At 38.4% G+C, this 101,219-nt stretch overlaps 3 protein-coding genes across 4 annotated transcripts; 1 reads left to right on the forward strand and 2 right to left on the reverse strand.

The window, feature by feature from the left end:
• Positions 1-3,655: 3,655 nt before the first annotated feature.
• LOC139743183 (eukaryotic translation initiation factor 4 gamma 2-like) lies at positions 3,656-30,826 on the reverse strand. The gene is made up of 19 exons (XM_071653686.1): positions 30,682-30,826; positions 28,570-28,692; positions 27,824-27,926; positions 26,161-26,271; positions 25,056-25,122; positions 24,417-24,509; positions 21,679-21,737; positions 20,740-20,850; positions 17,577-17,759; positions 16,311-16,452; positions 15,456-15,620; positions 14,319-14,875; positions 13,745-14,056; positions 12,686-12,901; positions 11,197-11,502; positions 9,664-9,821; positions 8,357-8,565; positions 7,711-7,832; positions 3,656-6,185 (listed from the first exon to the last, which is right to left on the reverse strand). Exons 4-19 carry the CDS (start codon positions 26,230-26,232, stop codon positions 6,114-6,116), a joined length of 2,844 nt encoding a protein of 947 aa, XP_071509787.1. The 5' UTR covers positions 26,233-26,271; positions 27,824-27,926; positions 28,570-28,692; positions 30,682-30,826; the 3' UTR covers positions 3,656-6,113.
• A 15,567-nt stretch (positions 30,827-46,393) lies between these two features.
• LOC139743175 (harmonin-like) lies at positions 46,394-60,871 on the forward strand. 2 transcript variants are annotated; one of them, XM_071653681.1, is made up of 14 exons: positions 46,394-46,528; positions 49,250-49,317; positions 50,536-50,679; positions 51,680-51,821; positions 52,706-52,814; positions 53,465-53,544; positions 54,029-54,220; positions 55,181-55,297; positions 56,150-56,260; positions 57,785-57,889; positions 58,513-58,669; positions 59,344-59,456; positions 60,133-60,194; positions 60,549-60,871. In XM_071653681.1, the coding sequence occupies exons 1-14, from the start codon at positions 46,493-46,495 to the stop codon at positions 60,559-60,561; spliced, it is 1,449 nt and encodes a 482-aa protein (XP_071509782.1). In that variant the 5' UTR covers positions 46,394-46,492; the 3' UTR covers positions 60,562-60,871. The 2 variants fall into 2 exon arrangements, with proteins under 2 accessions (XP_071509782.1, XP_071509783.1); XM_071653682.1 differs by having other exon boundaries at positions 54,035-54,220.
• A 3,582-nt stretch (positions 60,872-64,453) lies between these two features.
• On the reverse strand, positions 64,454-89,656 carry LOC139743176 (uncharacterized). Its single transcript, XM_071653683.1, has 9 exons — positions 89,524-89,656; positions 79,754-79,805; positions 78,090-78,129; positions 70,775-70,876; positions 69,516-69,698; positions 68,635-68,847; positions 67,527-67,570; positions 66,776-66,848; positions 64,454-65,913 (listed from the first exon to the last, which is right to left on the reverse strand). Exons 2-9 carry the CDS (start codon positions 79,780-79,782, stop codon positions 65,896-65,898), a joined length of 702 nt encoding a protein of 233 aa, XP_071509784.1. The 5' UTR covers positions 79,783-79,805; positions 89,524-89,656; the 3' UTR covers positions 64,454-65,895.
• Positions 89,657-101,219: the final 11,563 nt, after the last annotated feature.

Here is a 101,219-nt window from a genome sequence, read left to right on the forward strand (position 1 = left end):
TTTTCATGCAAGAGACGAAAGCAAGAGATCCGATCACGACCACGAGTACGCACATACAAGAAATTCGGCTGTACAATTGCATTGGTAGACAGGATGACCATGTCAAATTCCCAAGTTTGAGTAGATTCACAGAGTACTCTACGGAAATGCAGTCATCATTAAAATAGGTAATGAATATATATCTATATAAAAAAAAAAACACCTTGAAGAGGCTTTGAACAAACCCTAGAGACTCTGAAACACATTACCAGTACTTTGCTGCATTTACTAACAGTGTAAGGTGGAAATCATAGACTTAAGTGTACCAGGGCCCCCTTTCATAAAACAGTTGATATGATAGCAAGTGGCCATTGTCATGGAAATGACAAGAATCCAGCTTTCCGCTTGCTGTGGGAAGTTTGCCATTCCAGCAAGAGTTGCCATGCTAACATCATCTACGAAATGGGGGCCCAGACCTTACAATGCAAGGTCACTGATAAGATGCCTCATACACTATACACGGACTAGTACATCTGAAAAGGGAAAGAATATAATCTATGTAGCTCTAACTATTGATCCCCCCTCCAGATTTTCATCCCAATTCTGGAGGCAAACATCACATGAAATGCTGAAAATTGCGACATCCCATCAATGTGCCCTATAGGAGGGGAGGGGGTTACTACTTGTACATGTAAGTGGTTGTGACGACAATGTGGCTTCCACGATGGGGCAGTCCCTCAGATTCTGTCAAACAGAGGTGACCGAATAGGAGATGTTGAAAGTTAGCCATGAGAAAAGAGTAGCTGAAAGTGAGTCGACACAAGCTGGCCGAGGTGCTACCAGCACCAAAGGAGATCCACTGAAGGGGGGGGGGGGGGGGGGGGGGGGGGGGGAAGGGGGGGATTTACCCTCTTACTCCAGATTTGTCATTACCAAAGTGATAGGTCCATTCCATCCTTCTCTCAACCCCCCCCCCCCCCCTCCTGCCATTATCAAAATAATGTGCAAACGACAGAAAAAAAAAGACACAAAAAAACACTGGCTTCATGGAGAGAGCCTTTACGTCCATCCCCATTGCGAAGGTCGCACAAGTCGTGTGAAAATAGAAGCATTACTGGGTCATTACTTCAAACTCACTATAAACGTGTAAACTCCGCATCAAATTTATCAATTCAGTCACTGCTTATTCATTTCCTTCGCAAAACGTGTACAATGTATCTCCAGAAGTAATATCTTTCATCTTGCATGTCACACTTTTGGGACGACAAAAAGTGAAGAAACGAAAGCTAATTCAAATGAATGAAACAAATACACAAACAAACCCTCAAAAAACTTGTATATAGATGATGTACAGCTATCAACATAATATGTACGAGTATCATGTGACAATACCAAAGGCATCTTTAATTTTCTTGTGAGTGGTGATCAGAGATTTAGTTGCCCACACGAGTGCACAAAGACTTAAACATTTTTGCTGTCCTCTCTCTAAAGTTCATTTGTTGCCATTTGTTTTCCATCCCTTTCATTCTTCAACCATGACTCATGTGGATAATGATTTGCGACAGGTAAGAATATCAACAAGAAAGGATTGCATGTGCATGCAAATATCCATTGAGAATGAATATCACCTCAAGTATTGACATTGGGATGCCATAAAAAAAACACACAATGCAACTCCTTGAACAAGACTAAACCTTGTACAGGCTTTGTGCGTGGACATGCATGTCAGGGTGATTGTCATTAGAAAAAAAAAACAGTAATGAATGAAAGCTCACTTATGCATGTATAGAAATGTTGTTCAAGGCAGAAATCGAGTGGCAAATGAGCAACTGTCAAAGCCAACGTAACTGTACAACCTCACTGGACAAATCATATTTTATATTGTATTCAAGCCACTGACCATCATGTAGCACATACTTTCGGAAATACTAACAGCAACAAGGAAAACAGAGCACAAATTTTCAATAGCAACATCCCAAAACACTAACACTCTACCCTTGTACCAAACCCAAGTCTACTGCAGTCAATGACACGAGCCTGTAAGATTTCCCTTTGCACACAGACATTCACAATGAATATGACTGCAGGTGAGTCGATTTTGCTAATATTAAATAAGAAAGCAAATATGATGACATCATTGACTACAGATTTATTTATTTTTTGTCTGCATTTGTTGATTGTGTGCTGTAAAGAAGGGGGGGGGGGGGGGACACCCCCCAAAACAAACAAGCAAATGCCCGTAAATAACAAACGCTAAAGCAAAGACTGCTGTTCCTGGCAATGATTGAAATATAATTTTGCCTGCAAAAGAGTATTGTACCAACAATAATGAATGCATTAATTGAATAATTAAATCGTGCATATCAGAACATAAATATAGAGCATGAACCAACTAAGACTTTTCTGTCTTGTGCAACCCCCTCCCCCACAATTAAAGATATAATTGCTCAAGACTTTCTAATTTCAATATATGCATTCTCTATTCGTAACAGTCTAGACATTTGTAGACGTCCGCTGCGATGAAGTGAAAAAGGCAAACCCCTGTCTGTCTGTCTGTTTGTCTCTCTACAATAAAACTAAATTAGGTACAAAAAAGAGCACTTCAGAGGAGGTACACCTCCTTGGTGCTTCTAACTTTATATTGTGTTTCATATCATCACCTAACTTACTGTTGTAACTGTTACAGAATGTAGGTGGTCAATGGTGCTGCCAATTCCACCAACTTGGTGCTTTTCACTTTACGTTGCATTTCATTTCATCATCTACACTGTGGCTTACTGATGCAACTGTTAGGTGGAAAACGGAATTGCCAATTAACGGCCTACTGCAAGAAAAAGAACAAGAAAATAAATGTGAATGGAACACACTGTACATTGAGACAAAAAAAAATATCATAGTCTCTTTACAGACTGCTTGAAAAGTTAGTTACTAATATCCTGAACTACAGTCATCCTCACCCACAGAGATTCCAACCCCATGCACCATCTGATCTGGAGATTCTCCCAGCTGAAAAAAAACCCTAGCAAACTGGAGACTGCAAGAGCACATCACGAGCGTTAAGTTCCTTGCGGCCGGGGTCCAGGACCCGCTCAAAACGGCCCTGGAAGCTCTAGGGTTCTAAATGCTCTCTCATGCTATCTCAGACTTATTTTTTTCAACATATGATGACACTATTAAAGTAAAAAATCATTTCGAGCAAAAGACACAGAGCTAGGGCAGGAGAAATTAAATCTCAAGCGGGAGAATGGGAGATTTTGAAAAAAAATGGCTTTCTGCGGGAGATCTCCCGTCGAAAGCTGGAGAGTTGGAGTCTCTGCACGCACGACAAGCAAACCTCCAGCTAGTCAAATTCCCTAAGGCTGGAACATTTGGTTGAATCTTTGTACATGTTGCCCAGGCAAAATGAAAACACTGCTATTATTGAAGTCTATTGGATTCATATGAGATTGCACACACTGCAGTTTTAGTGTTTTGGTAATCATCAGGAAATATCAACAAAAAATATACAAAGCGAAAGAAGCACGAACATGAAAGTTACAATCATGTTCTAAATCAATGTTCTGAATAACAGCTCCCCTCCCCACCTCCCCACTTCCCCCCATCATTCAGAATACTGTAAAAGTAGATGTTTTTGCGTGACTAATCTTTTTGCGCTCGACCGGGTAAGAAGAGTTTCGTGTGTTTTTCGTTACGTGGAATCAAGACATCAACTTCTGGAACACATGGCAAGCAAAAATATTTGCGTGATTTTATTTTCGCGCTTGTTTCTGGTTGCGAGAAAATTTCTAAACCGCAAAAATTTCCAACATTATAGTATGGTATACTGTATTTTCAATGCCGATCTTTTGATCATCAAATGCTGGCAGAAAGTGAGCCCACAAAATTGCGTTTTCTACAGAAGGAAGCCCCTCAAATCTGAATGCTACAGACGCTCTTTGTACTTCAACCCAGCCATCAACTCACTCTTCATCTCACCATGCACATTTCTGGCAAGTCCCAACGAGAAGCTAGCACTGGTGGGGATGATACACGAAAACAAAAACGCTATTCTTATTAAACAATGAAACTTAAAAAGGTACAATGTATTGTTTCCACACACTGAGCTGTAAAAACAGAGGACGGGCTGTCGTCATTGATGACAACTCCACTTAATAGCAATCAGCTAAGCTCTGACCACTGACATATCTGATACAGTTCAATGTCATCTTTAATTTGTGGTGATCTTGCTACGTTTGACACAAATCTTTGATACTACATCATATATACGTGGAGCAATATGCACACTCATTGGCTGTATTTTACATCCATCATCAATGCCAACAAACTCATCATCATATCATCATCACCATCATCACCACTCCTGTCATAGTTACCACAGGCATCACCATTATTACCATCACTATATATTTTCGAATGACATCTCTGCTAAGATTCGAAATGATATCTCTGCAAAGTTTCAAAAATATGTAATTAATATTTCATAAACTTAATAATAATTTCAAAAAACGGAACAAGAATCAAGTCTGAAGGTTCCCGACAAAATGAGCAATGAATGTAATATGTAACACTTTCAACATTTCAGAATCTTCATGTATATGCACAAAAGAAAATATACCCAACATCTGTTTCACTGAAACAAACTAATGGGCCAACATAGACTGTCTGATATCTGCTTACTCTAGGAGGCATACTTCCATCCCTCTATGGCTTAGCTATCATTCGTGCAAAAAGTTCTTGCAAATGCAAACATTTGAAGCGCATTCACGTGCTATACATCGATTGTCAACGGATCACAATGCGCAGTCATCCTATAATGGTAGGTATAATTCAAACCCTGAAACGCTTGGGGTTGTGAATGATGAAAGGTCTCATGTACTGTTACCCCAAGACAGACCCTCTGTGAAGTCTGCAAGGTGGACTGTCCAAGAAACTGAGCCAGCATCTCCTCCAAGCATGCAAACGTTTTTGTGACATAATACTCGATCTCTCTTTTTGGCATTCTCCACTGCACAGCAGTGAGGAGACCTCGCAAAGTCAGATCAGCCTCAGATCAACAAAATACACGGTCTCCGTCTTACTCGGCTACCTACCAGTCACATAATATGAGGCGAGGGGGGAGGTAGTTTTCCTTTAAAAGAAGACCTACAGGAAAATCATGAGAAATTCTGCCACTTTCTCCATTTGTTGGCCTCTTTGGTGTGTATTTGACAAAGAAAAAAAAAACATTTAAGAAACACAGGATAAACAGCAATGCCCCCTTAAATTAATCACATAATCAATAACAAGAGTCAAGCTTTTTTTTTTTTTGTAAATAAGTTTCATACATAGAGTCATGAAAAATGAACATAAGTGTAGCAGTTTGACACTGCTCTCTTAAATAAGGGAAAGCGTCCTTTCATAATTCAGCAATTGCTTGTGAACAAAAAACAAACAAAAGAATGTACAGGTCGAACAAGTTCAGGTGAAAATCTTTCCTTTTCTGCTTGGTACCTAATCTACACATAAACATGAAAACGCTCCATTCTGGCGACAAACTGAAGAGTGAGCAATAGTGTCAACTACGACTACATCTCGGCATGATTGACGAAATTTGACATTGCAGTCTCTTGATTTTTTTTTCAATATTTGTCAGTTACATGTCATTTCAACATACAATGCTTTTAACACAGAGGATAAACTAAAGGTCATGATTAGTACACAGCCAAAGCTAGCTTGTCTACACTACACATAATGCTTACCCTACATCATTTGTGTACATAAAATCAAAATTAGAATCAAAATGGTTAAAATCTGCTTCCATTCACCTCCTCGCTCAGCACTAGTCTCATACGTATTTCATGTTAGTATAAAAATCAAATATTATCGCTCTAGAGTTTCTCTTCCACAATTCGACATCATATTGTTAGTTGCAGGTTTACATTCATAATAACACATGGATTTACATCAATTGAGTTTCGTTCTTTCTTGCTAAAAATTTGTACACTGTGCGAAGTACACTGTCTCGACAAGCAAATCTTCCCATTCATCTGCGAACGACCACTACGATCCCAGTCAACCCCGGCACAGTGGTCTGAACATGTTTTTGGTCATATGACGGTGTTTACAGGTTCGTCGGCGGCGAGTTGCCATGACGATCAGTCCTCAGTCTCTTCATCCGAGTCGTCCTCCTCCTCAGCCGTTGCTAGCCACGTCAGCCATTGGTTCACCTGGGGAGGGAGATAGAGGGGAGGAGGAGGAGGAGGAATAGGAGAGATGATGGAGGTTAGAATACAGCATAAGACCAATCACAGTGACTGCACGGACTCTCACAGCAAAAGGATTTTTTTTTTCTTCCTCTTGACAGTGCATTTGTCTATCTAATTGGATTGGACGCAATTGTGACTCATCGATAGTACCATTCATATCAAGTACCAACTGAGTTGGTTTGAGCACCGCAGCACTTTGTACAGAGGATGCTGTACACTACCACTAACACTAACACTAACACCTGAACAAGACCATCATACTTGCTATTTTACACACTTACACTACTACACTAGTGTACCACCCAAAAACAAGTTAAACTAGAGAAGCACTCTGAGAGCGCAGACCTCCACCAAGCAGCTCATTTCCACCACTGCTTATCATCTTCTTCTATAGAGAGCAGTGAATTCCATCTATATGTACGAATGCTGAAAGTTGCCTGATTTCCCAATATAGAAGCCTTTTGATACATCATCAACTTCCAGCTGCACGGCGCACCGCGCCCTAGCAGAAACTAGAGCATGTAATTAAGTGCCTGTATGAAAACCTCAAAAATGTGCAGCTTCAACTCCAAAGGTCATTGACCCTACCTGCCAAAATATCGAAAAATCCATCATAAAATCCACAAAAATTCCTCGCTCACTACCAAAATCAAATCATCTGTTACTTGTGTCGCTCTCAACCTTTCCTGTAAGTTTCATCCAAATCCATTCACAACTTTTTGAGTTATTTTGCACACAGACAAACCAACAAACAAACCAATGCCGACAAAAACATAACCTCCTCCCTTGGCAGAGGTCATAAAAATCAAGTGGGGATTACCTGAAAGACAGCCTCCTCTTACTGCTGGTACTACTACTATTACTACTTGAAAATAAGAAAGTGATATTAAATCAAATTAAAGGAAACCAAAACCCAAAGTGCAATGTGGTTTAAGTGAAAGCAGCAACTTTAGTGGAACACATCAGTGAAAGTTTGAGGAAAATTGGAACATCAATGCAAAAGTTATGAATTTTTTAAATTTTAGTGTTGGAACCACTGGATGAGGAGACTGCTCGAGTCTATGACATCGTGTGTGGACAACAATATGAAGAAAATATACAGAAAATTCAACATGCTTTCACTTTTCCAGCATAATGAAAGAGCACTTGACTAACCGCTTTCAGAAAGCAGGGGGAAAAATCACTACCCTTAACATATGTCAGTATCAAGTTGATGGAATGTGTAATTTCCATGAAAAATGAATTTTTGTGGAATTCTCTTCATATTTTCTTCATATTGTTGTCCACACATGACGTCATGAACTCTAGTAGTCTCCTTATCCAGTGATTACAACACCCAAACTTTAAAAATTAGTAACTTTTGCATCGATTGTCCAATTTTCCTCAAACTTTCTCTGATGTGTTCTACTAATGTTGCTGCTTTCACTCAATCCACATTGCTCTTCAAGTATTGGTTTCCTTTGGATCAAAACCAAGCGGGGATTACCTGGAAGAGAGCCTGTCCCTTTCCGGGGAACTCGTCCGTGATGTCCTCTTTCCACTTGATAAAGGCCTCTTCCTCGATCACTTCCAGGTTGTACAGGTTCACAAAGAAACGCAGCAACATGCCTGAGGGGTGGGGCAATAAGAGTCAAAGGGACGTGTTAAAGGGGCACTCTGATCTCTCCGCATTCAAATCAACTTCAATAAGTAGAGCAGAGATTACACCAAGAGACAAATGAGAAGTTTCCTACGATTTGTCTGACGATGTGACAGTTGTGAAACATGCAAGTCTCATGACCATGTAATATCAGTCATTTAATATTGCAAATCAAATGACAGGATGATATAGGGGGGGGGGGGGGAGAAGTGAAGGGAGGTGGGATATCAGAAAGAAGTGCTTAACCCATTGAGGATGGGCTGATTTTGCTACAGCACCTATTTCCCATAGACACTTGCCCTAGTATACTCGGGACTCGTCCTCAACGGGTTAAGATATATCCTTGGTTTAGATGAGATTGTAGCACTTTGTAATTTGGGCCAAGAAAAGTCGGGGTGGACTGGGAATGAGAAAAGTGGGAAAGGAAGGGGAATAGTATGCCCCCCCCCCAAAAAAAAAAGACAGAAAGAAAGAAAGAAGGATCCTGGTGTACCTTTGGGGAAGCTGAGGTTGTGGCACTGCGTCTGCAAGGCGTACAGGGCACTGAGCTGGAGGTCGATGCTCTCGTGGAAAAACTTGGTGAAGACGGGAGCAAACTTTTCCAGTAGCCCCTTCTCCTTCTCCTGGATCGGCTTCTCGGGGAGCACGGTGGGGTCGGCGCCCTCTGGGAGGCTAGTCTCGCCCACGATGTACCGGATTACACTAGGGGAGAGACAGAGAGATACAACGCATTATACAATAAGTGCACTACATCATCATCACCCTTATCATCAACATCATCATCCTCATCATCAACATCATCATCATCAACATCATCATCATCATCCTCACCCTCATCATCACCATCATCAAAATCATCATCATCATCATCATCATCATCACCCTCATCATCAACATCATCATCACCATCCACATCATCACCATCATCCTCACCCTCACATCATCACCATCACCCTCATCAACATCATCACCATCATCATCACCATCACCAACATCATCATCATCATCACCCTCTTCATCAACATCATCACCATCATCATCATCACCATCATCATCACCATCATCATCACCATCATCATCACCATCACCATCACCATCACCATCATCATCACCATCATCATCACCATCATCATCACCATCATCATCACCATCACCATCACCATCACCATCACCATCACCATCATCATCATCCAAAATGTAGGTAAATGAGCATGTGTGCAGGGAGATTAACAGCAGTGTGAGATCACTGGAAGAAACCAGTGGAATGTTTAGGGCCTGAATTGCAAGAGATTCCGCAGTGGAAGGAGTCTGCGAATACTGTCCCTCGTGTGTTTATTAGAATCAGAATTGAAAATTTGAAAATTGTGTATTCCCTGGTTTTTCCTATCCATGCCTGCCAGTGTTGAAAGTTGTTTTTTCTTCTCTTAGCAGTCCCCTTTCTATGTGTTTCATCTCAGGAGAAGTTGCCGCTCATCGGATAAAACCAGATACTCTCAATCACAAGAAATTTTGATCCTGTGTTAGTTGGTCAGAAACATTAAGTGTTTTTCGTAAACTACATTTTCCTCTCTGCTCAAATCATTGACATCCACAAACTACAATCTATACATCGATGAAGCACATACAATTATGCTATTCAAACAAAAAGCAAGAAGTATGTCCCAAATAAGTCACACACCTTCCCACACGGGGCATTTCATAAGATTATCACAACCAGCTAACTTCGATGTTTGTGACTCCGTTGTGCCCTATGTAACAATTACAATTTGACCTCTGACCCTGACTTCTTTTGTTTTCTACCTGGCCGTGAGGGCGTTGATGAATCCTTTGTCCTTTTGCAGCGTCGCCGAGACGTTGTCGCGGATCCACTTGTAGAGGGCGTTTGGGCTGGGGTCTGTCTGGAGCTGTTTGGTGACGTCGGCTTGCATACGGAGCAGCGGGAACAGGAAACTCAGGTTCTGGAATGCAAGTGAGTTAAATTACTTTGTAACTGTCCTCATAAAGGTGATATGCATGTTTTCAATCTCATGCTAAACTTTACTCCTTCCGAGTCCTGCAACTTACACGCCTTTCAATATCTTTATTTTTTCTTTGATTAGTTTTCATCAAAATCATAAACACTGCTGCGGGGCTGCCGACATTCACACATTAACTATCAAGCGGGTGTCCAAACACTTAAGAGTTACAGATATTTACATGCCAATAGAGGAAAATTCCTAATTCAGAGTGATTTTCATGTTTTCCTACCAGGACGTGAGGATATGCAGGATCAATGAAAACTGGCATCTTTGCAATAGTTGCCTTACATGACCATCGGTATACCGAACATCTAAATTGTTGTTTGAAGGAGGCGGGGGCTAAGAAGATGCTTTGTGAGTACTAATGACATCTCGTATGTGGGGAGTACAGAGCAGAGTCCCAGTGCAGTCTTCAAAATGGCCTTTTCAATCATCAAGTTACATTTGCACGTGCCCAAAACTCTATGACATCACTCTACATGAAAGCTAGTCCACAAATTATTTCTTTCTTTTATTTGGTTCTGGTTGCTTGCACAAGCATTTTAGCATATAGTCTAAATGGTCAAGATTACTTTCCTTTTTAAACAGCCATTATGTCACATAATTTAATTCACTCAACACTGACACCAATCCTGACAGAGCAAGAACAAGATGTATTCTTCGCTCATATGGTGACTAGAGCATGCTAAACCACTTATGCATCTTTTTGCTTCGATTTGTTCACTTGTTTCTCTTGTAAGTTCGTTTGCTTCCATTTCTGGCTCTTGGGAACGAGAGCTGAAGTAATTTATGATGTTATTGGGGCCAAGGGACAAGGTTAAAGGGGACCTCCGGAAGATTTTCAGACTTTTACATTTGAACAACTATAAATAAGTTATACTGAGTACAGAGTTTCAGAATTTATAGTGACTGGGATGACGAATAATAATGTTCTTCAAAATTTATACCAAAATGGAATGAACAACGATGATGACATGGCAACCTCACCATGAGAATGCATTAGTTGGGGCTCAAGGAAGCAGAACAAAAGAATGAGGTATGCATTGATTCTACACAGGGGAACTTGTTAAGCAAGCGGTATTGTAATGGAATTACACTGCTACATTTCTGAAATATGTGAGGCTATATGTCATCAACACTGTTCAGTGCAATTTGTTCAAGATTTTCAGATTATTGGTTTCTCTTCTCAAGGACCACAATAAATTCCACAAGTCTATACATGGAGCTGTTGATTTATGTACTACAAGATGTGAAATTACGAAAATTGTCTGGAATGCCCCTTTAAATCCAACGGTCAAGGTGGTCAGAGCCATACCTTCCCTTCAAGGATTTCCATCATCTTCTCCTTGTTGCGGTCACTCTCGGGCAGCATCCGCAGCATGTCCACCTTGCTGCTGTTGAAGACAGCCACCAGGGCCTCGCGGCCCCGGGCCTTGGCGATGCGCTGCAGCACCAGCAGGAAGAGCGGGTAGAAGGCCCCGTTCTCCAGGGGGCCAGCAATGTCCGCCAGCGAGACCACCTCGTCCGTCACCGCCCCGGCCGCCAGCCCCGCCGTGTGGGACTTGATGAGCGGCACCTCTGACTCCAGCTCCTTGGAGCTCTCCAAGAAGGATGAGAAAGCCTGGTGGCAGAGAGTTTGAGAGAAAAAGATATAGAATAAGGCATAGCAATAATACATCATTTGTTGAGTCTGTGCAGAAACAGCACATATTCTACTGCATTGCAAGAGCTCCTTAAAGGGGATGGCTAGTACCTGATCAGTGGGAATCAGTGGGAATGCTGAGGGATGGTTGTTCCAATTCTTGTGGGATTCATTTAAGAGTACATTATATATCTATTGTTGTGTGAAAATTATTTGCTTCAGAATGGTTTCATATTCACGTAATGTGCAGTTTAATGTTTCCAGGTTAGCGTGCCTGGTCAGTGACGGGGCATTAATCTGCACATTACTTGAAAATGAGACCGTTCTGAAGCAAATAATTTTCACACAACAACAGATACATAATGTACTATTAAATGAATCCCACAAGGATTGGAACAATCATCTCCCAGCATTCCCACTGATTCCCACTGATCAGTTACTAGCCTTCCCCTTTAATGCTTTTTGCTGCACTTTCCTAAATGACTTCAATAAATATAATTATATTCAATGAATATTACATTCATAAAACATATCAATCTACTATACCAATTTGCTCAACAGAATAAATGGACAAAAAAGAAATTAACCTTACAATAATAAAACAATCTTAAAAATGTATGAGTGTGGGGAAACAAATGCAGGAAGCCATGCTGAAAAAAAAGAAAAAAAAAAGATGTCAGACAGTGTTGGTAATGGTGCCACTGTTATAAGAGGAAAATATGAAGAGAATTTCACAAAATTTCATTTTTTCAAAAAAATGCACATTTCCTCGACATGTCACTGTGACATATATTAAGGATAACTATTATTCCCCTGCCTTCTCAAAGAGGCAAGTCAAGTGTTCTTTTAATATGCGAGAAAAGTGAATGTTGAGTTTTCTATATATTTTCTATAAATCGTTCCACACATGTGACATCACAAGCGGTAGAAGTCTTCTCATCCAGCAGTGACTGAGCAGAAACTTCAAAAATTCATAACTTTTGAATGGACTGTCCAATTTTCCTCAAACTCTCGGCAAAGCACTACTAATATTGCTCCATTCACTCAATCCAAAAATGTCTATGAAGGTGGACTTGTCCTTTATTAAGGTTGTAAGACGAGTAAATCGTGGCGAAGTCCTGTAGGTGTACGGTGGCCGTAAGTGACCCACGGGGCGTCTCACCTCCATGAAGTTGTTCCCGTTGATGGAGCCCTCCTTCTTGAGCCCAGAGAGTAGCGCGGCGGCAGCCTCCCTTTCTGCATCCGACAGCTGGATGCAGTGGGTCATGATGAAGGAGAGCAGCGCAGGGATATGTTTCTTGGGGGCCTGCAAGGCCTTGAAGGCCTGGACAGCCTGGTCACTGTCTTTGCTGGACAGGTAGGCGGTCAAGAGCTCCTCCTGCATGCATCGCAGAAGAAATAGTAACACAAGCAGGCTGGTCAGTACATAACATCCTGCTCTAACGGTCTCCAACTATATGTCTCTGTCTTATATCATAGAGCATTCTCAAGAGCATTCTCAGATTACACATGGCTTATTTCAGCACTGGACAACCACAGGCTTCACTTGTCATTCTTATTCAAGATTATACCAAAGTATGAACATCTAAATATGTGATCTAAGTCCTTACTGTCTGCTTCTGATGAAGGCACATGTACAGCTCACCAAACATTAGGAAAAGGAAAGACAGTCATATGCTACCGACACATCACATACCAGAACTCATCACTGATGCGTGCTTACCCCAGTATACATGAAATCCCTCCCGCTTTTTCTGTAATACCCCCATTCAACAGAGATTTTCTCTCATCGGTCACTCATCGCAAGGAAAGTTTGTTGCTTCCGGCCACCCACCAAAGTATATTGGATCGCAGTCTGATGAATCCGACTGCATTGGTCCACTATCAGTTGCGTGTCAAAACGTTTCACACATGATCCTCATCGGACAATCTTGACTCATTGGATTGCCGCGGGACATGTCTGACACTGACCCGATAGTCGACAAACACAAGCCAGATTCATCGGACTGTGATCCAATACACTTCGGTGGGTGGCCTGAAGCGATAGACTTGCTTCTGACGAGTGAGCATTGAGAGAAAATCTCTGTGGAATGGGGGTATAACAGAAATTACGTAGACATCTAGTTAATATCACAGGAAATTGCATTTCCTACAGCCTTTCTGCAGACAAGAGATTAAAGATTAGGACTGGCTTTGTGGAAGACCACTGTTGAAGACTGACCATCGATTTCAGCAGCTCCTCCTTAGTGGGTTGCTTTTTCTTTTCCTGTTTCTTCTCTGCCGCACCCCCTCCTGCACCGCTGCTACCACCGACCCCACTGCCACCCTGCTGCTTGACAGGCAGGCCAGGGTAGCCGGCCTGCAGGGGTGGGGGCTGGTTTATGCCCGCTGCTGGGTTCTGGGGCAGGAGGCTCTGCAGAGGGGTCATGCCCAGCGGGGGGCTGGAGCTTGGGGCATTGGACATGGCACTGGGTGGCAAGAATCGAGGTCCTTGAGGTTTGAGCATCATGTTTGAAGATGGGCGGAGGTTGATCTGTGGAACGTTTGAAAGAAGAGGAGACTGTGTTACAGGTTAATAACAATTTCATTTATTCATGCATCAATATAAATATTATTCTAATCATAGATGTCACAGGCTTCACATACAAACAAACAAACACACACCTTCCAATAGGAACTAACATTCCTTTGATTTACGAATGTTGTTACTTATGTTGGGGTTATAAATGTTCTGGCTCGGAGCTCAGACTAGATCTACTGCTGATCACAGAACAGGCGCATTATGAAAGTCTCACCTCTCCAGAATCCATTTTGTTCATCCGAGAGGGGCGCATGTCTCTGCCGTCATCCCTCTGCCTGGGCCCCCCTCCTCCTCCTCCTCCTCCTCCGCCTCCTCCATCCCGCTGCATTCCTCCACCGTCTCTTGGCATCCCACCTCCGTACATCTTCTCCCCTTGCTGCCGGTCCTGGCGCTGGCCGTACCCTCTGTCCGGCCCCCTGTTTCCCCCTCCCCCTCCTCGGTCCCGGTCCCGGTCCCGGTCTCTGTCCCTCTCCCCAGAGCCCCGGCCCCGGTACTCCTGGTTCTCCTTGTTGTAGTATTGCTTGTTCGGTTGCTTATTGTAGTTGCCTTGGTACGGTTGCTGCTGTTGCTGGGGCTGCTGTAGCGGCTGCTGCAGTTGTTGGTTGCCTCTACCCTGTTGCTGGTTCTCTCTGCCCTGTGGCTGGTACCGCTGCTGGTATTGCTGTTGTGGTTGCATGCCGTTGCCTCCATCGCGGCCGGGGCCCCGCTGGTTCTGTTGGTTGCGGTTCTGCTGGAATCGAGGTGCCTGGTAGCCTCCCTGGTGCTGATGGCCTGAAAATTGTGCATTAAAAAACCCAAACAAAGATACCATTCTCAAGGAAACAGTCCCATCTTTGCTTATTGTCATCCTCACTTTACTTTTAGCTTGAAGAGGGATTAGGGATTAGGCAAGGGAAATGTAGTTCTTATGTAGGGATAAAACATAATCGTTAGTTGCTCAGCAATTTGAAATTGGAACAGCGAACTGCTCTCGAGATAAAATCAGCATTATCAGTTGATCACATTGATATGACGAACTCCAGTTCTGGGCCCAATTTCATAAAAAGTTGATATGATAGCAAATCTTGCTGAAATGGCAACTGTCATAGTAATGACAAGAATCCAGCTTCTTAATTGGCTGTTGCTATGGGAAGTTACCATTCCAGGAAGAGTTGCAATCCTGACATATTTTATGAAATGGGGCCCTGGACATACAAGCATGATTGCACAATCAACTCTCCCTCCCCCAATGTTTTCTACTTTGGCTTTGGATACTGGTGCTGCGGTCAGTTCCAAATAAACTGAATCAACGCTTGAGGAAACAAGCAACAAGAAAGCCCTCATAAACAGAAAGAGTGCCGAAGAAAAGTACCCTGACTCTGGCGGTCCCCGCTGTCGGAGCGGTTACTGCTGCCCCGCTGCTGCTGCTGCTGCTGCTGCGGCTGGCGATGCTGCATCCTGGGACTGTAGCTCTCAAAGACGGGCGGTGGCGACAGCTCGTCACTGATCACTCCCGGGCCTGCTCCAACCCTTCCAGCTGTGGTGACCAACGAACGGACCGACAGAAACCAAAACACCACGTCAGCAAACTCGGTCCAAGAGTATTCACTATAAATGGCATCTCTTTTCTTGTCTTAGAATATAGAATTTCCTTCTCTTGCTTCATATCATATATCGCTCAGCTTTTTAGTATTCAATTTCTTTCTTTGTTATCATCTCAAAAACTGCATTTATTTTTTGTAATTGTCGTTCAGCTTTGATATTCGTATTCTCCTTAGGTTATAGTAGTACTTTGCATTTCTTTTTCTAACAAAATTGTTGGATGTTTCTGCTTCACGCCCTGCATAGCAAAGTTTCCTGTTCTACTGCTAGTTAGCACTTTCCTTTTCTTAAACAATTTTTGTACTTTATAGTCTGATGACCAATAAGACAGGCTTTCCAAATATCTTTTGACTTACTTACTGCTATTGACATTCATTTTGTCATAAGTATGGTTTCAAGAACAGTAAAGTCACAGCTCACTGATGGGGTATGACAGCATGGCTGACAGTGCAAAGATAATTCATCTTTGATCACGGCATATGACTTCTGCATATGCATAGATGCCATGAATGAAAGTGTGCATGAATGTGTGAGTAGGGGAGGGGGTAGGGGCAGGTTTTGTGTGTGGGAGTGCATGTACTCGCATGTGGATAGGTTTGTCAGAGCACCAACACACAGAACTCACACATGGTATCCTGCAGGAAGAGATCAGCCATGCCTCCTCTGGCCGCCCAGGGCGGGCCGCTGGCAAAGCCCCGCTCTCCGTTCATGCTGAAGAAATCTGGCTGGTTGAAGCGGCTCAGGGAGTGGCTGCCATGATGGTCATTCTGGGGACAAGAAGAACATGGCACAGTCACATAATTAGTCTTAGTCAAATGACACACAAACAAAAGCACACACACACACACACACACACACTTTTCCAATGCAAAACTAACCCAGCACCAAGTCAATACCCGCTTTTTGAAACTTTCCTAGCATTCTGTCGATAGTGGAATAACTAACTAATTACTATGTGGAGTGCAGTCCTCAATGGGGCTTCACTCGAATCCACACATCTGGATGTGTATGTTCAATCAGGGCTTTTTGATTCGCATAGCAGCATGGCGGCCTGCCACACGACCCGACATTACCCCCCTGCCATTTGCCCTACCTTGTCTCATCCAATACTCATAACATGAACGTGCCCATCCTGTATTCTGTGTCTGTCCCCAATCGAGAATTACGAATCTCATCCGTGAGGTAACACGACTCGAATCACTATCAATAATCTCCCTGACCTCTTGACTTGAAAATTTTGTGACCACTTCTTGATTTAAATGCATTTATCAAATACCTTTTTAAGTCCAATGCCTGCAAAGGTATGACTCTCTTCGGAAAGGGACGATTTATTTGCTTCTATTCTTTTAATACTCATCAGGCATAAGAAAACATTGATTGTTGTGGCAAATTAGTCTGGTGTCTCGAGCAGGGATGCCAACCCTGTAAACATCACTGCAGTATTCTGAGATCTAAAATCTATATTCTTGTAGTTATTATTTCTTTTATTCAATTATTATTTTTTTAAATATCAAATTCATAGTTTTGGTGAAAAAAATAATAATCTTTACATTTTGTGCCATAGATATGTGTACAGTCACAATCTGGAGAAAAGAGTATTTTCCAAGAAAAATACTGTAAAAACTCATGTATAGGGCACATTTCTTTTTAGTAATAAATGAGAGGAGCCAGGGAGAAGGAAATCGAAAGAAGGAAGTCCGCTCAGGCAAGTTGTTTCTTACACCAGCACATTGTCATCACTATCGCTAATCATTCTTTTTTTTAAAAATCAAGTCCCAAAGTCGGGGTGCGCCTTGTAAACGAGTGCGCCCTACACATGAATTTTTACAGTAATGCACAGAGTAACAGTTGCCATCTCTGTCTTAGGATGCGGGATGGAGGGCGTGGTCACCTTAGCTTCCTCCTGGTGGATCTGTCGAATGGTGCGGGGCCCGTGGTCCGTCTGGTGGCGGCGGGGCACCCACTTGTTATTCCTCAGGTCCATGCAGTCCTGGAGCATGAAGCGGATACGGGAGGGCAGCTCGATGCTCTCCGAGAAGCGGGCCATCCGCTCAAAGTATGTGTCCATCCAGGCCTGGTGGATGCAAGAGTGATAATCATAATAGTAATAATGATGATAATGATGATGAGGATGAGGATGAGGATGATGATGATGATGACGACGATGATGATGATGATAATAGTAATAGCAATAGTAATAATAATAATAATAATAACAATAATAATAATAATAACATAATAACAGTAAAAATAGTAATAATAATAACAATAATAATAATACTAATAATACTAATACTAATACTACTACTACTACTAATAATAATAATAACAACAATAACAATAATAATAATAAGATTAATAATAATAATAATAATAATAATAATAATAATAATAATAATAATAATAACAATAATAACAATAAGATTAACAACAACAACAGTACGGTTCATTGTTCATATACAGAATAACAATCCAGCAGCTCGAAGACTGATAAGGTTGCTTTCCATCGGACTCACAGAAATCACAAATGTACGTCACAGATTATATGCATGAGAATGAAATACGGCATAATGTTATAGTCAAGTTGGAAGACGAATCCAAACATTGCATTCAATGCAAGAAAGAGTGGAGAAAGTAGAGTATATTGAAAACGCGTCTGCAGCTGCTAAACAGCGCCCTCTTTATGTGTGGGTTGGAGATAAAGAGGGAAAAGGAATAAGAAAGAGCAAGTAAGGAGGATAAAGAGAAAACAGAAACAGAAAGAGTGGAGGGAAGAATTAAGGGAGAGAGTGAGAGAGAATAGAGAAAAGTGTGAGCTTCTTGTTCCCCACCCAGCCTTCAGAGGCCAACCAACACTTAAATATGCAGCACATCGTAGATGGTAACATTCATATCAAAGGACAAGTCTACCTTCATATACATAAGGATTGAGAGAATGCAGCAATATTAGTAGAACACATCAGTGAAAGTTTGAGGAAAATTGGACAATCCGTTCAAAAGTTACGAATATTCTAAGTATCTGCGCAGTAACTGCTGGAAGAGAAGACTACTACAGTGTATGATGTCACATGCGTACAACTATATAAGGAAAATAAAAAGAGAATTTCATAAAACTTTACTTTTTGAATAAAGTGCACAGTTCTTTGACTTGCTACTGACGTATGTTAAGGGTAATATCATTCCCCCTGCCTTCTGAAAGAGAGAAGTTGAATGTTCTTTTGTTATGCCAGAAAAATGGAAATACAGTAAACCTCGCATGAGTCGAAGCTCTCGGGACTGACAAAAATCCGTCGACTTAAGTGAACTTCGACTCTCGTGAGAGTCGATTTTTTTTCGACTCACAGTTATGTACGTATATTATAGTACATTTGCATGCATGTCTGTGTGTGTGTGCGCGCGTGTGTGTGTGTGTGTTTGCATTCAAATTTGTCTGTTCTTGAAGATAATGTTCTTATTTTGTTCTAAATTGAACATGGAATTTGTATCAATACTAGTAGTGAGAACGTCTGCGCTAATGTGGCAATGTGCGTGTGCTATGTCTATGGTGAAACATACCAACGGTAGGTAGCCATCTCTGTCATTCTACCCTGAGACAAACACTCTCCCAGACCCATCCCACCTCCATTGAACAAAACTATACAGCCAGCCAGGCACGCACAAACAAGCTCCGCCCACTTGGCCTGTCACTAAAATATTGAAGCAGCGATTGGTTGACCAAGGAGTTTTGGCTTGACATGGATAAAGTATGGATGTGCTGTGTGTATGGATAAAGTATAAATTATGGATCGATGTGCTGTGTGTATATATGTATACGTGTGTATGTATTCGACATGCGTGCAGAGCGGTACGGTGAGTGTGCATGCTTACCTGCAGCAGGCCAGGGACGGGGTTCTGCGACATGCCGATTTTTTTGTTCTCCTCTAAATGTATTATGAGAATGCCAGACAAATCTTCTTCGGCTCAAGTGACGTAAATTACATGTATTTTGTACAAAAGGGACTGAATGTTTTACTAAGTACTTCGACACAGCCGAAATTCGACTCTCGTACTTCGGCTTATCCAAATATTTGTTAGAGAAAATACATAGGGAAAAATCGGGACTTTTTATTTTGCTTCGAGTTAAGTGATTTTCGACTCACTCGACGTCGACTAATCCGAGGTTTACTGTATGTTGAATTTTCCTTATTCTTTCTTTATATCGTTGTACTCATGTGACATCACAAGCTATACTAGTCTTTTCATCCAGCTGTGACTGAGCAGAAACTTCAACAATTCATAACTTTTTAACGGATTGTCCGATTTTGCTCAAACTCTCACTGATGTGTTCTACTAATATTGCTGCATTCACTCAACCCACATGTCTATGAAGGTGAACTTGTCCTTTAATGACTGTACAGCCTTATTATGAATCACAGAACAGTATGCTTTCTGCAGTGTACGAGGTAAATTTATCAATAATACCATTGTGACTTTGTTCTATTGGAATTCAATTCTGACAACTGTGTTGAAAAATTAAAACTTCTTTTTTTTTTCAGCCTTGAAACACAAGACACTAGCTCATTAAACATGTTTTAATTTTTCCATTAGAGAAGAAAGTACCCAGCTACAAGAAAGCACTAATATGTAAAATCATAAAAGCACCAATATTTCGACATGATGCTTGAAGTCACTTAGTCTCCGATTCCTATTTTTTTTTCTATATTGTAGGAACATGTGATGCTGCAACTGTACAAGATATGCAAGATCAAATTGGCAATAGCATCAACTGTGCAAAGACCTTGTGATGATGTAACAGTATGAATCATTTCAGGAAACTCAAATTGCAATGGCACAAAGTGCATTGAGACCATACTGTGTCACTGGATTTTGTATTTAAAAAAAAAAAAAAAAATCCCGTAACACAGTGTAACTGTGCAGGATCATTTCTGGGAAAATTCAACTTGGCAACAGCGCCAAGAGTGTGCAGGTGCAAAGGAACATGTGGCATAACAACTGTACGAGATCATTTAGCAACTACTAAACTGGCAATGGTGCGAGGAGTGTGCAGAACATACCCGGGCCTTGTCATGATCGAGTTGTCGGCCCACAGTAGTGATTATCTTACAGAGGCACTCCAGGTCCTCGGCCTTTTCGCGCAGACTCTCCCGACTCTTCTTCTCCAGGAGCTAGAGGAGGCAAAAAGCAAGAAGGCGGCAGAGTATTAGAAGTGAAGGTGGTAGGAAACACACCACACACCCACATACATGTGCATCTTAACCCTAACAGGGCCGCCCCCCCCCCTTGACGTTTCGCGCTATAATTCTGTGACGCGAGACGGCCTCGTTGCAAGGCTTCTTGACTTTCTTTGTTCCAGTCTCGCGCAATTTTTTGAGACCAAATTTGCAAAGTCCATGCATACGTTGTCGAAGCCACGCCCATTTTTGTAATGGGATGTCACCCCATAACGAGCACAATTTTGGGATTTTGTGTACATTTCCTATGGAAAACAGTGCTCTGTCATGGAAGTCATAAAAACCTGATTATTTTAAGAATTGATTACTTTAATTGATTAATTTTATGCTAATTATGGTAGAAAAGTAGTCAGTTACAATTCCCAATAAAAAGCAAAGAAAAAACAAATGTCAAAAAACAAAGAAATACATAAGAAATTAAAAAAAAACAATAAAATACACAAGAATTGAAATGACCATTGGAAGTTTTTATGATATATATACAATTGTTGAATATGCTAAAAACAGATATATACAAACCAAAAAGTAGACTCTCAATGCTTTTAATCAGGCCAAAATATGATCTTGGGCTTAAATTGCATAATTAATTAATTCAAATTAGAAATTGATTGTTTCAACAAATCTTTTCAACAAATCTTTCAAGTTTTTAGCATAGCCAAAACAGCCTGGCCTGATTAGGGTTAACACCACTTACAAACTTCATTCTGTGGTGGTGATGGTGTACAAAGAGCATGGGAAGGTGGTAAAGGAAGCACACTTTACCTGTTTGATACACCTGTGTAGGATAGACTCGTGCAGCATCTCCAGCTTACCAAGCTCACCTGCAGAAAAAAACAGAACAAAAAACTTCTAAGAATGCTACAAGCATGTAAATACAACATTGCACAAAAGTATGGAAGAATAAAAGAATCAGATATCGACAATGCCCCCTCTCTTGTTAAAGACGATGTTGGCGAAAGCGATAACGAATATAATCTCAACAAGAGACCCGCGGGTCTAGCGCTCACCTGAGTATCGCAAGTTCACCTTTCACGCAGTCACTAATCTAAATTATTCACAGCTCTACCAAAATTTGACGAGGCATTCTCAAGTGGAAGATGAAAATGTACAATAAGGGCCCAATTTTTTCAAGATTCCTTAATTTGGGGGAATTGGGGCCCCCTGGGGCCCTCTGGGTGGGGCATGGTGCCCAGTTTGATAAATTGAGATCCTGACCACCTAGGGATGCTACCTGCCAAGTTTGACAAAAATCCATCATGAGGTTTTCAGGAAGAAGATGAAAATGTACAATTCAGGCCTCCATTTGGACCCTTCCAACCACCCCCCCCCCCACCCCCAAGAGGGGCACCCCTGGATCTCCTATGAACAAACTTGAAACTACAGTCATTACTGTACTCACTCATAGTATTATCTCAGCTCTATAACTTCTGATTCTAGAGAAGATTTTTAAAGATTCCTTCATTTGGGGGGTTTGGGCCCCCTGGGGGCCCCCTGGGCGGGGCATGGTGCCCATTTTAACAAATTGAGATCCTAACCCCCTAGGGATGCTACCTGCCAAGTTTGGTGAAAATGGGTCATGGGGTTCTCAAGAAGAAGATAAAAATGTACAATTTAGGCCCCATTAGGACCCCTCCTCACCCCCCCCCCCCCCCCCCCCCTGGGTCCAAAGGGGGGCACCCCTGATTCTGCCATGAACAAACTTGAAACTACAGTCATCAATGTGCTAACTCATAGTATTAACCTAGCTCTATCACTTCTGGTTCTAGAGAAGAAGATTTTTGCGGATTCCTTAATTTTGGGGGGTTTGGGCCCCCTGGGGGCCCCCTGGGTGGGTCATGGTGCCCATTTTAACAAATGGAGTTCCTAACCCCCTAGGGATGCTACCTGCCAAGTTTGGTGAAAATGGGTCATGGAGTTCTCAAGAAGAAGATGAAAATGTACAATTTAGGCCCCATTAGAACCCTTCCCCACCCCCCTCCCCTGGGTCCCAAGGGGGGCACCCCTGATTCTGCCATGAACAAACTTGAAACTACAGTCATCAATGTACTAACTCATATTATTAACTTAGCTCTATCACTTCTGGTTCTAGAGAAGAAGATTTTTACAGATTCCTTAATTTTTGGGGGTTTGGGCCCCCCTGGGGGCCCCCTGGGTGGGGCATGGTGCCCATTTTAACAAATTGAGTTCCTAACCCCCTAGGGATGCTACCTGCCAAGTTTGATGAAAATCGGTCTTGGGGTTCTCAAGAAGAAGATAAAAATGTACAATTTAGGCCCCATTAGGACCCCTCCTCACCCCCCCCCCCCCCTGGGTCCAAAGGGGGGCACCCCTGATTCTGCCATGAACAAACTTGAAACTACAGTCATCAATGTGCTAACTCATAGTATTAACCTAGCTCTATCACTTCTGGTTCTAGAGAAGAAGATTTTTGCGGATTCCTTAATTTTGGGGGGTTTGGGCCCCCTGGGGGCCCCCTGGGTGGGTCATGGTGCCCATTTTAACAAATGGAGTTCCTAACCCCCTAGGGATGCTACTTGCCAAGTTTGGTGAAAATGGGTCATGGAGTTCTCAAGAAGAAGATGAAAATGTACAATTTAGGCCCCATTAGAACCCTTCCCCACCCCCCTCCCCTGGGTCCCAAGGGGGGCACCCCTGACTCTGCCATGAACAAACTTGAAACTACAGTCATCAATGTACTAACTCATATTATTAACTTAGCTCTATCACTTCTGGTTCTAGAGAAGAAGATTTTTACAGATTCCTTAATTTTGGGGGGTTTGGGCCCCCCTGGGGGCCCCCTGGGTGGGGCATGGTGCCCATTTTAACAAATTGAGTTCCTAACCCCCTAGGGATGCTACCTGCCAAGTTTGATGAAAATCGGTCTTGGGGTTTTCAAGAAGAAGATGAAAATGTAAAAAGTTTACGCACGACGCACGACGGACGACGCACGACGGACGACGGACGACGGACGACGGACGACGGACGACGCACGACGCACGACGGACGCCGGACGAAGGGCGATCGCAATAGCTCACTTGAGCCTTTGGCTCAGGTGAGCTAAAAAGACAATAACATACTCAGAGCAGTACACATGGTCATAATGATGCTGGACAACATGGCAATGATCTAATAAAGTTTAAAATCACTAGACAATCATAGTAAGAATACTGTCAACAATTAAGCATTGTCGCAACATGAAAACATACCTCTTAAAGGATGCAAGACACCAAATATGTTTACATGCTTTTTCTTGTTTATCATTGCAACATCATATTACCAATAATATATAGAAAGATGACAACCCCCTCCCCTAAAAAAAGAAAGAAAGAAAAAAAAAAAAAAACTGTACCGTAGTGAATAGTTAACACTATTGTAATGTGTTTAGCCATTACTCATTCCATAGCTTCAGTCTCTAGCAAGGAAAGGAGCTCATATAACAAATGACACGCAACCTACTTGATAAAACAAATAATGCACAACCTACACAAGAGCACACTCACCAATAAACTGGATGTTTCCAAGCATCTTGAGCTTGGCCAGGTTACGTTGGTCCTCCTCATCTTGCGTGAGGGCGCCATTCTGTTTGTCGAAAGCTGCAAGCCAAACATAACAGTTTCCAATAAGTTCCCTCTTCTGTGTATTTGTACAGAGGCAACAGACATAATTTCTAAGCAAACACTTTGGGGCCTTGTCACTTAAGCTTGCAGCAAAAATTCCATGTCATAGCCCCCCCCCTAAAAAAACAAAACAAAACAAAACTCATATTGACGTTAAAGGAAGCAATGTACACTCTACTTAGATATGGACAGGGCTCCTGCACTTTCTATAAAAGAACAAAAGTTCAATAATTTTTCAATATCAACCTAGAAGACCATGATATTTCCTTTTTTTCCAAGTATTTCCACAACTACTACAGGATGCAGCATCAAGAACAACAAAATGAAACAAAGGGGCAAAATGTAATCATATATATACTTCCTGACTTCTCCACACCTCTTTCATTTCATTTTTTAATGTCTTTTCCAGGGTTTTCTACACCAAGAACAACATATCCATCTACAAGATTGGTTTAGAAGTGACAGATATTCAACCATAATAGTCCATATCCACTGACGGAACTCTACATTGTTGACACTCACCAGCAAACGCTCTGGATCGGTTTTCAAATTCGTCCTGACACTTGCTGATGAGCAAGCGCCGAAAGGTCTGTGTGGAATAAAAAGAGCGAGAGAGAGAGAGAGAAATGTCTCATAATATATTACATTGACAATTTTTCTTGCATAACATAATTACTGTACACGCCAAATATTTTGTGAGGTTGTTAATGTCATGAATTTCTAGAGGATAATCGTATTCACAAATTTAAAAACACATGAAAACATTAACTCTTATCCGGACATGAACATGACGGAAGTGCATTCATTTCTCCATTCAGTACTGTACTCCACAAATGCGAACCTAACCACTCGTGAAATTGTTGAGAATTCCGATTAGACTCGCTAAATATAAGGTGTACCGAGTATGTACTGTGAGTTTTGTATGCCTGTGGCGGCAACCTTACATGAGCTCCTTACCCTAACCTACCTAAAGTAGTATAAAACAATGACAAATGACAGCCTTTTGATCTCATCTGAAAGATAGTAAACTTCTTAGTTGAAAAAAAAGAGAGGAATATCAAACCTTGTCTGTAATGGTAGCTTCAAGATTTTAGTAACAAGCATTTTTCTCAGTCAGGTCACAGGTAGACTTTAACTAGAAATAATGCTTTGATGATAAGTAACTACTGGCCTACAACTTCACAACAGGAAAGCTTTCAGGTACGTTATGTTTGTCACTTATACTGCCTTGCCAAACACAAAATTAATGAGTATCGCTCGGAAACCTGTACCTTGAGGTCACAATGTGAGCAAAGTTTTGCTGTTGACCACTTAACTGTAACGTAGTTCTCTCAACAAGGCAAAAAAAAAAAGAGAGAGAGAGAGAAAATGCTGTTAATGTGAACATTTTTTTACAAGTACAATGTAGGCATTCGTGCTCAGCCGGTTGAAGTACATTCTGCATGTTTTTATTCCACAGAATCAAAGTATACCTGAAATTGCATTACATATAACTAGCAAACAATCTATGCGATTTTATTTTTTGTGATAGTCTCATGTCGCACAAAATGTGCAAAAATGACCACTTTTACACTAACTACAGATAGGACAATCAGTAGCTTGTCAGGTAAGTCAAGACCACACTCACTTTCACACTTGAACCCGAAGGTTCGAAGTTGGGGGCGTTTTCGTCTAGTCGCTTACATAGCTGCGCGTACATAGAACTGTACTTCGGTTCTTCAAGAGCTTTTTCAAACACCTAGACGATGAGGGAAGGAAAAAAAGAGAAAATACAATTGCACTGTCGTGTAACATGACAATATCACATGGCAAACCGAAGGGCCTGCAATTTGCATGTCATACATGGAAAAGTGTCACACAAGTTGAATTACTAGACACCATTTTTCCATTACCCCAAGCTTGTAGAAGGTAAGTTGACCTTTCTTCACAGAGTAAAGATTTTCCCATATTTTGGTAGAGATTAAGGATGTGGTGAAATTCCACACTGGATACTCCACAGCATCATAACCATGGTATTAATGAGCACTGAATACAACTGGCAAATAAAATTTCCATACATTTGTTCTGCAAAACACTCCATTAAGAGCCTGTAATAGGTTCTCTCATTTATGATGCAACATATGTGATCATGATGGTCTTGATCACACCCGACTTCATTAAGTATACCGAATAATAAAGGATTACTGGTTGCAATGTACATCACGCCCTTAGAATAAGCTGTTAGAACATAAGATAAAATATCACAATTTCTCTTCCTTTCTTTTTATAAGAATTCTGTAAATGTATACCAGTGATTAGAATAGTAGAATTTTACCTGCAAGCACAATACAGGCAAAGCAGTTATGGTTTGATTTGAACGATAAGCAAAGCCGTTTAGACAACTTAACTTCTGTTTCTTCATAAGGAGGGCTTCCATGACCATGATCAGACTTACACCATTAAGTCCTAAAACACATTTATGCTACTTGGTGGTGCATCTTTTCATTACGAAGTACTACTATAGATTCATTGTTAGTGTCTCACAAGGCAGTGTGAAAATTCTTTTCCTTTAAACCCACAGTTGTTCATATACTGTAAAACGAGGAATGTTTGCGTGCATTTTAATTTTGCAAATTTCGTGAGCGCCAACATTCGCAAAATTCAATTGCACATGACGGTTCTTGCCTACACAACATGCATTGGATGCCAGTGGCAATTCGCAAAAATTTCATGCCGCGAGAAAGGCCATCGGCTCCACTTCGCGAAATTTTCATGCAGCGAATATATTATGTTTTACAGTATAATTGTTAATGGTGCAGAATTTCCAAAAACACCTCTGAAATGTTGAACGTTACCAGCGATTCTTACAATGGCAACACAAGTCCAGAGAGTAAAAGTTTTGTTTCTTCAATTGGCAAATTTTGCTCATTCCTTTCCGATTCTGTTGAATACTCGCTGTATTTGAACCAGTTCAATCTAATCATTACCCAAGGCAAGACAAGCAGTGAAAGTCAGAGGTGCCAATTTGCTGATTTGTGTGATCAGGGACCTGTTTCATAAAGAGTTGCCATTGATCTTAAACTCGATTTATTAAGCGTAACTCAGTGAATCAAGTGTAAGGTCAATACTGACAGTAAGTCATGTTTCATATAGAAACACTTGATTTCAAGAAATATCAAGTGTAACTTTCAGTAGATTGAGCGTTACTTGCCATCATTCGCAGAGTTGTTTATGAAACGTAATTCACCATTGATCACAACTTACGCTCAATCTTTACGAAACAGGCCCCGATCTGATTGAGGCTGACTTACCAGTAAGATGATGCCTTTGAGGATGACTATTGAATTGATGCCTACATTGAGAAGTTCCAAGCAGAGTTTGTCAAACTTTTCAGGGGTGAGTTTGTTAAGGATACTGAAAAAGAAATGAAAACAGGGCACACAAAAGTTTGGTGAATGCCTAGGTACAGCTCTGAGGTGCTTAGCCCTCTGAAGAATTGTCCCTTGATATATTTCTAACAGCGTGTACTTTGAGGCATTAAAGCAATCACACTGTACAAGTTCAGAGTGCAATCAATGCCATTACCTGTTAACAGTGGCTTTAACAAAAAGACTTCATGCAATCATACAGAGCATCGGTAGAATATATTTCCTGAAACTGAGACACAAAATAAGAATGTTCAAATGCAATGATAGAGTATCAAATACAATATAATGTTTTTATGTATCAGTGCTATTTGTAAAAATCACACATACATGTATACAAAGTAGAAGAGGTGACAATGCCCACTCATTTTCAAAAGTCTTCCATTGAACCTTACACACAATTTTTCCCATCTTAAAACAAAACCAGAAAGGAAAATTTGAATCTTCTGCATCAAATTAGTGCTGTGTTCTAATATCCTTTTAATAATCTTCACAGAAACTGATAAAAAAAGGAGAAAATTTGTCACACACAGAACATGGTCCTTGTGTGAAATACACTGTTGAGAAAAGAATTGTACTTTTGGTTGAATTTCAGAGTTAGAGGTGGTAGGCAAAAGAGGCTCGGTCCTTACCCACGGACACGCCTGAAGACCACGTCTTGCTGATCACGAGAGCCCGATTCATCACGTCTGACGGTGCTCGGCGGCACCCAGCGAGTCACTTTTCTCACAGATGGTTCATTCTTGGGGTAATTGCTGCATGAAAATGGAAACGGCAACATGGTTCAATATATCAAAAGAGGAGAGAGGATTGTTGGCTAGGAAGGTGATTCTCTGGGTTGGACAGTCCATGCTTTGGTTGGGCTAGCGAGTAGGTTGCAGCCCAAGTTTTCAGCTTCATTTCTTTTAAAACTAGTGAAGCCTCATTGCCATGGAACACTGTACATATCTGTACATGTCGTATACTTTCAAGAAAAGCTCTAGGTAAATGCCACGATGTTACATTTCATTTCACAATAAAATTTTTCAGTACCATATATTTCTTCTTCCTTGTTTTCCTTTAATGTCAAATACAGTGTACACATCACAAGAGGGTTAAAGGGGTTTATTTAACCAAATCTGACGTTTTCATCGAGTATGTATTGCTGAGGGTAATGTGAGCACAAACTGGTTGAAATTGTTACAAGGTACATTGTACACGACAATCAATGCAGTGCAATGTGTAGGACACATATCATTATCTATTCCTTTACAAGACAATGGGTGGCTTACTCTGAAACTACGTTGTATAATGTGCCTGCCTACTTATGCACAATGGTCCCACTCAACACTGTACAGCTCGAGGCAGGACAACAATGTGTCCTGATAACAGGCCATTTCCTATACAGGAAACGGAGTGGAAAGTGTCAATAATGACACAGACACAAGTCTCAGTGAAGACACTCTCCCTCTCCTATACAGGCAAAATCACCCAAGAAAAAAAAAAATCCATGGGATATCACTATCACACAAGGGCACAGAATTTGCATAACTGCCCTTTGTAATGCTGTTGCAGTACCAGTACAGATACACTGTACACACCAGGGAAGCCTTATCTTATCTCTGCTATAAAATACATTTACACCAGCTGAAAAACAAAAAAGGACTAAACAGGGCATATTACCAGTACTTTCACACCAGGGGGGAGAATAATGCATTTGCTGACGGGAATATTGTTGAGGTACAAGTACAACATGAGGGACATTATAACCCTAAAAGGCTCTCTCTCTCTCTTTGCTTTAAAACAACCAAAACCACAAGAATGATTATGGGGCATCCGCACATCGAGGTCACGGAGTTTGAATTTGCCTTTGGTAATGCTGCTGAGGTACTAAGTAAGGAGGTATACATTGTACAAGGAAGTAGAGAAATCTAGAGGGAGATAGAGATAAAGCCATCAACAGGCAAACTATTACTGGTATGACATCAAAAGCTGAGGAGGGTTGAGGGCACCCTGGTTTCCTCAAAGTCAGAGAAACAGAGAGAAACATACAAAGAGACAGAAACAGAGAGATGGAGTAATGGATAAGGCTACAGCTGTGAGAGAAAAAAAAAAGGAAATGTAGGACGGCAAAAAAAATAATGTCTAGATAATAAAGCATTCATTGGTTCCATGATATTTGCTCATGCGATCGTTACTCCCATGAAACATCTGCATGCAAAGCCAAATATACATTTTTACCCACAAATATAACAATAGTGCTAATCCTAATCCTCACATCATGCTAAACCTAAAACCCAATCCCACCCCTAACCCTAACCCTAAGTCCTTTAAGAAAATAAGACGGAAACAAGTGTCGCAGAAGCAAATGTTGTGTCATAAAAACATCAGAAGTAGAAAAGAACAAGTCTTTGGTTTAATTGGTGATGCTCTACACAGTACTGTAAGTAATAGTCAAAGGCAGATAGAAAGTCACAGACAGATTTTTAAAAAAATGAAACACAAGAAACAAGAAAAGAAAATGAGAAAGGAAACTGCACATTGTAAGTTGAGTGGGACTTTACATGTAAAACACAGCTTTGGTACGGTTTTACATGTATGCTGCTCTATAATACAAGTAAGGACAGAGAAAAGAGAGAGGGAGAGAGAACGTACAAAACAACTATAGAGAATATAAAAAGTAAAGAGAAAGGAAAAAGAAGATGGAAAACTTGACATCAGAAGCAGAAGGCGATGGGACGATCTTCAAAAATGTTTGAACGTACCTTTGGTAAGTTTGTTGTGGTGTCTCTTGCGTCCTGCCAAGAGGAAGAGCTCGAGAAGCACCACTTCTTGGTGCCGGGCCTTCCACCTTGCCCAGTTTGTCGTGGACAGCCTCTCGAAAGACAAAGTGTGGGTGCTCCTGCCTTGTCTCTCTTCAATCACATCGAGTACACCTTTAGGAAAAAATTGGCAGAGAAAAACGATGATTGTAATACATGGATCTGCCCAGATTCATCCTGCTCGAAATTTAAGTATATTGTAAGATTGCTTCACGTACTCGGTAGATTACAAATTTGGTGAAAGCAAATTTAAAAGACCTGGCAGCGTGGGCGCACTATGGAGTTGGAAGGCTGGTCTGGTTTGGATACAACTGTACATTCGAGAATCACTGTAGAGTAAGAGCCCCAATTTTCGGACGCTTAAGCTTTTTTGCAATATTTATTCAACTCAAATAAGACTCTACAAAATTATATCTATAATAATGTATGTTAATATATCAACCTAATTTTTCCCAATATTTATTTTGTTAAACAGATCATAAAATTTCACAAAAACCCCAAATATCATCACCTTGTCAATTCCCCAAAATTCGGACACGCGCGCAATGTCAATACGCATACAAGGCAGCTGAAAAATCCGCGCGCGCCGTACATTGTTGGCGCAAGGTCACATCGGGGATGTTGCGGCACCCATTCGTGTCCGAATTTTGGGGACTCTGCACTTGCATTCAGCCCCTGTACATTTATTCACGTACGGAGATTTTGTTTTTCTTTTGTGTTTTTGAGGACACCATCACACTCTGAGCTTGCGATAACCGAAAAATCTCGCAACGGAACGGCGTAATTTTTCAATTTTTAGCGCTTTTTCAGCGATCCTGATTCTTCACGCGGGACCTAATTCGCGCACACTTTGGAAAAGTTGCGGCGATTCCGCATTTTTGACGGCAAAATTTGGGATTTTAGATGGATTTTTGGAGGTGAGTCAGGCACTTTCCTGTAGTGAACGAGTGTGCTAGTATGTGAAACGATGTGATATGCTTGTGTTATGACAGTCGACTTTGCTGCCTTGTGATAAGTGGTACGTGTCCGGATATTGGAGGCCGGCCGAAAATTGGGGTTCTTACTCTAATGAATTGTGTACAGCTCTAGATCTACTCTGTGTGAGAAAGTACACAAACAGCCTAAGAATTTATACAAACATACAAATTCATGTTTCATAATTTTTTTTTTTCACACTTTTCAATTCTCCCGTGGATAAAATATTATTTCAGCCTAAAGATGTAGACCTACTCTTCACCGTCTGTATGACATTATATCACGACAAATTTGTGATACAATTACAGTATTTACAGTACAATACTCTCAGTTGGCCCGATGGGTCATGCATGCACTGTGTTCATGAGCTGAGCAAAACCTAGACCAGTCTGTAGACAGAAAGATCAGTGTATTCATCGTCGGCGATACAACGTTCTGCGGAGAGTAATGTATCTGGCTTCATTGAATCCTTTTTCTACTCAGACTGAAGGCTATGATTCTTAATAGCGTAGGGGGGTACTCGAGCACAGAAACCAATTTGCCAGTGATAAGTTATCACTAAAGTAGCGCACATACTCTTTGGTTATCACCGTGTGTTTTGCACATAGCACGTCGACGAGCAGGTACAACAAGTACATTGTAGCTGTGTCCTTGTCCATGAAAATTTCACCGAAATCTTTGATATTTCAAACAACTGAAACTGGTGAGTGCCATTGTATTTAAATGAGATGTCAGTTTTAAGGCATTAGCTCTAAATATCTAGATTTCTATGTTTAAATTTGTCGAACTAGGACTGTAAATTAGACGTAATCGAGGCGGGGAGGGTGAGGTAGAACATACCATGTTGTATACCTTACCCTTTCTGTTCATAGAATAACGAGGACGTGGGACCGTAGTTACAAAAATAAGCATCCCACCCCCACCACAGCAGTGTACCATCGTTATATGACCAGTGGCAGTGGTAATGATGACAGGCGCTCCATCCGTCTTGTACTATGTAAAAGCAAGCTGACCATAATGCCATCCCAAATTCGACCACTACCTGCTACATTGTACATGTAAAACCTATGCGTTTGCATGTGGTCGAATTTTGGCACGAGAGGTTGAACCTTGGACTGGCATTTTTCATTTAAAAAGTAGACAACAATCTATGTTATAAAACTCCTTTAACGGTTAAGTCCAGACAGACAGATTTTTCTGTCCAAGCAAAACCATACTCTCTTGTGTGCGTGTGGTTACCTAATCAAATTATTTGCATGCTATCTTGGGCAGAATTGAAGTAAATTAACACGAGAGTAAAAAGTAAAATAGTTAACACTGAAAACAAGTCCCATGCCATGGGCATGGCTGGGACCCACTGCTGCACTGGTTGGCCATGCCCATGCCCCCATGCATCGACGATGGGATGGCCATGCCATGCCCTGCAATTGCAACCACGGGCAAAGGCTGTGTCCGAACAGTACGACTACCATGACTACGAGAGTAGATCTCGACATTCTAGACCCTCAAGAGCATAGCCTATGGGCAAAACGATAATGTATGATAAAACTTATTCAAACGCATTGGGGGACATTCGGCGCGGTCAATTCCACGTAAACCCTCATTTACGGTCATCAGAATCCAGATGTCCATGCCCTGCCTTTATTGGCCATTCGCGCAGTTACATGTTTGGGCGATCGCGATTGCGCACGTAAAGAGCGACGAGTTCACTGCCATCTATGAACGGGATTGCATTCACGGTGCGTGTAAACGTGTGTAAAGCACACAGTACAAGTTGCTGTAGTCTGTAGTGTTACATTAGAGGTCGAGGACTTACAGTCTCATACTCACCAATAATTCACATGTAATAAAAATCACGTGGTAATACATTCTCATTTTCGCTTGACATGGAAAAAGAAGGTCTATCGTTGGGCAACGCTGGTCAGAATAACTATTATTGATGGCACTTACCCTACAAAATATACACAATTTCCTCGGCACTTACCACCATGAAGAGAGTCTTTGTTCGGAGCTTCACCGGAAATTGTGTTAAAAAGGTCGCCTACACCCAGCCTCGTTCATATCATATTCTTTACACTACGATATAAAAGTGAAGGTGCGATACTTTTTGGAAGAAAAAACGTTACTTGAAATGATAAAAAATATAAATGTATATATGTTTAATAAAAATATCACGATGATTTTTTTTCATATCAAGCGCACATGTCTTTCTTCAAAATCAATCGCAGACACGTACTTCTGTACTTCTGCAGCACGTCGTCATGTATACAGCACTAGACCTATTAGACCATGGGATGACATGGAAAAATCAGCTTAGTTTTTGAGTTTCGTAGTCCGTATTTAGGCTCCACCTGAAAATGTGCCAAACTAGGGTAATTTGGGGTGCTGAATCCAAATATCAATGTTGCCAAGTCAGCAACATGCACGTTCTAATGATATTAGAGCTTAATTATGCAAATTTATGCAAGAATGTGATATTTTCAGTTTGTGTTGGTGGGCCTGCATTTGAATCACTGAAAATTAGCAAACTGGGATAATTTTTGTGTGCTGAGTCCATATATGAATGTCATTTAGTCAGAAATGTGTGCCCTTTTTCATAATAATGCTTAATTATGCAAATTTCAGGTATTCTATGCGAAATTCCTATTATTTCTATTTCATCTTGGTATCACGCATTTGAACCAATGAAAATTCATACATTGGAGTTGTTTGGGATGCTGAGTTCATTTATGAATGATGAAAAATCATTAGCCATCATGTTAACTTGGTATCAGTGCTTAATTATGCAAATTAGATTAATTTATGCAGAACATAGTATTTTCATACTTTCAGAGCGAGTCTTCATTTGTGGAGCAATGAAAATTAGCACAGTTGTTAAATTGGGGGTGCTGATTCCAAATATAAATGTGGTAAAATCAGTCACCTGCATTATTGTACTTGATTATGTAAATTTAATTAATTTATGCAAGATACAGTAATTTCTTCTTTCTTGGTTGGTCTGTGTATTTTGATCACTGGGGGAAAATGCCCAGTGGGGTTATACGGGTTAGGGTCCGTATGTACAGGAAATGTTTCCAAGTTAAGCTGCATGTGATCAGAGCTTAATGACACAGAGTACAAACTGCAGTGATGCACTGCATTTGATTTGCAAATTAAGTGCTTAATTAAAGCTTTTCCACATCCACACATTATCCAGGGGTAAAATTACGTGTATACTCAGACCTTGGTCATTGTAATAACAAATAATTTATAATCATATTGCCAGCTGATATGATCTCTTATTATTAAAAAAAAAATTAAACTATTCAATCACACAGTCTCTGTATCTCTGTCTGTCTGTTTGTCTGGCTGTATGTCTCTGTTTCTCTCTCTCTCTCTCTCTCTCTCTCTCGATATTATATATATATATATATATATACTGTATATATATATATATATATATATATATATATATATCGCACATCAGACCTTTTTGCAACACAGGCAAAATAGTGTACAAGGTACTTTAAAGTCAAATGAGAACTTACAAAATGTTTCACATCGGAATACCTATGCTATATTGCATGTTCAGTTTACAAATCACTTCTATTTCACTTTAATTTGATCTCATTTTCAGTCACACAAAGTGGTCCATAAGTATCATTAGATCAATGGACATAAACGTAATGGTCAACCAAGAAATATAAGCATACATTGTAGATAGTGCAAACAGAAAAAAAGGGCTGTATGGTTGTGTGGTTTCTTTAATCTTTACATTCAAGAACACTCTTTTTTTCTATTGTTTTTACTCTCTAAAAAAAGTCGAGTGAAAATATTCACTCTTAAAAGAGTGAATTCAAAAAAGAGTGAATTTCGAGTAAAATTGGAGTGAATTTTGAGTGAAAATGCTCTTTTTCACTCGTTTTAGAGTGACGTCAGGGATCACTCCAAAATCTTCGAGTGATCCTGACGTCACTCCAAAATGAGTGAAAATGAACATTTTCACTCAAAACTTCACTCCAATTTCACTCTCAATTCACTCTTTTTTGTATTCACTCTTTTAAGAATGAATATTTTCACTCGACCTTTTTTTTAGAGAGTACAGATGTACCTTTAATAGAGATTATTTATTTGTGAACATGGGAATCCAAATTTCGTATTCTTTTACTGGCATAGGGCAAGTTCAACATCCCAAGAAAGAGGAAATAATTGTCAAGAAAGTAATTGATTCTATCACATGTATAAAATGGAAATTACACTTATACCAAATATTATCAATTCATCACTTCTGTGTTCTATTCATTAAATGTATAGGCCTACTTTGCTTTGCAACACAAACTAACAAGTGTGTTTTCATAGTATCTTCAACAGTATGACTATCATAAACAACTCTGATTGCTACAAATTTTAATTTATCTTTAAGACTATTTTGCCACAAAAGTCTATCAAGATGCAATTTTTTTACAATGTCACATATGCACAAACTCTTAGTACAAAGTCACTTCTTTGAACCAGTTAAACAGCCCTTTTTTTATCATTATGATGTACATGTACAATGAAAAATATTCAGGGATACAAATCTCATATTGTATGTAAATACGCGATTTACAAGTGAAGGCCTACATGTGTATTTTCACTGCTAAATAATGCAAACATATCTTGACATATTGTTGTAATTAATGTGAAGGAAAAGTTCAATCTTCAGCATATGCTTTCAGCCACTTCTTGTTACAAAAAGATGCACCCACGGTGAGATTATTTGCTGTGCATATCATTAAGTATGAGACAGTGTCCAACCAAATGCATATCTATTTGATGTATATGCATTGTGCAAATACCTAGATTCTGCTCTTTGGAGTTTCCCAACATGACAAAACTTCAGATAACAGCCACGATGGTATCCAGCACTCTTTTTCCTTTCACTAGAGAAACACACTGGTATCGATGTAATGACGTGAATGCCACATTTCTTGGCAAAATTCTTTGCTGCATCTCCTTCTAACGAGTCAGCAATCTTAGCCCAACGAAGACAGCAACCAACAATTTTTGTCCAACTTTTTTTCTTGAAATGGTATGACTTTTCCTATTTCTTTTGATGACACATGAATACAACGCTCAGCTGAATTTCCAGAGTCTGAAGAGTCAGAAGATTCATAAACCCCTGTCAAATCAGGCAAAGCTTCCATGATGTGATTGTGTGCATTGTCAACAGTACAATGATACTACCACTGAGCTCTATTGTATAATGATATTCTATTCCCTTGCTAACTCCTTACATCCATCCCACTATGATGACCAGAACTGTCTCTTTTTCTCCGGCCAGTCATTGACCTCCAGCAATACTCTATCTCCACTTGCAGTGAATCACAGACCTCTATCATCCCTCGAGTATAGGCCTATACCACTAGAATGTTAGAATGACCCCATTGTACATCAGACAACATCCAGCCATGGTAACTTAGGACAAAGTGTATCAGTTAAACCATGATTTACGACCAGGGTGATTTAATCACCTCCCTGGTCAATCCTAAACATTCTGTCCTATCATAACTTAGAATTGTTGTTGAGCCAAGAGTTAATGCAGTAGGCCTATGGCTCTATGAATACTACCTCCTATAGTACTAGTCACCTCTTTGTTTCCATAGCGACTAAAATTTTGTCTCAACCCCCATTCACCCCGTCATTGTAAGTTTCGTTGTCTTTGAATATAACCCCCTAATACAAACACGCTATTCGAAATAAAATTTTATTTGAATTGAACTGAAAATTGCATGTTTACAAGTTCTGTATCATTGATGTATACAAATGAATTGTGACATGCGGGACGACTTCAGATTCAAATCAATTCAACTCATTTATTTTATTCTTTTCTCTTTTTCAGCATTACGTACCACAGAATAAGTCAGGAATTATAACACAGAAATGAATTCAACTTTTCATGACTGATAATGGTTAACAAATAAAATTATACATGCATACCGGCGAAACAAAAAGTTATGCTTGGAGAAAAAAAAAATAACTGCATGAGATTGAGAGGCCCACTGAAAAGCATGCTTGTATACTGTCAACCACTCAAAAGGATTCTTCTGAAAATATTTGTTTACAAAGCTGAGAGAACATATATCACACATTACATCAGAAAAGAAGCCTCTTTAAGAGAATACACAACAAAAATACATTCATTGTGCATCAGAAGTCTAGTCCATGATACACAAACTATCCTTGTAGTAATACACACAGTTTATGTGCATGAAGATATGAAACACACTGAAAGAGGATGCGAATCCCATTGACTCCTGTACCTAACACACACACACAACATTCACACACGCACATATGTACCGATGCACACGGCTGACCACTCAGGCATGTCACTGCACACACGTCTATGGTGACCTCGTTCATGCTGATTCAAAGCCTCTTATTTTGTGGCTTTAAAAATCATCTTTTAAGTAAAATGCAACTTTAGCAAAAAAGCCAACAACTTTTTGGATGCAGTATATTTTAAACTAAATTGTTAAAGAAAAATTAGGTCAAGCTCTCTGACGGACAACGAAAAGTCAGAATTTTGAGGGTCATCCCATGGTCTATATACAGGGAGGTCTCTCTCACACCTCCCTGACTATACGTGTTTTCAATAATGGTACGTTGTGTGGAGTCCGTATAAAATACTTATAAAATGGGAGGAAAAGGATGTAAATTTCATAATACGCGACTAGTATCAAATCTGTTTTTCTATTCTTTTTTTTTAACGTCAGCACATCTTTCTCTCCAAAACACCACCACTCTCTCTCCTTTCTTTAGCTCTTTTTGTCTCCCCCACTCTCTTTCTTTCTCATAAATGCATACTCCTTCTTCTCAACAAAGAATTAAAAGAAAAAGAAAAAGGGAAGTGGCGCACCATATAAGAAACATAAAAAACCCCAGATATTCTGGATGGGGAAATGCTATTGTAAAAAGAAAAAAAAAATGGCATGCAAGATAAAGTGGCTGCGTGACAATTGATTAGGGTACCTATATAGCTACAGTAGACCCGGCAAGCTGATCTAGGGCATACACGAGAAAACACTCCTTTAGGAAAAACAAAAACAACAAAACAAAACAAAGCAAAACAAAACAAAACAAACAAACTACAAACAATAACAACGACATCAATGAAAAGATTAAAGAAAGGTATAGATAGGGAAAGAGTTGAAGAGGAAAAGAAAGGGAGAATTTAATGTGGCACTGTAGCGCGAATTATTCCTTCGTTTTTGATGACGCGTAGGCCTATATGTCAATGACTTTGGTAACAGGCTTCATATATAGTTTGAATAATTAATACTGCTAATTTGCCATCACTATATAGTGCATAGGCCTATAATTCCTTTACGTGTATAACAGAACCGGCACAACCAATGGGGAGGGTTCCCCCCCCCCCCCCGCCGACCTTTTTTTTTTTTCAAGAATGGTCTTACTTTCAATTTTCATTTTCTCACATCAAAATGATATAACTATGATATTGTTATATTTGATATCATCATTCTATATCATAGAATGATACATGATCCAGCTATGACGTACAATAATATATTGCAACATGGTGGTCAACCTTTTTATATAGTGAGTATATGATAGAACTTACATAAAAGTAGGCTTGTTGAGCGTATTATAGGCCGCAGGTATATATTGAAACCAAGCGCACGTAGATCAAGATAACAGAGCATGGATACAACAATGGGATAGGACCAACTTGATATAGAAACAAAAATAATAGACAAAAATACTCGGGGAAACATTATTCTTCTCAAATGCAGATTGAAAGATCAAATAAACCGCGGATTAACATTTATCATAAACAATGTCGATAGTTTGTAATGTGATTTAGATAATTGGAAAAAAAATGTATATTGGGGTCTGAGAACAGACGGGTGAAGTATTTGGAAGATAAAGCATACACCAACTGTTCAATCTTTCAACCAGTTGCAGTGAAGTGAGCACAACAATGCAAGCTGTTATGTACCGCGCCCCCGACACACGCGGTTAGAGTAGGAAGAAGAACATTGACCATTTGATAGCGGAATTTGAGAGCACAAACAGCCTAAGACTCGAGTCTGATTTGCATGACAACAACCATATGCATTACAGCTGCGGAACATTCATGAACACGATATAGAAAAAGAATTTCAATGAACTTGCTACATGTTTGTTCAATAAGTATAGACTGTCTTTAAAAAAAGATGATATAGGTTTTCCCGCCCAATTTCATCAGATTTGCATTCGATTTAATGATGCCAGAATTCATTTTCGAGCGAATTTGAATGATCACCGAGATTGACATTCAAAAAGCTAAGTAGTTTATTCAATTTAATTTCATCAGCATTCGAATTCCTGATTTTGTCACATAGACGTGTGAACAGCGCGTTCAAATTAAAAATGCACGTGAAACGCATTCAAATTCGCACCAGCACAGCTTCGATGAACATTAAGGAATTCAAATTAACGAATAGGCAAACATTTACAGCATATGGGCAGTGGTTTTCGTTGCTGCTCACGTTCTTTGTATATTCCCAATCTGTTTGAATAATGGTGCAACCACTCTCAGACGTACATGTCAAGGTGCCTAGCGCGTCAACAGATCGACGGCTTAAGAGACTGAACATCGAAATTATATGATTATGTAAAAGAAGGAATATCCCAATGCAATGCATCTCACACACATTTCAAAGCTCAAACGTGACTGACAACAAAATCTGTAATGCGACTCTTATCACACTTGACATATCGATGTTCTCATGTGATCTCTCATTATGTTTAATAGCAAACTCGGAGTTAAACCATTCTGTAGAATAATGTGATATTCATTTTTGATGGGGAAATAAGGTGAAACTAGCCGAATGAAAAAAACGCGAAAAAGAGATACTGAAATTGAAATGATAACACTGAACGTTGATGAATTTGCCATTCGTCAACGTAAGAATATTCGTAAGAGCTGCATAAAATTACAGAACCTGGTTAGGCTAATTGAATTTGAACGTTCAATGGTCGAAGTTGTGTGCCTATAAATGAATTGAAACTGGTATTTGGTCCGAATCTCAACGTCTCTCCAGCTGGCGCGAAATTGAATGCCAACTTTGAGCCATTAAATTGAAAGAATTTCTCTCTAAATTGAATGAAATAAAATCTAAAAGGACTGACATGAAAGGAAATTGAATTCTCAAAGAATTAAAATGAACCGTGAGAGTAGAGCAGTGACAAAAATCCCTTGAATTTGAACGCCTTGTCATTAATTCGAATGCAAATCTGATGAAATTGAGCGGCAAAACCTTTAGTTACGTTCAGGTATGGGGCGCCATAATAGTCGCATTGTCTCAGTCTTTCTTTACGAAATTTCGTGTTACGATGTAGTTGATGTGATGTAGTTTCTCCTGATATCACTCTTTTGCGATATGTCGTATCTTTCTTTCTTTTAATTCTTCTTTTTTAGTGAAAGTTTAACCATTCTACCTATTTACGATTATCATATCAAAGCTATAAAAAGACAAACCTGAATAATGAGAATTGTAACTAGCTAGACGTACTCGGGTTGAATAAACGTATATAATGCAGGCTCAAATCGACTTATAAGTCAATAGTCAGTATAAATTATGATACATTAATATATATAATGAATGTGAGTTACATAATCAGTAAGATTCGTAATGACTCGTGACAAAAAGTAATACAAATATATCTTTCGAGTTAATAAACCTTGATTACACGATGGTAAACATGGGCTCACGGGTTCCAAACTACCTGTTCACTGCACTTCATTTGTCATTAAAATAATTTGATGTATCAACTAGCATTGCTGACTTTACATTTATGTCTATTAAGTACACCTATGAATATATGTATGCATATGTTTATATATTTTTATGTGTGTGTACATGTATGTAATTTAAATCACGTATCATATTCATATTATCATTCATAATCATGCATGACAATAGATATAGGCCTATAGTAATGGTATCATAGACTGACAGACTCGAGAGATAGATAACTAGATAGATAGATAGATAGATAGATAGATAGATAGATAGATAGATAGATAGAAATACACACACCCTCTACCCCCGCTCTTTGCTTCTCAAAGTAGTCTCTCATTAAGCCCCGGTCACACAGCACTCCACGTCCAAATTACCTCCAAAAAGTTATAAAAATCTGGTGGACGTGGTCGCAAGTGGTAATTTTTTGGTCAATTTTGGTTTGGCCGTGCTTTGTACGGGGTATGGCCGTTGGCGGTTGTTCCACTGCTGAAGCAAGACCTATTACCTGTCTCTTTTTCGATAATGTTTCAACTTAACAGTGCAGTTCACTCGTATCCCACGAGACAAGCATCAGATATACATTTAGTGAACCCCGGTACTGCACTAGCCTATAAATCAGTCAGACATAGCGGTCCTGATGTCTGGAATGCGCTACCTCAGAATGTTCGTAATTTACAAAAAATAGTTACTTTCAAAAGGTCGATAAAACATATTCTATTATCAGCTTCACGCTGAACTCCTGGATACTATTAACTATTAAACTTGCTGTGATCATATATTTCCCCTGAAATCAACATTTGAATGGGATTTATGAGAAATTTAATCAATTTAATCAGTATAATTTGCTTATAATGACTTGACACTTTAAACTTTTTCTTGCTCTCTCTTGTCAATGTCCGACAGGACAAATAGGCACCACACATGCATTTCTTCTTTCCCCCTCATGTTCCCATGCTCTCTTTGTAAATACCCCCCCCCCCCAACTCTTATCAAGTATCATTTAAACTATTTGCAAGCATATATAGATTGTGTGCACGGGGGTTGCAACGATTTTCAAGCTTTAAGCTTATGTTGCAATTCCTTTGCGTGTTCGTTACCTTGAATAATGTAGCTCTCTTAGTGGAGTTGTATACTATCCTGTAACTGCTTCTTATCAATGTATACTTATTGTATATATTCTGTCTTGGCTATATGAGATATACTTGCATACATTTGTATGCATTCCTATTTTGTGAACACGCATCAATCTTGAATAAATTAAAAAAAAAAAAAAACCACGTCCAGCCACATGTGTGTACGCGGAAAAATCCATTTGTCAGCGATAAGCCGCTAAACACACGCTATTTCCCGTGATACCAACGCGTAACACGCGTCAGATGACCGTGCTCTGCCCGTGACAGACCTCTAAACTTTCGCGTCTTTACCGCGTCTCCCCAAGTTTTAATCACTGCCGGAACACGGATTATCACGTGTGTTTCACGTGTGTTGCACGTCTTTACCACGTGTGCCGCCCGTGGTTGTCCGCGGAATAAAATTTTGAGCAGTTCAAAACTTTTTACCGCGTCCGACGCCGTTCAGATTTTTCCCCGCGTCCTGCCACGTCTATAAATCGACCGTAGCTCGTCTTAAACTCGACATCAACGCGAATAACATCGTCTGCGTCACTGGAGACCACTTTTTGACGTGTTTTGGCCGTAATTAAGCCGTAAAGCGCCGTGTGACCGGGGTTTTAGATCCCTCCCTCCCCAGCCTCCCTTTCTCTCCTCGGTGAATTAGAACAGAACATCAACATAATAGTTCGAAGCCGTGAGAGGGAGCTCTCACTACGGCCAGCCTCCCGCATCGATCATCGCTTGTATCATGATCTGGCGTCGGCGGTGGTGCAGCTTGCTTGCGATTTATCCGCCCTGTGGGAGCATGAATGCTGGTCCCTTGCCAACCGCAAAAGTTCATATTCTGGAATGTTATGATCCTTTGTAAATAAAAAACAAATAAAGTTTCCTTGTTTTAAACACTTCTTCTTGTTGTCGCCTAATCCATCGTATGTTTCTTTTTTTTTACCATAAAGTCAGTGGAATGATATTGAACATGACAATCTATATCTGTGTAATGTTCATTGGTTTTTGTTTTATATACTTTCAAAAATACAAAGCACATTTTTTCCCAGTTCAAACTAGCTGTTGATCTGTATAATCTTTTCGTGCCAAACCTTTTATACTGCTGTTTCCTGAGCCAAGTTATACTCATGTGTTCTCTGATGGCACCTGGTAATAGGGAGGCACTGGTACCTGGTACACTACCAAAAGCGGTGTTAGATGGACCATGGTGTTGAATCTATAACACAGGTGCAATGCAGAAAGTATGTTGTGATGGTGTTGAAAAGTGCTTACTTGGAACTTCACAGGGATGCCAAGTTCAAAAGATTTTTATGAGTGAGATTTTCATGACTCGGCATCTCTGCGAGCGAATGTGTGCGCGAGCGAGGGTGCGGGAGGGGTTTTCCTCCCTTTTGCCTCCCACGGTAGGGAGCTTTTTCAATTCTTAGCTCTTAATGGTGCGATCAGGTGCATACTGATGTGAGTATCTTTTACTTATTTTGAAGGACAAAAGGAAAATATACCTTCAGTTGCAACTACATGTTGTATCACTCTAATCCTTTGAGCTATGCTCCTTATTATACGTAGGCCCAAGTTGCAGACTTCGACCAATGCGTGAGAAAAATGGGTGCCATGCGTGAGATCGTGAGACGGCCCCAAAATGCTTGAGTCTCACGCAGAATGCGTGAGACTTGGTAACTCTGACTTCATGTGGTTAATTTGACACTGCACTGGGGTTACAATAACACTATGCTAGTACATGCATGGTGTTGATTTGATATTGCTGGTGCTAATGTCAATGGTATAGCACCCGCCCATGCAGCCAAGGGGTGTCAATAGGAGACCACACCAACTGGTGTTACTGTGGTGTAAATTTGTTCACAACTTTTCTTTAAAAAAAATAAAGTACACTTTATTGAAAAGTTCTGTTCGTCTTGTAGAAGTTCAAAATCAACACGAAGAACAGTAACTAATACCTATCTAAACAGAAGTTTTGAAATGACACCCGGAGGTGTTAATTTACCACAACAAATGAGCATCGGGAATTTTATAGCATCAGCTCGATGTTTTTGCACTGTATACTCTCTTTACGGCTTTTAAAAATGTTATTTGCAGGTGACGGGGTCAAATCAAATCGCTCTACACCCTTGATAGACATGACACAAAGTGCTATCCTATAAAGGAGTGCATCTGCAGAAGAATTGTGCAAAGTGACCCAAGGTTACGAAGGTCATTTCTGAATGTTATGTCCTTTCATTGTCATACATTTTCCGTATAAGTTATTATGTAATGATATGGTATTATTCTTTTTGCGAGGTTGAAGTGAAAATGATTTCACACCATGACGAAATTGAACGTAAATATTAAAACACAATCAGAAAAGCAGAATTCTAGAAATATCATCAAAATCGAACATAAAATTATATTTGATAAAGATTATGAAATCGCTACTTTCACCTCTTAATTCTCACATGTGGTATTCATGGTATTGGCGACAACCACATGGTGTCGCTATGCAAATTAGCTGAGGAAATGAAGACATTCTAATCATAAATCCCCATTTTGTGCCCAGTAATCTATATTCTACATTATTTTTATCATACTTACAATCTAGCACCTGCAAACTCCCGAACTGAAAGTCTTCATTGCTAGTAGGTTACGGCATCACTGCAAGTCGTGACGAGTAGGATGCAAGACAGTGTTTCTTTGCGTATTTCATGTCAAAAAGGAAACTGATTGAATCTTATTCTGTGTGTATATGTCAATAGGAAACTACAAAGTGAGGTCGTGACATCACTATCCATCCAATTTGCATAAGTGGTAGCTATGAAATTTCACCATTCCCTGAATACATGTGAAAGCTAACGCATTCAATAAGGCTTTCTCAGTTTTTACCCCGACTTTGATAAAAAGAATCTCCGTCTTTCATTTCAATTCATTTTATTTTGAATGTCTGTCGTCGTCTGCCTAATGTTTTAGACCACTCCCAGTTGAGCATGTTGGGGTAAATGTCTTGTTAACAATGATGATGATATATAACTGATGATTAGAATGATAATAATGATAATAATAATGATAACAATAATGATAATAATAATGATAATAATGATAATAATAATAATAATGATAATGATAATAGTAATAATAATAATAAGAAGAAGAAGAAGAAGAAGAAAAAGAAAAAGAAGAATGACAATAACAATTGCTATCATTGTAACATTTAACATTTATGAACCGCTTAATATCATATTTCTAAGCGCTAAGAAAGTGAAAACAAAGAGAACTACATAATTATACATTGTAACTATATTTAGACAATAGCGACAAAACTTGCAACTAATGCTGCTATATACGGGTAAACTTACACTTCTAAAACTGCCTAAAAGGATGTTTCATTTATTCGAAACGTCAGGACTTATTGTAAGCCTTCTCACATGAATATGTGATTTGCGTCAGTGGATGCGTGTGTGTGTGTGTGTATGTGTGTGTTGTGTGTGTGTGTGTGTGTGTGTGTGTGTGCGTGTGTGTGTGTGTGTATGCGTGTGTGTGTGTGTTTTAGGGTGTGCATGTATTCGTGTGTTTGCTTTTTTTTTCAAAGCTCTTGGTTTCAGCACTTGGTATGTAACGATCAACACGACACAGCGCATTAGACTTCGCACTTTGACCTGGGCAAATGCACCTGTCGTGTTTAGATGCAGATATAGCACGAAAGAGAGAGAGAGAGAGAGACAGAGAGAGAGAGAGAGAGAGAGAGAGAGAGAGAGAGAGGAAGAGTTTGGTGGATACTGTTTAAAGCAGGTTTGGTTTAGTGGTCATAAGAATAACCTTGAAGTTAGTGGCGTGTTCTGTGCCAGTTGTTCTGCAGGAGCATTTTGTGCCATCGCCAGCGTTTCCACGACTTGAAAAATCACGATGGATCGAAGTATCACGTCCGATTTCCATAACAGGGTGAGTTCTATAGATCGCTTGATCAACTCTGAACAATATTTGTATCACTTTTGTGATTGAAAGGACACTCTCAGATGCACGCAGTATCAACAAGAGTCGGTAGTAATCCTACTCTGCCTTCATCAGCCATATACATATGTTGTAATAAGTAGACCCTGCCTGCTAGCGCTGTCTATAGCACTATGTAAGAATAATCTTTGGATATGTGTACGTCTCCTGAAAGGCTGTTCAGGTGTCATAACTTCAATTTTTGCGAACATAGGCTCCTACACCATGATGTGACTTACGGTTATAGCAAAAGTTTATGAGCATGAAAGACATTGATCGTTCTCACGTCGTTATGCTCTGCCGTACTAGTGATTTATATATTATAGAAAATAGTTAATCTTCAAGTTCGAGAATTATTATTCATTTAGAAGTAAGACTGCGAAATTAGTTTGCTGACGGTGATAGAGCAAGCTTGCGTGCCAGTATAACGGCGCTGACTCCTATACAGCTCGGACACCAAAAGTCAGTATACAGGGCTTATACCTGCAGATAGTATACTTTGCTTTCTATCGGCAATTCGTCATAATCTAATCTTTAAGCGATACGCGGAATATCCTTGTTAATTGCCTTTCCAAACATACATGTACATGTATATAGAATTTGCCAACTTATCGCACTCATTACAAAGCAATGACAGCTCTTTTTCAAGGTTTTATATAAAGATATGCACTCGAGTATAGAGAAATTCATTTGTTATGACGTTGTGAGAAAAAACCCAAATATGTCAAATATGACATGTCTATTTTACAATCAATCAATCAATCAATCAATCAATCAAGCAATCAATCAATCAATCGATCAATCTACCAATCAATCATTCTCAATCAATCAATCAATCAATTAATTAATCAATCAATCAATCAATCAATCAATCAATCAATCAATCAATCAATCAATCTCAATCAATCAATCTATGTATGTATCTATTTATCTATCTATCTATATATCTACCTATCTATCTATCTATCTATCTATATATATATATATCTATGTCTACCTATATATTCATTTATGATTATATACTGTCTATCTTTATATCTAAACTGACGTAAATATTAAATGTAACTTTTTTTTTACTTTCACCGTTGAAACGGAATCAACTGCACCAAAGATCTTTGACATCATTCCCACCAGGAATTTTTACAGGATGATCTACGTTTTTTCTTACTAATTTGGGTTAACGAATAGCGCTGACACCTGTAATTTGTCTTTTTTAATGCATAGCTCTGGTACTCGGGACCTGTGGTCCAGCTATCTTCAAACTTTTTGTTAAACAGAGATACAGAGAGGGGAAAAAACACGGGATAAAGACTGCTAAGCCAATTCAGGAAAATCAGGGTATCACATGTCACATGACACACCCATTGAGTATACAGCGGTGTTATCAGGCGAACCACTATATTAGCGGGAAGGATTATTATAGTTTATCAAATAGCCGCTATTGTCTACGTGTTACTCTCATTCCCACTTAGCTGACTGATGTTTGTCTTCGTCAAAAGCTGTTTGTCTATCCGTCTGTCAAACACCCGTGAAAAAAAAAATAATACATTGTACCTTGTATGCAGTCATCAAGATTAACCGAAGAGTTTGTAATAGTATGGACAGACAGCTCCTCACGGGGAAAACAGTGTCAAATTTTACCCTCATCACTGGAGACGAAATTGATGGTTATGTCCATGTATTTATGATTATAAGTACATGTATTATATATATATATATATATATATATATAAAAGAGGGAAATATTCTGATGGATATTTTGTAGGTAGTGCAGACTTCGAACTTCGCACCCATATGAAAATCATTGATCGCTTTGATCGTTGACTTTGTACGCCCAGGCAAACTTACAAAGTCCATGTAAACACGAAGACCTTTTGAAATCAGTGTGAAGGGGAGAATTTTATAGACAAGTGCTCAATAAGCTGGATATTATTGTTCCTTCTGCTATCCAGACACAATTAATCATATTTACCTGTAAAATTGCAATTATCCTATACATTATACTTCATTATTTTCTATTCTGTCACGTATACGCCATTTTCGCTGACAAAGCACCGATTTGATTCCTGTCGAGTGATATAGGGATCTAACAGCGGGAAGGGGAAAGAGAAATCCTGTCTCTCTATATTATACAGCTCATCAACTACTCAGCCTCATGTCTTCTTCACTTAAAAAGAATTTATTTTTGTAAAGTATATGATCTCTCCGAATCATGTGCTAAAACTTTCACTTTCTTCGTTTTTCCTGTCTCCTATAGCTTCATCCCTCTCGATATCCATCTAGCCTTGTAGGCCTTATATACTCATTGAGTAAAACTTCAGAGTGGAAGCACTCACGTAAAGTTGATTTCATTTTATTCGGAGGTTTTGAGTTCGAATACCGGCAAGTGCCAGTATTCGTTGTCATTCTTATGGTAAATGTTTTACCCACGCCATTCTCAGCACTGGGGCATTTGGGTAATAGGGTGCTCTGATGTTACACTTACCACTGCTTACAGTGCTAACAACGAAGAGGCCACAATGAATAAGATATGGCCATCGTAATGACCATATTGTTATTTGAAAAGAAACATTGTTTTTTGGTTTTGCATTGTTTTTGAAAGTTTGCCAAAGCTGATATCTAATATCTGCCGGATCCATTGTAACCATGGTAACCGTTATGTCATGTCAACAGGTGAAAAGTGTCCTGGAGTTGGAGAGGGAGCAGCAAAGCCTCTACTCCAGCCTCAAGAAGTATGCGGAGTAAGTATCGCTCAGACGGCTTCCTGTGGTGTTTTTAATTCAGACGCTTAAACCGTTGTTGTACAATACGATTACAACTGGCCAGTTCTGATATTACGAATGTTCGTTTTGTTTAATACACATTGTATACTTTGTGAATTTTCACTTTTTTCTTTGTAATGGTTATTTCGTGTTTTTTTTCTTTGCATTCTCTTCATTGTATGATTTTTATGTTTTGTTATCATTTCACGGCCTTGCTGAAAAACAGCTTACAGTTGATAGCAACCAAGCTTTTTACCGTGGTTAAATAAATAAACTCAAACTCAAACTCAATATTTTTTTTTTTTCAAAAAATAATTTTGTGACACACAATTATTTTAAGGACTACACGAGGGTAACAGGAATGGATGGAAACTGTGCGGATAAAAAGGGAATGATTCACCGAGATTGCACAAGCTAGTACCATAATAACTTATCTTGTAAGTTCTGGGTAGACATGTGGAAACGCACTTGTCCAAGAGGAGTAGAGCGATGCTGACAGGGGTCATGACAATGACAGGGCCCTCTAGAAGAAATGAACTACTACGCTGACGGGGTTACCTCGGCTGAGTAAGTCCAGTTTTGTTGCAAATTGGAATTTTACTCTAGTTGTTGTCGTCTTTGTTCTTTTGTTCTTCATTCTGTTTTTCTTCTTCTTCTTCTTCTTCTTCTTCTGCTTCTATACATTTTGTTATTATCATTGTTATTATCATTCTTATTGGTGTTATCATCATAATTGTTATGAGCATTATCATTATTATCTTTATCGTCATCATCATTTATCAACATCATTATTCGTATTTCTTAATGATGATAATAATGATAATAATAACAATAATAAAAATAATAATAATAATAATAATAATGATAATGATAATAGTAATAACAATAATAATAATAATAATAATAATAATAATAATAATAATAATAATAATAAAAATAATAATAATGATAATAATAAGGTCTTCTCTACCCAGGGTAGCTTCTTTAGTGTTGCATCTGTTCTACCAGAGGGCCCTACCATTATTATTACCCCTGCGTTGCCAGGTACCCATTCATACACCTGGGTCGAAAGGGACGCGTGATGCGTAAAAACATAATTGTCCAAGGACGCAAGCTCTGGGCTAGAATCGAGCTCGGGTCCTCCGATTGGGAGTCGGGAGTCTTATCCATTATTATTATCACAAACTTTACATCCAGGGACCGCGATGTTGCCGCACTAGTAAACGCCATGCGTGATCTTCTGGTTTCGCCGGATCGCGCCGCGCTGTTCGACGACATCCGCCCCTTCGTGTCTGTCAACCAGCAGGTTGAGTATAACAACCTCTGCCCCGTTCCTCCGAGGTAAATCACATCTTTTAGACACTCTCTCCATTACACGTCGATCCTTTTCACCCCCATCAACGCTAAGTGTCTAACGCTACTGTGCATGTAAATAATCTCAGTTGCAATTGTTAAAGGACATTTTACCAGATGAGTCAAAAGGATGGTGCAGTTTTGGTTGAGATGGGGCGTTAGGTTTCCAACGTTTTTAGATGAGGATTTTTTTTTTTTTAGATAATGAAAACTCTAATGGGATATGAAAGAGCATATAATTTTAAGAGGAAGTCAAAGTTTATTTGATGAAAATTGGTTTTGAAATGGCTGAGATATCCCAAAGAAATCATTCCTAATAGAATGTGGGATCCACCTTTAATTAGGATTGCTTTATTTTACTTTGTTTTTGAATATCTTCGCCATTTCAAAACAGATTTTTATCTAATAAAATTCGAATTTCTCATAGAAGTATTATGCTCTTTAACATTTCATAAAGGGGCTTTTGATCATATCGCAAAAAGTTAAAAGCTGAATCCACACCTTAGCCAATTATACTATACCATCCCTTTAAAAATTAATCTGCAAAGAAAGAGAAAAGTTTTACAAGCACAACAATGAAAGTTTAGCTGTATTCTTTAAACTTTACTGCGTGTTATTCACACTGTAACGTAATTAGTTTTATGATTGTTCTGATTATAGGTTCAACCTTTACACAATTTTCTGATTTTGAGATAAAAGAAAAAGAAATCAACGAACAGTTACTGCAACGTGTATATTTCAAGATTCTTTGATAAACAATAGATAGGACAAACTTGCAAATAAACCTAAATACCAATATGTTTTTTTTTTCACAAATGATGGAAAAGCACACATTCTGAATCACTTTATATCCACTATTCATGGTAAAACTCCTTTGCTGATTCGTGTATGTGATCAGTAGATTAGTCGTTTGTGCATACAGCATTTGTCTATCTGTTTATATTGTGCTTTCCTTTTCTATTTGTATTGTCTTGTTCGTATTAAACAGTAAGAAGGCGAGAGTGGTACACATGACCCGGAGGGGGATGGACCCCCTTGGCTTTAGGTTCCGGGGAGGCCTAGAGCACGGGGTGGGGCTCTACATCTCTGAGGTCACGCCCGACTCGCAGGCAGACCAGAAGGGGATCAAGGTAGGAGCGGTGCTTTTCACTGGTCTCGGGGTTTCCAGTTTTTATCAGTGTGGTTTTTACGTAACTTTGATAGGTTTGGCGATCAGCAAAAATACAAACATTCTTGCAGAGTAACTCCTCACCAGGTTAAGTGTAATAGCTTGCTCTCTCTCTCTCTCTCTCTCTCTCGCACTCTCTCTCTGAAAAAAAGAGTGAAAATGTTCGTTTTCACTCATTTTGGAGTGACCTCAGGGATCACTCCAAAATCTTCGAGTGATCCCTGTGGTCACTCTAAATGAGTGAAAATGAACATTTTCACTAAAAATTCACTCCAATTTCAATTCAAATTCACCCTTTATTGTTATTCACTCCTTCGAGAAAGAACATTTTCACTCGATTTTTTTTTAGAGAGTGGGTGAAATAGATCAAAGAGAACAATGAACGGAACAGAGAAGAGCATGACAGAACGGTACAGTAAAGTTGTCATTCAAATCAGTTTTTCCCAATATCACATTTCTTTTTTTTTTGAACAGTTACTAAAGGAGATACAATGAACATACATACATGAAATTATCCGTTCAAAATCCTTGTATTATTGGAATTGAGAGAACTGTGTAAAAGGCAAGCTTGTGGAGATGTCATGGATGTAGGCCATGCAAAACAGATGTAGGCCTCTCAAATCCTTATAGATTGTACAATATCAGTAAATCAGTATACATGTAACGTCTTTTACTGATCCTCCTTCCCTTCCCGCCTCCCTGTCGATGCACATCTTTTCATACAATGTACTCCATATATATATATATATATATATATAAATATTATTAAACCCAACAACGTCAGTCTTTCATTTTAAACCTAGAAATGTATCTGCGCAATTCCGTTCCCATTTCACCCCAATTTAGCCGGGTGACGAAATACTGCAGGTCAATGGGTTTAACGTCTCCATGGTAACACACAACGAAGCGTTTGCAGCAATGAAACTCAAAAAGATGCTGACTCTGAAAGTGAAAAGTGAGTTTACAATATTTGACACTATCTGTTAGTACCTACAGTTTAAGCAGCTAGTAATTCGTAGGTGTAAAGCCAGAAAGAAAAAAACAAAACACCCCTCGATGATTATCTCCGACAGAACCATGCAAAGAAATATAAACGCGTTCAACTGTCGAACAAAGGTGCAACAATTGTCTACTTCGCTTTATTTGTTTATTTGTTTATTTTTGGTCATTGTACTATTTTAACAACATTTTTTCATACCAACGTACAGATGGTAAAAGAAGGAAGTTTCGTAAAGTCATCGGATTTGATGATATAAGTAATATATTTTTGTTTGTATGCATAATAAACATACACATTGATTTTATATGGGTATATAAATGAGAAACTCAATACACTGATAATAAGAAGCGTATATGACACGCACACACACACACACACACACATTATTACACACACACACACACACACTTATTATATGCATTAACCTTCAAAGCACCGCATTAAAAGAGCGAAATATATAGAAATAAATGACAGTAGACTTTAATGGAGAGAATGGGAGACAATGGTAGATGAAAAGTGACAAAAACAGCTTATCATTGATGAAGGCTTTCATGTTCGTGTTTGTTTGTTTGTTTATTTCCGTGTTTGTTTTTTTTCCCCTCAAGGCATCGGGCTTGTGCCCATCAAAGACAAGAGTGAGAGCGCCATCTCGTGGCAGTTCGTGGAGAGTGGCAAAGAAACGACTGTAAGTCCTTTTCATTATACCTATTAGCGTGTTTAAACTCTTTACATCTCTCTCTCTCCGTCTCATAATTGTTCGTTTTTTAGCTCTGTTCCTTCTTCTCTTCTTTCTTCTCTTTTCTCCCCTCCCTCTCTTTCCACAGGAGAGAGAAATTTCAAATACAATATATGTATGAATCTATAATGGCCAAATAAGTGTGTGTGTGTTTGTGTGTGTGTGTGTGTGTGTGTGTATGTGGAGGCCAATCAAGAATGTAATGGTAAGTACACAACCAAAGCTCTTTTTTTTCCTCTTACTTGCGCTTTGCATTGCTGAGGTGAAGTAGCAATGAGCAACATGCATAATTTATACTCAATCATTGTGATTATGCGTATATTGTGTGGATTCATGTGGATTTTATGTGAGAGTGTATGAATCTGTGTCTGTCAGGACTAATTTGATGAATTTCATGGCTACCAAGTGAACCAAACCCATTTTCCGGATGCAGAAACAGGGCCCTACCACTACAACGGCCGTCGACCCCAACCGCAACATCGTTGCCACGGAGCGCACCATCTTCGTTAACCTGGAGGAGGGGGAGAGACTTGGGTGTGGTATCAGCAGCGGAAGGATGAATCGACCCGGCATCTTCATCCACAAGGTCAACCCGGGAACGCTGGCCGAGAAACTGGGATTCCAGGTTATTTTATTAAACAGTCTATATGCTCAAATTCTAGTCAGTGATTGGTCACAATGTATTCACGTGACTGCTGCACAAATTAAGGATTGAAGTCGTTACATCGCATACTCGCGAGCAGTGACGTCACGACAGAAAATATCATGCCATAGTTTGAGTGACTGCCGACAGGCAATGACGGGGCTAAAATGAAAGGGCTATTTCGAAAGATAGACCTACACTGCAAGCAGCTGTCTATTGTTGTAATGCAACACTAATTCTTGACAGTCCCATGGGATTTAACAGCTGTTCTAGTCTCCAGCAGACTCCTTTTAGTCCAGGGACATTTATCTAACTCATTGAAGTCAAACGTTTATTTTTTTTTTTTCATGCCCGTCACTGTACTGGAATAGATACTGAAATACTGAAATGTAAAGGCATCTCCTGCTATCTAATGCGAGTCACTAACCTCCAATGTCAACATCCCCTCAGCTATATTGGGATCCTCGAGATAGAGTTGTCAGCAGATCCTCGTGTTAATATGAGGTCAACGCAATGAAGTGGAAGCGATGACAGATTTAAAAACATCAGAGTATAATGATCAAATATACTTAGATTATCTCTATAAAGAGATAAACGAGAAAGTCTAGAATTAATAGACGAATACACAAACAGAAGGGTGTATATACAAGCAGGAAGATCTGGAGGAGATGGGGGAGGTTTATATAAAATGTAAAATGTATTCGTTTATGTAAAATAATTGTGGTTTCTTTATTAATACGCTTATTAATTCTTCGCACGTATGTTACAATATATCAATTCATTCAATCATTCATTCTTTCTTTTATCTATTTATTCATATATTTGTTCAATTAACTGATAATGTTTTCAACTGATTGATTAACATCAAGTAATTTCGTTTCTTCTAATCGTATATAAATGCATACATAATATCACAAATATGCTTGCATATGCCATGCACAGGTGGGTGACGAGATAACTGCAGTAAATGACACCAGTTTCCGGGACATCTCTCACGCCGAAGCTCTGGTGGCGCTGAAGAGCAGCACCCACCTCAACATCGTGCTCCGATCTTGGCAGGTGCGACACTATGTGTACAAAATGTGTTTCGTCGTTACTCCTCTCCGATCAAATCAGAAAATAATCGCAGAATCTAGAAGTCATTTCTTTGATTTAATACATGTAGGCTACTTTCGAATGCCGCACCCCATAAGTTGTTGTTGTTGTTGTTATTGTTGGGGTTTTTCCTTACCGATTTTAAGTTCGTCTTGAATTCTATTAAAGATTCCTTTGAGTTGAGAAACAGAGTTGTAGAGATTTTGATATGTTAATTTTCTCTATATTCTTTGTCTAGATGCCATATGACTAGTCTGCAAGCAATTTCAATGTTTTAAATGCCCTATTTGCATGGAAAGTCAAAGCTTAAAAAGACATAACGTACTTGCAGGGCAGTGTCTGTGTAATTTATTTCTTGTGGGGATACAATGAATGCCCCAGCTTTGCCATGCCATGAATTTCCGCAATTTCCGTTTATTATTGTCGTGTAAAATTCATAATTATCTCGGAAGAACTTTGAACAAGTTTCTGCGCCATTTTTTAAATTCGAGTTGCCTTTCTCTGTCATTAAAATCTGAAATTTCCAAAGGGAGGGTAAATGTCCCAGACCCCCCCCCCCCTCATGCTGTGTACGTTGCAATTGATATATTCCTTTTTATTTGATGGCAGCAAGCAAATGAAAATGACCCTTAAGTTAAAAGATTCACCCTAAAACAAGCCAAAACATAAGATAAAAGAGTGACAATGCAATAGCTGAAACTATAACCATTCTATAAAGAATATAATCACAGAGGATGGAGGTCACATTCAATAAAGCTGCTAGCTCAGAAAGTAGAAAGTATTATTAAATTAGTATCCTATGGATTCTGATTACAGGAAGACGCCATACAAATAACTCCCCAATACCAGCCCACGAAGGATGAACCGGAGACTGCTAGAAACGCGGAGTGGGTGTCTGCGAGTAAAGACGTCCCCAGCGGTTTGGAGGTTGGCTCTCATTGGTCATTTTACAAACCAATCAGTGATGATGATACTGTAAGTGGGCGAACAGAATGATAAAGTCCTCCCCACCACTCATATCATCCTCCCCTTTATGGCAGCAGAAGGCAGTTAGTGGTCAGTGCTTCTTTCATCCCCGCTTAAACCTTGTCAAAATCGCCACTTCAAAATACCATCTGCATATGAATTATGTGAAACCACCTTACTGATGGTGAATAATCTAGTGAAGAAGAGTCATTTGTTTAGTGTTGGTTAAAACCGCATTACCTCTTCAGTTCGTTTCAAAGTGTCTGAATTACTAACTGAGGAAAAACGTCATGGGACTATCGAAGATGCAATGCAGTCAGGTAGTGCTGAGTGGTTTGCAAGGAATGACGGTAAATTCCCTCTATAAAAATTGCAGGTATGTCCGTAAAACGCCTTCAACATGAGAGCTTGCACAGATTTTAAAATCGCTATATACCCTGACAAAAGCTTTACCGCTATACAATCTGTGCCCAACATATACGTAAACTTATTTTAATCATTTTAATTTTCATGTGTTGTGCATGCAAATGGCTTCCTGATATGATGAACCGAAATTTGGTTTTGCAATAACATGTTAATCCAATTATTATCTTTTAATATTCAGATGCGAGTGGCTGCTTGAAACGGTTTTTATCATTCTGTTCAACCGCTAACAATCATCACTGGCATCAATGACATATATTTTTTATTAACCGTATCTCTTATACTACCTGTTGTATCATTGAACACCTTAATTGAGTTTCCTTTCCTTACTCATAACAGAAATATGACGACTAAGCTTTAATTTTCAACTTAGAATTCAAGGAACACAAACTATTTACCCTCAGTATAGGCCGTCCAAGCAGAATAATGATGATAATTTGATTTTCTGAATGAAAAAAAAGTGATGTGGTTACCATAACCATGCACGTAATTGCTATTATGTTTGATTCATCGAAAAGAAAACGAATAAATTTAGAGAAAAAAAAAAAGACTCTATACGTCTTGTACTTTCGTCTCAGACATTGATATTGCTGGTACTTTGTTCCTGACTATAGGGCGATTTCAAACTGTAAGGCTGTATTTCTGTTGTGTTTGTTTTATTTACATACGCATCTCTCATGATAGTTAAATCTTATAAGGCTGTGCAATTTTTTCACGGAAGTTAATTCAAGTGACTATGCATTGTTTCATCTAGATTATGAAATTAGTTTTGAAGAAAGAAGGTGATTCAAGTGACTATGCCAGAAAAAAATGTAATAAGCTGAATGGAGTGACCAAGTTTATTACCAAGACAAAGTCAAGGTTTGACGAATCAGAACTCTCTTGTTTTTGTTTTTGTTTTGCATTTAGCTTGAAATTAAGCACATCTCCCGCCTTCCGTATATTCAACGTAATGGCTCCTGGCGAGATACACCTGTGAAAAAAGGTCTTCTATAGTTGTATACATTCTGTGGTCAAACTATACACAGATTTATACATTTTTTTCATGTGAATTAAACTCAGAAACCCGAGAAACCCGAGAAATCCGAGAAACCTGAGAAACCGCCCGTGAAATCTAAAGAAGATGAGAACTTACCGGAATGGTGGACCAAGGATCCCTACACTATGGTGGGTCGAGCTCATATTCTCTGCTTCGTCTCTTTCTCCTTCTTGGTCTTCTCCTCGTCCTCCTCCTTCTTCTCCTTCCTTCCCCTTCTTCTCCTCCAACTCTCTACCCCCGTTTCCTCCTCCTCCTACTTCTAGTCTTCATTCAGCTTCCAGATAAATCTCTTTTATTAGCCTCCTCATTTCTTGCCCCTATTCTTTTTTTCTATTATCATTATGTATGCATCAATTTTGTCTGACTTTTTTTTTGTGTGTGTATCTTTTTTTAGTCTAGTTGATGTCCCTGGGAGAACGTATGAAGCAATGTTGTTCAAAATTGTCAACAATTCCTCAAAGGATGAAAATCCCCCCATAGTTATCTTGAATATATTTGATTGGATATTAATTGTGTTGATATGCACTCTAATACATGCACTTTTCGAAATATGGTAGAGAGGAAACCATGAGGAGCCTCCAAAGTTCTTTGCACATAATATCGCAAAATGTAACGTGAGTCATTCACCCATTAAGCTTGATCATTATGACATGTCAATTCTGACAGGGCATGAAGAATCAAGTGATAGAGCATCGCGCTGTCAGTCACTGTTATATTATAATCCCCTGTTTCGTTCCATTGCACAATTAAGTTCACCACGAGGCAGATAGACGGACGAGAGCTGCGTTCCGTGGAGATTGTCAAGGACGGTCCGCTGGAGATGTTCCTCGAGGGGGGCGCCGGTACACCCCTAATGGGCAAGATAGTGATCGCAGAGATCATGGAAGAGGGTGCGGCCTTCAGAAATGGTACACCGCCTTTATTTTGTTCATGTGCGTCGTGCGGTGTTGAGGGTCATGCCTATATTACAATGTGACTATCATTCCCATTTCACTTTAATGGCGATTACACTGAAAGCTTAATTTTTACATATTATGTATTTACTTACTTTATAATATTATAATACCGCTCTTGTTTATTTACTACCGTAAATTATAATCAAACGAACGAAGTTCTCATTTGATGAAATTCTTACGTCTTGCTGTTATTATTGCAACTGATTGAGAAATTGACCAACATAGACGTAAATATTAACCTCGATTCAGGGCAATTTGTCAATAAGTCTTAATAAACTGCTCGATGTTTTAAAACATTGGAGTGGCATGTCGCTATAAGACTTATGATCCTTTTGACGATTATTTCTGTAGTAAAAAGTATTGATTTTTTTATTGCATATAAAGCATACCATAGTGTATATGGGAACACACAATAATGTCTCTTGAAGACGTAGTGCATGTGTTTTTCTAGGAAGCCTATACACTGCACTACGTTACAACGAGCACCTATCCTGGTTTAAAGTTTTGTATCGATTCAATCTATTTCAATACTATCTCAGGTAAAATCTTCATATGGGTATTATTAGCGGTTTCTAACTGGCTGTCATAATTGCTTACATTCTATTATTTCCTTGACTGCCTCTCAGGTACAATCTTTAAAGGTGATCAGATCTTGATGGTGGAAGGAAAGAAACTTATTGACGTCACACTGGAAGAAGCCCAGGAGACTTTCAAGAGTCATATGAAGGGCGCCCTCGATGTAAGTTTGTTCATAGTTTCGTAATCATAAATATTGCATTTTGTATTATTGCATTGTGCACCACTGAGTATATTGTGTAATAATTTTTTTTATTGCTGTTGCATTATCGGTTGTTGTTGTTTCAGATAATTGTCAGTAATTCCTTGTCTTGTTACCAGACAACTCTTCCTATTGAACAGAAATTGTTTTACGCCAGAGTTGTAAAGAATCGGTAGTTAGGTTTAGTGTAGGCGTATATTATGTTGTTTGCTTTGTTTGAATCATTTCCAGCTTCCTGTAAACGTACGCTGATCTGATATCAGACTTTCAATGACGACCATATTTGTTTATGCGGGTGCTGTTCGTTATTCCGAAGGTTCGCTATTCCGAAGGTTCGTTATTCCAAAGGGTCGTTAATCCGAAACACGCAAATTCCCTATATACCTATGCAGGTTCGTTAATCCGAAAATGAAAAAGGGTTCGTTAATCCGAAAATTCGTGGCGTTATTCCGAAGGTTCGTTATTCCGAAGATTGGTCAATCCGAAAATGAAATTCGGAACAACGAACCCTGGGAATAACGAATCTTAGGATTAAAGAGCCTTCGGAATAACGAACCTTCGGAAGAACGAGCTGTAACCGTTTATTCATGTATTTGTTTGTTTGTTTGTTTGGTTTTTGCATTTGCCTGTGTCCCAGGGATCAGAGAAGCTCAGACTCATCACCGCTATGGCACCAGCCAAGAATTACGAAGACGAAGTGTAAGTATTCTTCCGATTTGTCTCCGAAGAGTTCCAAATTCGACTTTCACTTAATCTTTCTAGCTGCCGAGCACTTAATCAATTCAATAAAGGTTAACATTGCTATAATAGTAGTTGTTTTCAACATTATTATCATCATTATGATATGGCATCATATTTTTATCTTATGCTTGTAAATGTATCTATAAGTCGTATAATCAATGTACAGTGATAATAATGTACATATATGTCATAATTCATATACATTATGTACATATATATGTATATACATATATTATATATATGCATATATATATATATATATATATATATATTTCATGCACTATTTAAAATTTTCATTTGTTCATACTGTAGGACTTTCTTTTAGACGACGTCGACGAGCCATTAGCTGTATCACCACCTCTACGATCTTGGTGTGAATGAAATCGAAACTTCATCTCATGACCTGAAGCAATGGCCATCGCCTCACAGTTTTACTGGAGCAGTCTTTGACTGTCCGGATTTCAATTTTCAAGCTTGTACAGAAGCATGTGATTTTATCACAATTATACAAACGCCATGATGCTAATCACACGATTACACTATATTGCGCAGTATAATATGATGTTACGATAATTGCACCCGTGTATAGCATATAACACCGAAAAGCATTTTCTATGGTTGACATTCCCAACAAAGTTGAGCGGGAGGGAGGGGGGGTGAGGAAAATTTTTTTACGTGCGAAAGATTAACCATGCGTCGTTAGCCTTCAATATAAAAAATATAACTCTTGGCAGAAATTATAATGTCTTCGCTCAGCTAATAGTTGAGATATCAAAGATGCCCTTAAGCCGTCACTGTCTACTACTAGTAACTGTTGAATGCTTGATAAGATGAACAACGCTAATTGATGTATGGTCGAAATGATCAAAATTTCGTTCAAAATCAATGCGCTGCTGTTTATGAAAATGACCCATCTCCACGGAGGTTCACTTGTTATAGTAATATTTTTCATAAACTTAAAGGAGATTGGTTGAGTTAAAACCCAATTTGCGTAGTCCATCGAGTACATTACATAGCAGGAGAGTTCTGCTCTCTTTCAATAGCGCCCCCAAGAACGGAACTTGGAAAATGCGAAAAAGCACTGTTTGCCGAATTTTCAATATGAGAGCAATTTTCTCTGTACTCACTTCCCTTAAAGAATCAGAGGATGACTGCGTAAACGTTCGTATATATATTAGCAAGGATGTTTTTCAGTGTAATGACGTTGATCGTACGATCAGTCAAGACTTTGGTATGGGAGGCTAGACAGAAAACGATTGCGTAATTGAATTACATAATGGATTTTCTTTAGCAAAGATCATTAACCAAAACGCTATATTTTAAACGCGCATTCTGCTTCGTTGTTTTCAATGTTTGTTTTACAAAGTAATGATAATGAAAGTTAACCTTCATATGCACTCGAAGATGTATTTCCAATAAATAGAGGTACATTTCAAATCGACATTTCTTTGCCGTTTTAGATTGTGTCCATGATTTTAGTATCTCTCGCGCGTACACGCCTGTAAATACACTGTATCATAATGGCATGCGTGTAAACAAGCGCGTCTCAGTGCACACGACGAACACTCGGACGAACTCGCGTGCCCGTGAACAAACAACATATTACAAAATCAACACACAGGTGTAGACTTTACTATAACAAACAAAACATAACGTAACTGACAGATTACACGTTGTCGGTGAGGTGTCTTAGTTCTGTTTAGTGTGCGTGTGCGTCCGTGTCAACAATTTGTAGACTTGATACTGCTTGTCACCAATTACTAGCTTAAAACTCAATTTTTACTTGCATGACAGGATACGTTGCGGACATAACTCTTACATGTAACGTGGTGGGCTTATGATCTGGACCTTTGGACGGACCCGGACACTCATGCATACTTTAGAAAGCAGTCACACAGAAAGAGACTTGATGAAACTCCAAAAAAGAGGATGAAGGGGAATTTTATTGGTTTTAGGGATATTTAGGACAATCCTCTTTTTTTTTTATCGGATGTACAAAACTCGTGAGAGGTCAGTTGACATTCTGTGCATGTCAGTCTGGAGAAGACAGCCAGGATTTTACCTTCTGTATTTTGCTTGTTGCACGGATGTTCCTTCGATTTCTATCAGGCTAGACACAATATATAGTTCATTCCATCGCACGGGTATTACAACATTGTATACTTCTATGGGGAAAGAAATATCATAATATGATGCTATACACTGCGACAACCATTCAATCACTTGATCTCGACTAGCTGCCGATATGCGACGAACTCCACGAGTAATTCCCGGTCTCTGCCCGCCTCTATACCCACGTCCATCACCGTCACTTTATCCACAGCCCTGAATGACCAGTCTTGACACTTACCCACATGTACATGGCGCACCTGTCACATCGGATATGACGTCACAATAAAACACATTGTACTTAAAGGGTGTGTACAGTTCTGGTCGAGGTGAGGTAGCTTTTAACATTTTGCGGGATAGTCAGAAACCACTCTATGAGATGTCAAAGAGCATGCAATTCTAAAAGGTATATATCCAAAGTTTATTTGATGAAAATCGGTTTTGAAATGGCTGAGACATCCAAAAACAAGGTGAAACAAAGAGATCCTAATACAGTTGGGGCATGTCGCCTTTTATCATTATCACTTTTTTGGATATCTCAGCCATTTCAAAACCAATTTTCATCAAATAAGCGTTGAATCCTTCTTAAAATTACATGCTCTTTCATATTTCATAAGAGGTTTCTCATTATCTCACTTAGAAATGTTCAAAACATGAATCCCTTACCTCAACCAGTACTGTACAGTCCCTTTAACCAGTCGCCTCCGAAATAGTGTGGTTGGCCTAATATAGTTGGCTAATACAAGACATACCCAATGCCCCGTAGGCAACTGGTTATAAAAACACCTCGCAATGAGTGAACAACAAATATACTGAATTTACTTTTGTACCGATTTGATGAAGGATAAGAACTCCGACTCCATTCAATGCACGGAAAAAGAGCGTTGAGATGGGAATAGGTGTATTATCTCTTTAGCAGGCAAGATGAAGTGTTCACCTTTGGGTTAACCACAGCCTAATAGGTTCAAGAAGCTTAGCTGAAGTCTTATTAATGCCAGAGTACGTGGATTTCTGAGTGTAATTTTCTAAATAAATACCGGTATTGATTAGCTGCGTTCATTTCACGGACATTCAGTGTACATAAACATAATGCGCACTGCCACATACTGTATTGACCATGCGTGACCTCTAAGACAAACGAAGATACTTTCTTCAAGAAAAAAAAATGACACATGATGAGGGCGGTTGTGCACTTTCTGCAGTGCGAGGTCTGGAGTCCGGATGCCCAGAGGATGCTTAATGCTTTGTACGAAATGTTTTTCACCCGGAATGTCCCCCTGGACCCGGGTATATAAATCGACACTAAGCAATATTAGGGTAATGATAATTATTTAATCAAGACTTCCCAGCAGAGCAATGTCCAATGAGGGTATACATCCTGTGAGTTAGACTATAACGGTATCGTGATGCTCCATTTGATCAAGTGTACATCAAGAAAATTTGCTTTCAGGTTTGATGAACAGGGTTTGAAAACATTTGACAAATTTGCCAGGCCACTAGTACTTTCAGGTGTACTGGCTAGCAAGCCCTAGTTAAACAAGCAAAACAACTTGATCATCTAACAAGTTAAGCCTTGAGACATGGTTTTGTGCTGGGCACTAAAAAATGGAGGTTTCCTGACGTGAAAGTCTGCAGGTGTTAGCTTATCATGTTAAAGTATTTCAGTCTTTATACATCAGAAACCACTATCTTTTGAAAATGAAAATATAAAGAAATAAATAGAGCGAAATAAAAGCCACAAAAATGTTCACGTTTTTTTAAAGTTCACTCTACATAACCCTAAGTGATCAAAATAAATTGAAAAATAAAAGTTCACTGTCGCTCTCTCCTAATCTTTAGCATGGTTGATCACTGAAATAGTATCGAGTCACAGTTTCAAACGATTCCACTAGATACATATTAACTTCCACCGTTCCCCGCCAACAGCTTATGGTACAAAAATGTAATTATAATATACAAATATACTTGGCCTTGAGAGTTTCTTGTTAAAACTATGGGCAGAGGTGACTCCAAACTAGTACTATTCACTGAGGGGCGCAGCCCCGAAGTGAATAGTACTAGTTTGGAGTCACCGAGGCCCATAGTTTTAACAAGAAACTCGAAACTAGGCAAAGTATATTTGTTTTATATTTTGGATCAAAAATTTGAATAAAAAGTGAAAATCATTTTATATAGGCCCTAGGTTTAGCCGCACTGCGGCAGCAGCGCAGCGCCTGCAGTACGCAACAGTGCGAAAGATCGGAAATTGAAAAACGTAGGAGCCGTGGCACCGCCAGAGTTGCCCGTCGCATGTATCCAAGCGCTCGTATGGCCGCTGCAAACCTGAACACTAGAGTTCGGGACCGGACGCGGACGGGTACACTTGATTGTAACTATGAAAAGAAGGGTGATTGTGACATCATTTTGCAAATAGTATACTATTTGCAAAATGTCGTCATAAAAGTGACGTCATTTTGCAAATAGTACTTCATGGAGTGTCAAACACACCAACACTCTGAAATAGTTCAAAATACCTATAATCACGTGAAGCTCTTTTAACCAATCAATGGAAGACAAATTTTTGATCCAAAATATAATAATATGTATCCTTTGCACTAACAGTCAACAATAGCTTTTTTTTCCATGTCACAGTTTTCTTTCGGTTCCTCTTTAACCTAAGCACATTACTGAAAACACACCTTATTCAGTCGTCACAGTGCTCTACACATAACATAAAATGGACAGAATTTTATCCCTGTTATAATAGTAGCAGCATGCTAAGAAAGTGGAATAGCAGGACTACAAATAAATCAACAACAAAAAAAGATGGTATCGTAGAATTAGCTGTACATTTCCATAAATGAATAATATTAACATAACATTTACAGGAGTATCGTAGTAAACAAAGAGATGCCTAACTTGAAGCAAGATTATATACATTGATGCCAAAAGCTCATTACTCTGGGCTCGGGTCAGGACTTCACGTTCCTCGACACAGACGAAATTTCAAATATTTTCGTGTAGCTCAGTATTTATTTGTAATTTGATCACCCGTAAAATGTGCCCCACAGAGAACGAAATTGTGAGGTATTTTTACCCCAGAGAGTTTGGCATAAAGACAGAGTATCATAGTACCATTGTGCTCTTCTTGATGGCCGCAACAAAATCAACTAGATTAATTAAAATGAAAACTAATAATACTAACTAGATAACTATGACAATCTCGATAAAATGCTTCGTATTAATAACAATATAAATCAATAATATAATCATGCTACACTATTATTAACAACATAGAATAATCCTATCAATCAAGTTTGTTGTCTTTGTGTTAGTTATAAGCGGAGCAATGACGATGACAAATTATTGCCTGAAATCGGTCGGTGCCGGCCCTAAAAAACTTTGGGCTGCTAAGTGACAGCTTTCATCACAGTTGAGACATTTTCATCTTTCTCATTTAGCAGACGACAACAACTCATTAGTATCCATGCTATAGCTGCAGACGACAAGTGGCCAATGATCAGTCGATACGGTATCAGTCCAGACATGACGTCACGGGGGTGGGCGGGTTTTAGTCGGCAGCAGCCTCCTGTGAGAGAAAAAAAAACGAGAAGATCGAGGTGACTTCGTTTGTTTAATAAATTGTTGACTAGCATGTCACTTTACTCTCTTGGTGGAGCTGAGAGGAGTATTGCATCAAAATGCAACCAATATAAGCAGGTAAACAACATTGAAGTCAGGTAGGCCTATCAGCCAATCAGAACACAGTATTTAAAGATTTTAATGATATGTTTGGTTTTCTGACTCATGTTTGATCTCATCTTTTATGCAACAGAGTCCACAGCTCTTTAAAATCAACAATGCGCATAACATGTGTAGCACTAATTTTGCTAGGTATACAATGCTATCGTTTGAACTACCGTAACGGTATAAAATTTCGATAGTTAGGGAGTACGAATGGTTGACGTCTGTGGTTTATCATCGCCGGACATTTTTGTTGTTGTTGGGGTTTTTTTTTCTTACCCTGAGTCTAAGAATGATCATATACATACTATTCAAATTCATGTAAACTTCGTTAAAGAATGACGGAAGTTTGTGAAGCTTACAGATAATATTTCAGCAAGGCATATAGGCCTACTCTTTGCACGTCTTGCATGGAAACCGGCGACGCATTACACTTATTTCCTCCAGCGTCTCCACATGGGTTTGACCAGTCATTTATATACCCTGTAAACCATATATTCTAACTAATGATTAAACACCTGACTCAATCCGACGTCACAATGGTGTGCGTTTTATTATAACGAAGAACTTTGTGTCAAGAAGAGACTGATTTTTTTAAATATTTTTTTTTTCAATTTACAAAATCAAACAGGAATTGTTAAAAGAAAAACAGAAACAATATCAAAAATCCTTATATTCTGAGGACTTGACACATTTCGTAATCTTACTTGTTCCGCCACATCACCAAATGGGATGGCTATTTTTCCAATCTTTCCGTCAGCATGCCCTGTGGCTTTCAACCTGATAGAAAAAACATAAGGATAAAAATTCATACAATAGCAGTTTCTAGCATATAACAGAAATTACAGTGATAATCAAAGGAATTAGAGTTCTGAACACCCATTACCCAAACAAACACATTCTCAAAGCAGTATATGCCATTCACCTGAAAGTTAAACGCATACATTTCGTATTCAATCAAAGCTATTATAATGGGATTATTTATATATATATATATATATATATATATATATATATATATATATATCATACATATAAAATGTACATTAAAATAACCACATATGGGTGTGTGTGTGTGTGTGTGTGTGTGTGTTTGTGTGTAATATGTTTGCATGCACGTATATGTGTCTGTATCATTCCTATGCCCCAAAGTATCATAAGGAAGAACAACATTCTATGAAATTTTGTGTTGAATTATTGATCTAATAAACTACGTAAAAATCTATCCATGTTTCACAGATTCAATCACAAGTGCAGTGTAGGAGCAGCTTTCCAGGCAATATGTAGGAATATAATCATATATTATATATGTATGCACAAATGCTTTTTTTCATAACTTTCTTAAACGAAAAGATTAACATCTGATGCAGTTGACATCGATTCGTTAACGAAGGATCGGTGAAATATTTCTGTACATATGGGATGAGAACACTGAATCAAATCCCTATCATTGCTTACTTGGCATTCTGCAGAGCGGCAATGCGTGTAGTCAGCTCATTGATCTGCAATGGAAATCATTATTCGAAAAAAAAAACGATTATACAAAAGTTGGGGGTTTTTTGAGCTTGCTTCCAAAAGGCGCTAGATGGATTTAGCGCCTTTAGGAAGCAAGCTCTTTAAATACAAGTGAACTTATTTTGGTTAGAATTAATGTGTGACTTTACATTGTCGTGGATGGATGTTGTAAATACAACACTGAATGATTTGTGTGGAAACATATTCAATAAAATGGAATGAAAAGTTTTGTTGAGATATCACGTTTGTCCATTGCTATATAATAATTTTCATCTTAATTCACGCTTTCAATAATGGAGGTGGAAGTTAAGTCACGCTTCCCACAATGTTAATCTTGCAAAGTTATTAACTTTTATCATAAATTACCTGAACTACATGAATTACCTATGATGACGCCCAATTAAACGTCAAAGACCTGTAAAGGGTCATTCAAAGGAATGCGATCCAATTCTGAGCCTTGGAAGTTCCATATGATGTATCAACGGAGTGGTCAATTTATGCAATCTGGATTAAATTTGTTATACTTTTATTTCCAATGATCATTGAGTTGAGACTTGAAGGCGTTAACTGATGTTGCCTCGACAGCCTCCGCACATAGGCTATTCTAAGTATTTACTACTCTCTGGCTGAAAGAGTATAATCTCCTACCAGTTCGACACCTTCCCTTATATAACTTAAACTTATGACCACGTGTAACTTGATCAGAAAAGAGAGGAATCAAAATCTTCCATATCATGCAAAATTTTGAACACTTCAATCATACCTGGACGGTCACATCCATAAAGAAACACCACTTAAATCCTCTTTTTCTGCAGAAATATGGGAAATCATTTCACTGACTTGGTTTTAGGACCGATAAATGGTCAGAGAGCGATATAACAGTAGTTAACAAGATGAGTGTGGTGTAAACAAGAAAAAATACGCACGTTTTGGTGATTTAATTGCTAGACGTGACATTTTATATTGACAGTCAATGCCTTGTAATTTCTGGTGGTTATATTCTGTTGTGGTATCTGCAACTTATTGCTTGGAACCTTTGAAATTTGCTTACGTCATATTTCTGCCTCTTCTCCTTCTCCTGGAGATCGAAGAGGCTGCCGAAGGCTTTGAGGATCTTGGCGTGCAAGTCGCGGGCGATCTCGCGCATGGCGTCGTCCGAGGTCATCGCGTCGGGGTCGAGGGCTGGCGCCCTCTTCGCCAGCGTCTCTTCCTTCTCTCGGGCGAGCTCCTCGGTCGTCATGCGGGCAAATCGAACACGCTCGTCCTGCGGAGAGAGACAGTCAGTGAATTAATCATTGTCCTTCGTCATCTTAAAAGTTCAAATAAATTAACACCCAGGCTGCCGAACAAATACTTTTTACTCATAATAGTATTGTATTCATTACATTTGGCACGTTTGTTGAGCCGCTTTTGTCTCTTGTGATAAATCATCTTACACATTTAACACGGACGAATCGAATGCATTCGTCATCAGGAATTCACTAAATAGAAGTGTTGATATTTTTGCTAAATTCATTGATCAAACTTTATGCTCTGAACATTGTATTCATCTTGCCAGTTTCTCATGTTCTCCCAATTCTTCTTCAGTGTCTGACGCAGAGGCAGCGGAACAGTTTTTTTTTTCAGGATGGAGGGAGACGGGGGGGGGGGGGGTGTCAGATGTCAACAAGATCAATGGTATTCCTTAACCCCCCCCCCCCCCATCCCCACCCCCTTCCCCGTATGGAAGAATCTGAGGATGTAACTTTCGGAAAGTCGTGGGTGTTGTGATTTTTGTGTTGTTGTTGTCGAGATTTTTTACGATTTACTTTTTTTTAAATCCAATTTTCTTTCCCAATACCCCAAAACATGGGGGGGGGGGGGATGGGACTGCAGTGCCCCTAAACCCTTTAGTTCCGCTTACCCTGACTGTGAAGTGTTCAAAAATCAAACCTGCATGACATTCTTATAGGCGTTGGGGTTCTGCATGGCGCGGCGTCTCTCCTCGCGTTCCTTCTTCTTCTGTTCTGCCATTTCTTTCAGCCGCTTGTTCTCTTCCTGCTGCCGCTTGCGGCGCTCTTCTTCGTGCCTCGTGATTCTTTCGAGCCACAACTTCTGTTCTTCTCGCCTTTCAGCCTTTAACGTGGAAACAAAGAATGCACTGGAATTTATACTCGAAGAGAGAACGTTTATTTACGTACATGATATAAGAACAATGAGAGCGTCATCTGGCCATCTTAAAAAAAAAAAGTGTTTTGTACACGCATGGAGCACGGTCCACCACTCCCGAAAAATGCCGGACTCTAGGTAATAGTCTTCAGTCGTCTGTGATGCTGTAAATTACAAGAATACCCTCATGATGTGCAAGTAAGACTGATACACCCCCTCCCCGTCGGATTGATACATTAGACTTCAGTAAAACAAACAAACAAACAAACAAACAAAAACAAACAAACAAACAAATGAACAAACAAACAAATAAAGAAAGAAAAACCCCTTACGTTAGCTCATTTAAATTTGTCTTTTTTTTGAAAAGGAAAGGGATGGAAGTTCAATCATATATTTCATATTTTGCTAAAACTTCCTTGTACAGAGGTTAATGTTGCAATGACGTCCCGCGTACAACAGTCGCTCTCGGGATATTTCGAATATGTACGAGGAAACAATTGAAGAACAAAAAAATTGTTCGTGTCGATTATCGATATAGTTTACGTTACATTACGTAAAATGTTTATCAGAGTGCAATTTTCGTATTTATTCGTCTAATGCAATTCAATAATTCTTTCATTTCCATCAAAAAATGCATGATACAAAGCGGTAAATGTGTCAATTTGAATTTCATCCAGCTGAAATGGACAGTGCATTTAACACAATAGAAATATATGCATGAATATGAATAGTTTGTTTGCAAAAACCGATAAGTCCATATTTGTCAAATGGAGGTATTTGCGATTAAAGGTCAAGAAAAATAAAGATAACAATAAGAAAATTTTTGCTTCTTTTGACCATAACTTAAAAAATATACCATTATATGTAGTGACCAATATATAATTTAAAAGGTATTATTTTGAACTTTATGACAGAGATCGCACTTCAAAATCTTCAAAAATGGACTTATCAGTTTTTGCAAGCAAACCCTTCATATATTTATTCGTGTAATTAACATTACCGACACGTAAAACTCGAAGAAGAAACAATTTTACACAACTCACCCGTTTTTTCCTCAGAGCGGCAATTTCTTCGTCATACTTCTCGATGACTTTGCGAACTATGATGAGAGCTTGGACCACCTCGGCCTTAAACTCCTGCTTCTTCTAATGGGGCGTGGTCACACGGATATAACACAAAAAACACATATGGAAAACAACATCAACTGGTACGAGGAATGGTCACACGTTAGCAATTACCGTGTCATGCACTCAAAACGGTCAGAAAGGTTTCCATGGTGACGCAAAGTAGCAAGCAACACGGTACATTCTGTCTTAAATTTCCTTTTCTGTCCGTCTCTGTCAGTCCTTACACTTCAATATTACTGTTAACGAGTTAATTCTGTTTAAAATGACTACGTTGCAACATCTCTTGAGATTACAAAAGCTTATCTTGAAGACGGCCAGTGAAATCCTCTCTATAGTGGACATTGCCGCTAAAACAAAAAGACAAGAATCAGCCATCATCTCTATTATACGCATAAGATTGTGATAAGGTTCAGGTTGATGATAAATGACGGAGGGTAATCAATACAACTTTGATTTGTCAAGACTTCGTTTACTGTTCTGATATGCCTGAGTTATCATCAAGAAATCAAAGTCGTGGTTTTAATGTATATCATTTTAGACATTTCTTTTGTCAAACAGATATTGTTTTTGAAAAAGAACAAAGGTGACTTTTCACCTTTAGATTAATCCACCTTTTGCCGCTGTTGTCAGGCGTGTTTTGTTTACACATTATTCTTGTGAAAGAGGAAGATGGTACCATTGTCCGTCTTTTTTGTTGATCATATAGTCTTACTTACTGTAAACATGTTCAACTCACATTCATTATAAAGTGCATGCTTGATTAATGCCTTATCATAGTCACTTTTCTCATACATCATGTACATTGAGGAGATTGTTTGGGATACAGAGAGTCGGACTTGCAAACTTCATTGGTCGATTAGTATTAAAAAAATGTAAGGGAAGTTCTTAAGCACGTCTTAATGATGTAATGAATATTACTATATTGTAATTAAAAATAAGCGGAAGTAGATTTTGATTTGATATTTCGAGACTGCAAATGGCCTACCTTTAATCTGATTTAAGTACGCATTGCAATATCGCAGTATGACACACAATTTTCAGAATTGATTCCTGCAAAAGATATGTTAACGAGACAAAGCAAAAACTTGCGGTGCATTTTCAAAAGTGAAATGCTTTCAATTATTTGAACTATCATAACAAATATATAAGGTTTTCAAATGAATACGAGGTCACTACCTTTTAATGATAATTGCTTCACTGAAATAATTACCCTATGAAATAATAATGAAACAGTTTACAGACACCCAACATTTGAATTTCTGCTTCTAAAAGATTATCATCATATTTATAGAAAGCATCAGTGTTAAGGTGTAAATAATTTAGTGATAAAAGATAAAGTTTGATTGGGAAACGGTTTGGAAATTTGTATTAGATACACACGTAAAAAGTCCATTATGCTATCAGACCATGCAGGGGCAGGTGACGATAATATATATGTCTTGGAAGGAGCTACTTTGCTTCCTGAGGCATTTGGAAGAGAGGAGAGAAGAATATTCAGGCAGTTTATGATGAATGTTTGATTTAAGAAAAATCTTTTTAAACAAAATTCACTGAGTGTTTGAGTATTTCATCAACCTAGTGAATAAGCGACATAATCTATATCGCAGATGAATTGATATTGATTTACCAGCTATCCGATATCACAGTCTTTTTATGAGCTAAATCTTGTTTCTGTTCTTAAGGAATGTGAAGGTGAGTGTCATTATACAACTAACTGCATGTACAGTGTTTCTTTAAGAACTTTAATCACATATTTTGTTGCGTTAACGATTGGAATAGAGGTCCAGTAAAGATAAGTGTCTTGCGACGAAGTGTCTATAATTATGTATCTGTGTACCTGTGTATGTATGTTATGAGTATTGTAATTCAATGTATAGCTCTTGTCACACGAATTCTAAATTATGAGCTCACAGGGCTTTAAATAGCCAACTCCTCTGTATTTGCAAACAAAGGTATAAAGCAAAGAAATACAAAACAAAACTATAGATGCTTTGCAAAGAGGGTAACCAACTTTATGTCTTACAGGAGAGGTTTATGTAAATCCCAATCGCGCTCAAGCTCTCGTCTTTTATAACTCTGATTGTCCAAACTATAAATGACATTACTTAACAATAACGACGGCGAACGACACGACAGGATATTTGTTGAGGTGTGAGTTTTTTTTTTCAGTTTGTCTCCCTCTACAAATTAAATTGGTTAAGATCGCAACAGCTAATCTAAGAATTTACAGACATGTCGGGGAATGAAAAGGAACCAGTGGGACTCGAACCTGTCATCTACTGCTTTCCGGGCTGTCCCTGATTGCCGGCAGTGACACAATTAACATAGAACAAATACCCAAGCTCCGAAATTCCGACATTATTAAGTTAAGAAGTCCAAGGCGGACAAGGCGTATATTTTCCGACGTGTTTGTTAATCTACAGATCAGTATTTGCGATCTTAACACATTTAATTTGTAGAGGGAAACAAGTTGAAGAGACTCACCCCTGAACCTCCACCCCTCTGAATAATATCTTTCTTTCAAAATATTTGTCTTCTTCCACAATATTGCAATATCACGATACATAATGCTCTCATTCATCGGTCATTTACTATTTTAAGGACAAACATACAGAGCTGCCCGGAGGGATTTCAAAATTTCCTCTCAGAAATGGAATGTTTGCGCTACTTGCACCGTAATGATTAAGAAAGTTTGTTATACACAACAGAGAGAGAGAGAGAGTTCACCATTAATGCGCTTTGAATCACCTTATGATGGAAAAGTAGCTACATAAATTGTATTGTGCTTTTCAGGTATAATGGTCTATAACCGCTTTATGATAAATGGTGGCAAAATTATGTAGAATGAGAGTGGAAAAAGCACACAATGATATACTCTTCACTGCAAATCGAATTGATCTTCACACAATTTATATGAGTAGAAAAAAAATGGTTATGCAAACCTCCATCCACAAATAACATTGAATTATGCAAACGTAATTCCCTGATTTGAAAATATTTATCTATTCCAACATAATGATTATATCGTCCGACAATTCTGAATTGTGCGATGAGGCTTAATATTCAAGGATCATATCAGTTATATCATCTTCACCAGGTTACAAACGAAGACTGGAATGACTTTTCTGTTGGTTCTGCCTCTCTTTTTCCAGTCGCACTTAATCTTTCTTTTCAGTTACATTCAATGCCTGGATAGGAGGGAAAGCACGATGGCTACAGTATTTCGTTTCCTTTTTGCATTGAGCTAACATTTGGCAAGATTAATCACTCTGGAAAGATAATTGCTCTGCACGAAAAACACGATAGCCAAACGTCTAGACGGGAGATTTTTCATGCTAGATTTTCTTCGGTAGCAGCAAAAATGGGGAAAAAAAGATGTTGGCAACTGTACCACTTTGTTCACGAACAAGAGCTTGTGCTGAAACGTAGGGATTCTGTTAGCGGGTTAGTTTTCATTTTGACTTAAGTTTCGGGTCATCGGTTTGAAATAAAACCTCAAAGCGCTTTGTTGTGCATCTTTGTTCAGAAGTAAAATGTCTGCCCATTAACACACACTGCGCCCACAGTGCTTGAAGCGAGGCATGAAAAATCAGTCAGAAATCTTAACAGCACAGTCTTAACTAAAGGATTTTCATGAACTATGGGCATTATTATCCGTTTTGCTATCGCTAGCATATTCAGGCAGCGAAATCTCAATTGTTTGATCAAAATGATAAGAATTTTACGCTATTCTGTTTTTGGGAAAAATAATTGGACACTAAATGCTTGAAATGCAAGGGCTAGTGTGCTACTGAAAACCTCTCTGCCTGATAAAGTCGTTTTCTGGAAGACCTATCTAATTTTCGTCTTTATCTTTGTTGTTTTTGTTTCTGCTGAGGGATATAATATCAGCAAGAATTTCATCACTTGAATTTATGTAAAAAGACTGATATCTGGCAACTACTAAATCCAGCAAAATCCAAGATTGATTTATTGGGTAAGAATGTAGAGTCAATGAAAGTTCGCAGGTAAATTTGGTTCTCTAGATCCATATTGAAAGCACAAAAACGTTAAAAGGGGGTGAGGGGAAGAGCAGCCTTAATCCTCAGAAGGAAGGAAATAGGGCGGGCGTCTTACCCAAGATGCCAAGCGCCAATCCATGGCTGGATTCGAACCACGAACCTCTTCTAAGTCACAAGACAAGACCTAACCCGCATAACTGTCACACGTCCACTGTAAGACATATATGTTGAACGATACGTGTTCCGTTAATCGCTCTCGTTTGCACATGAGCAAAGTTCCCTCTTACAATGCCCTTTGATTTTCTTGCAAACTCTAAGCCAGTGCTTTTGACATAATTCCATTTGACAAAAAAGGCGACATGCTTGTTTTTCTTTTTTGCGTGTGCTGGCAGGAAATGATGTATTCTTTGATGTGTTACAAACGAAATCAAAATCGTTGTCAATGCGAGTCAGCCGGTTTCTTTCAGCCCGTGAGGAACAATGGAAATGTGTGCATTTTTTTTTTTGGTGCCAAATTAGTGCATCTGATGAATTGGAATCGTGACAGGAGAATGCAGGTCAGTGACGTTGTTGTACAAACTGTGGATGGACACTAAACGGAGGTAGGTCTGATGATAATGAATGATAATGATAATAATAGTAATAATAATAATAATAATGATAATGATAATGATAATAATAATGATAATGATAACAATAATAATAATGATAATGATAATAATAATAATAATGATAATAATTCTAATAATAATGATAATGTAAATAATAACAATAATAACAATAATAATGATGCTCCTTCATGCTCAGGGTGGCCTCTTCATTGTAAACGCTGCTTTCTTAGAGGGTTCAGTCATTAATATTGCCCAATCACCGTGAGGACGTACCCATTTCTACACCTGGGTCATTACAAGAGGGATTCTGTCAGCAAAACGTTATGTCCAAGTATGACTAAACCTGGTGGGATTCGAACCCCAGACCTTCTAATTACAAATCTAGAGCCTTATTCACTCAACCATGGTGCGTCCATGGTTGAGTGAATAAGGCAAATTCATGATCACTCGCCGGACTGACGAAGTCCAGCGAGGATGAGACAGGGAGAAACAAGGAGAGTTGTTCAGCTCTTAAAGTCGTATATCCTTTTTGAAGAAAACTGTCTCACAACATCGTGTATGTAATCTTAAGAAAATACAAGCCTGAGTTATGAAAAGTGAAATGAAAACCTAACCCTATGTCACTCAAGAAAATGAACCCCTTTCTTTCTTTATTTTTTTCACTGTGAATAACGGTTGGATTTTTTTTTTCGGGGCCCGAATAAATTCATTGGAAATCTATATTATTATTTTTTTCCTCCACCACTTTTATTATTCTGAGGAAAGGTTAGGTACCTCTACATCAAACCTGTTTATAACAGGAATCTTATTTTCAGGGTTGCGAAAGGCGCACACGAACGTTTAATGTCTATTGTGGGGACTTCAAATACCCACCATAAAGTTTAATTTATTTTAGAGAAGGTACACAACGACACTAATATTAATTTTAAAAATCACTAGAAACTATTTAGCGTTGCCAGTTTCTCCACTGGTATTGCATCTGTCCGAAAGAAAAGACACCTTCAGCATTTATGGTGGGTATAGATTTACATCCTCTAAGACCTTTGTCCTTTAAGAGCTAGCATGCGGATGTTCAGTTCATTTACCTCCCTGGGTAAATACTGGATGATGCATATGATGATGAATTGGTTTGTTGAGAATTTCTTAATTCCATTGTTTATATATACCCTTGATTTTTGCACTTCGTATAATAAACTTACGTTATGTGTATTATAAAGTTCAGTAGCGCAAAGGGGAGCTCAGAGAATACATGCCGAAAAGAGAAAAGAAAAGAAGAGTAAGAATCGGAAGGGCCGTCTCTGTTGTTCTCGTTTTTAGTTGCGATATTTTGTCATTTATTTCCCGATAGAGATCTGGGCAAAGTCAGTGGAGCTATAAAGGTAGGCCTATGTAGTGACTAGGATAACTTTTCATCACAATCTGCAACCTGTTTCTAAGTGATACCAGTGGTATTTTGAGGAGGGGTTTGCGAGACGGTTAACATTTCTCTTAACCAGTGTTAACTACCAGGCAAAGAAAAAAAAATGGTCGGGGGGGGGGTGGGGGAAGTGGTGAGCGGAAGGGGTGGGGCCGTGGTTGAAACAATACGACATGAAGATGATGTTTAACATGCAGATGATGTTGGAATAAATGACGACATGCTCAATGATCGTCCTGGCATGCAGGCAAGCAGGCGAATCAATACCATCCAGCAAAGCAATGAAGCTCCTGCAAAAAGAACAACAAAATGCCATTGATCATGCGTGCAAAAACTTGTTCCGATCTCAGATATCTTAGGTAGATATGAAGTTTGAATATGCAGTGGAATCAGGCAGTGTTTGCTATCTCCTCGTTCGTCCACTTTCAGAATTATGATATTATTTAAAACGTTTCGCTTCTGGGTCATGATATGAATAAATGAAGGTTATTGTTGTGCGAGCTGCAAATTATACTCATAATCACTCTATGTGTACACAAAATCAAGCATATGGATAAAAATCAGACATTGCAGCCGATGGAACTGAGCTAACCAGACCTTGAAATTATAACATTTTGGGAAAGTTACTCAATTCCAGACTTTGCGAAAAGATAGTAATCAGGAAATTAAAAGATGTGAGAAATGTGGTCACAAAAAACGATAGATTAATGGAGAAAGCCACTACGCCATAATGAAAGCACTTTGAAAAGGCGGTTACGATTTTATGCGTTACACTAAAAATGATAGAGAACAAGGAAACGCCATATTTGCATAATCAAAAGGGCCATTTTCAAAGATCACACTATACCTCAGGCGTTCAAATAAAACCATGTATTACTTTTGTTGTTGTTGTTGTGGTTGTGAGTCCGAAATTTAATTTTGCCTCTATACAAAGTCACGACAATGTTCTGGTCATTTAAATTAGGAAACTTCAATCCTTTCTTGATATAAAGGCACGAAGTGAAGAACAGTCTTAATGGAGGTTATCAACTTTTTGGTTTAGTGAACAAGTTGTTCCAATAGGGTAACTTCCCTTACAAAAAAACTTTACAGGTACCTTTTACGTTACAGCTATAATACACGATGATGAAAGAACTAAAATTGGTGGCAAGATGGTGGCCAGAAATAAGAATTGAAATAAAAATGGAATCATGTTGAGGTACCTTTGCATCCTCTGCTGCCTTCTCCTCTTCTGTCAGGGTACTAATCAAAGATATTAGAGTAGAGGAAGATAGGAAGGGGCGTGATAATAATGGTAAGCACTGTTTGGGCACCCGTCCCGCTTCATCATGAATATTCATTAGGCAGTAAGATACTGTACTAGTAAGTGCCCAGAACGCTGGATAGGTGCAATAGAATGTAAAAACATATCGCCGGGAAAAGTAAAAGTCTCGAAAAATTGCATCAACGGGAAATGTAAAAACGTCTCGCCGGGAGATGGAAAAATGTTCAGTTTTGCCGGGAAATGTAAAAATCATGTATTTCCAAGGTATAACGGATACATGTAGATGATGAATATTCATGATGAAGTGGGATGGGTGCCCCAACAGTGCTTACCGATGATAATGGAAACCAAACAAAGTGGCTACCTTACATGACGATACGAAAGAGAGCTAAGTACAAACTCAGTACATCTAGAAAAATCCTTCATTTCCAGAGGTAGTGCAATTTTTATTAGCTCAGAAATATCTTAAAATTATAGTCGTTACTTTTTTTTCCATTAAGGGGATTACATGTATTTTGAAGAACGAGATTTTAAAGTAATGAGGATTATTTCGTGAAGGAAACAAAATTGGCAACAACATGATCTAAAAACAATTAATCAAGAGACTTGGATAGAGATGACTAAATTCATGTCCAGGGGGGACTCGGCCTCTCACATTTTTGCATACTTCATAGGAATAGATTGAAAAAAAAAATGTGGTTGAGATAAACTACGCACCCTCACTTTTAAAAACACGGCGCCGGCCCTTTCATGCCTTATGTGTATACATACATTGAAAGGCCAAAGCTGGATTTCTCCGCTAGGAAACTAGTAAGCACATTATGTTTGAGACGAATCTTATCATTTTCTGCTATTTCATGTTATCTTCTTGAAAGTCATCATCATGTTAAGATTTTTTTTTGTATTTTTTTTTACATGGTGGTGTAAGTGCAGGGGAGAAATAGATTTGCGATAAAACCATCTTCTATCCACTCAATTACTATGCTATAGCTACTTTTCGATTCACTCGATAGTCTTTGTAAAGTGGCCTTGCCGAATAATCATACACGACTGAAAAAAGTAAAAAAAACAAACAAAACAAAAAACAATCTATCTATACATAACGACACTGTATTTTGGTAGTGGACAACACTCGAAATGAAAATTTGGATCTGCTATGTTAGAAAACGAAAATTTCTAGACTCTCATTTCTATTTCAGGTTTCTTACTATACAGTGTTATAATATCGTACTCCGGCGCAAGTAAATTGTGCAAATTTCCATTATAATAGTCTCGCTTCCCGTAAGGACGTTCAAAGACTTCGCGAAAAATTACACCCGCAGCCTGTCTAATTCTGCTTATGCTTGTCAAAACAAGAAGAAGTAGAATATTTTGAAGCTGATGAAAAAGAAGAAAAAAACGCAGGAAGATAAAAAGATGAGATAGAAAAATAACCAGAAGAAGAAAAAGAAGTAAAAAGAGGACGAGAAAAAAAAAAGAAACACAAGATGTTGAACGAATGGTTAACCCTCTGAGTCTCACAATAATTTCCTGTCCATAGGTTTGTGTGTAAAATGTGCTCACATTTGACTACTTGGCAAAGAAAGGATTAATGATACTCACTGCTCCCCCTCGGCCTCAAAGTCCGCCATGACTGTCTCGCAGGAACGACAACCTGGGCGGGAAAAAAAAAAGAAAGACCAAAGGTTCTGACCGTTTTGTGGCTCACTGGAAATGACCATAGACTGTCAATCGCGGTGCATGCAGCACCCAGGAATCAGACGACCCCGAGTCATACAGCCCACGAGTTATACAGCCTACGAGTCGTACAAATCATAAGTTTGATACCGTGAGTTTGAGACCATGAGTTCGACACTAAGTAAACAAGGCCCATGAGACTGTGCAATGTCAAACTCGTGCAATATCATGGGCTGTTTTTACCTGATGTCGAACTCATGGACTGTATGACTCAATAATGATATTATGGACCTTTTTTTTTCAATGTCGGTATGACTCGTGGGTGTCGGTCTCGTGCATGGGAGACCGACACTAGTTCGAATTCACGTATTCTATTTACACATGACACTTAATCCTATATTACCCCATGTTAGCTCATTACTATTTCAGTGCTTTTAAGCGGTTGTCACTTAAACTAAAAATCCAAATAATGATTTAAAAAAATGATAATAATAGTTATGACTGGGTTTATGATAACCAGTAATTTCGCTATACTTTTCAGGTTCATGTCAGTTTGGTAACCACGTTGATATTTCACCCCCAAAGGAGATGATAAATGAAATATAATTTGATACAGACTACAGAATGACATGAAATTGATATCATATGATTGAATCAGACAATTCAAGTTTCCAAAGAAAGCAAATCAGCCTGTACGCATCAGATCAATGAAGAGAACAGAACACTCTTTTTATAAAGGTTTACCCAGAACACGAAATAACAGGATGTCATTACACTGGTTTTAAAAACAGAAGGAAGTACTGACTGATTTGCAGCTATTGTAGCCCAAAAGGTGCAAAATGAAGATTGAACTGTGGTTTAAAGCAATACGTTAATCAACAGAATCTAAAACGAGTTTGGGGGTAATTGAATTGGGACCTTGGAAATAATCCGCTTTATTTTGGAATCGCATTCACAAACCCCAAATATGATCGGGACGCGGATTGTGCAGATACTAGCAGCGTCGAAGTATATGTTAGTTCTGCTTACGATCAGGTTACGTGGATTTCATCTATATCCAGATTTACTTTCGTCTCAAGCCATATGAAATCATTTGACCCCTCAGCTCGTTATGAGCAGTAAGCATCGCGAGGACGGTGCGCTCCTGCATGCCCTCGCCTCTCCCCGCCTGCGTCACCTACTAGTATCCCCACGGGGAACGACGTGATGTGATGTATGAGCGCCACATGGGAGCGAGCTAGCGGCGATGAGCACGTGTTTGGGTTGCTGCGTTAGACGCGCATCACCTAATTAGGGTGGGCGGGCGAGCTTCAAGCTGGGAGGGAGAGGTCTTTGCGCAGTTCAGTCTGGTACGATCTCGCCGTCTCACTGCGGGATGGTTATGGTACGGTGTTAATAAACATTCTTCCAAATTATCTTTGATCAACTGCACTCAACATTAGTGCCATTGTTCCGGTTTACCTTTAACTTTGTAAACAGAAATAGATATCTAAATATTCGTAATATATCTGTTGTTTCACCATTAAGCCCTCATCGCTCTCTCTGCATATAATCATTTTTAGGGGTTAGTTGGCAGTCGAGTTGTTACTCCGTCTTTGATGCTTACGTGACTGAGAATAGGCAAACATCGCTATAGCCATTAACCTTTCCCTAAGATCAAAACGCTGACCATGAATCGGAAAATCGTGTGTCTGTGTTCCTAACTTGTATAAAACCTGCTTTTGCTTGCTGGATATAGTTGCAAACTTCAGTCCAATTCTCGTATGAACTGACTCTGATGTATCTAGCGTCTTTGAATTATAAGATAGCCGCTACCGCAAGACCTATTTAGGAGCACGAAAAAACCCCCAATAATAATGCTACCCGGGCGTACGACCTTTTGTCGCACTGGTAGGGGGGGGGGGGGGGAGGGCAGGGTAGGCCCTACAATATATGCCTCTCGGTTGAAAAAAAAAATGTTTCACAAGCGGCCCTGAAATGCATGTAAAACATGGCCAGTTATATTTTTAGTAGTCTCACATGTTACCTCCGCAGTAAGCATGGGGGATGTTTATATGCAATGGCATAATATGAATGAACACCGCACTGTCTGCCAGTGTTTATGCGTGTAAGCACGTATCATGCACATCGCGTGCCGCTATGTGTGCTGCGTATAAACAGAGCATCGATCTTTTAATACACTTACGCCACTTCGATGCACCCCTTCGGCAATAGATCGCCGCTTGAGGAGCGGTCACACACACACACACACACACACACACACACACACACACACACACACACACACAGATGAAATTATCTACGTGTTTAGAAAGGCTATACAGTCAGAGATCAGTAATACTCTTCTTTGAAAAAAGAAAAAAAAACCAGAATTTAAAGATGACACAAAATAATGAAGCCTTATTTCTCTCTCCACTGAAAAGTTACATAGAGGAACGGATTCCTCAGATATAATATTACTTGATAATAAACGATGCATTGGCGCCAATTGCACATGGCGCCATTGGCATTGGTTGACGACGCCATTGGTTTACTGCATCAAACATTAGAAATCGAACAGAGAAGTGACAGGCGCCACATGCATGATCTAAACACGGTTAAATAGCCTGTTGTACATAATGCGCAACAAATAAAGTAATCGCATCAGGGGCTGTATGCCGCTCGAATTTATGCATTTACAACATTTAAATGTTTCTTTCGCCTATGGTTGATTTTATTAACCCAAGTTGATAACCAGAACGGTGCTACCTGGAGTAATAATGATGATTACTATCAAAGATAGTATGAATTGGCGATGACATTTTACGCGGTAAAAGGACGTATGATTACAACAATACGGAAACATTGCAGGATATCATAAAAGGATTCTCATTAGTGAAGCAAACAACAACAACAACAACAACAACAACAACAACAAAGGAAAACCAAACAACAAGGGAACTCGACTATCTGTTCAGATATGGCGTCTTTTAATTCAACTTCCGTTTGGGAAGGAAGTATCTCCCAAATTATTTACTATTTGCACTTGAAACAAAAGCTCGGCATTACTGCTTCTTCTAAGATGTGAGTTAGGGATAGAAACAACCAGTGTAAAAACGCTCATCAGTTGAATCAATGTTAAGTATTGCTTATTGCACAAAATGTGAACAATAGTTATAACACAATTGCTTCTAGAATAAACCATCTACAGTTGTGGGTTATTGAGAAAGACTAGTGATATCTCCCCTTATTGTAAGCTTTATTCCGAATTTTTACATGGGAGGATGTTTTGTGATACAACTGACCCACATAAATCCATCCAATGTGATAACTCAACTGTTTAAAATCATTAGCTGTTTCCAGTGGTAAGCAATACCTTAAACACAAGCACATTATATATTAGACTGCAAATGGCAGAAGAGTTCCTGACTTATCTTTTTTATAAAGCATTGATTGACTTTCGAATATTGTTGCTTCTCTAGCATTATCATCTATCTATCTATCTATCTATGATTATATGATTATATATATATATATATATATATATATATATATATATATATATATATATATATATATATATTACCATGTATACAAAATGTAAGTATAAAAAGGCCGATACATCCGATGACGTGGCTTTTGAGCACTTTCCCTTTTGCCTTGCTCTTGTGAGCTCAAGGGAGATCAAGTGCGTTTAAGTGTCACGTCTATCAAGAGTATAAGAAATATCCTTCTGGTATATTAATAGAAAGTGCAATGCGGTCTAGTCTCTAATGACTATACTCCGGAAAAGCCATAACCACCGCGACAGTCTTACGTCAGTCGGTGGGATGGAAGCCTCGTCGATAAGGATGCCTCAAAACAGGTTAGTTGATGTTCGAAGGTTGGGGTATTAAGGAAAGGAGGAACTATTAAAGTGATGGAGTGGTATCCGCAAAATTATTTTAAGGGGTGCGTGGTCGCTATTTTTGGTGCATAGACGTATAGGTAAGACGGTCAATGATGACTGGTGATCGTCTTTCTACACGTAACACTAACGCCAATGCAATCCACAGTGTGATGGCATTACAATAATCATTCTTAAATGGCATAGTTATCATGCCATCATAGAATATATTCATCATTACTAATTTTCATGCTTACAATATCAGCGCACTTTTTTTTTTCTGACGGCAAGTAAGATCTTTGAGATTGAAACGTAATGGCCTGAAATGAGAGGAAAGGTTAAACTCTATTTCGAATTTTAGTTGCCCCGATTGGGCCACCAAAAAATAAGCTCTTTGAACATTTGGTGGCCCGACATCAATTTTGTTGTCCGCGAGCAACCACTAATGTCAAGCCCTGGTTAATAAAGAGTATACACGCCCTAGCGTTTCTATCATTATGCCCTTACACTGTAGTTTTACTGTTATCTGAGAATATCGTCAAGGAGATCATTATTTTCATTCTTAAATTATTTGACCTTGACGGATATTAAGTATTTTTTTTTCAGCATGTAATCAGCTAGAAATATTGCGAACATGTGACCACATGCAGTTGATTCAATTTCTAGGTGTGTATCCTTCGGTCAGTGACTCTAAAAAATTGTAACGATAAGGTGAAATGAGCTTAAGGAGGGAACAAAAAACAACAAACCTTCACAAAACTAGTTAGGTAAAGCAACAATGGAAGTTAATGAGAAGAAGTATGATATAAAGACAGATGGTAAAAACTATATCAATGAAACATAGATTGAGAGCTTGTTTGAAAATCATATTAAGATCAAGATCAGAGAGAGAGAGAGAGAGAGAGAGAGAGAGGGTACAAAAGAAACGAATTTATCAACAAAGATGATGGAATCGATTGATTTTGATTCGATAGAGTGAGTTTGGGTTTTAATGCATTTATGAAGTTTGATTGTGTTCATTTTGGAGACTCTCCACCACTGAGCGCTCTCTGTAATACAGTTGAGGAGATGACTGGTGTCAGGGGCAAGGATGCCGGTATAGTGTCTTGAAACTGAGATGTGAGGGAGAAGCGAGTAGGATCGAATATCTAAAGGTGGGATTCTAGACACGTTGGAATGTGAAATGAGGGAGTCCTACATCAGTATGTATAACGTTTACGATGTCGGGCAAGGGCATAACTTACTATACATTCATACACTCGTTCACACACCCGTATACGCATCAGCATATTTACACAAAATACGAAGTAGATTTAGGATTTGGCTAACAAAAACATAAAACTCTTTCTACAGTCACGTGGTATAAAAAAAAAGGTATACTTGCAATTCGCAAAAGACCAAAAGGGAGAAAAAAAAAATGGGTGGGAATTGCTGTAGGTACAAGAATGGAAAACTCATTAGGCATACGAATATATCTGTAGGAGATAGATAGACAGACAGATAGATAGAGAAAGAGAGAGAGAGAGAGAGAGAGAGAGAGAAAGAGAGTGGTTACCATGTTGAGGACCAACATATATGGAAAATAAGAAGCTGTTAATGGTACATTAGGTGCTGATAAAGTTTATTTCTTTATACCTATTTATCTATGAGCATTTCTGCAGCTGTAATTATCATACCAATAAATATCATATATCCAATAACAAATATAGAATACCAAATGAAGGCCAGGACAGGAAATGTGCTATATTCATTTACCCGCCCGTACGCATTCGTCAACGATTATTTGCCTTGACATGATGCTATAGTAGCAAAACGTAACATTGTTTCATTTCATTCACTTTATGATATAAAATCTCCCTTCCAACGCCCTGACAGGATTTCATCCACAGCTGTTAGCCTTGTCAACTTCTCAGTCACAGGGAAATATCTTCCTTGTTATTCTAGAGATTAGATTTATTCTGAAATAGCGATCGTATTTTACTTTCATGTGCTGCGCCTATAACTAGTATACTTCAATTTCAATTCAATTTCAATTTCAATTTCAATTTTATTTCCATTTTCATTGAATAAAAAAAAAATATATACAATACATTTACAGAACAAATTTATAACAATTTCAAAGAAAACGTACAAATGGTCACGAGTAACAACAGAATTTCGTTTCTAAGGTATATACCTAATACAAAGATTAGAATGGAAATGGAGGGTCCCACTTAAAAAGCAAAGCTTGTAGGGTATGGGACCCTCAAAAAATACGTACACAAGGTCAAAGAAACCAATGTCAACTGACATGAAATTAACTTAGGAAGGGGAAAAAAAGAAGAAGAAAAAAAAAACAAAAAAAGGGGGAAATAAGACTATGGTACAACACGCGCCATCGTGGACACAAGCATACTGTACTTCATGATTAAAATGCAATAACAAAACAATACAACGCTCCCTGGTTTGAAATTGCGATTGATTGGGTGCATATGCCGGTATGAATGCATAGGAACGGATATAAGAAAAAAGAGAAAGAGAATAGACTCACTGTTACTGGTACAATAAAACTTCGTTTAATAGCTATCCTTTTGACAATCTGAAGTGATGCAGTGATAAACTGATAGCAGGTTATCTTCATGTAGCTGGTCATTCTATTCCAATCTGAACTGAGTTAAATTGAAATCATGATTTGCTGTACGTGGCCGCTATGGAAGCAAAGAATACATGACGGCGAGCAACCACGGAAACCCCAATCCAAAATCCACCCAAAATCCACGGAAACCCAAATCCAAAATCCACCCCCAAAATGAATAAACTTCAAAAGAAAAAGAAAGATATTTCCTACAGAATGATACATAAATGAAAAAAATCGGATAAGGAATAAGAGAGATATGACATATGAAGTTTCACACTTCTTGACCAGTCCTTGAGTATCCAAATGAGCGAGTTGAGGATGTCATACCCTCACAATTTTTCATGTATGTTATACATAAAATTGGGAAAAATGATTATTCTCAGCAAATACAAGTAAAGGCATGTTCCCATACCAAGATATATCAGAGTTAACATTAGTTCTTTTTAATTTCGGGTAATGTTTAGACAAGTTTTATATCTATGCAGCTAAAATATGCGATTTATGTTATTTCTGTATATAAAATGATAAAGAAATTGTGAGAGTATACATGACATCATCAATTTTCTAATTTAAATATTCATAAGGATCTTCCGACAAAAATATGAAAAAAAGTTGAAAAAAGTTCAAAATGTCATATCTTCTGTATTTCTTATCCGATTTTTGTCACTATTTGTATCGTTCTGTAGGAAAAAATAATTTCTTTTTCTTTTGAAATTCATTCCTTTTTTTGTGGTTCATTTCCTCTTTAAGCCCCCTCCGACTGACAATGCTTTATAGGAAATAAGGAAAAGGTACCTTGCCTTACGACACACTTGCTGCTGCCAGGAGTATTGTTAGGTATTGTTTACTATTGGGAGCTGCCACTGATTTAAGAAAGGAAACGTTTGAGTTACCACATTTGATGCATATATGTGTATAGTGCAGTTGCATCACAAAACATCCTATCATGTAAACATTTTGCAATGAATTGATAAAGCCTAAAATGTCAGGAGATATCACTATATTTCTCAATACACCATAACTCCAGGGCCCCGTTGCTAGAAACTTTGCGTTTAAACGCAACTTGCAACTGATTGTCACTGGCCAATCAAAATCATTGTTGCATGCATGTCTTCTTAATAGGGCAGACCCTGAGCCAATCAGAATGGTTGATTCAAAATTAGCAATTATGTGCAATTGATTGCAACTTTCTTGCAACGGGGCCCAGACGGTCCATTTTACAAACAATTTTATTATAACTATTGTTCACATTTTGTATAATTAACAAAACTTAACATTGATTATACCGATTAACATTTTTATATTGGTTGTTTCTATCCCTAAATCACATTCAAGAACTATACTTTGAAGCACTAACGTTGGGTTTTTGTTTCATCTGCAAATGGTAAATAATGCCCTTAAGACATTGTACATATTACTTCGATTTACTTCCTTTCTGCAATCTTCTTCAGGGTGCAGGATCTTAAAATTGCCTGTGGTCATGATTTTTTTTCCAACTGATGCTGAACTGGGAAGATGTGAACTTACGGGGCGGGGGGGGGGGGGGGGGGGAGTACCAGTGCTCTTGGTCTAATATCGTTTTATGTTACCTTTTTTTTTGAGGTTTCAGCATTGCAGCGTGTCGTAATAGTATCATGATGTTTGTTTGCTTGATTGTTTTTATTTTCCATATTCCATGTTTCAACAAATAAACTATAAACATAAGAGAAAATTGTATGGGTGAAATTGTCGAATACACTAAGACAGTTGCGCATGTGAAATATGAGGAATCTACATAGAAGAATTGCTCGTAGGGTGTAGATTTCCAGATGCTGATATGAGATGAATTCTTACTTGAAATTTACAATAACAAATTGATGATTGAAAGGAATGACTATCTATGAATGTGTTGTGTTTAGACGAGGTGTGTTGTGTTTAGTTGTACTGACTTGAACTGTGTCACCTTGTATATCAAACAGGATGTTAGGTTCTCACATTTGTGATAAAGACTTAGTATGTTTTTCGAACAACATTTAACCCATTCCTGCATTTTCCAACTGAGGCTTGATGTAAGTTGCGTTCTTGTAGTACGATTCTTATGAAGACGCACAGGCGTCCCGTTTCAGAATTTCTTGTCTATACCTTCTCTTTTGCACACTAAATTATGACAATTCATACATACACACACACACACATACACACACGCACGCGACACACACGCACGCACACACACACATACACACACAAATCTTGGGACTAAATTCGTTTAAAGGAAAGATAAATCTTCTATCCATAACATGCTTTAAATGTTGACAACCAACTCCAGGGCTGCCAACTCTCACTCATTGAGAGTGAGACTCACTCATTTTCGTCCTTTCTCACTCTAAAACTTATTTTCATTTGCATGCATTTCTATTGATCTCACTCATTTTCACTCCTAAATTATAGCATTGGCCTATGGGAGTCTCACTCTCAACTAGTTTCCAATGTTGGCAGCCCTGCAACTCTTCTCTTCGAGTCCATGTATTATGAAGAGATACCTCATGACCGCGGTCAGTGAACCCCGACCAGATTGGTCGACTTAGAGATTTAAAAATAAAAAAATTACCCTTCATGCACACTTCCATCCATTCCTGTATGTATTTTTGAAAAGGGTTGTTCTTTTGCTCCCCTCCCCAAACACAATGACTGCATCGAACAAAGATAGAATAAGAAGTTTTCTTGTGGCGTGAAACGTGTGCTCAGTAGGCAACATTGTATCTGACAATACATGCGAGAGAGGATATCTTGCATTCTAAAAAGTTTATATCATTGATGATTCCTGGATAAAGCAAAAATTTGATCTTTCTTCCTCACGAAGAATTTTATCGGCAAATACATTTAGGTTTCTCACTTTAACTAGTATTGCATCGTTTTTCCGATAAGTGACGGACATGGTAATCAAGACTCTTCCCTACAAACGACAATTTCTTCCTAACAATCGCATGCGACATCCTTCAACGCTTGCTATTTCGCTGATTTCTATTTTTTAAATGATTTTCCCTAAAACAGGCTAATACTGAACTTTATTTCTATTCCAAATGATACACTTCATTGCTCATGCTGAGCTGAGCATTCATTAACACTGTATAAAAAACGCTCAAAGCAAACTGCTCACTCCTGCACAGGGAGTTTTTCTTAGGAGAGAAACATGTGGACAAAATAATATGGTTATGGTAGGAAGGAGGTACTTACGGACAGGGAGGTAAGCTCGCTATGATGATATAGGTCGTCCGAGTTGAACGCAAGGCTTGTATTCGTGGAGAGCAAAACCCTTCCCCGCACTCTGACACCGAGCTACATCCTGGCCTGCCTGCTCTGTCCGTATGGCGACTGGAGGGGAAAGCGTGAGAGATGCCAGGGATAGCGAGCATTCCGACTATACCTCTCCCTCTCGTCTCTCCTTTCCTCAGGGGTCTTCTTGGCAGAGAGAGGGAGGGGGGGGGGAGAAAAAGGGTGGGAGAGGGGCAAAGATCGAGATGGATAGGGAGTATGAAAGATGCGCTGGATGTTGTAGTGGGGAGCAGGAGGAGGAGAAGGAGAAGGAGGAGGAGGAGGAGGAGGAGGAGGAGGAGGAGGAGGGCGGAAACCATTCTCGTGGGACATCGCCGGAGAGTGATGTAAGGGGATCCGACGGGCGCTGGCAACAAGATACCGCAGAAAGACCGAGACGAGTGATTATATCTATATCGCATATCGCAACTCGCTGAACAGGGAATGACGTTTTGTTTTCTTGTACACATGTTCATATATACATGCACATCTACCGGTATTTATATAAAGATATGAAGCATGATAAATGCACGTAATGAATAGATAAAATATCTTACATATTACCTATAAACGAACAAAAAAAATCCAATTGTATGTATGTATGCATACAAGTATATATGTATATCTTTATTCAAATAATTGGACTCCTTTGATTTTGGAAATCTGCTTCATGAAAACATATGGTCATCTTTTTGTGTGTACTCTATGAAACTATGCCTTCTGCACTTCTGTACAAGAAAATAGTAATGTATTAGAGTGGCCATGGGGATTGGTGATTTGCACATGCTGGACATTACCTGTGGAAACAGTTGCCTCAAGCTATCCGTTACACTTCGAATGTTGACTTCTTTAAAATTGCCCTATAACTGCTTTTCAACAGAATTGTACATTATGTAATTTCTTATTTTTCGTCATAACGTTTCATTTATTTCCATGTACATGTGTGTGTAATGATTTTTGTATTTGAGGAGTTTATTTGCAAAAGGGGCTAGATCCACTTTTAGTACTTTAGGAAAAACTGGTTTGTTCGTTAGAATTTGTACACAAGTGTATGGAAAATCAAAATCTAATTTTGCTATAATTTATATTCAAACGTTTGTCTGGATTTGAAATTTTAACTGTAACTAATTCAAATGGACTTCTGTGCAGTGATGCTAATAACTCAATTTTCATCAAAAATGGATCTAACCCCTTTTGCAAATGAGTTCTTCATTTCATAAATCACTTTTGCTACCGCGCCTTGACCATATTAATCATGTGAAATTGTTGCATTATAAGTACCTGCATTACTGTTTATCATTATTATGAAATGAGCTTCCGTATCCGTATTACGTTTATTCTTTTACAAGTTAGCTATATCAAGTATCATTCTTGTCTAGCTTTATGGAAGGTCTGGATGGGAAGGAGCAATACTGTGGTAAGTAAAGTCGACATTCAATCCTAGTTTCGTAATCAGCATTCTTCCTCTTTTCATAATACGTAGTATGATGCATAATGAATGAGCTTAACTTATGCTGGATAGTTTGTGTTGTCGAAATCCATCTCTCGTATCATATCAAATAATTCTATGCATGTACATACAGCAACAATATATATATCAAAATATATAATATATTGTATATAATGTATCATACATTATATATATGAATATACATTCATGTAATATATATTCGATATATGTACATTTTGTACATGTTATATTACATTACAACTGTATATGAAGAGTTATATATATATATATGTATATATATAGATATATTATATACATATGTGTATATGTATATGTGTATTATATTTGATATCATTGTACTACATGTAATTAATACATTAGTTGCACACATAATAGAAAGTCACCAATAAATCAGGTTCATTTTGAGATGAATTTATTCAACGTATCACAATTTCCACTAAACATCACGATACCACAGCAAAATCTTAAAGAAATATTGAAGGTATACACGGCAACCAGCAAAACATTGACATTGAAAAAGCAGTTTACATAATCTAATATTCCTCTGTAGTTTTCACACAAGCATGCACAAGTTTTGTCAAGATCGACAGAGGACATGTTTGAACAGTCTTGATGGCACTCACTTTCGAACAACCCTGATCATATGCATCCTGTACATTCATTAATCTTTACAGAGCTAGCCTTCAAAAGTTCTCCAGCCTCATGCGTAAACTCAAGGAGGTAAAACGCACCTCCCTGGTAAGTTATTATACCATTCCATCTGTGAATGCACCGCGGTGGATAGAAGCCTGTATCAGTGAAAATCGGAGAATCCATGTTAAAGTTATTTTGTTAAAGAAAGTGTGCCAATACCCTAACTATAATGCTTGCTATATTAGAAAAATATACATATGACTGTCATGCCCTCTGCAAGATATTCGAATTTTAAGTAACTCCATTATGATTTATTGCGGTTTAAATGTACATTCCTAAAAGTATACGAAAACAAAAACGACTAGAAATAGACTAGTTCGTTCGATTCGTTCAATCGAACAATCGCACTATCGATATATTTTTTTCCCAAATACCTATTGAACGATAGTGAAATGTAATGCGTTCGTGTCATCAGCTAACCAATCTAGATGGAATCTCGAAATTACTCAGTATCTGTAAAAATGTACGCGTATAGCTAGAACGCGTACATATCAGTACCAGCCCTCACGGAGCGGAACTTAAACGCTCGGAGCGCAAGTGCCAAATCATTAAAGGACAAGTTCACCTTCATAGAAATGTGGATTGAGTGAATGCAGCAATATTAGTAGAACACATCAATGAGAGTTTGAGCAAAATCGGACAATCCGTTAAAAAGTTATGATTTTTTGAAGTTTCTGCTCAGTCACGGCTGGATGAAAAGACTACTATAGCTTGTGATGTCACATGAGTACAACGATGTAAAGAAAGAATAAAGAAAATTCAACATATTTCCATTTTTCTCGCTTAACAAAAGAACACTCGACTTCTCTCTTGCAGAAGGCAGGGGGAATAATATTACCCTTAACATACGTCAGTAGCAAGTCGAAGAAATATGCACTTTATTCAAAAAGTAAAGTTTTGTGAAATTCTCTTTTTATTTTCCTTATATAGTTGTACGCATGTGACATCATACACTGTAGTAGTCTTCTCTTCCAGCAGTGACTGCGCAGAAGCTTAAAATATTCGTAACTTTTGAACGGATTGTCCAATTTTCCTCAAACTTTCACTGATGTGTTCTACTAATATTGCTGCATTCTCTCAATCCTTATGTATATGAAGGTGGACTTGTCCTTTAAGGAGATATGATCTGATTTATCGAAATATGTATTCTTTCAGAGGCTATCGAAGGGTAAATTACGGTTATTTTGTATGTATTCACATACACAAATTTATTTCGAGGGTATTGGTATACTTTAAAATTTGTTGTTAAATCCAAGAGAACGCAGTGGCGGGATAAGAATACTAGACCAATTCGTGATGTCACTTAAGTTAACAGGCTTATAAAGAATAAAAGAAATTAATTCAAACATCTTTACTGATTTGAAAAAAAGAAAGTGCTCATTTCCTTTACTTGCTACTGACAAACGTTGTAAAGGGTGATATTCTTTCTCCTGCCTTCCAAAGAATATACGTAAAGCGTGTTTTTCTTAAGCAAGTCAAATGAATAATAATTATGAATAGTTATTTGTACTTTCGTTGTTTTGTTCTACTCATAATGTACAATAAATGAGCGTCATAACCATCATACATTATGGGGGTATTTCTCGTTTAATTCATAAACAAATGATAGCGATGAGATATTGCTGCCAACGAACAGATGGATGGTTGTATAGAGTGACTGATACACGTTGGCCCGAAATACTAAAGGGATGGTTTGCAAGGTCTGAATCGATTTTATTCTCATTTTAGATTTAGCATATCAGTTTTATTGGAAAGAGTATATGATATAGCAATCACAATAATCGTGACTTATAAAGTATTTAATATTACTATCAATCAATTCTCTATGCGCTTCCCTCATAAAAGCAATAAACCTATACGACAGCAATTCAAATACATAAAAACAAACATATATAATTGATGAAAGTTTACATGAGAAAGCTATGAAATAGATTTCTTCCAGTATTTCGATATAACAAGACAATTCTAAAATTTGTAAAAACAGTCGAGTCTTCAGAACGAGCAATAATAATAGTCATCATAATTCTGACTTACTAAGCGCATAATATTACTATCAATCAATTCTCTATACTCTTCCATAGAAGCAGTAACAACAATACAGATATAAAACAACCAAAAATATTGATTTAAATTTGAGAACGTTATGAAATAGAATTCTTCCAGAACGAGCAATAGCTAGAATTATCACTGAATGTGTTTAATACCCTTACCTATTAACACTAAGGTAGTTAGCTCAACCAGCAATTACTTTGTATGTTTTCTATTGAATAAAACATGTTGCAATTGCAACGTATTGTTCAACATAGAATAAACATGTATTTTGCTCACTGACAATCCCATGTTCCATACTGTATCTTAAGTCAAGAGCTCAAAACTATGTGTACGAGGGCTGCACGCATATCAAGCCACGCTTCAGCTGTAGCCCTACTGTATTATTCATTGTACGCTTGTATTGCTGATACATTTCTGCTGCACATTGTGTAAAGGAAATGAAAAAAAAAAATCTGTTAACAAGTGTGATTACGTATAATGTATGGCTCCAACAATGTATGTATTATGTACATGTATGTTCATGTACAATGATAATACAAGTATCAATAAATCAAATCAAATCAAAACCTGATTAAGATAAATCGGTAATTTTCATTAAAAATCGCTGTTACAATTGCAACACAATGTTTGACACCAACAAAAAAGAAAACGTGCACGACTTTTTCTAGCCGTCAAATGTGTCAAATTACAAGTCAAATGCTCAAAAGCTGAGGGAGTAATCTGAATCCACAATATTTTTGTATGCTTTTTAGTGAAAATATGTTGAACCATGGCAACGTATTGGTCAAAAATGACGAAAGATTAAAATTGCACATCTACGTACTATAGTGGCCATATGCGCCAAATTTCAAGGAAAATGCTAAAAGAATGAGGAAGTTAAGTAAAGGTTTTCATCCACAGTATTTAAGTATAATTTTCATTCAAAATATGCTATTACAATACCAACTCATTGTTCAACTATAGCGAAAGATTAAATTTGCACATCTACGTACCACAGTGGTCACATGTGCGAAATATCAAGCTAAATACTCACAGACTGAGGGAGTAAGGTGAATCCACAGTATTCTTATACGCTTTTAAGTAAAAAAAAAATGATGCTACCATAAGAACGCATTATTGAACAATGACGAAATATTAACTTTGCACATCTACGTACCATAGCGGTCACATTTGCTAAATTTCAAGGTAAATGATGAAAGAATGAGAGACCTAACTTAATTAACAATATTTACATATGATTTTCATTTGAATAATGCTATTACATGGCAACACTTTGTCCACCAATGGCGAAACATTAAATTTGCACATCTACATACCATAGTGGTCACATGTGTCAAATATCAATCTAAGTGCTTAAAGACTGAGAGAGTAAGCTGAATCCACAATAATTTTGTATGTTTTTTAGTGAAACATGTTGCTACCATGGTCAACACATTGTTGAGTATCGACGAAAGATTAAAGTTTACACATCCACAATTCCGCTTATACAAATTGTATGTTTTTTTAGTGAAATTATGTTTTCATGGCAACGCATTGTTCAACAATGACGAAAGACCAAGTTTGCACATAATTATACTATAGCGGTCACATGCGCCAAATTTCAATAACAGTGCTCAAAGACTGAGGGACTTAATCCACACTATTTACTTATGGTTTTTATTTAACATATGCTGTTACATGCCAACGCATTGTCGAACAATGATGATTAACCTTGCGCATCTACGTACAATGGCGGTCACATATGCTAAATTTCAAGCCAAGTGCTCAAAGACTGAGTCAAATAACTGAATCCACACTATTTACGTATGAATTTCATTTAAGATACATGCCAACGCATTGTTGAACAATGACGAAACATTAACTTTTCACATACGTACCATAGCGGTCACATGTGATAAATTTCAAGAAAAGTGCTCAAAGACTGAGGGAGTAATCTGAATCCACACTATTTACGTATGATTTTCATTTAAGATATGCTGTTACATGCCAACGCATTGTTCAACAATGGCGAAAGATTAAAATTAGCACATCTACGTACAATAGTAGTCACATGTGCCAAATATCAATCTAAACGCTAAAAAGACTGAGGGAGTAAGCTGAATTTACAATATGTTTGTATACTTTTTAGTGCAAAAATGTTGTTTCCAAAGCAACACCCAAAGACTGAGAGACTTAATTTTATCCACACTATTTACATATGGTGTTCATTTAAGATAATTTGCTGTTACATTGCAACGCATTGTTTAACTATGGCGAAAGATTTAATTTGTACATCTACGTACAATAATGGTCACATGTGCCAAATACGAAGCTAACTAACCAAGACTGACGGAGTATGCTGAATCCACAATAATTTTGTAAACTTTTTAGTAAAAAAAAAAAACGTTGCTTCCATGTCAACGCATTGTTGAATAATGACGAAAGACTAAGTTTGCACATTAACGTACCATAGCGGACACATGTGCTAAATTTCAAGCTAAATGCTCAAAGACAGAGGGAGTAAGCTGAATGCACAATAATATTGTAAACTTTTTTGTAAAAAAAGATGTTTCCATGGCAACGCATATTTCAGTAATGACGAAAGACTAAGTTTGCACATCTACGTACCATAGCGGTCATATGTGCTAAGTGTCAAGAAAAGTGCTCAAAGACTGAGGGAGTAATCTGAATCCACACTATTTACGTATGATTTTTATTTAAGATATGCTGTTACATGCCAACGCATTGTTCAACAATAGCGAGAGATTAAAAATAGCACATCTACGTACAATAGTAGTCACATGTGCCACATATCAATCTAAATGCTAAAAAGACTGAGGGAGTAAGCTGAATTTACAATATGTTTGTATACTTTTTAGTGCAAAAATGTTGTTTCCAAAGCAACACCCAAAGACTGAGAGACTTAATTTTATCCACACTATTTACATATGGTGTTCATTTAAGATAATTTGCTGTTACATTGCAACGCATTGTTTAACTATGGCGAAAGATTTAATTTGCACATCTACGTACAATAATGGTCACATGTGCCAAATACGAAGCTAACTAATCAAAGACTGACGGAGTATGATGAATCCACAATAATTTTGTAAACTTTTTAGTAAAAAAAAAATGTTGTTTCCATGTCAACGCATTGTTGAATAATGACGAAAGACTAAGTTTGCACATTAACGTACCATAGCGGACACATGTGCTAAATTTCAAGCTAAATGCTCAAAGACAGAGGGAGTAAGCTGAATGCACAATAATACTGTAAACCTTGTCGTAAAAAAAAGATGTTACCATGGCAACGCATATTTCAGTAATGACGAAAGACTAAGTTTGCACATCTACGTACCATAGCGGTCATATGTGCTAAATGTCAAGAAAAGGGCTCAAAGACTGAGGGAGTAATCTAAATCCACACTATTTACGTATGATTTTCATTTAAGATATGCTGTTACATGCCAACGCATTGTTCAACAATAGCGAGAGATTAAAAATAGCACATCTACGTACAACAGTGGTCACATGTGCCAAATACGAAGCTAGCTAATCAAAGCCTGAGGGAGTAAGCTGAATCCACAATAATTTTGTAAGCTTTTTAGTAAAAGAAAAAATGATGTTTCCATGTCAACGCATTGTTTAATAATGACGAAAGACTAAGTTTGCACATCTACGTACCATAGCGGACGCATGTGCTAAACTTCAAGCTAAATGCTCAAAGTCTGAGAAAGTAAGCTGAATCCACAATAATATTGCAACTTTTTTTATTTAAAAAAATGATGTTTCCATGGCAACGCATTGTTGAGTAATGACGAAAAACTAAGTTTGCACATCTACGTACCATAGCGGTCACATGTGATAAATTTCAAGAAAAGTGCTCAAAGACTGATTGAGTAATCTGAATCCACACTATTTACGTATGATTTTCATTCAAGATATGCTGTTACATGCCAACGCATTGTTCAACAACGGCGAAAGATTAAAAATAGCACATCTACGTACAATAGTAGTCACATGTGCCAAATATCAATCTAAACGCTAAAAAGACTGAGGGAGTAAGGTGAATTTACAATAATTTTGTATGCTTTTTAGTGAAAAAATGTTGTTTCCAAAGCAACACTCAAAGACTGAGAGACTTAACCTGATCCTCACTATTTACATATGGTTTTTCATTTAAGATACGCTGTTACATTCCAAGGCATTGTTCGACTATGGCGAAAGATTTAATTTGCACATCTACGTACAATAATGGTCACATATGCCAAATACGAAGCTAACTAATCAAAGACTGCGGGAGTAAGCTGAATCCACAATAATTTTATAAGCTTTTTAGTGAAAAAAATGCTGTTTCCATGTCAACGCATTGTTGAATAATGACGAAAGACTAAGTTTGCACATCTACGTACCATAGCTGTCACATGTGCTAAATTTCAAGCTAAATGCTCAAAGACTGAGGGAGTAAGCTGAATCCACAATAATTTTGTAAACTTTTTAATTAAACAAATGATGTCTCCATGGCAACGCATTGTTGAGTAATGACGAAAGACTAAGTTTGCACATGTACGTACCATAGCGGTCACATGTGCTAAATTTCAAGAAAAGTGCTCAAAGACTGAGGGAGTAATCTGAATCCACACTATTTACGTATGATTTTCATTTAAGATATGCTGTTGCATGCCAACGCATTGTTCAACAATAGCGAGAGATTAAAAATAGCACTTTTACGTACAATAGTGGTCACATGTGCGAAATATCAATCTAAATGCTAAAAAGACTGAGGGAGTAAGCTGACTCCACAATAATTTTGTATGCTTTTAGTAAAAAAAAAATACTGCATTCATGGCGCTCATTCATGGCAACGCATTGTCATTGTTGAGTAATGACGAAAGATTTAAGTTTGTATACATCTATGTGCTATAGCGGTCACTTGCGCCAAATTTCAAGCAAACTGCTCAAAGACGGAGGGACTTAAATTAATCCACACTATTCAAGTATGGATTTCTTTCAAAATATGCTGTTAAATTGCAACGTATTGTTCAACAATGACGAAATATTGAATTTGCACATCTACGAACCATAGTTGTCACATATGCCAAAAATAAAGCTAAATATGCTCAAAGAATGAGGGGGTAAGATGAATCCACAATATTTTTGTATCCTGTTGGTGAAAAAAAAAAGTTGTTACCATGGCAACGCATTATTCAGCATCGACAGAAGATGTATTCTACACATCTACATACTGTAGTGTTCACATGTGTCAAATACTCAAAAATGCATGCAGGGACTTAGGTCAATCCACATATTTTTGAATAATTGTTATAAAAAAAAAACTGCTGTAGCCATGGTAACAGAATTATTCACACACAAAAAGGTGTCTTGCACAACTACACAATACATTAATCGTATATCCCAAATTTCAACTGAATTGCTGTAAAACTAACAGAGTAGTTTATAAACAGCATTTTGTACGATTTGTTCATTTGCTGTTGCCATGGCAATGCATTGTGCAATACTAGCGAAAAGGGGGTCTTGCACATTTACCTTTGATAGCGGTCACACATGCCAAATTTGCGGTCAATTGCTAAAAATCGAAAGAGTAGTTCGATCCATGTTTGCAACAGTTGCAATTTACGGACCGACCGACGGTCCGGCCACCCGATCTCAGAATGATTCCTAAAATACTGGTATTACCCATACACACTATGTGTGAGTGGGGGTATGATAATAGTCATGATAATTTTGGCTCTAAAAATTAAGTGCATAATATCACTATCGATTAATTATCTAAGCGCTTACATACAAGCAGTGCAATAGCAGTTCAGATACATAACAACAACAAAAATATTGATTCAATTTCGAAAAAGCTATGAAAGAAATTTTCCAGCATTCCAAATAACACAAGATCTTTAAAGGGATGGTACAGTATGGATGGAGATGAGAATTTGGCTTTTCAGTTTTTGCAAGATACCAAGAAAACACTTATGAAATAGTACAGAGCATATCATTCTAAGAGGAATTAAAAGTTTATTTGATGTAAATTGGGTTTGGAATGACTGAAACATCCAAAAAGAAGGTAAAACAAAGCGATCGTAATAAAGTGTGGGTCCCACCAAGGGCGTACCGAGGGGGGGGGGGGGGGGGGTGTTTTGGGTGTTCAAACACCCCCCTTTGCCAAAAGGGGGTGTTTTAGGTGTTCAAACACCCCCCTTTGCCAAAATGGGGGTGTCTGAGGTGTTCAAACATCTCCCTTGGGCAAAAGGGAGGTGTTTGAGCTATTCAACACCCCTCTTCAGCAATGTTTAGATGTTGACAAATGAAACAAAAGCTGTCTTTACCGCTTTTATTTCCGTTTTGAATTCCGCCTTTCCTTTCTTTTGCGTTCATTTTTTTTCTCTCTCTCTCTTCCTTGTTTTATCTTAATGTTTGTGTGGATGATGATACATTATGGAGTTACATAACATTATACGCACTAAAGAACTCGTGTACAGTACGTGTTAATACTACGTTACTGCACCGCGCGCGAAGCTGACGCGCAAACAGTAGACATTCCCGATCCTTGCTTTCTGGCCGAATCGCGAAGATACACGTGTATTGCGCGTAACGTTCACCGTTTACCGGTATTATACCGTACGCGGTATACCGTAAATTTTGTATGATGCATAATATTATTTGTGTACAATGCATGCTGCGCTGCAGCCTATTATAGGCACATTGCATGCTAAGTTAGTAGTATCAACTACCAACAGTGGCGTATCTCGGGGGGGGGGGGGGGCAAGAGGGGCACGTGAAAAAAAACGAGAGAAAAAAAAGAAGAAAAAACCCTCGCCCGGACGGGGGGAAGGAGAATGGGGGGGGGGGGGGGACAGAAAACCAAATCAAACAAGATAAAAACAAAACATTAATTCCATGTTTTGTAACGCTGAAATATAAAAATTTTCGGCTCGCTCGCTGCGCCCGCTCGCCAAGATTTATCAAAAAAAAAAAAATAAGAAGAAGAACAAAACGTAATGATGACGTGGAAATATAAAAATTTCGGCTCACTCACTCGTAGTAATTTAGAGTATTTTTCCAAGTCCTTAGTTTGTTGGCATAAATCGTTATCTATGAAGCCGTCACTATATCTTGATTAGAATTGTAAGATTTAATAACCAAAAAATGACAAGAATTCCATGTTTTGTAAGGTGAAATACAAAAATTGTCGGCTCGCTCGCTGCGCTCGCTCGCCAAAATTTATCAAAATTTATCAGATTTTATATCACCCTCAAAAAAAACCTTTTAAGTGCTCGAAAAAGCATATCAAGTGGACTTTCTTAAAGTCCCTACCGGGATGGGATTGGGGTTGAACACTGTTGGTATAAATCGTTATCTATAAGACCGTCACTATATCTTGATTAGAATTGTCATTCGAAGATTTAAT

This window comes from Diadema antillarum, unplaced genomic scaffold (genome assembly GCF_040938485.1).
Source record: "Diadema antillarum isolate AM-2024a unplaced genomic scaffold, OU_Dant_1.0 seq00001055_RagTag, whole genome shotgun sequence".
NCBI lineage: Eukaryota > Metazoa > Echinodermata > Echinoidea > Diadematoida > Diadematidae > Diadema > Diadema antillarum.

Coding starts and splice junctions, on each gene's coding strand:
- LOC139743176 (XM_071653683.1), bottom strand. CDS start 79,782: ATGGCGGACTTTGAGGCCGAGGGGGAGCA. Junction 78,130..79,753: donor TTTGAGGCCGAGGGGGAGCA/GTGAGTATCATT, acceptor ATCTTTGATTAG/TACCCTGACAGAAGAGGAGA. Junction 69,699..70,774: donor CCGCTCTGAGGAAAAAACGG/GTGAGTTGTGTA, acceptor TCCACGTTAAAG/GCTGAAAGGCGAGAAGAACA.
- LOC139743175 (XM_071653681.1), top strand. CDS start 46,493: ATGGATCGAAGTATCACGTCCGATTTCCATAACAGG. Junction 46,529..49,249: donor CGTCCGATTTCCATAACAGG/GTGAGTTCTATA, acceptor TCATGTCAACAG/GTGAAAAGTGTCCTGGAGTT. Junction 54,221..55,180: donor CCGAGAAACTGGGATTCCAG/GTTATTTTATTA, acceptor TGCCATGCACAG/GTGGGTGACGAGATAACTGC.
- LOC139743183 (XM_071653686.1), bottom strand. CDS start 26,232: ATGTACGCGCAGCTATGTAAGCGACTAGACGAAAACGCCCCCAACTTC. Junction 14,057..14,318: donor ACAAAATGGATTCTGGAGAG/GTGAGACTTTCA, acceptor AACGTTCCACAG/ATCAACCTCCGCCCATCTTC. Junction 12,902..13,744: donor AGGAGCTGCTGAAATCGATG/GTCAGTCTTCAA, acceptor CGATGCATGCAG/GAGGAGCTCTTGACCGCCTA.